This window comes from Salvelinus namaycush, chromosome 37, assembly GCF_016432855.1.
Source record: "Salvelinus namaycush isolate Seneca chromosome 37, SaNama_1.0, whole genome shotgun sequence".
NCBI lineage: Eukaryota > Metazoa > Chordata > Actinopteri > Salmoniformes > Salmonidae > Salvelinus > Salvelinus namaycush.
Window position 1 is genome coordinate 12,060,276 of NC_052343.1, and position 139,318 is coordinate 12,199,593.

The 139,318-nt window shown below is 42.6% G+C and overlaps 4 protein-coding genes across 6 annotated transcripts; 3 read left to right on the forward strand and 1 right to left on the reverse strand.

The window, feature by feature from the left end:
- Positions 1-17,193: 17,193 nt before the first annotated feature.
- LOC120031385 (type-4 ice-structuring protein LS-12-like) lies at positions 17,194-18,850 on the reverse strand. Its single transcript, XM_038977108.1, has 4 exons — positions 18,784-18,850; positions 18,378-18,446; positions 17,946-18,063; positions 17,194-17,606 (listed from the first exon to the last, which is right to left on the reverse strand). Exons 2-4 carry the CDS (start codon positions 18,421-18,423, stop codon positions 17,333-17,335), a joined length of 438 nt encoding a protein of 145 aa, XP_038833036.1. The 5' UTR covers positions 18,424-18,446; positions 18,784-18,850; the 3' UTR covers positions 17,194-17,332.
- A 2,436-nt stretch (positions 18,851-21,286) lies between these two features.
- On the forward strand, positions 21,287-24,894 carry LOC120031426 (RNA-binding protein 8A-like). Of its 2 annotated transcripts, none has more exons than XM_038977169.1 (6): positions 21,287-21,409; positions 22,221-22,280; positions 22,404-22,481; positions 22,699-22,835; positions 23,931-24,067; positions 24,346-24,894. In XM_038977169.1, the coding sequence occupies exons 1-6, from the start codon at positions 21,349-21,351 to the stop codon at positions 24,392-24,394; spliced, it is 522 nt and encodes a 173-aa protein (XP_038833097.1). In that variant the 5' UTR covers positions 21,287-21,348; the 3' UTR covers positions 24,395-24,894. The 2 variants fall into 2 exon arrangements, with proteins under 2 accessions (XP_038833097.1, XP_038833096.1); XM_038977168.1 differs by having other exon boundaries at positions 21,288-21,415.
- A 16,251-nt stretch (positions 24,895-41,145) lies between these two features.
- Positions 41,146-73,176, forward strand: LOC120031072 (OTU domain-containing protein 7B-like). Of its 2 annotated transcripts, none has more exons than XM_038976628.1 (12): positions 41,146-41,350; positions 60,324-60,542; positions 60,965-61,147; positions 61,406-61,633; positions 61,825-61,926; positions 62,327-62,454; positions 62,558-62,664; positions 62,882-63,009; positions 63,143-63,292; positions 64,140-64,254; positions 67,071-67,149; positions 68,052-73,176. In XM_038976628.1, exons 2-12 carry the CDS (start codon positions 60,458-60,460, stop codon positions 69,507-69,509), a joined length of 2,763 nt encoding a protein of 920 aa, XP_038832556.1. In that variant the 5' UTR covers positions 41,146-41,350; positions 60,324-60,457; the 3' UTR covers positions 69,510-73,176. The 2 variants fall into 2 exon arrangements, with proteins under 2 accessions (XP_038832556.1, XP_038832557.1); XM_038976629.1 differs by having other exon boundaries at positions 60,965-61,135.
- A 1,869-nt stretch (positions 73,177-75,045) lies between these two features.
- Positions 75,046-106,718, forward strand: LOC120031551 (myotubularin-related protein 11-like). The gene is made up of 17 exons (XM_038977355.1): positions 75,046-75,493; positions 83,078-83,147; positions 89,038-89,174; positions 89,415-89,484; positions 89,724-89,863; positions 95,093-95,177; positions 96,990-97,137; positions 97,365-97,452; positions 98,230-98,318; positions 98,674-98,798; positions 100,397-100,475; positions 100,961-101,031; positions 102,360-102,532; positions 102,705-102,875; positions 103,190-103,408; positions 103,731-104,057; positions 104,399-106,718. Exons 1-17 carry the CDS (start codon positions 75,437-75,439, stop codon positions 104,819-104,821), a joined length of 2,472 nt encoding a protein of 823 aa, XP_038833283.1. The 5' UTR covers positions 75,046-75,436; the 3' UTR covers positions 104,822-106,718.
- Positions 106,719-139,318: the final 32,600 nt, after the last annotated feature.

Here is a 139,318-nt window from a genome sequence, read left to right on the forward strand (position 1 = left end):
TGATCTCTCCTGGGTTATTAAAGTAATCCCATACATCCTCTGAAACTTTACCGAAGCACAGATGAATTAACGGCTGTTGAAATGGAGGGCAGAGATATAGTGAAAGGGAGAGCGAGAGAGAAAGAAAGAGAAAGAGAAAGGGAGAAACAGAGAAAGAGAGGGAGAAAGATAGAGAGCGGAGAGAGTAGGCTAAGAGAGGCTATACCTGTCAAACATTAAAACAACAGCCAATCCACTTCATTTTAATGTCCTAAAGCCAGAGAGTGTGACTAAGGGAGCTAGAGAGTGAGCGCAGAGTAAAGAGAGAGTGAGTAAAAGCTATTTTGGACCAGGTACAAGGAAAGGCTTTTACACAGAGAGTGGTTAATGCACACAGTGCCCATGTCCAGCCTGCATTGCTACACTACGGTTGCTGTACATTGACCCACTCACATACAGTCCACCAACAAAATGGCCAATAACAGTGTAACATCGCACAGATGTCAGGCAAAGAAACCTGAGAGGCGTAGCTTAGGAAAAAGCCTTCCAGCCAAGACATTGACAGTAAATTGTCCATAAGTTCATTTTTTCCTCCTCAATTAAGGTTGCAAAGGGAGGGAATGTTACTGGTAACTTTAGAAATATACCAGTAAAGTACAGAATTTTGGGAAACTTTTAAGGATTTTAGGTAATTACATGTAAACAACATGTAAATAACATGTAAAAGGTATAAAATAAGATAAATAAATATGCTGTAAAATAGTATCCTAAATCCAACTCATCAACTTAATGAATACCGTTTGTGTTCAATATGAGGGTTTCAGCGTGGGATATCCTTTATATTTTAACACACTTTGATTTATTTATATCTATATGTCTTCGTTGTAAATCTTTTGGGGACAAACTGTTGTCATTGTTGATGAGATGCTTTTTTCATTAATTACGCTATTTTCTCTTGAAACATATAGACTAGAAACTCATGGACAATATGGACACAAGATTTAGAACATTTTTATTTTTATATGATTTTTAAAAAGTTTTCAAGTTTAAATTACCAACATTTCCATAGATTGCCAAAAAGTATGTTCATTACCAAAATTACCGACAATTCTGGTAACTTTGGTAAATTACTGGTAGTTTTGCAACCCTATCCTTGATACGAGGAGCTTGAAATGCAGGATTCTGAAAAGGAAAATGGAGCATATGGATTTTTAATTGGCACTAATGAGTAATTACACTGAAGCAGCATATAGGGTAGGATTTTAAATTGCTTAATGCTACTGGTTGAGTGGAACAGAGAAAACTAAGAGAAAGGCAGCATAACTGCACTCGGGTGGTCGTGAAAGTGCCCTGGACAGTACTTCATTACCTTCAGTACTAGACCACCCACTCTCAATTCCACTTGTATTCTCCTCTCTCCTCCTCTGACTAGGTTTTATAGAATGCCCACAATCTGTCTCCCCTGTGTAGCTTGAGAAATGCGTCCTTGGTTTGATCAACAGGGGGAGGGATTGTTCTATTCTAAAACTTCCTTCAGGGACATCCTACCCAGATACTGTATGTCCTGTCCTTGCTCCTCCAAGAATCCAATTTCAATTTTCATTTCATTCCTCTTAAGAAATTATTGTTATTGATTGTTTTTCCCCAGCTCAACCGGTTGTTATGTGAAGCTTCATTGCCAGTATCTTACTGTTAGATCAGAATGCACAGCCTGAGACATGGACTCTGAAAACATGGTTATATCTTTATCTCCAGATCTGAGGGTAGCGGGAACAACACCATCGACATCACTGCTCTGGTTGGACAAAGTTTCTCCTCCGATCGATGGGTGTAGCCGTCTCAAATTCATCACTCCTGTCCTCTTTTTTCCCCCCACTCTCTATCCTAGCCGTATTATCTTATTTTCCATTTGCATCTCTCCATGGTAGCGGCCCAGCATCAACACCCACCCAGCCAGACAGTAGTGCCCTGCCCTCGCCAGTGTGTGTATGAGTGAAACTCACATGGGTAAACCCAGGATCGATACCCAGGCTGGAGCAGGGCAGGGTAAGGGGGAGTGTAACCCAAATCCCCCTCTCCCTCTCATTAGGACCAGGGCTCTGGCCGACCAGGGACAGCAGAGGCCCTGGCTGTCTCATGCAGATGAGCTGAAACTCAAGGAGCTATATGAGAGAGGAGCAGTTAGCTCCAGGACTAATGAACACACGTCATGCTATTCTCTCTTTCTTCCCTCTATTTGTCGCCCCCTCTCTTTCCCTTTCACTTTCTCTCTCTCTCTCTCCCTCAATCTCTCTCTCTCGTTCTAGTTTTCTCTCTCATTCCATTTTCTCTCTCTCTCTGCTTCACATATTTGTTCCTCTGTATCATTTATTATTTGTCTCTGGCACCTCTTGGACATACAGCACAGGCCCAGGTTTAATGTTTGGACTAAGGTACAATAGATGGAATATACAATTTTTCAAAACTTTGAGAAAAAAAATCCTTACTGTTTTCTTTCTCACTTTCACTCTCTCCAGCCCCTTCTCCACCTCCTCTTTCTCTCTCTCTTACCTATGACGTTATTCACAGCTAATATTCAAATGTTTACAGTGATAAACAAAAAGTTATAACACCATTAGCAGATTGAAAAATTAGAATAAACGGCCATTGTCTGTACAAGTCGTTGCTTTGACCCCTCTTATTCATTTCATATACATCAGTACAAGGACCAAGCGAGACAAGGGATCTGAGAAGGCTTTTCATTGACTACAGCTCAGAGTTCAACACCATAGTACGCTCAAAGCTCATCATTAAGCTAAGGATCCTGGGACTAAACACCTCCCTCTGCAACTGGATCCTGGACTTCCTGACGGGCCACTCCCAGGTGGTGAGGGTAGGTAGCAACACATCTGCCACGCTGATCCTCAACACTGGAGCCCCCCAGGGGTGCGTGCTCAGTCCCCTCCTGTACTCCCTGTTCACCCACGACTGCATGACCAGGCACGACTCCAACACCATCATTAAGTTTGCAGATGACACAACAGGGCTAGGCCTGATTACCGACAACAACGAGACAGCCTATAGGGAGGAGGTCAGAGACCTGGCCGGGTGGTGCCAGAATAACAACCTATCCCTCAACGTAACCAAGACTAAGGAGATGATTGTGGACTACAGGAAAAGGAGGACTGAGCACGCCCCCATTCTCATCAACGGGGCTGCAGTGGAGCAGGTTGGGGGCTTCAAGTTCCTTGGTGTCCACATCACCAACAAACTAGAATGGTCCAAACACACCAAGACTGTCGTGAAGAGGGCACAACAAAACCTATTCCCCCTCAGGAAACTAAAAAGATTTTGCATGGGTCCTGAGAGCCTCAAAATGTTCTACAGCTGCAACATCGAGAGCATCCTGACTGGTTGCATCACTGCCTGGTATGGCAATTGCTCTGCCTCCGACTGCAAAGCACTACAGAGGGTAGTGTGTACGGCCCAGTACATCACCGGGGCTAAGCTGCCTACCATTCAGGACCTCTACACCAGGCGGTGTCAGAGGAAGGCCCTAAAAATTGTCAAAGACCCCAGCCACCCCAGTCATAGACTGTTCTCTCCGCTACCGCATGGCAAGCTGTACCGGAGTGCCAAGTCTAGGACAAAAAAGGCTTGTCAACAGTTTTTACCCCAAGTTTTTACCAATAGTAAAGTGAATTTGCAGTGAAAAAAATGCATTGTGTATTGACACAAAGTTGGTAGCTGACACCAGATTAAATAAATGGAAGATAACAGATTTGGATGGGCTTTGGGTGTAGGTAGATGATTAGGTAATAATCCTAGTTATATGTACATATCTACCTCATTTACCTCGTACCCCTACATATCGACTCGGTACTGGTACCCCGTGTATATAGCTAAATTGTCATTACTCATTGTGTATTTATTATAACATTTATTATTACATGTTTTACTTTCCTATTATTTCTCTGTTTTCATTCTCTCTGGATTGTTGGGAAGGACCTGTAAGTAAGCATTTCACTGTTAGTCTACACCTGTTGTTTATGAAGCATGTGACAAATACAATTGTATTTTATTTGATTTAAACTCACATTTTTAGGTCCAAGGCCAATTGCCTCCCATCGACAGACAATATGTTCTCTCACTGATGAACCTCGGTGCTGCTTTCAAATCAACAAAGACGTTTTCAACCCGTTCTAATCTATTCTGAAAATACATTTTTGCTATGAACCAAATAATTTATCATTTATTCATACAGATGTTCTGTTTCACATTAAAAATCTATTTTACAAGAGAGACCTGTTATGTCCCAAGAACGAAGTTGTCACGTTCTGACCTTAGTTCCTTTGTTTTGTCTTTTGTTTTAGTATGGTCAGGGCGTGAGTTGGGTGGGTTGTCTATGTTAGTTTTTCTATGATTTTCTATTTCTGTGTTTGGCCTGATATGGTTCTCAATCAGAGGCAGCTGTCAATCGTTGTCCCTGATTGGGAACCATATTTAGGTAGCCTGTTTTCTGTTGGGTTTTGTGGGTGGTTATTTTCAGTCTTTGTGTGTCTGCACCAGACAGAACTGTTTCGGTTGTTTTTTTTGTTGTTTTGTTATTCAGTGTTCAAGTTTTGGATTATTATTAAATATCATGAACACTTACCACACTGCACCTTGGTCCTCACCTTCTTCCACCGACGACAGCCGTTACAGAAGTAATCAAACACTTCTAATCTTACCATCTAATGTATTTCCATCTCAATCCAATATTGTGTTTTTGTCCTGCTATATATACTTTTAACCTATTCCCTAATATTTTTTAACCTAGCAAAATCCCAACCCACCGGACCCCTCTGATAGTTACTGTATATATTCAATAAGACATAAGTGCTCTCCTTACAGTTTGTTATACATTTTCCCCTCATTCTATTGATTCCTCGGCCCAGATCTCCAGATCTATCTTTGGGAGCATCATTACTAATGTATTTTAGCTGGATAGTTGTGCCCTAGGGTGAGCAGCAGCACACTCTATAACTGAATTAGACACAAGGAGAGACCTACAGCACTCATTAATGCACATGCAGCTCATTCCAAGTCACACACCAAGCATCCTTATGGAACTGGCAGGAACAGACTGGAGTCACCTGGGATGGCCGCCCACTGAGGCTTCACATTACTTTCTCCTGGTCTTGACAAAAACACACATCCCATGCACTCGTGTAGGTCCATTAACCCTATCACGATACAATGAGACTTCTGATCAACATAAGAATGGAGAATATTGATGAATCATTCAGCATGATGTATATTGTCAAGCACCTGTTCAAACTCTCTTTTGCATTATCATTGATTCATTATGAATGGTTCTATCTATGGGATCACTCATACACTCTGATAGTGATGACACTATAATAGAGAAAGAAGCAGACAGCAGATAATCCACAGTAGACAAAATGAGTGGCAGACTGTGAATACTGTAAATTGGCTCTGGCAGTGAGGCGTTGAATAGAGTGCCAAACCCTGGGGCTCAATGCCTCAATCACATGTCAAATGTGTTTCATTGTTAGAGTCCCACTTTCACACAGGCCCCAGCCTATAAAGCTGCCAATTGGCCAGGATGGATGGGCCGGGTCCATATGGGTGTGAGGGTTGGCCTACCGGAAGCCTGACAGTAGTTACCGTTGATTGATGCTCTGATTCAGGAGCTAAGTCAACTCAAAACGCCACAGTGAAAAACAAAGACAATCATTGTCACGTTCTGACCATAGTTCTTTTGTGTTTTCTTTGTGTCTATGCACCAGATAGGACTGTTTCGGTTTTTCCACATTTATTGTTTTGTATTTTGTAGTGTTCACGTTTTTTTGTTGTTATTAAAGATGATGAACACTAACCACGCTGCGCTTTGGTCCTCTCCTTCGTCCACCACAGAAGAAAGCGTTACAATCATAGAAAAAAAGCAATACAGAAAAAATGCACCTGGACTCGGTAATGGGAACAGCGAGTGTATGACTGTTGAGTGTGCTACCAACTGATCCTGAGACAGGAGATGTCAGAGATAAAGGCCCAATACCAAACCAATCTCCAGCCCCATACCCTTAGGGCCCCATGTTGATTCCCTGTCATGGATCTGATAGGAGGGAATTACCAAGGGTCTGGAATAGGGGCTAGGGTGTGGTTTGGAATTGGGCCAAAAAAGGGAAGCCCTCATCTATGAGTACTTAGGACACTGCTACTGTGTAAAGCTGAGGACTGACTGCCCCACATAAATGAAATCAGATAAAGTCATATTTTGCCCAATTTCTTATAAAATGTGACATATTATCACACAGTCTTGATGTTTTCTCAAAGCTCTTCAATTTGTAGGTCAATGTAAAAGAAAATTATATCTCACCATCCGCTGAAGAAATAATGAAGAAACATATTGAATGAACATGGACATGACCCTTCCCTATTGTGTGTTGTTGTTCTGCCATGGTTATTAACCTCTCCTAGGATCTGTACAAACAGTGGTCGCGACCCATGTGACCCACTTGGCCTGTGTGGGTCAGAACTAGAAAAGCTCTATCCCGCCATGCAGACAGATCGATAGAGGCTGAGCCCAGCATTGATCAGGGACAGAGATAGTATCATCGCTCATCAATGATCAGCTTCAACCTGTTTGTTGAGATAAGGGATAAGATGATAAGAGGATAGTGTATGATGAGGGACAGAGCACAACCCCGACCCCTTCTTTCTACATGCATGTGTACTACACAATACTACATTTCTTATGGTTGTCTTTGGTCCATTGTGTTATTCTCAGGCATGTAAGCAACTGTGTAAGAGTGGAGAGTATAAAGAGAGAGTGAAGAAAGAGGAGGAGAATAAGATAGTAGAAGGGGCATGGGCAGGGGATGGGGTGAAGATTCATATAAAAAAGAACTGAATAGAAACAAAAAAGGGATGAAAGAGGAGAGCGAGAGAAATGGAAAGTGAGAAAGCAAGAGACAGAGGGTAGAGTGAGAGAAAGGCGAGAGAGAAAGAGAGAGAGAGAGAGAGAGAGAGAGATGATTTGTGGGCCTCTCTAGTGTGCTAGCGTTACAGGAATGGCCCTCCTGGGCAGCATGAAAAGGCTCTTGACTGTTAGTAGTGGTAACACGAGCCTCCAGCTCCTTGCCCTGATAGATTTATTTACTTTTCAGCGCCTGGGCCCAACTCCAAAAAAAAAGAAGAAGCTGGGCGGGCGGGCATCAATATTTGTAGTAGTGATTATGATTATGTTTTTTTAAACCACCCCTACTCTTTGTTTGTGATGACTTAATGCTATTCTTGGCTTTTGGATACCGTTTTATTTCACAGTGTGTATTGTTGCACTGATCAGTCATTGGCTGTACTCAGAGGCCTGAGCAAAGTAATGTAGGCCTACTTCTATTTATCCATGTCGTCAGATTAGATACATTATCTGGACATCTAAAAATGTGCTACTATTTATTTCCTGCTGTCTCCTTGTATTTGTCTCCAGCAAGTGGCACAGCGGTCTAAGACACTGCATGTCAGTGCTAGAGGCATCACTACATACCCTGGTTAGATTCCAGGCTGTATCACAACTGACCGTGATTGGGAGTACCATAGGGCGGCGCAGAATTGGCCCGGGGTAGGCCGTCATTGTAAATAGGAATTTGTTCTTAACTGACTTGCCTAGTTAAATAAAGAAAAACTATTTTGGGGAGATGTTTTTCTGTCCACAGACTGTCTGCACATTGAGTTATTTATGTATTTTTTCTATGATGTTATGAAGTACACTCTTACATTGTCTGAGGATGGTCACGTTTATTCAACTGTCTTATCAGTAGTATAGAATCAGTCCTACTCCTTTGAACTGTTACAATGGTAATTTTTGCCATCCTCACTTCTCAGGCTGATCTACTCAGATGGCTGTTTTTAACAACCTAAGTAAGGGAACATGCTACAGAAAAAAAGGTTATATCTTGAACCTTAAAGGGTTTTTCGGCTGTCCCCACAGGAGAACCCTATGAAGAACCCTTTTTGGTTCCAGGAAGAACCATTTTGGTTCTACATGGAACACAAAAGAGTTCTACCTGGAACCGGAAAGGGCTTTACTTGGAACCAAAACTGGTTCTCCTATGGGGACAGCCGAAGAACCCTTTTGTTCTCCTTTTTTCTAAGAGTGTACTACTATGGTTTCAACTAGAGAACAAGGATGGAAGAGAGAGCGCCACAAGGAGCAGCAAAGCAGACAGCTATCAGTCCTAAGTGGAGGGGAGTGGCAGAGCAGCTCCCATTTAGGATAGTGGGCCAGCTATTTAGCCTGACAGCCATTAAATATGAATTAAAAACCACACAGGCCTCTTTGCCTCCGAAATGTCATTACATATATTTATGGTTAGCGATTTTTGAATAAGCAGTTTGCAGGGCTTCCCAGAGGTGGGATGGAGGGATGGGGGGAGGGGGGGGGGGGGGGTTAGGGGGCAGAATGTATATCCAATAGGCAGGTCTGGTAGATAGGGAGGATGCCTAATAGCTACTGAAATGGAATCTGCATTAGGAGCTCTAACTGAGTAGAACACTTCAGGGGTCAGCCCCAGGAGGAGCAAATAATAGTGTTGTTTTGGAGTGGGTGCTTCAGTTTCTCCACAACAGACTGCACAGAGATGGGAGAGAGATGACATTTCATTTGAGAGGAGGAGGAGCCTTTTCAGAGAAATAGGACATCATGGCTCTTAGAATCTTTGAGTTGAGTTTAGGGTTTGGTCTTAGAAGGTCAGTGTGTTCCTTCATTTTAGTGTGTTTACCCCTTGTTAATGGCTACAGACGTCTACAATTTATCATGAAAGGTGTCAAATGTGCAGTGCATATAATGCAGTCTGGTTGTGGACTGAAAAGTAATTTAGTCATCGGAACTTGAAATCTAATTTTAAATGTTTTACTTTTTTCACACTGGACAGGGATTTTTCTGCATAGAAAACGATTGGGAGAGCCACCTAACAAACACTGCTGTTAGAAGAAAAACATCTAGATGGAAAAACGCTTTCAGGGTAAACTTAAGCGAATAAATCCAGAAATAAAGTATGTAGAAAAGATAATGGACCTATATATTTTGCATAATATAGTCTTTGAGAGCTAACTCATCGAAATGAAAGCTAGACAGTCAGGGAGAATCGAAAAATTCCCAAAACGATGAATTCAGGAGTATAGATTTTGTTATTATGTTTGAGCATAAGAACACAGCATTAGCCATGGCAAAATGCATAGAAATTACGGACATTTGATTTAAAACAGAAAAATACTTTCAGCTCCAAAGCAAAATATGTTAAATCGTAGGAAATTAGCTTTAAAACTGCGACCACACCCATTGCCACGCCTCGTGCCTAGCTCACCACCTAAGCTCCTTTTTGATCAAAGAAAAAACCCTGTAGGCTTTGTTGTGTGATAATAATTGATGTTTGATTGCAATTGAGGCAATTCGATATATTCATGACAATGGACATATAATGTGGTTATTCTGCAGTTGTATACGCCTTTATTAAATGAGAGAACTCTTCATATTTTCATTAGTCGGACTAGCTCCTAACAAACTAGCTCCTAAAAATACACGCTAGGAATTCTCTTTTCCCGCTGTCAACCACTTGCAAAGTGCACCTGTTTCATCTAGCCACACAAAAGAACAATATTGTATAGCAGAAGCACTATTGTCAAGCCCAAGTGGACTGCTGCTGTTTTTAAGACCGCTCTCTAATTTGCTTCCATTTTGTAGTCAAACCCAACATCCCATATGTATAAAGCCTGCTACACTCTAGCCTCAGCCCCTTCGCATGTACACATCGTCAATGCCTGTCTAAAATACACAAGGATCATTAAATGTTTTGTGTGTGGATCAATTGGTTCATCCAGTCCTCATCTTACACAGAATGTCCTGATGATGTAAAGGTCTGATGTGATCTGATAGAGGAAGTAACCGATTACACAACAGTGACAACAAACTCCATATTTTGTGTAAACTTACACTGGTAGCCCCTATTTGTACTGTGATTGTTGTTATTACAGTAACCACATCTAGACTAAGAAATGTTAGTCAAACAAGAGACATCTTACATGAATCACAGACAAACAGAACACAAGAACAAGCCAGACATTTAATGATTATTAGATTGATTAGTATGTTTGATTGATTGATTTATTGATACGTCTAGCCAACATGGAACCAAAGCCATAAGGCTCTGCGTGGAACTAGAATTCAGGTCCAACGTACGTTTCAGGGGTACGTACTATTTCCTGTCTCCCCATGTGCTACAACACAGCAATATGTTGTTCTATGTCTTCTAAGGTGCACAGCATCACTGTTTTCCTCATCAATAATTTTTTGGGTGTGATTTCATTCCTTTTAGTCCACTTAAGGTCCTTTGGTTTCCAAGGAGGCCATTGTATTTCCTCCATTGCCTAGCAACCATCACCAAGGCCAGCACTCCATTGTTGCTGAGGCTATGCACAGGAATTGCCAACCATAGAAATAGAATGAACAGAACACACATCCCTATTCAAGTCAATTATGGAATAACGGGTGGACTGGCAGCCCTTTTGAGTATACCCATGCCTAGGTTGAATATAAAAGGTTAGGACAAGTTATGACTTTTTAAAATATATTTTTTAACAATTTTAGCCATAGTAGTATGGCACACCTGGACCAAACTTGGGTTAAATAGGGCACATTAACAGATTTTTCACCATGTTGGCTAAGAAATGCAAACCAGCGACCTTTCTGTTACTGGTCCAAACGCTCTAACCGCTAGGCTACCAGAACCGTTGTTTACTAGCATACAGTAGCTGGCCCCATTGTTGCAAATAAATATTAGAACCCTCTTGTCTTAACTTTTGTCATCTTCAACCTAGACCCATGCCAGGAAGTAAAAACAGGAAGTGTACCTCTCAATCTATGCTGTCATTTGTTGAGTCAACTCAACTGACATTACAACAAATACATTCCATTGCATGAGCCTCATCAGTTAGCATAATTTAAAGGAACATTCTAGATTACTATGGCAATCCAGCATCAGTTCATAGAACATTACAAATTCCGATGGAAATGATTGCATCACAATACCAGGCAGCCATTGCGAGTGTACCCTTGAGTTTACCAGGTTTAGAGCTTCCAACCTCGTTCTATTCATTCTATTTCTATATTGCTGACTGCCTGCGTCTACTTTTCAAAATTGTACTGTAATTTCACAAAGTGGTATTTCAGCATTGGAGAGATAGAAAAAAAACAGGAGGATCAGACAATTGGGAAAAATATCTTTCATTTGGTCATTTGTTTCTGAAGAAATTGACAGAAAATGAAAACTATTGTGAATACAAATATTCTGCTTTTTTGCACGGTGACTACATATGTGTGAAAATATATAATGCTGCTACATGTGTACTGTATAGTATTGCATTACATTATTATGTAAGGACACAAGAAAGAAAGAAAGAAAGAAAGAAAGAAAGAAAGAAAGAAAGAAAGAAAGAAAGAAAGAAAGAAAGAAAGAAAGAAAGAAAGAAAGAAAGAAAGAAAGAAAAAAAAAGAAAGAAAGAAAGAAAGAAAGGGAGAAAATAATGTACTCTAGAGCAACTCAAAGTGGAAGGAAGGACTTTTATGTTGAAAGGCTTTCAGAGCATATTTTCAGTGATGTCATTTTTACACAATTCCCTTGAATAGGCTAGCACCTGTGTGCATGGGGGTTGTCTGTCTGTCAGCTTTGAGTAAAAAACATAACCCATGCCAGCAAAAACATATCCACCAGTATTCCCCACTGCCCATTGAGACACTCTGTGTCCTTACTCCTTAGAGACCAAAGCATATAGCACTCTTCTTAAAGACAAGGCGTTTGGAACTGTAGATATTGGATTGGCCCCCACTTTTTACAGCCCAAAACCATCTTGAAGTGTGGCTTCCATGTGGTGCTTTCTTATTTTCCTCTCTTTTCTCAAATTTTTGTCCAATTCTTAAGTGCTTTTCAGGTTCCCTTAATAGGCCACAGTTTCTTTTCTGTCAGGGTTCGCTGTTTTCCACACGCAGATCAAGCCCGTCTGGATGACCCTTCTAGGTGCCTAAATTGAAACATGGTGAGTACCTTCCATTTTGCTAATGGGCAGAATGTAGTCCTGTCATTATGTGGGTGCATACGGATGTATGTATGATTTATGATCTTGACATGTCATGATTTTAAATGGTACATTTGATCATGTTAACCTGCTCTTTTTTATCTGCATAATCAAAGTCAATTATGGTTTGTCTCTGAGCCAGTGCATTATATCTCTATACACGATATGCTTCTGGGTTACCTAGTATCCTTTAGCTCATACTCATTGGATTTGTTAGATAAAAATCTGCATATCTAACTAGCTCCCCTTTGATTAAAGGAAGAGTGTATGGACATCATGGGCATACAATTAAAAGATGTCATCTTTTCCTAAAGACTATAGACACACAGAGCATGTTATCAAAGGCACACACACACACACACACACACAACACTCCTTGTGTAGTGAAATTATACCAATCTATTTATTTTTGTTATACAGGCTCAAACTGCGCAACATTGCACAACATTGACTGTAACTGTTTTTCCTGTCATGTCCGTGACAATCGAGTTACTCAACTAACCATGCCAGGACCTGTACATATGATGGAAACCCCTATAAATATAATGCACATGCAGTATAGCCTTTAATATGCAGAGGAGAATATGCATTAGATTACAGCCTATGCCAGTAAATAATAGGCAATAACTTTGAAATAGCTAAAATAGTTTTTAGGCATTAACTACATGTGTTTAATGTGTAAATATCAATACATGTGTTATTGGAGTCCAAACAGTAACATAACGGCCACATGCCAGCTACAAATGTCACACAATATGTCATACCTCACAAACAGACTTCAGATGCCAAAAACATTTATCTTGGTTAACCCAGAATGTAAATATTGTGTAATTTGGTCAGCTGTGTGATTACAAATACCCTCGACATTCTAGAAATTAATTTTGCACCGCAAGGAGTCTTTTTCCAAATCACTCACCAGCCTACAGTAACAGAGAAAAAACCATTGGAACAATACAATATGTACATACTACACAATACCTTGATGTTCCAAATATTCAGTGGTCAACAACAAGAGTTAAGGGAAGAAAAGACATGTTGTTGTGATTCTAAGAGTTATTAATAATTGACAGAACATAGTCAAATAAATGGATTAATCATCACATCATGCACAAACATGACCATTTGCTTTTGTTATGCTATTCATGTCTATATTTCCAGTATAAAAAAGTTAATTGGATCTCATTAATACAAATCAAATCCAACTTTATGCACAAGTTATTGAAACAGATAAATTCAAAGGGAACCTCAAAGACACAGCTTATCTTTAGGGGTTCTCTCTATGCCTAACTACATGGCAGTAACTGCATGTGCCAACCTTTGTGGCACACAGTGTGCCCTGATACCCAGTTATCGCTGGGGCTTATCACTGGCTCTCCATCCAGCTGGTGTGCCCATCTACATCACCCTGGCCTTGTCCTTCCACTACCACCCCAGGGTCTGAGAGGCTGTAGAACAAGGCACCACCACCAACTGTCTCTTTAACACTATGGAAATAACATCTGTTAAGCATCATGTCCCTCATACGCCTTCATAACCCTCTGATATGAAGCCTGTGTTACCAAATGTATTAAGCAGTTATAAAATGTTCGGTGAGTTTATGAAAAATGATGTAATGCACCACGATGAGACATGCAGTCATTAGTTAATGGTCTGATAAACATCTGTACTGCTGCTGCTGCTTCGTAACAGTGGTTGCTAGATCATTTAATATCTGATATTGACTGATACGTTTGTTATGAGTACAGAAGTCAGACAGACAGATGGTGGAAATATGTTATACAAACAGCTTAGAGGCAATCCCTGGTTACCCCATAGTCAAGATTTGAATTAGGTTTAAATGGTTCATATATTTTATTTGATGTTCACTTCAAGGAGGCAACGTTGCAGAACTGACAAGACATCTGGCCGTATCAAAATGAGCAGAGGTATAAAACTTAAATGTGATTTCTATTTTTACTTTCTGTCATGTGCTTCTTTGATTGCAAGTAAGGGCACTTGATAAGTTGTCTTCATTAAATCTTCTATTACAAGGAGAAGGTCACCTAGAACTGGCATTACCTCGTTCAAATGCCTTTAGCCTTCAGCCTGAAGGTCTGAAGGTTGTTGTGATGTATAGAGATTAGTTCAGCTGGAAGGAGACTGAGGCTCCCGGAAAATATGCTTCAGTCCTTTAAACATTAGCTAAAGGAGGCCACCTTGAGTGCATCTTGTAGCCTGGCAACTGAATAGGCAAGAGTACAGTAAAGTGAAGCTAGATGAGATCATGCTATCAAATTACTGAGCATAGTGTATTCAAGGGGGGCATAGGCCTACTTATTGTTTACACTTAGATGCACTGCCATCATGCTAATAATGAGACTATAAGGAGATGAAGTACACACATTATTCTTTCCCAAATCAGACTCAACATTGACTTGATGAATGATTATTTGATTCTTTGGGTTGCTACAGCACACACGATGTGTCTCTAAGTGAGTTTCATCTTCTAAAACCAATAAAGCATGCAGCCTTTCATCTTAAGGGTCCATAGCTGTGTGGAAGACTAGTGATTTTGTTGTTATGTGTCAAAATTGACAACAAGTCATGGTCTACCTCATTGCTTTGAGACAAAAAAACCTAATATGCAGGTCCCATATCAACACTTATTTAATACTTATTTTTAAAGGATGTACAACTTTCTCCAGATTGCAACCATCTCTTCATTATGATGTACTGTCGTTTTTTTTTTTTATATTTAAAATGGAGATATCTGTAAGTAGGCAGGCCTAAATTCAAGTTACAATATCTGGGAAGCTGAACAAACACCACTACCTCATTCCTTAACTCTTTGTCTCGATCATTTTCAGACCCATTCACCCTTTTCCATTGACTTTCCAAAGCAATGAGGGTATGGAAGGGACTGCAGAGATTTTTGAGAGAGATGTTTTCCATCTTCCCGTGCTGCCAGTTGAGAGGACAACATTCGAAAGACAGGTAGGCCTACACCAAATTTTAATTAGGTAAACTTAGGTCTGTCAAAACTTCAATAAACTTTCCGTCTAAAACTGCAATGCATTTTTATTTAGGCTATTATATCAATGTTGATGAATATGAAACCATAAACTTACATTACGGATGCACGGACAACACTCTAGTCTAGTGTCTAGTCTACCTGAAGTGGGAGGGATCAGCGTCCCAAATGTCCATTCCGGCACGCTGATTGGTTGAAAGGAACAGCATTTTTTTACGACGACGATGATGATGAAGAGGAAGGTGGTGGTGGTGATATAGAAAGCAACAGTGATGACGTCTTTTTGTAGGCATTAACTCTGCCATGGTTCGCTGAACAAAGCCTATGGGAAAATGAATGGAGTTTTTGTAGGGTTTTTGGATAAACACCGAAAATAAGATCTGTGGTAAACACAGGCTGAGGAGATCTTATACAGTTTTGTTCTATGAGGTCATCTTAATCAGCTAACATCACTTTTTGTGAATTTTTAAGCATTCATGTAACTTCAAAAAACATAATGCACATAAAGGATTTGTAATTCATAAAGTTCATGATAACTGACTGATACCTCATAAAACAAAACGTATAAAATCCTCATAAGCCTGTTTTAACCACAGACCTTATTTTCGGCATTTATTCCAAAACCCTATTCTTTCCCCATAAATGTTGCCCATAGTAATGGCTGAACGAACCAGATGTAAATCATTTCTGTTTTTTTAGGACAACAAACTGTCGAGCTCTGTGGGATTAGTTTAAGAATGTAATGGTGATGTCGTGATGATGATTAGGCCTATGAATTGCACTATAAAACAAAAATATATTATTATTTTGACCCCCTTCAGTTACGTGGTAGGCTATTCCTCGGAAGTCACTCATGTCAGGCTTCTCGGATACACAACTGTGCTGCGCGGCTGTCAGCGTTGCGGTCTCATTCAACACTGGAGACTTTGGCGCCATCCCTGCGGACACCACTTCTGCCGTGAGTGCATGGATCAGATCATAGATGATGGTTTCCGCGACATCGAGGGGCTTGGCTCAAGTCCCTGTCCACAGTGTAAATCAGTTATAGCCTATTAAATGTGTAACCGTGACTGTATGTTAGTGCCTTTTTCTGAGTTTGTGTAACCTTTTCTTTTTCTATGCACTTTGTAGTCCCCGCATGTCTCTATTGCCCAGGCAATTCAACAGAACTATGGTATCATCAAGACAAAGGACAAGCAATACTACTTCACCACTTATCTAGTCAGTCAGATCAGATTTTCATTGTCATCTTTTGGACATTCTATTCTATGCATTAATGAGTGTGTGTAGTAGGACAAGGTTACAGTCAATGACATGAACATATCTTAATATAACAATCTAAATTTAGCTGATGCTAAACCCCATCCAATACAAAGGACTATTTAAGAATATTAACAACTCGGGCTCCTAGGCAAGGTTGGGGAGAAACTGATTGCATGTAATCATGTACATGTAATCTGATTACAAAAAAGTAGTTCCAGCTAAAATTGTGTAATCAGGTTACAGATACTTTGAAAAACTAGATGATTACTCCTTGGATTACTTGCTTGCGACAAAATACATTATAACACTTTTCCTTTTCTCAATGACATTCAATTCAGCCTTGAAAAAAAGGGCAAATTTAGTTTGTTCCACCTGAGCGAGTCTGACCACAAATTAGAGACCACTACGATGACACACCTAATGCGTTTGATGGATCCTTTTTGTCTTCTAATGCCTCTTAAGGGGAAAGTAATCTAAAAGTAACTGAAATTAATAAGATTACATTACTGAGTATGGGTAATCCAAAATTACTGATTACAATTTTGGACAGGTAACTAGTAACTGTAACGGATTATATTTAGTAAGTAAGCTACCCAACTGCTTATAGGCTATATGATAGAGTGGCCCAAAAATCAGTATATCAAAACAAATATTAAATATTGCACTTCAATAAGCACTTCCCATCAAATTCCGCCCAGAAATGTATCTAATTTCAACCCCATAATTTGACCTTTAACCTTCAATAAATTACACAGCAGTACACAGTGTATTCCTTTCATCTGCAATGTGCCCATGTGAGTTATAGAGAAAATAATCACAGACAAAATGGCCACCTTTCAAGCCCTTTATTGGTGAAATTTCAGCATAATTTCAAGATGATGTCAATAGAAGGAGTGAGCTGGACTTGACACAGGTGAAACAGACAGAGTGGAGATGGTTTTTCCTTTCTATGGGGATGTAACGTTAGCTTTACTGGGGGGGGAGGAGAGCCTTGGTTTGGTCAACCACGGTCTGGAAGAGCTGCTCCATCTGGGCCTGCAAGTCATCAGCCAGAGGCTTGAACTGGGCCTGCATCTTGTCGACCAGAGGCATGAGCTGGGCCTGCAGGTTATCAGCCATGGGACGCACCTGCTTCTCGATGTCACTGACGAAGGGCTTCATCTGCTCCTGGATCTTCTCAGCATGCTCCTGGATCTTGTCGGTCAGAGGCGTGATCTGAGTCTTACCCTCCTCCAGGTAACCCCTATGGGTAGAGAGACACACTTAGAGAGACGTTTTCCAACAGCTGTAGGCTCAGGGAGCAAGCTAGCTTTAAAGCCGACTGTATGGTACTGATGTGAAAACAGACATGTTTAAGATGTAATATCCCTGTCAAGTACAATGTTACGAATAAATAAAATGAATAGTAACAATTTGAATGAGTGTTCTATTTAGAATGACTTCATATCTTAAACGTGAAGAGATTCAACTCCATACAGAGTTGATGGTACTTATTTTGTTGATCTGCAATACAATTTCCCCTCAAGAGAAGTATTCTATTATTTTATATTATATTGGAAGAGTGTGGTGGTCAGTGACATACTGAGCCTGGCTGATCAGCTCATGAGACTTCACTGTCTCAATGGCGTCCTGGAAGTACTTTTTGAGAGTCTCGATCTCAGCAGGGATGTCACGCTTCACCAGGGAACCGGACTCACAGCCTGTCATACACACACACAGAAAACACACTTAGTTACACACACTCACTACACACACAGTATTGTGTTTATAATGCACAGTATTAATTCAGTCTGAAAAAAAGGATGGATGTAGTTATGATTAAAGAGGTTACAGATTAGCAGAGGAGTAAAGGGCTTGATTTTCAAATAAATATTTATCCTCTGAATTACCTTGTTTATCAGTTATGTGTTACTCAATTACTATTCATGAGTAGTATTAAGTATATATGCAGATAAGATAGAAAGTCATAAATATTTTTCTTTGTTGCGGAACAATTTATGTAATGAATTCTTACCAATGGCCAGCACAACAACAAGGGCGGCGATGAGAGAGAATTTCATGATTGCTGATGGGCAAGGTGGATCTACAGGAGAGGAGACGAGGATTAGGACGACAGATGAAACATCGTACACTACATGACGATTGACACTCAAAGACATTCTGTTCACTTTCAGAAGTTGCACTTATCCTAGGTGAAACCAGGTAAATGTGATGAAACTCTGACCACATTAAGATCGCAGTAGAAATTGGCATCATAATTAACCATGTAGTCATAATGAAAACTTTACAGTACTTTGATGTATCTCTCTTGAGGCCACAACACAAACAAAAAGACACACAATAAATATGAGGCTAAACTTTAAGTGTTAAACCAATATACTGAGACATTGGGATCAGACAGAAAACCATGGAAGACTTACCTTTACTTCTGGGGGTTCTTGGACCTAACAGTACCTTGTGTCTGGGGCCAAGGGGTTTTATAGCTCCTGCCTGACAAAAGGGGCCTGGCCCAAATCTTATTGGCTACAACATGTAAGGGAGTGACCTGAGGTAGAATGTGCAAATGTGTAGCGTTGGCTGATGAACCTTGATGTGTTGCCTGTCCCAATAATGACACAAAGTCCAAGTGTGTGTATTGATCGGGTTCGAGATAAGGTGCTTGCACCACAGTTAAAACACGTATTACTGGTTGAATCAAAAAGTGCCATTCAAGCCAACCTATCCCGTCATCCCTTCATTGTGTAGGCTTAATGCAATCACTAATAGATTCATTCTTTCTTGAAGAATGTTTTGTCCAAATAAAAATTCAATGCCAATTTGTTTTACTATTTGGGTATGCATTTTAGGTTACCCTCCTCTTTTCATTTGGGTTAAAATACTGTATATGGCAGTAGGAAGTTGCATAATTTAGTTTTCCCTCATTTGTTTCCAATGTTTTGGGGTTTTATTAACTCATTTTCTAAATGATTGGCAGAGCTAGCATTTTTATAGAAAAATAACGTCAATTTCGGGGAAGTAACTCTCAGCAACACAAATGAGAAATGCTTGGTAGTGTGCGTGCTAACCAGGGTTGGCGTCCATTCGAATTGAAGGCTGTAAGTTCTAGTCTGGCTGATACCAGTAAACTGAAATTCCAATTCACAACAATTGAAAAAGGGCATCTGGTGTCAATGAGTTCTCAATAAACTGAAAAGGGGATGCTGTTTATGTCAAAAGTTTTGGGGATTTTAAATTCAAATCACTTCCTGAATTTTTAAAATTTATTTTATTTAACCTTTATTTAACCCGGTAGGCTAGTTGAGAACAAGTTCTCATTTACAACTGCGACCTGGCCAAGATAAAGCAAAGCAGTGTGACACAGACAACAACACTGACTTCAATTTGAATTGATTACACCGCCATTAAACACACATTAGAAAAAGACTGATGGTAACACGACTGACAACACCTTTTCTACTTTCCAGGTCGGACGTTCCATCAGCCATTGCCTCACTGCACATTACTACTGTTACAGTATCAGGCAGAAACACAGAGGGCCTCAGATAAACCCATCACATCAGGGGAATGGTAGATACATTGCTTGTATATGAACTTGTTATTGCTGAGGACATCTATTTCAGTAATAATGTGAAACTAATGGTAATTGCATTGTTTTATGGTTTGGTTACGATCAGTTAGAGTCAGCAGATATTTCCCATTCAGTTTGTAGATTGAGAACATAGATACTGGCATGTCGCATGCTATATAGATTAATGTGGTCAATGTTCAGTTTTTTCTGTACTGTTGGATTTTTTTTCTCTACTGGGTAATCTAAAGTAATGATGATACATATTATCATTCATACATACAGCAAGAATGATCCTCTGACATACTGTAAATAAATTGCACATTGCATGAATTAATATAGAAAGACCCATCATTAAGAGAGAAAATATGTAATATGACTTCATTCATTATTTTGCATCTCTTCTATGAATGTAATTATCTCAGCAAATTAGATTGGCTGGACCAGAGATCCCAATGTGACATGTGCCCTAGATGTTGACTTAGCAATTTCTCATAAATATCACCATCCTTTTATTCGTGGATAAAGTACTTTTTGTATTTCCAAGTTCTTTCATTATTTTCCCATCTCTGCATCTTTCTTTGTATGGAGTCTATGATTCACCACAGTGAATGGGAAAAGATTGTGCTGAGATTGGTACTTTCAGCAACTTTTTTACAGAAAGGCAGCCTATTTTGTCGAGGAAGATCACTCTCTCTAGGCATCTGGCAGCTTGGTGGATCGTGGACGCAGTCAGCATAACTCCCCTCTAGCCAAGTAACCTAACAGCACAAGGTTATGTGATGTATGAATTTTTATGATGACCTTTTCCCATTGTGCTGTGCTGTGTGCTGTCCCTGCTCAAATAATTTACATTGAAGTCATTCAGCAGATGCTCTTACACAGTGCGACTTACAGGAGCAATTGGGGTTAAGTGCCTTGCTCAAGAGCACATCAAAATTTGTTCAGCTAGTCAGCTCGTTTACTGGCCCAATACTCTTAACCGCTAGGCTACCTGCCATTTAAATATGTGAAATTCAACTAATAAATTGAAACTAACTGACACAAATAATTCGATGAAAACAATACACGCCCATACTCATGTATTCATTTATTTCACATTTCTAGTTACAATATAAGGGATAATATTGATACGCTTTCTATAGCGTCTCTGATAACAGGGGTGTATTCATTAGTCAGATTCCGTTAACAGAAACCGTATACTGTTTACTCTAGAAACCAAAGGGAAACAAACAGAACAAACAGAACGGGACCAACCTGCATTTTCCATATAGAAACTCTCATTTCCGTTGCAAAACGTTTAGCAACAGACGAAACATTTTGAACTCGGAATCCGACTAATGAAGACACCCCAGTCAGCGATACTTCCCGGATATCATCAACGTTCACGCGCATCAGCGCAAAAACAGTGGCTAACAACATGGCGGACGTACTAGATCTTCACGAAGCGGGAGGCGAGGATTTTGCTATGGATGAGGATGGTGATGGTAAAATTTATGAAACAGTAGTTCTGTGTTTTTTTGTGCTTGCTATGGACTCGCTAATAGAGCGTATTTGGGGAGTTTTCGACTAACTGCGTGAATAGTATCCGTAAATCGTGGATGCGTGTTGACTGTTGGGCCTAGTTGCAACCATTCAAACATGCTGGTTGGCTAATATCTTTTTGAATTGTGCCTATTACGTTTGAGAAATAGGTGTTAGCTAGCGAATGTGTACAGTTGCCATTCCAGTTACTGCAATAAATGTTTGTTTGGCATTGTTAAAAGATGGCGAGTAGGTTGCGCTAACGCATTAGCAAGCTATCTGGCTAACACAAGTGGTAGCTAGGTAGGCAGTTCATTTGTTTGGAAACTGGGAGATCAGTGTTAATAACTCACCAACTACATAATCAGCATTTCTTCTGTCGGCTATTGTAACCCGATGGCGAGTAGCGTGTGAGCTACTGAACGTTAGCTAAACTAGCTTAGCTAATTTACTAGCTAACGTTACACCAATCTAAAATTAACGTATGATAACGAACGTTAATGTTAGCTGACACCCTTTCAACTTGTATGTGACCAAGCTAGCTTACTTAACTACTACACCAAGCTAGCTAATTCATTTGTTTGTCAACTGTGAGGTCAAGGTAATAACTTGTCAACTAACCTAGTTATTAGATATGGTTTCTGTCGAGTTAGCTACTGTGCTGTCTTAAAAACGCGTTGGGCTATTCATTAGTTAGGTATACTCTAGCTAAGTCAGTAGTTAACTTTCAGTTCACTAATGTGTGTCTGTAATGTCTTTATTCCCCAGACAGCATCCACAAGTTAAAGGAGAAGGCAAAGAGGAGAAAGGGAAGAGGTTTTGGTTCAGGTGAGTTACCACTGCAGTTCTGACTCCTAACCTGGCTGTATTCTGCTTCTCCAATTTTTCAATAGTGTACAATTGTATGTTTGGGGTGGGATGCATGATTTCTTTTGTTCTCTGCTGTGCTAGAGGAGGGAGCGAGGTCCAGAGTGAGAGAGGACTATGATACAGTGGAGCAGGATGGAGACGAGCCAGGTCCTCAGAGATGTAAGTACCATGATGAATTTAGGGTGGACATTCTTTTGTCAGTCACTTCTGAATGGGGGGGGGGGGGGGTTGATTTTGTACATCGTTCCAAGTTTTAAAATGCTCATAACAATACGAGTTTAATTTAAATATTGTGTTATAGCAGGTGGTAGCCCTAGTTAACCATATAGGCAGTTATTTAATTAACAAAGACATGTTTGTGTTTTGATTCTCTCAGCTGTGGAGGGTTGGATTCTTTTCGTGACTGGGGTACATGAAGAGGCCACTGAGGAGGACATCCACGACAAGTTTGCAGAGTTTGGAGAGATCAAGAACCTACATCTGAACCTGGACCGAAGAACGGGTTACCTCAAGGTTAGGCCGAATCCCCATGTCTACACAGCACATTTTAATTTAGGGTTTGTTGCTTGGCCAGTTTTGCCAGGATTAATTTGCCTGGCTAATATTGAGAGTTTCATAATTGTGTAATTTGTTGCACACTGCTCTTTTAAGCCACAAGGTGGCAGCATTACACTGAACATGGACAAATGACCATGTGCTTTTTTTGTTGAAATTTAAGGCAAAGCAGACATAAAATTATAGGGTGGTGTAAAGTATACAAGTATTTGCAACATTTTGAATGGTCAAGCTGGACCGAATGATAGTCCAATTCACACAGCTATCAATAATAACGCATCACCACTACCTCCTCATCTGGCAAACTCACTAAACACACATACTGCATTTGTAAATTAAGTCTTGTTTGCTTCAAGAGAAAAAAAAGTGCAGTCTTGATGTATAGCATTTACTTTTACTGAAGTATGATAATGATGTACTTTTTCACCAGTGTACATTTAAAACGAGAGACGTTTAGACTTACTGAAGTAGTATTTTACTGAGTGTCATTTTCTATTAAGATATCTTTACTTTTACTCAAGTATGACAATTAAGTACTTTTTCCATCAATGAAATTCTGTTATTGTCGTTAATCATTTGAAGCACTGTTTAATTTAGGATTTGACAAGCATTCTACTCGCCCATTTTTGCCATTCCAATATCTGTACAGTCATTAACTGGTTACTAAGTACGGTGTGGTTGGACTATAGCGGGGCATTGAATTCCACAACACTTCCTGCAGCTGCACATCTCAACCTTGGGCATCACACGTTCAGGGAATCCAATGGGCTGCATTAGCTACCTAGCATGGCGACGCAAAAGCCTGTTTAATTAAGAACCAGCTCCATTTCGATCACCTCGATATGCCGTTTTACGTTGTTGGATAATTAGGAATACAGCAACACCTGCCATTTCTGTATTGCTGTATGTTTTCCTGTCCTTTTTAGTCTGGGTTGACAGAGGTACTCGTGTTGACCTGCGACTGTTACGACAAGAAGGGTAAGCCCTTCTCGTCGTAATATTAAGCCTAGAATTTGACTTTCTCGTGGATTTGCTCATCAATTCTTTTCACAGGGTTATACGCTGGTGGAGTATGAGACATACAAAGAAGCCCAGGCAGCCATGGAAGGGTTGAATGGCCAGGACATGATGGGCCAGCCTATCAGTGTGGACTGGGGCTTTGTCAGAGGACCACCCAAGAGCAAGAGGAGGTGAGTGTCGTAGAGTGAGCAGTAATCTGCTGTGGAGGGTAACTGTAGGGGTTTGGAGCTGTGAGAACACTTGAAACAAGTGGGCAAAACCCCAGAGCTTAACTTGGAATATCTCCATTTCACATTTTAAGGGTAAGATGGGACTTGTTTGGGTCTAATATGAAGAGGGGAACAGAATGGGTGCAGAGGCATGACTTGAATGGGGGAAAAAGAGAAATGACTGATTTCAAGTGTTGTAAATGATTTTGTTGAGTTAACCCTCCCTCTGTTCCCCACAGGAGTGGTGGACGTAGACGCAGCAGGAGTCCAGACAGGAGACGGCGTTGATTTCCCACATAGCGCAGCCCTAATTCTGAGCAAGGACTGTTGTCATCTGCTCTTGAAAGGGTTCTTTTTTTAAATTACATTTGCATTCTGTAATAGCGTTAACTTTACTGATGTCTCTATGGTAATCAACTGTTTAATTGCAAATGGCCCTGACAAGTGTGCTTTAGAGCCAAAATTATTAGTAGTTCCAGCAAAATGGCAGGGTTGCCATTTTTTTTTTTACTGAAATAAAGAACACCAAATACACTGATCAGTGAAACTTTGTTTGCATCAACAACAAACTGTTTTAAAGTAGTGGTATGTGTTTTCTTATGGATCCCTTGATTCTGTTTCAAGGTTTAATTTGGTTATGTTCTGGGCCATGTTTCCCAAAAGCGTCTTAAGGCTAAGTTCATTGTTAGAACCATAGGATCCTTGGTTTTCATGATGGACTTAGCCTTAAGATGCTCTGGGCATTTGTGTAGCCTTATGTATTACATGGGAATAAAAAAAAAATAAGTGAATCGTGTGTTCCATGGTCATTGTTTTGTTAGGATGTTACAAATGTTTTATTTTCTATATATTTGTATACACAACAAAAGTATAAACGCAACATGTAAAGTGTTGGTTCATGATCAGAATTTAAAGATCCCAGAAACTGTCCATTTGCACAAAATGTATTTCTCTCAAATGTTATGCACAAATTTGTTTACATCCCTGTTAGTGAGTATTTTTCTTGCCAAGATAATCCATCCACTTGACAGGTGGGGTGTATCAAGAAGCTGATTAAACAGCATGATCATTACACAGAGCCACCTTGTGCTGGGGACAGAAGGTCACTCTAAAATATGCAGTTTTGTCACATAACACAATGCCACAGATGTCTCAAGTTGAGGAAGTGTGCAATTGGCATGCTGACTGCAGGAATGTTGCCAGAGAATTTAATGTTAATTTCTACCATAAGCTGCTCCAATGTTTTAGAGAATTTGGCAGTGCGTCCAACCAATTTTTTAAAAGATATGTGACCAACATATGCATAGGCGTCACTGCAGTCCCTGGTTCGATTCCAGGCTGTATCACATCTGGTTGTGATTGGGAGTCCCATAGGGTGGAGCACAATTGGCCCAGCGTTGGCCGGGGTAGGCAGTCATTGTAAATAAGAATTTGTTCTTAAACTGACTTGCCTAGTTAAAGGTTAACTAAAAAATAAAATCTGTATTCCCATGTGAAATTCATAGATTTGGGTCTAATTTATTATTTTGACTGATTTCCTTATATGAACTGTAGGCCATTGCATGTTGCGTTTATATTTTTGTTCAGTTTATATGTATATTTATAAACTGGGTGGTTCGAGCCCTGAATTCTGATTGGCTGATAGCCGTGGTATACCACGGGTATGACAAAACATTTATTTTTAACTGCTCTAATTACATTGGTAACCAGTTTGTAATAGCAATAAGGCACCTTGAGGGTGTGTGGTATATTGGCCATATACCACACCCCCTCTTGCCTTATTGCTTAAGTATATCACAGGAGGTTGATGGCACTTGTGGTAATTACTGGAGCAGAATTAGTGGAATGGTATCAAACACATGGTTTCCCGGTGTTTAATGTCATTCAATTTGCTCCGTTCCGGCCATTATTATGAGCCATTCTCCCCCCAACAGCCTCCTGTGATGTATGCATGTACAGTATATGTATATAAATCTATCAACCTTTATGCAAGATAATGAAATGTACAGGTACAGTGCCTTCAGAAAGTATTCATACCCCTTGATTTATTCCACGTTTTGTTACAGCTTGAATTCAAAACAGAATACTTTTTTCTCTCACCCATCTACACAAAACCCCATAATGACAAAGTGGAGACATGTTTTAGAAATCTTTGCTAATTTAAGTATTCACACCCCTGGGTCAATAGTTTGTTGAAGCACCTTTGGTGGCGACTACAGCTTTGAGTTGTCCTGGGCATGTCTATCAGATTTGCACATCTAGAATGGATTTTCTCCCATTCTTCCTTGCAGATTTTTTCCTGCTCTGTTAAGTTAGATGGGGAGTGGTGGTGAACAGCAGTCTTCAAGACTTTCAATGGGATCCAAGTTTAGGTTTTGGCTGGGCCACTCAAGGACTCACATTCTTGTTCTTTAGCCATTCCAGCATTGCTTTGGCTGTATGCTTAGGGTCATTGTCCTGTTGGAATACAAATCTTTGCCCCAGTCTAAGGTCACTCTGAAGCAGGTTCTCATCAAGGACTGGCCTGTATTTGGCTTCATTCATTGTTCCCTCTACCCTAACCAGTCCCCTAGTCCCTGCCACTAAAAACATCCCCACAGCTTGACGATGCTACCACCATGCTTCACGGTAGGGACGGTGTTAGACAGGTGATGAGCTGTGCCTGGTTTTCTCCAGACATAGTGCTTTGCATTCAGGCCAAAGAGTTAAATTTGTCTTATGATCTCAGTCTTTCGAGTGCCTTTTTGCAAACTCCCGGGGCCTCATAACAGTTCCTTAAATTTCACACTAAATATGTGCTTGCGCCATTTTTGAAAAGTCAGTGCAGATATAAATATTGACATTTATAAACTTGGCACACACCATACATAGGCATGCTTCCTTTACATAAACTACCGGCCTATTTACTGTGTTGGCAGAATGTTTTACATTTTATCAGTAATTTATGCTGTATCTGGAAAAGGAATACATCCGTTTCTTAAAGTGAAAACCATGGCAAATTGTCGTGGACCTGTCAGCAGATCGTTTGATTTCAACAATGTTTTGCATCGACTTTTCCACCAAACCTAAATAAAATAGGATGAACTGCCTATTTCTCGTGTGTTTTTGTTCTAGTTTACTTTTTTATTTATATTATATAGTAGGCCTACTATTGATATTCATTACTGCATCATTGGGAAAGAGCAAGCAAGAAAGGCCTTTCACTGTACTTGTGCACATGACAATATAAACTTGATACATAGGCCTACTTCAATGTAAAATATTACATTCAACTGTATACCGGCATTATAAACCGCACTGCCTATGATATTGCAAAACTTGAAATACATATAGCCTATATATTTACTAGGCTACTAGGTCAAATTAAATCAGAGATGCACATGGTAATTTGTTTTATGGCTCCTTCGGGAAGATGAAGCCATCATGGCCAGAAAAAGTGAGGAATATCTTTTCAATGGTTATGAAAATAAAATAAATAAGGAAAATATTTCTGTCTAGTCATTTTAGATTCAAAAAATAAAATCTAAAACAAGAATGGATGCTTTCTTGTTAATCTGTTAAACCCCCTTTAAAAAAAAAAAGCTTTTCATCATATCCCACATTTGCACAAAATACTTACTTTACAGCATATGCATGGTCTAAAGTTTGCATGGAGGTTTGCGTGTATAAATGTGACCTTTTGCACGAAAACTGACGCAGGCACATTTTGGGGTATATTTTGTACATACAGTATGCACGGTATATTAATGAAGCCCCTGGCGTGCTGTCATGTGTCTTTTTCTCAGGAGTGCTTTCCATCTGGCCACTCTCCCATAAAGCCCAGATTGGTGAAGTACTGTAGAGACGGTTGTCCTTCTGGCAGGTTCTTCCATCTCAGCCAATGAACTCTGTAGTTCTGTCAGAGTGGACATTGGGTTCTTGGTCACCTCCCTCACCAAGGCCCTTCTTGCCTGGTTGCTCAGTTTGGTCCGATGGCTGCTCTAGGCAGAGTCTGGGTAGTTCCATATTTGTTCCATTTCCAATGATGGAGACCACTGTTGTTTTATACCCATCCACAGTTATATGCCTTATCCAGTGGCGATTTTAGCATGTACATCTTTGTGGGGCAAACCACATTTTGTTTAGATGTATGCCAGCAAAGCCACTACACAACACTAAACAATACATTAATTGCACTGTAATGGTGACAAACGGTGCCCACAAACTGTTAGGGCCTACATAAAGCTGTTCCAACAGCAGAGTCCCAACACCTTACCACTGCTACACCTGGCTATCAGCGGAGCCTTGTCTGGCAGTGAAACAGTTCATTCAGCCTCATTTACTGCCTTTAAAAAAACATAGCTGATATGGCTGACTTGCTTTAACAAATGTGGTCTCTACTGACAATTGAGAAGTACAAGCTATGGCATAAGGGGATGACGAGAGGATAAGAAGCAATCTGTCATTTCAATTAAGACATTAATGAGCGAGCTAGGACGGACGTAGTCATTATAACTATTTGTTCAGCACTTTTAAATGTAGTGACAGAATTCAGCACATGGGCCCTATTCTCCCTGTACACCAAGCCAGAACCGTAGGATAAATAAAGGGGGCATATAAGCAGACATATAAGCAATGAAAGCTCTTACACTATTCAATGACATATCTATAAAACAGGCTATAGGCTAAATGTGCACCAACAAGTCTGAACAGTAGGTTAAGTTATGAGGGGAAAAGGGACAACATTATTAGGGTGAGGCACATGGGCTACCAACAGCTTACTACACAAAATACACTTAGTATTACTTTCTTAGCTACAGTATACATATCTCCCTGGCATATTACATCACTTAAGCAGCAGCATACAATATATTTTTGGACTCACCTTGTTCTGCTCACTTGAACAGGAAGGTGGCGCGGCAGGCCTTCGTGGGCAAATTTTGTCATCAAACTTTGTCATCAATATCTGGCATTCTCTGGATTCATGGTGCTTTCAAGACAACTGGGAACACTGAAAAAAACAAGGTCAAAACATGATGACGTCAATTATCTTCAGGTCAGAGCTCTAGAAAGAGGCCTGAGTTCCCGACTTGCAATTTCAAGTTGGATGACTGTTCAAAACGTATTTTTCCAGTCTGTACTCATTTTCTTCTGAGTTTCCAGTTGAGAGTTTCCAGTTGTTTTGCTGGATTGACAGCATGGCCAATGTTGAATGTTTATCATTTTAACATTTTAAGCTTGGAAAAGAGACCCTTAAACTCAGACTTGGACCACACACCCACTCCCCTGAATAGCAGGCTAGTGATTGCTTTGCAATGTTTGCAGTTAGCCACTGATTCCTTCCAAACTTTCATTGTTGAATTTGCGATTTCCAACTTGTTGTGTAATGTTTATGTCCAATGGCCGATGAGCACCGATTCTTTTTATCTATAATTTCTCTACATTATTTATCTTCATATGACAAGGATTGAAAAGGATTTGCTCGTAGATTGTCGACTTGATTCATGATGATGACTGCTAGCTAAGATTTTGAAAGTATGATGTTGACATGATCAGTCCAATCAAAGCTACGGTAGATATAACTTGATTTGACGTAATTTTATCTGTGGCCAATGACCTTGAACCTTCTTGGATGGGCACTTCTAATGTAACTCTATGGCAGCAACCAAGGGGCATGCATTTTTTAGCTCCACCTGTAGATTTTGCAGTGACATGGTGTCCCCATGAGTGACAGAACACTGAGCCAATCATGGCGCAACTAGAGAACATTACCAACTCCTACACTTCGTATTTTCTGCTGGCTGCCCCACCACCACAGAAAGCACTGAGCTAGGCTGAAACACCTGTGTTTTGGAGCTGCCTTACTCAAGAAAGCAAAAAAAGAGACCATGTTTGTATGCAGCTTTATTAACTCACCTTCCCTGAATGACGGGTCGCCACTGGCCTCATCACAATTCTATGTTGGACATCTACAGACAGTTCCTTGAACTTCATGGTATAGTTACTGCTCTGACTTGCGCTTCTTCTTCTTCTTCCTCTTTGGGATTGGGTTGGCAGGTCGCATCCAACTTTTAGGTGCATACACCGCCACCTGCTGTACTGGAGTGTGAGGCCAGTCACAGCCTACCTACATGAACGTCCGGTAATACAGATTGGAAAAAAAGGAAAATTACCCTGCCAACTATTAGCCCTCACTAAAAACAACACCACCCTATTCCACTACTAACCCTATCTGATCCTACTAGAGGCCTACAGCCTGGGAGAACAGTACACTACCACTCAATACCCCCTGTAAATCTTCAGCAGTAATACTTCGCAATCAAATCAAAGTTTATTTGTCACGTGCGCAAATACAACAGTGAACAATGCCACTTAATATAATGTTTACATACCCTACATTGCGCATCGCATATGTATATACTGTACTCTATACCACCTACTGCATCTTGCCATCTTTATGTAATACATGTATCACTAGCCACTTTAAACAATGCCACTTAATATAATGTTTACATACCATACCCTACATTACTCATCTCATATGTATATACTGTACTCGATACCATCTACTGCATCTTGCCTATGCCGTTCTGTACCATCACTCATTCATATATCTTTATGTACATATTCTTCATCCCTTTACACTTGTGTGTATAAGGTAGCTGTTGTGAAATTGTTAGGTTAGATTACTCGTTGGTTATTACTGCATTGTCGGAACTGGAAGCACAAGCATTTCGCTACACTCGCATTAACATCTGCTAACCATGTGTATGTGACAAATAAAATTAGATTTGATTTGAAATGCTTACTTACAAGCCCTTAACCAACAGGTATTAGGTAAACAATAGATAAGTAAAGAAATGTGGCGGGGTGGCGGGACACAATGCATAGTCCAGGTAGCCATTTGATTAGCTGTTCAGGAATCTTATGGCTTGGGGGTAAAAGCTGTTGAGAAGCCTTTTGGTCCTAGACTTGGCACTCCGGTACCGCTTGCCATGCGGTAGCAGAGAGAACAGTGTATGACTGGGATGGCTGAAGTCTTTGACAATTTTAGGGCCTTCCTCTGACACCTCTTGGTATAGGAGGTCCTGGTTGGCAGGCATCTTAGCCCCAGTGATGTACTAGGCCATACGCACTACCCTCTGTAGTGACTTGCGGTCGGAGGCTGAGCAGTTGCCGTACCAGGCAGTGATGCAACCAGTCAGGATACGCTCGATGTTGCAGCTGTAGAACCTTTTGAGGATCTGAGGACCCATGACAAATCTTTTTCGTTTCCTGAGGGGGGAATAGGCTTTGTTGTGCCCTCTTTACAACTGTCTTGGTGTGTTTGGACCATTCTAGTTTGTTGGTGATGTGGACAGCAAGGAACTTGAAGCTCTCAACCTGCTCCACTGCAGCCCCCTCGATGAGAATGGGGGCGTGCTCGGTCCTCCTTTTCCAGGAGTCCACAATCATCTCCTTTGTCTTGATCACGTTGAGGGAGAGGTTGTTATCCCAAGTACTTCTCTGCAGCTGCCCCCACACAACCTCTATTTTCTGTGACTTACGTTCCATTTATGCAGTACAGTTGACAACCATGGCTATGAATGCTAAGAAACCCACCTTACTGAAGCACATATTATTCACAGCCCTCTCTATTGGTCTCTGCATACTCCAGGAATCCTTTCAGGATCCCTCACCCTGTACCCATCTTCCTCTACCACTGTTTTCGCTGCTTCAGCGCGCACACACACACACACACACACACACACACACACACACACACACACACACACACACACACACACACACACACACACACACACTACTGTGACCCTGGCAACCTCAACCTATCTTTCTCTCATCGGACACCTCCGATCACCAGCCCCATGGGCACCCCCACAGCTTACACACATTACTTTCTCCACCGATACTTCACATTCCTTTATCTCATTACCTACTGCACACTCCTTACATCTAGGAATCTCCCTCCTATACACTGCTGCAACATGACCATAAGCTTGTCACCTAAAACACTACTATTTTTGGAATAAAAGCTCTCACGAGATAACTAACTCATCCTAACTTGACCTTGTCAGGCAAAGACTCTGCCTCAAAACTCAGCAGGTCAGACAACGTCTTCTGTTTCACCATGCTCTCCACCGGGTCTGCGTCGCACCAAACGACGGGCGTCACACCAAACGACGGGCGTCACAGACACTAGGAATCTTCCATTAAAGCTGATCTTCCTCAACACTTAATGCTACCCACGTTATCACTCCTTTCAACGGTGCCGTGCTCTGAAGAGCAAAGCAAGTCACAGTTATTGTCCCTAGTACCGTAGTCCAGGGCGCCCGCTCCTTCTGGACAGAAGAAACATAATAAAGTCCACTTCGAGTTACTTTCACCAACCTCTTCTCCACCCAACCTGACACCACATATGGATCAGATAGAATACAAGGATCCATTCTCTCCACAAATCTCACTCCCACTGGGACAGAACCATCCCTGTCATCATCGGGACGAGGAATGAACTTGGCGGTCCTCACCGCAGGTGCTTCACCCTCACTCTTGTCAGGTTCCATCTCTGAGCTACCAGAGCACATATCCCTCTTTTCCCACTTGATGGCAACCTTCCTCACAACATTGCTTCCCTCTACACTCAGTTCCTTTTCAACGGTCACCACTGCACCTGCCACCACATTGAATTAATCCTCACTCTTGTCACGTTCAATTTCCTTCTGTAGCTCTTCCAAAAGTTCTGTGTGATCCTCTATTCCATATTCACTCAAAACATGTTAAACCTTTCTCCTTTTTTTCTTCTCCACCCATAGGGTGGAGCACAATTGGCCCAGCGTTGGCCGGGGTAGGCAGTCATTGTAAATAAGAATTTGTTCTTAAACTGACTTGCCTAGTTAAAGGTTAACTAAAAAATAAAATCTGTATTCCCATGTGAAATTCATAGATTTGGGTCTAATTTATTATTTTGACTGATTTCCTTATATGAACTGTAGGCCATTGCATGTTGCGTTTATATTTTTGTTCAGTTTATATGTATATTTATAAACTGGGTGGTTCGAGCCCTGAATTCTGATTGGCTGATAGCCGTGGTATACCACGGGTATGACAAAACATTTATTTTTAACTGCTCTAATTACATTGGTAACCAGTTTGTAATAGCAATAAGGCACCTTGAGGGTGTGTGGTATATTGGCCATATACCACACCCCCTCTTGCCTTATTGCTTAAGTATATCACAGGAGGTTGATGGCACTTGTGGTAATTACTGGAGCAGAATTAGTGGAATGGTATCAAACACATGGTTTCCCGGTGTTTAATGTCATTCAATTTGCTCCGTTCCGGCCATTATTATGAGCCATTCTCCCCCCAACAGCCTCCTGTGATGTATGCATGTACAGTATATGTATATAAATCTATCAACCTTTATGCAAGATAATGAAATGTACAGGTACAGTGCCTTCAGAAAGTATTCATACCCCTTGATTTATTCCACGTTTTGTTACAGCTTGAATTCAAAACAGAATACTTTTTTCTCTCACCCATCTACACAAAACCCCATAATGACAAAGTGGAGACATGTTTTAGAAATCTTTGCTAATTTAAGTATTCACACCCCTGGGTCAATAGTTTGTTGAAGCACCTTTGGTGGCGACTACAGCTTTGAGTTGTCCTGGGCATGTCTATCAGATTTGCACATCTAGAATGGATTTTCTCCCATTCTTCCTTGCAGATTTTTTCCTGCTCTGTTAAGTTAGATGGGGAGTGGTGGTGAACAGCAGTCTTCAAGACTTTCAATGGGATCCAAGTTTAGGTTTTGGCTGGGCCACTCAAGGACTCACATTCTTGTTCTTTAGCCATTCCAGCATTGCTTTGGCTGTATGCTTAGGGTCATTGTCCTGTTGGAATACAAATCTTTGCCCCAGTCTAAGGTCACTCTGAAGCAGGTTCTCATCAAGGACTGGCCTGTATTTGGCTTCATTCATTGTTCCCTCTACCCTAACCAGTCCCCTAGTCCCTGCCACTAAAAACATCCCCACAGCTTGACGATGCTACCACCATGCTTCACGGTAGGGACGGTGTTAGACAGGTGATGAGCTGTGCCTGGTTTTCTCCAGACATAGTGCTTTGCATTCAGGCCAAAGAGTTAAATTTGTCTTATGATCTCAGTCTTTCGAGTGCCTTTTTGCAAACTCCCGGGGCCTCATAACAGTTCCTTAAATTTCACACTAAATATGTGCTTGCGCCATTTTTGAAAAGTCAGTGCAGATATAAATATTGACATTTATAAACTTGGCACACACCATACATAGGCATGCTTCCTTTACATAAACTACCGGCCTATTTACTGTGTTGGCAGAATGTTTTACATTTTATCAGTAATTTATGCTGTATCTGGAAAAGGAATACATCCGTTTCTTAAAGTGAAAACCATGGCAAATTGTCGTGGACCTGTCAGCAGATCGTTTGATTTCAACAATGTTTTGCATCGACTTTTCCACCAAACCTAAATAAAATAGGATGAACTGCCTATTTCTCGTGTGTTTTTGTTCTAGTTTACTTTTTTATTTATATTATATAGTAGGCCTACTATTGATATTCATTACTGCATCATTGGGAAAGAGCAAGCAAGAAAGGCCTTTCACTGTACTTGTGCACATGACAATATAAACTTGATACATAGGCCTACTTCAATGTAAAATATTACATTCAACTGTATACCGGCATTATAAACCGCACTGCCTATGATATTGCAAAACTTGAAATACATATAGCCTATATATTTACTAGGCTACTAGGTCAAATTAAATCAGAGATGCACATGGTAATTTGTTTTATGGCTCCTTCGGGAAGATGAAGCCATCATGGCCAGAAAAAGTGAGGAATATCTTTTCAATGGTTATGAAAATAAAATAAATAAGGAAAATATTTCTGTCTAGTCATTTTAGATTCAAAAAATAAAATCTAAAACAAGAATGGATGCTTTCTTGTTAATCTGTTAAACCCCCTTTAAAAAAAAAAAGCTTTTCATCATATCCCACATTTGCACAAAATACTTACTTTACAGCATATGCATGGTCTAAAGTTTGCATGGAGGTTTGCGTGTATAAATGTGACCTTTTGCACGAAAACTGACGCAGGCACATTTTGGGGTATATTTTGTACATACAGTATGCACGGTATATTAATGAAGCCCCTGGCGTGCTGTCATGTGTCTTTTTCTCAGGAGTGCTTTCCATCTGGCCACTCTCCCATAAAGCCCAGATTGGTGAAGTACTGTAGAGACGGTTGTCCTTCTGGCAGGTTCTTCCATCTCAGCCAATGAACTCTGTAGTTCTGTCAGAGTGGACATTGGGTTCTTGGTCACCTCCCTCACCAAGGCCCTTCTTGCCTGGTTGCTCAGTTTGGTCCGATGGCTGCTCTAGGCAGAGTCTGGGTAGTTCCATATTTGTTCCATTTCCAATGATGGAGACCACTGTTGTTTTATACCCATCCACAGTTATATGCCTTATCCAGTGGCGATTTTAGCATGTACATCTTTGTGGGGCAAACCACATTTTGTTTAGATGTATGCCAGCAAAGCCACTACACAACACTAAACAATACATTAATTGCACTGTAATGGTGACAAACGGTGCCCACAAACTGTTAGGGCCTACATAAAGCTGTTCCAACAGCAGAGTCCCAACACCTTACCACTGCTACACCTGGCTATCAGCGGAGCCTTGTCTGGCAGTGAAACAGTTCATTCAGCCTCATTTACTGCCTTTAAAAAAACATAGCTGATATGGCTGACTTGCTTTAACAAATGTGGTCTCTACTGACAATTGAGAAGTACAAGCTATGGCATAAGGGGATGACGAGAGGATAAGAAGCAATCTGTCATTTCAATTAAGACATTAATGAGCGAGCTAGGACGGACGTAGTCATTATAACTATTTGTTCAGCACTTTTAAATGTAGTGACAGAATTCAGCACATGGGCCCTATTCTCCCTGTACACCAAGCCAGAACCGTAGGATAAATAAAGGGGGCATATAAGCAGACATATAAGCAATGAAAGCTCTTACACTATTCAATGACATATCTATAAAACAGGCTATAGGCTAAATGTGCACCAACAAGTCTGAACAGTAGGTTAAGTTATGAGGGGAAAAGGGACAACATTATTAGGGTGAGGCACATGGGCTACCAACAGCTTACTACACAAAATACACTTAGTATTACTTTCTTAGCTACAGTATACATATCTCCCTGGCATATTACATCACTTAAGCAGCAGCATACAATATATTTTTGGACTCACCTTGTTCTGCTCACTTGAACAGGAAGGTGGCGCGGCAGGCCTTCGTGGGCAAATTTTGTCATCAAACTTTGTCATCAATATCTGGCATTCTCTGGATTCATGGTGCTTTCAAGACAACTGGGAACACTGAAAAAAACAAGGTCAAAACATGATGACGTCAATTATCTTCAGGTCAGAGCTCTAGAAAGAGGCCTGAGTTCCCGACTTGCAATTTCAAGTTGGATGACTGTTCAAAACGTATTTTTCCAGTCTGTACTCATTTTCTTCTGAGTTTCCAGTTGAGAGTTTCCAGTTGTTTTGCTGGATTGACAGCATGGCCAATGTTGAATGTTTATCATTTTAACATTTTAAGCTTGGAAAAGAGACCCTTAAACTCAGACTTGGACCACACACCCACTCCCCTGAATAGCAGGCTAGTGATTGCTTTGCAATGTTTGCAGTTAGCCACTGATTCCTTCCAAACTTTCATTGTTGAATTTGCGATTTCCAACTTGTTGTGTAATGTTTATGTCCAATGGCCGATGAGCACCGATTCTTTTTATCTATAATTTCTCTACATTATTTATCTTCATATGACAAGGATTGAAAAGGATTTGCTCGTAGATTGTCGACTTGATTCATGATGATGACTGCTAGCTAAGATTTTGAAAGTATGATGTTGACATGATCAGTCCAATCAAAGCTACGGTAGATATAACTTGATTTGACGTAATTTTATCTGTGGCCAATGACCTTGAACCTTCTTGGATGGGCACTTCTAATGTAACTCTATGGCAGCAACCAAGGGGCATGCATTTTTTAGCTCCACCTGTAGATTTTGCAGTGACATGGTGTCCCCATGAGTGACAGAACACTGAGCCAATCATGGCGCAACTAGAGAACATTACCAACTCCTACACTTCGTATTTTCTGCTGGCTGCCCCACCACCACAGAAAGCACTGAGCTAGGCTGAAACACCTGTGTTTTGGAGCTGCCTTACTCAAGAAAGCAAAAAAAGAGACCATGTTTGTATGCAGCTTTATTAACTCACCTTCCCTGAATGACGGGTCGCCACTGGCCTCATCACAATTCTATGTTGGACATCTACAGACAGTTCCTTGAACTTCATGGTATAGTTACTGCTCTGACTTGCGCTTCTTCTTCTTCTTCCTCTTTGGGATTGGGTTGGCAGGTCGCATCCAACTTTTAGGTGCATACACCGCCACCTGCTGTACTGGAGTGTGAGGCCAGTCACAGCCTACCTACATGAACGTCCGGTAATACAGATTGGAAAAAAAGGAAAATTACCCTGCCAACTATTAGCCCTCACTAAAAACAACACCACCCTATTCCACTACTAACCCTATCTGATCCTACTAGAGGCCTACAGCCTGGGAGAACAGTACACTACCACTCAATACCCCCTGTAAATCTTCAGCAGTAATACTTCGCAATCAAATCAAAGTTTATTTGTCACGTGCGCAAATACAACAGTGAACAATGCCACTTAATATAATGTTTACATACCCTACATTGCGCATCGCATATGTATATACTGTACTCTATACCACCTACTGCATCTTGCCATCTTTATGTAATACATGTATCACTAGCCACTTTAAACAATGCCACTTAATATAATGTTTACATACCATACCCTACATTACTCATCTCATATGTATATACTGTACTCGATACCATCTACTGCATCTTGCCTATGTCGTTCTGTACCATCACTCATTCATATATCTTTATGTACATATTCTTCATCCCTTTACACTTGTGTGTATAAGGTAGCTGTTGTGAAATTGTTAGGTTAGATTACTCGTTGGTTATTACTGCATTGTCGGAACTGGAAGCACAAGCATTTCGCTACACTCGCATTAACATCTGCTAACCATGTGTATGTGACAAATAAAATTAGATTTGATTTGAAATGCTTACTTACAAGCCCTTAACCAACAGGTATTAGGTAAACAATAGATAAGTAAAGAAATGTGGCGGGGTGGCGGGACACAATGCATAGTCCAGGTAGCCATTTGATTAGCTGTTCAGGAATCTTATGGCTTGGGGGTAAAAGCTGTTGAGAAGCCTTTTGGTCCTAGACTTGGCACTCCGGTACCGCTTGCCATGCGGTAGCAGAGAGAACAGTGTATGACTGGGGTGGCTGAAGTCTTTGACAATTTTAGGGCCTTCCTCTGACACCTCTTGGTATAGGAGGTCCTGGTTGGCAGGCATCTTAGCCCCAGTGATGTACTAGGCCATACGCACTACCCTCTGTAGTGACTTGCGGTCGGAGGCTGAGCAGTTGCCGTACCAGGCAGTGATGCAACCAGTCAGGATACGCTCGATGTTGCAGCTGTAGAACCTTTTGAGGATCTGAGGACCCATGACAAATCTTTTTCGTTTCCTGAGGGGGGAATAGGCTTTGTTGTGCCCTCTTTACAACTGTCTTGGTGTGTTTGGACCATTCTAGTTTGTTGGTGATGTGGACAGCAAGGAACTTGAAGCTCTCAACCTGCTCCACTGCAGCCCCCTCGATGAGAATGGGGGCGTGCTCGGTCCTCCTTTTCCAGGAGTCCACAATCATCTCCTTTGTCTTGATCACGTTGAGGGAGAGGTTGTTATCCCAAGTACTTCTCTGCAGCTGCCCCCACACAACCTCTATTTTCTGTGACTTACGTTCCATTTATGCAGTACAGTTGACAACCATGGCTATGAATGCTAAGAAACCCACCTTACTGAAGCACATATTATTCACAGCCCTCTCTATTGGTCTCTGCATACTCCAGGAATCCTTTCAGGATCCCTCACCCTGTACCCATCTTCCTCTACCACTGTTTTCGCTGCTTCAGCGCGCACACACACACACACACACACACACACACACACACACACACACACACACACACACACACACACACACACACACACACACACACACACACTACTGTGACCCTGGCAACCTCAACCTATCTTTCTCTCATCGGACACCTCCGATCACCAGCCCCATGGGCACCCCCACAGCTTACACACATTACTTTCTCCACCGATACTTCACATTCCTTTATCTCATTACCTACTGCACACTCCTTACATCTAGGAATCTCCCTCCTATACACTGCTGCAACATGACCATAAGCTTGTCACCTAAAACACTACTATTTTTGGAATAAAAGCTCTCACGAGATAACTAACTCATCCTAACTTGACCTTGTCAGGCAAAGACTCTGCCTCAAAACTCAGCAGGTCAGACAACGTCTTCTGTTTCACCATGCTCTCCACCGGGTCTGCGTCGCACCAAACGACGGGCGTCACACCAAACGACGGGCGTCACAGACACTAGGAATCTTCCATTAAAGCTGATCTTCCTCAACACTTAATGCTACCCACGTTATCACTCCTTTCAACGGTGCCGTGCTCTGAAGAGCAAAGCAAGTCACAGTTATTGTCCCTAGTACCGTAGTCCAGGGCGCCCACTCCTTCTGGACAGAAGAAACATAATAAAGTCCACTTCGAGTTACTTTCACCAACCTCTTCTCCACCCAACCTGACACCACATATGGATCAGATAGAATACAAGGATCCATTCTCTCCACAAATCTCACTCCCACTGGGACAGAACCATCCCTGTCATCATCGGGACGAGGAATGAACTTGGCGGTCCTCACCGCAGGTGCTTCACCCTCACTCTTGTCAGGTTCCATCTCTGAGCTACCAGAGCACATATCCCTCTTTTCCCACTTGATGGCAACCTTCCTCACAACATCGCTTCCCTCTACACTCAGTTCCTTTTCAACGGTCACCACTGCACCTGCCACCACATTGAATTAATCCTCACTCTTGTCACGTTCAATTTCCTTCTGTAGCTCTTCCAAAAGTTCTGTGTGATCCTCTATTCCATATTCACTCAAAACATGTTAAACCTTTCTCCTTTTTTTCTTCTCCACCCGCCATCTTCTCCTTCATCATATTTTCCAGAAGGCTTGTGAAATCCCCCGCTCCATATTTACTCATAATATGTTCCACTTTCCTCCTTTCTTTCCTGTCCACCATCTTACAGGTCATCTCGACTCGGAGCCCGGTGGAAACCCTTGTCTTGTCTCAAAATCTTCTGACATTCACTGTCAACTGTGAGACCTTATATAGACAGGGGTGTTTCTTTCTAAATCATGTCCAAACAATTGAATTGGCTACAGGTAGACTCCAATCAAGTTGTAGTGACATCTCAAGGACAATCAAAGGAAATTAGATGCACCTGAGCTCAATTTGGAGTGTCATAGAAAAGGGGTGTGAATACTATGTAAATTAGATATGAATGTATTTCATTTTCAATACATTTGCAAACATTTCTAAAAACAGTTTTTCACTTTGTCATTATTGGGTATTGTGTGTATATGGGTGAGAAAAATTAAAATGTCATCCGTTTTGAATTCATGCTGTAACACAACAAAATGTGGAATAGGTTAAGGAGTATGAATACGTTCTGAAGGCACAAGTTTGCACGTTAGCTAAATCACCCAGATGACCTCATCGAAGGAACAGTTCCCGCCCCATCCCTAGCCTTGAAACGATTGCCTACCTCTCATTTCTCTGCAGCCAATCGTCGTATGAAGTCCCCCCCTCTCCACCGTTTCCAGTTGACGTTAGCTACACTGGGACATTTCAGTCAAAAAGTATCGTGTGGTCATTGGTGTTTTGGATTGGCAGTCAACTTCAGTCTGTTTTGCGATTGGCAGGCAACATAATTTGGCTACCTCAGCTGGCCCGACTCAGAAGCGCCTTGGTTGACATTGTTGTTGTTGTAAGTAAGAAACTACTTTGTCGTTGAGTCCTGTTTTGGATTTACAGTAGACTGCAACCTCTGGATTAGCTCAAAGTCAGGAACAATTGGTCTAATAAAGGTGGAGGTTTTCACAGTATTTGTCAAGAGGGAGGACCATTATGGGACGATGAAAGAAATGTCTGCGAGGCCGCTCAAGGTAAGCAGACAAGGGACACTCAACTGCTAGCTAGCGACTTTAGCTTGTAACATTATAGCTAGCTGGAAACATTTTGGACAGGACGACCCGTAGCTGGCTTTGTATGAACCTTTTTTAATGAGTTGGAATGGTACGTTTTAAGTGGGAGACTCCTAGACGGCTAAACATGAAACATAGCGGGTTCGATTTACCAACTAGTTAACTAAGTTACCTAACTGATGTTAGCTAGTCAGCCTAGCTAGCTAACTAATTTAGCTACAAACTTGTTACCGTAACTTATTAACGGGATAGCTAGCTATAACGTTAGCTTCCAATTTAATTCAAGTCACGTTAACAATGTCGCTTCGGTTACTGTGCCTTGCTAGCTAACGTTAGTTAACTACGTCCAGGATAACTTTGCTAACATTAGCTAACTGGCTAGTTCCCTCTCTTGCCCATCTGCCTAGTTAGCCAGAAAAGGATAGGACGAAAATGTACTATGTTTAGTTAGCTAAATAACGCTTAGCCCATTCATAGACAATATACACACATCAGTCGGATCCTTTAGTAACGTTACATTATTGGACTAACTAACGGTATGTTGAGTTAGCTGACTAGTTAGCCATTCTACTCTCTCCCTGTATCCTCCTTCAACTCTCTCCTTGTATCATCCTCTCCCCATCTAACGTTAGGCCTATGAATCCATTTGAGGAATGAGCAACTTCAAACGGGAGGCCTCTGTCAGTCAATTGTTGGTGAAATATTCAGCAAGTCGTAGCCCTGTTGCTTGCTATAATTAACGTTTAAAGTAAACCCATAGACATGCAGAGAGTATCAAATGTTATATCAATGCAAGGGACTCCTGCTTTATAGTTATTTACCCCAGAGAGTTTAATACTTGCCTGTATTTAGGCTATTGCTTAGTTAACTGTAAAACATTGATAATACATTTCAATGACACTCTTAGGTCACTAATATTCTTCCCTGGATGATTGAAACCAGTGACATAGGCTTTGACAGCTCCACAGTGTGTTTATTTAAAGACCTCTCGTCATTATGTAAACTATGCCTTGCGCCATTGCCAACACCACTACAATGAAAGGGTATCATTACATTTTGACTTGGATTATTCAGCTCTTTATTTACAATTTATTTTGTTTGCTTGTAGTCTAGTATAGGCAGACAACCTGCAACATAAAAGTAGGACAGAGAGACAGTCTCTTCACTGCTTAGGCCTACAGGTCCTTCTCTCTTTTTCATTATGTAAAGAAGGCACATTGTTAGAAGATGAGGAAGACTAACCCTTATCAACTCTACCTTCCCTGCAGCTTTCTGACTGCTGTTTATATGCACTTGAACCTGAACCCATGCTTGTCTTGCTCCCACTACAAGTACACTATGCATTATAACATCATTGCCAGATGAAGCATAATTTGGGGATTTGTTATGATATCTGTGATTTGGCAGGAAATTTTCGCTCAAGACCATGTGATTGTGGTGTCATTCAAGTTGTGACCATTTGCATTAAAGCATTAGTCGATCGAGCCTACCACTTGAGGAGGGAGAGAGAAAACAAAAGGGACAAATGCAGCAAATGCCTTTTATATTAGTACAAGTAGAATTCAGAGGGAGCGCACAAGCACAGTGGAATTCTGAGGGATCTATTTTTGCAGTGGGAGGAAGAAATGCATCTATCCCTCCCACCTCTACTCATTTCAATGGCAATGCTGGGGGATGCTGGAAAGGCTAAATGGAAGGGCTAACTGACAAGAGGAGTGTTCCTCAGTGAGCAGACTGCTAGGGTGTGAGTGCAAGTTTGCATCGTTACGCAAGTCTTCTCTTTTTCAAGGAACGCATTGATCCATACAGCGTCACACAGAACACCTGAGGTCATCTTTTGGGGAGCCTGTATAGTGTTCCTCTGTGATATTGAGATTCTCTAGTACAACTAAGACACTGTGAATGACTGTTTTTTTTATCCAGCAGTAAATGTCAAATATGTTACTGTTGGGTGGTCCTTTGCATGGGGTGATGTCAGTTTCCTTTAACAATCAGTCTTCCAGATAGCTGACACAGGAACCTTGGTATAAAACTCTTTAGTAATAAAATGCAATTGCAGACAGAGATTCACATACAGAGTATCTCAGTAGTCTATAGTAAAGATCTGTGTGTCGAAACAGGGGACCACAGACCCTACCGTCATTCATATCTTAACATTGTTGCATTGGATTAGATACAAAGTATCTAAGATGAGAAAAACATGTCTAGACTGTGGTTTCTCACTCTACTATCTCGGCCTTGAGGCTGGGTGACTATCAGCAGGTGCAGACCATTCTCAGCCTGAGAACTAAAGCAGTACATCTCCATTTACCCAGTACTTTTCCATCATTGTGCATTGCAAGCATACAAAGGTTATCACATATATACAGTAATCATGGCATTGGTGTAGCCCCTCACCAACCCCCAACATTACACACATTTTTTTTTTTTTAACGACAGCATCACATAGAACAAAATGGTGTTCGGATGCATTTGTTTGACAGTGATCACTAATTGTTTTGCGTAGAGCCCTTTGACTCTTGACAATGAAACATGGCAAATCTGTGGTTCATAGCTTAATTTGCAACTTTTCATGCTTCTCCACCAACATTCAAATGGTTTGTTTTTTGCCTCTATACAAGCCCTGCGATGTATAAACACTACACTATGTCAAACTGGATGGCTGGCTGAATCACAGGTGGGAGAAACATGACACTGATGACAGAGAGAATTATCGCCATAATCCATCAAGGCAAGGGATTATCCTATTGACCTGGTGACGTCATAATTCGCTTCGGTTTTATCACCAGTTGAGCATTGTGGAAGTTTTCAGGGTGTGCTTGGCTAATTTATTGGTGTCCTTTAGCCTATGTGTGACACACAGTGAAGTCGTCCACACATGACTGATCTGTGTGCGGTTCCCTTGTGAGCACTCATGTCTTATTCGGACAGTTCTGTGGAGAAAAAACCCCGGAGTCCATCCATTTGTCCTTCAGGATCCTTTCCCTCTTTCCACTCTCTTTAGCTAGCACTCTCCAAGCTCTAGTCTAAATGGTTTGTCACTGTACAGCTTATACATGCTCAAGCCTTACCTATGTGAAGTTATGAGTTAAGCCTAAACCCTCTCTATCTCTCACACAGAGCCATTTAGCCTACCATTGTGTTGGTTGGCTTTAGCCATCTTGACTGTCTCTGTGTGGTAGTAGAGACTGAATGTTATATCTCAGTGTGGAACCCTGCTGCCGCAGCAACGCCTAGACTAGAGATACAATTTTAGTGGTCTCTCGCTGGGCTCCCCCAAACAGCTGTTCAATAAGAGTGTGTTTCATGGATCCAGTGTCAGCTTCAGTGCCAGTCCCATGTAGATTAAAACTATCCCCATAGGATCCCTCTACCCCCACAAACAAGGTCAGATGAATAAGTAAATAGTTGAGTGCTTCTCCAGGTTAGTGGGACAACTGCATGACCATGCGTCTCTTATTGCCTCTATCTAGTCTGTGTTCAAGGATTGTAATTTGTCCTACCATGACCAAATGCTACAGGGAAGGAAATGCAATGCATATCTAGGCTTTTAGTAGGCCCATGCATGCATGAATCGCCCCTTCAACCCTAGTTGTTGCCAGCTTAATGTTCCAGCCAACAGAGGCATTTCATTGCTTTCATCAGGAAGGTCAGACCTTGGGTTACCAAAGTTAACCTGGACTCAAGAAAATAACTGGGTCGAGGTGGCCTGCATGGGCATTTCAGCATGTTGGGAGAACTTAATTGAGCAGCTGACCAATTCTGCAAGACTTTAGTTTTGGGTTAACCGAGATTGCTTGGGCCTTGTTGCTTACTATGACTGTGATACTGTATGGGGTTATCTCACCTAGCTACCTTAAGATGAATGCACTAACTTTAAGTCGCTCTGGATAAGTGTCTGCTAAATTACTAAAATGTCAAATGTAATGTAAACGTTAACATGAATGGACACATCCTGCTAGCCTAAATTCTCTAACTAGGCAAAGATTTATTCTTCAGATTCTCTCTGGTGGTCACAATTTACTGCTTTACACAGCACATATAGTCTACTCCATACATTTTCATAAGACTTTATGACCATGACATCTAGAATTCCACCACCATGCACCCCTGCATCCTTGTTTGCCAGCACACAGCATGGTCCAAACAAGACTGTACCAGATGTGCTTTGGAAGAAAAAAACATCCCCATGATTCCTCAGCAGAGGAGCGATCAATAGGAAGCTTGTCTCTGAGAGCCTGTGCACCCAGACAGCAACTCATAAAACCCTGTTCAGCCTAACCTTCCCCTGCGTGCCTGGATGCCTGCCAGCCCTTTGACACAGCAGCCAGGGACCAGAGCTGTTTGTGTCAGGGTGGCGAGGCCTTCAAAACCAAGCATCAGCCATTGCACCCCGGCCCTACCTAGTACCTACTTCCTTTGTGTTCAACCAGAGACTGGGTGCGTGTGCCCTATGCTTTGGGATACTCTGACTGGTTATATGATCATTTTATCTGGTGTTTTTGTACTCAACTTTGCTATGCCAACTCTTTTCAAAAAGGCATCACTGTGGGGTGATTGTAGGATGTTGAATGCATTGAGTTCGACTAATGTAAAAACAATGGGACACATGCTCCCAAATTTTTTTTTTTTTGCTTTTCTGAAGCATCCCCAATATTATCTCTGCATTGCTCTACAGATCGGCCAACCGGGTCAAACGGTTGATGGGTATAGCCTAATAGAGGGGTGAATGGAGACCCAGGCTATGCTTTTGCCCTCACATAAAAAAAGCTCCACAATCCCCCTTGACTGGGCCGTCTACCCGGAAGAAAGCCATGGTAAGATCACATGGCTGCTGGCTCCTCACCATGCCGTTACTACACAACAGCAGTCCTCCCCACTCTAGATCCAGGACCACAGTAATCCTATCCCTGCAGGAGAGGAGCCTCTCGCCCTGGGCGAGTAAAGCCACGTCACTGCATTGACTGCCAAGCCAGCACCACGTGGGGATTCGCATGAGCATTAGTACCCAGGCCTGTTGCTGCTAATGCTCGTTTAACCACTGCCGTTAGCCTAGCCACGGACTGCATACAGGTTCGGTAGGCCTTGCACATACATAGGATGGCCTACCTGATGTTGAAAACAAGTTATTTTATGTGTGTTTTCGGAGTGCAAGGCTAATTCTATAACAGCAATTCAATTTGTGCTGACGGTATTCTGACTTGAGATCCACTGGCGCAACTCTGCATTAATCATAATTAATTTAGGCTAATTTCACTGGGAGACTTAACATTCAAGATATCAAGTTCAATATTGCCCATTCTGATCATAATGGTAGGTCTTTAAACAATTGCAAATATAGTCCTTTTTGTTTTCAGTGTTTTTCTACAAGAAGGCTATTGTTGCCTCCTTAAAAAAATATATATATATATACCATAAATCTTTCATAGGATTTTTACTTCAAGACTTAATTTACAGGTTTTGTAACATGGTCAGGATGTGTACTGTTATTGCTTAGTCTTGTGGCAGTGCAGCCAAAGATGCAGGTTTGCTTCTAAGAAATGTCTGATATGCGTGAAGGAGTAATGCATAAATTACTGCAAAAGCTAACTCCCACCCTTCTTTTAAATGTGAGTTATGTAAGCCCTAGCTCATTGTTTTGTGAAGTCTCATTGGCATCCACAAGACATTGATGGCCTTTGCATATTGAGCTACTGGGGAAAGCAAATGTTGGTACAAATGTTTGAATTCAGTCTCATTCCTCTTACTGCCCTCAGGTTTTACTGTCCATAGGGTTTTAGTTGCTTTTATAAACTGGGTAGTTAGAGGCCTGAATGCTGATTGGCTGACAGCCGGTGTATATCAGACCGTATACCACGGTTATGACAGCGTTTAGTTTTACTGCTCTAATTGCGTTGATAACCAGTTTATAATAGCAATAATGCACCTTGGGGGTTTGTGGTATATGGCCAATATACCACGGCTAAGGGCTGTGTCCAGGCACTCTGCTATGCATCGTGCCTGAGAACAGCCTGTAGCTGTGTATATTGGGCATATACCACACCCTCTCGTGTCTTATTGCTGAATTTCATATTGATTGCAAATTTCATCCAAATAGGCTAGCTGTGCAGACGATGCAGAAGCTGGCATTTCTGCACAAAGACAAGACATCAATAAAAAGCAGCTAGTGCTGTATGAGGAGTTTCCGCCCACGGTGTGCTGAGTTTAGGTTGGCAGTGCTCCGGGAATACTGAAACCAGGGCAGATTGTTCCCTGAGTCCAACGAAAACACTTCTGCTGCATATCTCTGTGCTGCAGTCCTTCATTGGCATAGCAGCGCTTTGCTCGCACTCTGCAGCTGACAGAATCAAGCTCTATTATTTTGATTAGCCACAGCATTGAAGAGCATTGACATGTAAGCAGATGGGCACAAAGTGTAGGCCTAGTCTCATTACAAAACACACACAAATCAAACATGCCTGCATAAATTGTCCTGTTACTCCCTTTCTGCCACCATTCTCTGTGAACTACCCGTGTGCCCTCTTACATTGCTACATGGCACAGCAAGGCACAATATGGCATGGGTCAGCACCACTGTTCACGGTGTGGCATGACACAGCACGGCACTGCATGGCACACAACACTGGTCGGAGGATATGTCAGGGGCGTCAGTACTGTTGGCTGCTGCCTCGGCACCCCACATCCCCATCTGAAGCCGTCTGCTATGAGTGGCTGTTAATTAGCACCGCTTGACTGTTGATGACTGGGTGTGACTACAACGACAGACCCTGGGCACAGGGCAGGGTGACCTCTGAAGCCAGGTACTGGGCAGCTCTAATAAAGTGCCCAATGGAGCATGGTGGCAGGAGAGGAGAGAACAGGCTGTTCTGAAATACTCCATGCACATGACCCACACCACCAATTGTGAACTGGGGGGGGGGGGTTGAGACATCCTTTTCCTCTCTTGAGAAAGACCAGTTTGTGGGTAAGTGAAACTTCGTTGAGACCTTGGCCACAAAATGCTTGGCTTAGCCATGACATCAGCTCTCAGACACTTGATAAACAGTTTCTCTGGAAAGCTATTACTCTGCCCATTTTAACTGCTTGAACTTGGCAGTTACTACCACGCCGCCGTGCATGTCAACAAGAGGAAATCGGGCCTCTGTCTGCCAAAATGAGAGTGACTGACTACCAGGCCCCCTAACTTCTGTACCCTACTGGAGTTAGCCTACACTGTCAGTTGCTACTGAAAAGCCTGCAGTAGCTAGTCCTACACTGTCAGAGAACACTGCACACCTTACTGGTGGCATAACCCATTTACCTATTGAAGTTGAGCAGATACACCAGAGAGAAAGAGCAGTAGCCTATCAGGGACGCTTTGTGTTTCTTGTAGACAAGCTTCTCGAGCCATGACACTTGCAGACATAGCTTAGCTGTCTTGTTTGCTCGCCATAACTTTTGGTCTGTTTCCCGCCTGTTTTCTTTCAGTTGTCTGCTGTTTAAAAACTTTGCGCTGAGAGGTGCTATATTTGGTTCATGATTATGGAGTGGTATTTTTAGGCTGTGAAAAGTCTGTTGTAACTTTGACACCTTGCAGATGAGTGGCTGGCATTCTGTATGCATTTCTAGCTATGGTAACAAACTGTACAAATGTAAAGTCTCCTTTTTTTCACAGTACAACTTACAGGGTTGACAGTTATCACATGGAATGAGAAGCTTGAGTATTTAAGGAGTGAGGGAAGACTGGGAACAAGCATCACTGAATGCTTACAGCAGGCTTAGACAACATGTGGGATCCCCTTAGGCCATTCAATGTTTGATGCCACTTTGTTTTATAGCCTCCTTCGGATGGGATGTTGTTAAAGGTTGCACATTTTGGGGAATATTCAGAGGTGGAAACTTTCTATTGGAATTAACAGAAATATATGAAAATTAATGTTAATACCATTTAAATGTAATGTTTTTTGCATTGGATATATTTACCATATCATATGGAGACAGAAACATAAACCTTTTACCTTATCATAAATAGATATAATTGCAAATTATTAAATCCTTCCTATATATATATATATATATATATAATATTTTGTTACGAATTGAACTCAAATTAAATGACTTGACTCTTCACATGGGATGATTTCACTGAAAAACAAAAGGGAATATTGAATGATCCATCACATCTCCCAAAAACATTTTCAACATACATCTGTAAAATGATAGTGTAGAAACTAAAGCTTTGTTTGTCTTACTCTCAGGTTTCCATGTCTTCTCCCTAAACCTCAATGTCCACCTCTTAAACATCAGACTGAGGCCTCATCTTCACTTCACTTTCCAACCTTGTTGGGGATGGCTCGTTGTCAGGCTCAAAAAGCCTCAAATTTGCCACAATTTTGGCCACCATTTTTCGACCCTTGTATTGGTCAGCATGTTGCGTGCTTTGGTGTGTGTTCCCAAACAAGGACCAGTTGTGCTCTGAGGCGGCTGATGATGTTGGGATTTGGAGGATGATGGAGGCAACAAGGGAAAGAGCCTCAGATCCACAATTCATTGATGACTGTCTTCAGCTCATCTGCAATGTAGAGACCGGTGTGTCTGCTCTTGTAGAATCCTGGTTGAGGGGTGGAGATGATGTAGTTAATTATTCCTTGCCCAAGAACATTCAACCACCCACCAGAGATGATTGCATTATAGACTGTGTTCTCTGATTTGCTTGACCTTCACTTGAGCTGTTGAACTCTGCATCCAGCAAATTAGTACATAAAGCATGTCTGGTTGTTCTCTGCCCAGCATACACCCCTCCATTCAGAAATCTCTTCCAATACACATTGCCTGTGACCATCAGAGGTGAACCAGTTGCATACACAGCTCGAGCAAGACATTCATCAGCATTTTTCTTTATTCCTCCATTGAGTCAAAAAAACTTGTGATTCCAGGAGGACTATGAGCTGTTGCTATCGATAAGGTGTCTGATTCATCATTTTCACCTCGATTAAAAGTAGAGGGACTTTTGTCAGAGGTTGCTTGTTGTGAGCGCTGAGGGAACTTTATGCACTTGGCCAGATGATTCTACATCTTTTGTTGCATTCTTCACATATGATTTGGCACAGTATCTGCAAATGTACACAGCTATTCCTTCTACATTAGCTGCAATGAAATGTTTCCACACATCAGATGTGGCATTTTCCGTGGCATTTTCCTGTAAATATTAGAAAAAAAAGAAAAAAAAGACAAAAACCCCCAAATACAATTTCATGTACAGATAAATAGTTAAGCAGTTAGATTAAACACCTCCTTTGTAAGATAAATGTTTTAAAATTAAACGTATGGAAACAGGTGCGTTAACACTCCTCAGTTAGCAGGCTCAAGCAAGCTAAAACCCACATGGTAGCAAAAACTAATTAGCAGAAATTGTTAACAAGTTAGAAATGATTTAAACACACTTTGCTGTAGGCTACTATTTACTAGTGAACAAAAAATCATGTATGTCATATAAAATATATTCACCCCACCCAGTATTGTAATCAAAATTTACCAGAAAGCATGTAGTCCTTGACTCGGACAGTGTAGTAGTGTGGGCTCAATAGCATCTCATTAGTATGCAAGATCTTGAGAATCAGCTGTACATGTGATGGAAGAGTGCACTGCACATGTGATGGAAGAATGCACTGTGCATGCAGAGGGTTGCAATTCCATTAAATTGGGGATAGTTTAACCAAAATATGCTACAAGACCTAGAATTGCCCAATGTGCATCCCACAAAAGGTTCACTGTTATAAGGTAACTTTTTTGATGAATTTAAGTAAAATTCCCGGCCTTAACTTCCATTGAAAAATTTCCTGGGAAGGGTGAAAGGGGCAGATTTTTGGGTGATGACTGGACACCTCTAAGCCCTGGCTCCAGCAACATGCCCTTTCAGAGGGTGGTCATCCCATGGAATCTCTGACATCAGCTCTTTCTTTCTCCCCCTTTCTCTTTTGGTTAGCGCATGAGCAGTGTCTTTGTAATCAGTGACACCGCTTACCTCAGCTGGTGTCCAAGCCTTGATCAAGACTGGAATCTCTGAGTTCATGAATGAATAGAAGATGGCCAAAAGACCAGGCCTAATTCGAAGGGGAAACAAGTAACAATCCTTTGTTTCCCCAAACTGTTGCGTTACCGTATTTGGAGAAGATGAAAAGTTTGGTAACAGAATGGCTGTTTGTGCCATTGACACCGAGCTAAAGCTTGTTTTGCTATGGAAAACCAATTTTTCACTAATAAACTTAAGTCAGTGGTTTTCATGGTTCAATTGGCTGACATCTCAGAAAATGTTCCAGGCTTAAGTTGTGCATTTCATAGATTCTTCTCCAATGACCAGCTTAAACAAATGTTATTTGACCAGGGAAAATGGTCCAAATCCAATTAAATATATTGATTTGGCTAAGAGCTGGAAGTCATTGAAAACCGGAGACATTAGTCTCGCCACCTGAACTAAGCACATTTACTCAACCAAACGGACGAAACATTGACGGTACAATTAGCAACACACCAATTTGCTAGCAGAACAGGAGTATTAAAAAAAAATCTATCTTTCTTTCTCCCCCCCCTGTAAAGGTGAGATGTGGAACAGGAGCAACAGTATGGGCAGTAGTGTCTTCTCGGCTCCTGACTGGTCAGACATTGCTGTGTTCCTGCGCCAGTGTTGAATGGGCACTCAATGTTTGCATTGTGTTGACTACCATGGTGTTACGTTGCGTAGCATTATGTTGGGCAGCTATGTCTCTTAGGATGTCCTGCGATACGTTGCCTTGCAGTGTGTAACCTGTAATCTTTGACTGTGCTTCTTTGTCCAGGGCTCCTGCCTTTTACGTTTCTGCAGCTATGCAAAGCAAGAAGTAGGCTACTTCAGTTGAGCTGCGTTATGCTGATTTGTACAGTAAGACCGTTGCTGCTGTGCGGTATGCTTAGCTGTAGTTGCAGGGTTCTGAAGCTCAGGAGGAACTGGGTAACTGTGCTTGATTTTTCTTAATCCCGCTGCCAGACAAGCTCGGCCTCCTCAGACGTATCGGTGCAGTTATGTAATGAGCTAGTGGGCTCCGCTTCAGTCAGTAATCACCACACTGTTTGACTTCCTCTAGTTGTGAAGTGTCTGTACTCTGTTTAGTTACTTTATGATCTCTTGATCCTATTTCTGACTGATCCCTGGCACATTTGACTTGCTCAGAATGAGGGACTATTAGTACAAAACAAGGAAGGCTTGGGGCTATTGCACTCATAAGATTATTATTATTATTATTTATTTTTTTAAAGCTGTGGTTAATCAGAATTATTTCAATGATTAGGCTAGCCTTAAATGCGCTAAAAGTTTTCCATGTACGGTAGTAGCTTATCTGATTATAGTCGACGGTCTAGTATGCAACTTCATAAAGTTCATAAATCAGTCAAACCAAGTAGCTTAAGCTGTTGTTCCAGCGTTTATGGCCATCTCTGAGCTGCTGTGCCTCGGACTACTGTGCCATTTCCTAACCCCTCTCCACCTTTCCTCCAGCCCAGAGGTATGGGCCTACCACTGGGCAACATTTATCATCGCTGACGCAACTCACACAGCCTCGGTTGTCTTATCAGCCCTTCTATATCATCACTCATATGATTTTAGCAGTGGTGCGAGGGTGTTACACCCTCACTGAGATCACAGGGAAACTTTTATTAAACTAAAATAGAACTGATTCATTTAGAGATGTGGTCATCCATCATCTTGTCCTGACTGAGCATGAAATGGGAATAGAACAACCCAATTGTCCATCTTTGGAAAATGCTGCCTTTAGGCTATATGTTGATGACAATGGAACGATATAATTGTAAAGCCTGTTGAGTATCTTCAGGTACAGTGGCTAGCCTTACCGTTTTCATATTGGGCCTCAGGCTCTAGCTACTCTCCCTCTCGACTGGAAAGTGAGGTTCATGTTTCACATGATGAATGACTTAGTGGGCTAAACATGAAATGGCAAGTCCTTCTGCTGTGTACTAGTGACAGCCAACAACCCTGCTCCCCCTTCACTGGAAGTGCAGATCACTCTCATTTTGTAAGGATGCATAGAGGGCTCACTTTAAAAAGTGACTGCCCCTAAAAAGCTAATTTTCATTTGGTCATAAAGTCAGTCTGGTCCAAAACTGAGATTTTAAAGGAAAACATTGTATGTCACGGAATAAAGGGTACTGTAACAGTTTTCCTTGGGTTGAGTTTATTTCAATCCTGTACACAGCTGGCAGCACCCAAGCAATCATCAATTAGGAATCATCAAATAGCTGCTCGAGCCCCATTCGTAATGCCCATGGTCAATTTGGTTTGACATTAATAACGTAGGCCTACGTGGGACAATTATTTTAAAATGTCAGTAGCTCCCAATTTCAATGACTTAACCTCAAATTAACTTTGTATAAAAATGCATATACAAATATTGAGGCATTAAATGAGACAACTAAAAGATGTGCAACATGAAAATATTGTCCCATTTACATTGTGTAATCTATTGATGGTGCATAACTACATTTAAGTCATTTTAAGTCATTTAGCCCCAGAGATGGGCTATCCAATGTCAAACCAACATTGCCACAGTTCACACCAGCCTGCTTATTGACTAAATAAGTTGCCTAGGCTAGTTAGTGCTAGCCAACTTCAAGACACGACCTGGTTAAACTGTTTTAAGTTATGTACAAACGCTTGCCATGTGGGAAAACACCCACATTAAACCACCCCCCAAGACAACTCTACTTTGGCTTCAGTCATGGCCGTTGCATGTAATGACCAAGTCGCTAAACAAAGCCAAATCAGGAAGTTGAACTCCCTTTAATAGTAGTCTCAAATGGGGTCTTTTTGCTTAATGAGGTTCTGAGTATGGCTATGTAAACGGTTGGCAGAGGTCACAAATTCTGAAATATCGGTCATTCCAGACCTGTGCATCCATCTTATCAGTAGACCTACCAGTTTATGACTGCCTTGTGGACTTCATACTACCCCTGTGCAATACAACAGGCTATGCAGATTTATCATGAGAGTGCCTGGCACAGCTGGACTTAATTTATTGTCCAGGCTTGATGGAAGTTGGAGCAGGATGTCTTGTAGGCCTCGATAGGCAAGGTTTTCTAAGTGCTGGGCCTATAGTGGAGCGGGTTCAAAAAACACATATAGGGCTTGGTGTAAGCCTACTTAAGTAATGTAGGGCATATTGAGTGACCTTACATGAATGCACAATGTGACATGACAAAGCATTTGGAGCAATCCCGCCCTTAATAAGTAGGCTATAGCGTTGTCTCTCGGTCTTGTTGTGCTAAACATTTATCTTAGGCTAGATTACTTCCTATCATATCTGACTCAGTTTGATGCAGTGGTTCTATATACCTATTCCTGTTCAGAATGATATCACTAGTATTCTTCTGTGGCTCTCTCAGCTGCTGTGGTAGCAGCTCTCTGGTTTTAGCTGGCTCACCACCCCAGGTTCTGTTAGACCAACATGGCCCCAAACTACATGCCAAGGAGGCCTCTGCTGTTTCAGTGACTAATCATTTAGTGTCATGATTTCAGGCCATGCCCCTTTTGGGTCCAATTTATCATTCAAATTGTGGCAGGCAGCACTATCCTTTTTTCTATTTTCAATTAATTCAGTGTTTGATTTTTAGGTTTCTACTAGTCTCTTGTGACAACAAAAAAACATTAAAATGTCTGTCAGGAGACTGGGATATGACGGATAGTGTGGAACAATTCTTCTGTTGCGGTTGTTTTGTGAAACGGTTTATTTGGAAGAATTACGATTTGAAGGGGTTCACCTACACCAGACAATACCATATTTAGAATTTCGGAACAGGAGGGTATATTTGGCCCATAGGCTTGCAGACCGAGAGAGTGAGGTTGGGGTGGGAAGCTACCAAACAGGATCTGCTTATCACACTAGTCCAACATCTCCCCGTCCTCCACCCAGAACCTAATGGAGTAGCTGGCCAGAGGTTCTGGGTTGCTGACATTTTAACTTTGTACTAACCTGTTAGCCCAAGTCAGATTAGCACCGCATTGATTGTGCTTACACTCAACTCTCGTTTCTCCTAAATCACTTGCAGTAGGCCTGTTCTTCACATGCTTAATTTAGACTTCTCTGTTTTGGTTAGCCTGCAGTTGTTTCACTGCTGGAAGCCTATACTGTAATGGAGGTTGTCTCTCCATCCATTGTTTACCTCCATGAATCTTCCACGGGCCCACACAATGGCTGCAGCAGGCCGTGGTGACCTCTCCATGTCTGCTTCAGTGATCCAGGCCTCTCCCAGGCTCAGCACCCACGTGCTAGCAGCAGCTCCCATTATGTAACCTTTCAGACAAAAGCCTGGCCGGCCTGCACACACATAACTGACTGCTCTGTGCTGGCAACAGGGCCATTATGCTAGTCAGGCCATCGCTTAGGTGTCTCTCACAAAACCTAAACTTGATGGAAACTATTTTGGGGAAATTCTGACAGTTTCAACCCCGGATCGCTTACGTTGCTGTCAATATTTGCAGACACAACATTGACATTAATTTGTTGTCTTTGTCGATTTATCACCCCTAGCAGCTGTCAACTAATAATTTAGTGGACCCTTCCCTAGTTTTGTGGCCCTCACCTCACCCCATTGTCAGGAACTCCTGCTGGTTGATGCGTCAGAAGCTGAGTGCGTCCACAGGAATGGCTGATGTTAGAGGCTGGGAATAACAAAGTCCTTTCACTGGTCTGTTAGCATACATTCTGTCCACAGAGCGACACATTACCAGCAGGCATTGGCACTAGCTTGTCCGTTGATACATCATTATTTGTAGGACTTAGTTTGCTCAACTCCCAGCAGTAGGTGTAATAGTGTTTCTTAAATGAATCAGGTCATAAAGTTATCTTTATCAGATGCAGTAAGGTCAACACAACAAGAGGCTTTGTATGGAGGCCAGGGCCTAGGGAGATATTGTGTTGCTGGCTTCTGCTTCTCTCACTAGTGTAAACACTGACCTACCTCCAGGGACAGAAGTACTTGTCCACTCAACTCAACACCTGTCTCTTTTGAATGCTGAGGATACTCACACAGCCTCTTGTCAACGGTGCCTTCTGAGAGTATTCAGACCCCTTTTTCCACATTTTGCTATGTTAAAGCCTTATTCTAGAATGTATCACATACAAAAAAAATCCTCAGCAATCTACTCAAAATACCCCATGATGACAAAGTGAAAACAGGTTTTTAGAATAGTTTATTTACATAAGTATTCAGCCCCTTTGCTATGAGACTCGAAATTGAGCTCAGGTGCATCTTGTTTCCATTGATTATCCTTGATGTTTCTACAACTTGGAGTCCACCTGTGATAAATTCTATAGATTTGGAAGGGCACACACCTGACTATATATAAGATCCCAAAGTTGACAGTGCATGTCAGAGCAAAAACCAAGCCATGATGACGAAGAAATTGTCCATAGAGCTCCGAGCCAGGATTGTGTCGAGGCACAGATCTGGGGAAGGGTACCAAAAAATGTCTGCAGCATTGAAGATCCACAAGAACACAGTGGCCTCCATCATTCTTAAATGGAAGAAGTTTGGAACTATCAAGACTCTTCCTAGAGCTGGTCGCCCAGCCAAACTGAGCAGTCAGGGGAGAAGTGCCTTGTTCAGGGAGGTGACCAAGAATCCGATGGTCATTCTGACAGAGCTCCAGAGTTCCTCTGTGCAGATGGGAAAATCTTCCAGAAGGACAACCATCTCTGTAGCCCTGCACAAATCAGGCCTTTATGGTAGAGTGGCTGCTCTAAAAGGCACATGAAAACCTGCTTTGAGTTGTCAAAACGCACCTAAAGACTCTCAGACCATGAGAAACAACATTCTCTGGTTTGATGAAACCAAGATTGAAGTCTTTGTCCTGAATGCCAAGCGTTACGTCTGGAGGAAACATGGCACAATCCCTACAGTGCATCATGGTGGTGGCAGCATCATGCTGTGGGGATATTTTTCAGTGGCACGGACTGGGAGATCGAGTCAGAATCGAGGCAAAGATGAACCGAGCAAAGTACAGAGATCCTTGATGAAAACCTGCTCCAGAGCGCTCAGGACCTCTGACTGGGGCGAAGGTTCACCTTCCAACAGGACAACGACCCTAAGCACACAGCCAAGACAATGCAGAAGTGGCTTGAGTAGCCAGAGCCCGGACTTGAACCCGATCGAACATTTCTGGAGAGAGCTGAAAATAGCTGTGCAGCATCTCTTCCCATTCAATCTGAGAGCTTGAGAGGATCTGCAGAGAAGTGTTAGATACTCCCAAAATACATGTGTGCTAAGCTTGTAGCGTCATACCAAGAAGACTCAATGCTGTAATCGCTGCCAAGTGCTGAGTAAAGGGTCTGAATACTTATGTTAATGTGATATTTCAGTTTAATATTTTTTATACATTAGCAAACATTTCTAAAAACCTGTTTTTGGTTTGTAATTATTGGGTATTGTGTGTAGATTGAGTAAAATACATTTTTTTTAATTGATTTTAGAATAAGGCTGTAACGTAGCAAAATGTGGAAAAGTCAAGGGGTCTGAATATTTTCCGAAGGCACTGTATAGTTTTTTTTGAAGGGTAGGCTGGCCCCTATCCACAGCTTCTAGCTGTGTGTTACAGCGGCTTTGGGAAAAGACTATTACAAGAGATGTGAACATAGCGGTGATGTGTGTATGTGAACATCAGTGAATTGCTACACCGCACGTGTGTTGGAGACCCTGCAGAGAGAAGTCTTTTTCTTTCTTTCTTTTTGTGGCCGAATTTGGAACGAGGGCACTGGAAATTCCCTGGTTTAGAAAGACCTTTTGTCCTGTTGCCTTATCTTGCCTGCCAGTGTGCCTTTGTTGTAAGGAGGGAGAGCGAGTGAGGGTGGGTCAAGAGAGCGAGAGAGGGATGGGTGTAAGAAAAAAGTGATTCATCAGGTGTGGAGGTGAAGAGTTCACTGAGGCATGGGCGGGGCTAGATGACTGCAGGTAACAAGGATAGTAGTCCAGTCACAGCTTGAAGCTTGAACTTCAGTATCTCAAATTCATAACATAACATGAGAGGTGGAACATTTGACCATTTAGGAGGATAGAAGGGAAATGGGGTTTTAGACTAAGATGTACACTAGGGTACCAAAGGAATTTGAATTACTGCATTAGGCAGTGTATGCTCAAAGAGAGCTTAATCTCAATTCAGATATCTATACTGAACAAAAATATAAACGCAACATGCAAACATTTCAAAGGTTTTACAGAGTTACAGTTCATATAAGGAAAGCAGACAATTGAAAATAAATACATTTGGCCCTAATCTATGGATTTCACATGACTGGGCAGGGGTGCAGCCATGGAGGGAGCCAGGCCCAGTCAATCAGAATTTGTTTCCCCCCCAAAAATGGCATTATTACAGCCAGAAATACTCTTCAGCACCCCCGTCAGGCGATCCCGCAGGTGAAGAAGCCAAATGTGGAGGTCCTGCGGTTGTTAGGCTGGCTGGACATACTGCCAAATTTTCTAAAACGACATTGGAAGCCGCTTATGGTAGAGAAATGAACATTAAATTCTCAGGCAACAGCTCTTGTGGACATTCCTGCGGTCAGCATGCTAATTGCACGCTCCCTCAACTTGAGTGTGTGGCATTATGTTCTTGATATGCCACACCTGTCGGGTGGATGGATTATCTTGGCTAAGGAGAAATGCTCACAAACAGCGACGTAAACAAATTTGTGCATAAAATCTTAGAGAAATAAGGTTTTTATATGGAACTTTTCTGGGATTTTCTTTTCAGCTCATGAAACATGGGACCAACAGTTTGCATGTTGTGTTTATATATTTGCTAAATGTATTATAGGTCACATATTGGCACAGTGCTACAGCCAAACACTAGGCTACCTTATGGACTGAGATGTTGACACTAGAAGCCTATCTTATTTCTGTCAGGGACATTTCCAGTCATCCTTGCACTTGTATCGATTGCCCTCTGCATCTCTCCTTTCAATAGCCCATCTGTAGAAAATGTATTGTTCCCCAGTCTCGATTGGGGGTCATCATTGCTGTTTGCTACACTGAAAACCTATCACTGTTACCATAGTAACATGACATTTTGCCTGATCCAGCTATGCCTCTTTTCAGTAATGTGATTTTTATTGCCCATGGATTGCTGTAGTTTTGGACTTTTTCTAAACCCCGGTCATTATTTGAGACTTCTTTGTGCCCTGTAGTTTGGGGGTTCACTGACTGAGCCATGTTTTAAAGTCAGAATGGAATGGTTTCTTAAAGGGAAGGCTCGCCTCCAACTGAAGGGGAGTTCAATAATGTCCTTGTGTAGAGCTTTTCTGTCTTATGTCTGGCCTTAAATGTTTGCCAACTTTATAATTGAGCTGTCAAGGTTCCCTAATTCAATGCTAGTACTTTTTGCAATGAGCATTTTTCTGTGATGCTTTTTGTAAAGCATTCTTTATTGCCCATCGTGATAGGCGTGACGGCCAGTTAACTGAATCTGCGGCTGTGCACAATAACACAGCTATTAGGAGTGTGCTGTGTAGGTAGAAAAGAGACCCATCTGCGTCATCCCAACATGTTATCTTGTTGCCATGATTCAATGCAAATATGAACACCTTTGTGTAATTTGCAGCCTACCACAACAGTGGTCATGGGTGAGTGAGACGTGGCCAGGCAGAGGGGTCAACTGGAAAATGTTTTTCCACAGATGTTGCTCTTTACCAAAACAGGCTTCCACATGGGCACTATGAAAGGGTCAGTGGGGTTATGTTCCATCTTTTTTTGTGTGTGTTAGCTGTTAAGATGACATTTAACACACTTGAATCATTTTTCCTGGCCCTATAACATTACATTCCACAGTACCTGCCTGCTGTACAAATGGATCATAGTTTGATGCCAATTCAGGTTTACATTTTCATCCGTTTTGCTTCTTTTTGATTCTATTTAGGTTTGGCTGGACGTGTAAGGCAAGTTGAAGAGCCCCTCTCCCCCTTCCCCTTGGTCCAGTGGTCTTGTCGGGGAGGGCGGATCCCCTGTTTTTTTTTTTTCTACCCTGATGCCGCCCTGTAAATTCATGATCACATGACCTTGGATATGGACGCAGTCCTGTCCGACTTTGTCCGTTCCACTGGAGCCGAACCAGGACTAGCCAGAGACCTGCTAGAGGGTGAGTTGCAAGGCATTCTGGGGTAAAATAGATGGTTTTATGGTCAACTGCTAGTGAGGGGTATAAATTTAGCAGTGCACCTCCCAGTTAGAGCTGTTGGTTAGGTAAGCTATCATGTAAAAGGAAGATGTTAAATCCAGAAGAGACTCAACTCCTGTTGCCTAGCAGCAGCACAAGTTGCAGGTAAGAATATGGGTTCAAAATGTAATGCACTGCAGTAGCTATACGGTGGTGAGAGACAAGACGTGCTCAAAATTCTAATATTTACTCAAGCAACGGAATGTGTCAGTGGCCTTTACATAACAGTCGCTATGGTTCTGACATATGGTAAATCTTTAAACTAATGACTGTTGAGTGGATCTGACTTTCATAGAATGCGTTGGCTTTTTCGGTCGGGTTTGACTTGTCCTTTCCATTTGCAGGGAAGAACTGGGATCTCAACGCTGCCCTCAGTGACTTTGAACAGCTGCGACAAGTGCATGCTGGGAACCTGTCATGCTCTTTTGCTGAGGAGAGGACGTACCCAGCCCCGGAGAAGGAGATGGCCAGGGTGGGGCGGCCCCTTCTGCACCGTCAAGAGGAGGTGCTGCAAGGTGAGAACAATGGTAAGTAAAAAAATATACATATATATTTTGGGCATAATGTCACTTATTTACAACCACTTATCTGTTGTCCTCTTGTTCTCCTCATTGTGATAAACTAGAACCCTCTCCTTTTGTTTTGTTAGTTCACTTTTTATTTTTTGTCAATTCTCTCAATTCAGCCTTCCTTGTATACTTTCCCCTTGTCCAATTTCTCTTTCCTACCCCTTCCCACAACTAACCTAAACTCCTCTTTCTCTTTTGTGATGCTTCCCTCTGCAGCCACAGAGAAGCGTCTATCGAGAGGCATATCCCATGCCAGCTCTACCATCGTGTCCCTTGCGCGGTCACACGTCTCCAGTACGGGCAACTGTAGTAGTGAGCCCCTTCTGGACACGCCTCTGTGCACATTCCAGCTGCCCGACCTCACCGTGTACCGGGACGACTTTCGCGGCTTCATCGAGAGGGACCTCATCGAGCAATCTATGATGGTGGCCTTAGAGCACGCCGGTGAGTTTAACTGCACGGGTTCCACTGCTGCCACCAATTACAAATAAATGACTTTATTCACTTCTGAGGCAATCTTGTTCATTGTGTCGTGTAGATGACCGTTTACACCATAGATTCTCAGTACTAGACGTGCGTGCTAAATAGTTTTTAGTGTGAATGAAACCGCGAGTGCCTGTTCTGTTTACGTTAAGGCCGACTCAATTGGTGGACACGGGTGGGACCTAACTGTCAGAGTCTATTGCCATTGGCGACGAGTGGGGACGGAAACTGCCTGTTACATGCAGCGTCATTGGGTGAGTGTCATAGCCTTTAAAACAAGATCCAAATCTCTGCTATGTCAATCAATGATGAGAGCTTCATTGTTAGCTGAAGTAAGCCCTTGAATAATTGTGGTACACATTATACCTAAGCGGCAGTGTCCTACTGGAGAGGCTTAGCCCAGAGCAATTAATTAGGACCCAATTGAGGTGTACGCATTGCAGCTAAAATGCCTTGTAATCCATCCTTAGGAATTGGGCTTTATTTGTGATATTCCTGAAGCTACAGCCCATAATGGCACACTAGGCTAATTAAGAACACAACTCCCACATCAAACAACTTGCCTTTTGCCTAGAGTAAGGTTTGGATGTAACCACTGCTTTTCCTTTCTTTGGGATGGTGTTGTGTATATTATGTGCTTGTACGGCCTTGCAGGTATGTGGGGCTTTCATGACCGCGACCTGATGCTGCGGAAGTCTCTGTATGCACTGATGGACCACGGCCAGGAGAGGGAGTCGCTGAGACGCAGGTGGAGGTGGCAGCAGACCCTGCAGAACAAAGAGGTGGGGGATTCACTAGGATGGATCCATGTGAAACTTAGTCCCAAGGGATTGTTTACAGTCCAAACTTCCATTTCAGTGTATTGAAGTGTGTGTGTGTCCACAGTCTGGTCTGGTGTACACGGAGGAGGAGTGGCAGAAGGAGTGGAATGAGCTGCTAAAACTGGCCTCCAGTGAACCTAGGATACACTACAGCACCAATGGCAGCAATGGGTAAGACCTGTCTCGGACACCTCTCACACGCATTATTTATGTTAAGTATGTATACTATTATATTAAGTGTGAGGCATGCCACATGGAGTTACGGCCCATCACGAGCCTCTGTTTTGGAACAAAGACTAAGATAGTGAGAGGAAAATGTTAGATAGTGGCTACCTATGTCACTTCCTGCGTGTTTCCTGATCTGACCTCGTTTGTTTCCTATGTGCAGGACGGAGTCTTCAGAGGAGCCTGTGTACGAGAGTCTGGAGGAGTTCCACGTGTTCGTCCTGGCCCATGTCCTGAGGAGGCCCATAGTAGTGGTGGCAGACACCATGCTCAGGGACTCTGGAGGAGAGGGTAGGAAGACACATTTTGATATTACCAATTTGGCTGCCTTACATCCATAAGCTATGCTTTATGAACTTTAGTGTTGTAACTGATTGTGATGTTTTATGCTGAATGTTATTCTCTTCCTCCCTTCCCTCACCAGCTTTTGCCCCCATCCCATTCGGAGGGATCTATCTGCCCCTGGAGGTGCCAGCTGCCAAGTGCCATCGCTCGCCCTTAGTGCTGGCGTACGACCAGGCCCACTTCTCTGCCCTCGTCTCCATGGAGCAGAAGGACGGCTCGAAAGAGCAAGGTAATGTTACGTGTCCATCCTCTTAACTACCTATTACAACACAACCAACACGTCTCATAGTGAAGTGGACCACTTGAATAGACTACACCTCATCAAAGTGGAAATTAGAGCAACTGCACATCAATCATAGTCCCAAAATTGACTAATGTGTAAAAACATTTTTTTTAGACTTCAGTGTTTTTCTAAAATGAAAAAGTCTGAGATTAGGAGTACCTGTCACATTTGATTTCTTTGTAATATTTGAAGGTTCGGTTTTGGTTTCAAGTAATTCCCTTGACTGACACAGTGTTTGTTTGTAAAGTATCACTCACTTGACGCTCCGACTGAAGAGTAGCATTCTGATCTCACAACATCAGTCAAACACTGACGCAGAAGTTGGCTAGCTTGTTAGCTACTTCCAGACACAAATGAGAGAACACCTCCCTCTGACCATTTTACTCACCCTAGAAAAGCTGGTTAGACTGTTCTCTTATCAAGAAGGGTTAATGACTGTAACAATAAAAACAATAAAACATTTTTAGCCAGTCTTTACTGAAACATGTCAACTGGGTGTATGTCATTTGTAAATTCATCAATTATTCTGCACTCTGGGTCTCAAACCAGAGTACTAATCGGAGTAGATTGCCAGTGTTTACGAACTCACCCCATGACCAACATCAAAGTACGCCTCCAAGACACGAATCTAGTCTTTTCAGTTGTGTTCTTAATGAGGCATAGGAAGACTGAGGAGAAATTGGCCATTACGGTCCCTCTTTAATTAGTACTTTGCATCAGTTGAATGACAATTGCTGGATTGAAGAATGCTTTTAATTTTACTTTGAACATTTTTGCTCCCTCTCCCCCACAGTTGTGATCCCTCTCACTGACTCAGAACACAAAATGCTGCCTGTACACTTTGCAGTGGACCCTGGGAAGGACTGGGAATGGGGCAAGGATGACACGGACAATGTCATGTTGGCAAGGTATGATCCGACTCATTGCACTTCAAATTGGGTCTGCATTACCCCCTCCAAAAACACACACGTAGTCACTATGTCCTCGTAGGACCTAATATCCTGTATTGACCCCTGTTCCAGATTAGAGAAATGAGTGAGATTAGCTCTAAATGCCTTCTATGATTGGAACAAGGGGGAATACAGAAATAGCCCGAAATAAAAATAAGTGGATATTTATTCCACAGGATTAAGATTTGCTGCTGTTTCAACTGGAATGGTGTACAAAAATAACTTCAATGGAATTAATACAGTGCCTTCAGAAAGTATTCACACTCCTTGACTTTTTCCACATTTTGTAGTGGAATTATGTTTGTAGAAATTTTTACTAATTAAAAAAAATTAAAAGCTGAAATGTCTTCGGCCAGTAAGTATTCAACCCCTTTGTTATGGCAACCCTAAATAAGTTCAGGAGGAAAAATGCAATAATAGTGTTTAACATGATTTTTGAATGACTACCTCATCTCTGTACCCCACACATACAATTATCTTTAAGGTCTCTTAGTCGAGCAGTGAATTTCAAACACATATTCAACCACAAAGACCAGGGAGGTTTTCCAATGCCTCGCAAAGAAGAGCGCTTAATGGTAGATACATTTTTTTTTTTTTATAAAAAAAGAGGCAGACATTGAATACCCCTTTGAGCATGGTGAAGTTATTAATTACACTTGGAAGGTGTGTCAATACACCCAGTGACTAAGATACACGCAGCCTTCCTAACTCCGATGCCAGAGAAGAAGGAAACCGCTCAGGGATTTCACTAGGAGGCCAATGGTGACTTTTTAAAACGGTTAAAGTTTAATGGCTTTGATAGAACTGAGGACGGATCAACAACATTGTAGTTACTCCACAATAGTGCTGAGCGATTGGTGCTTTTTAGGTCATTTTGGTTTGATTATAAAAAAAGAATCACGTTTTGATTATTTGGGTTGAATGCTGTAACACCGAATAAAACAATGAATTAAAGTCACATGATGGTAGTGGACTGTCCATTACTGCTTATCATTTATTCACATTACTTTATTAATATTTCAGTTGTGTATATTACATTTGTTTTATGGCTTTAATTCATTCCAAGTCCTCATCTCTGTAGAGCTGCTTTCTGACAAAATCCCAATTTGTTTTAGTTCTTCAAAGGCATACTTTTATGGCATACTTTTATGACTGCTGTATTTTCAGGTAGAGCTAACTAGCGAAGCAACAGCTGCTTTCTATGTCCCATCACGATCAAACATTTGTGTGTCTTCTGTAGCAGGCGTAAAAGAAAGACCGGAAAATTAGATGTGCAATGGATTATGGTCATTGTAGTTAATTGTAATTATTTTAAGTTCCAAAATATGTAAAATATTTGTCTGCTGGAAACTACAACTCACTACTACATCGCACAGTTCAGGCTGGATCGGATTTATCTCTAGAGAAACGGCAATGTGTGCATTGAGCTCACGGGGAAAAAATGGATTTAAAATAATTGAACCAACAACATGATTAGTTCTTTTAAAAAACAAAAAATATCTTGAATTTAATTTCTCAGCACTACTCCCCTATACTAAACTAAATGGCAGAGTGAAAAGAAGGATGCCTATATAGAATACAAATATTACAAAACATTCATCCTGTTTACAATAAGGCACTAAAGGAAAACTGCAAAGAAATGAATTTTATGTCCTGAATTCGAAGAATTATGTTTGGGGCAAATCCAACAACACATCACTGAGTACCGCTCTTCATATTTTCAAGCATGGTGGTGGCTCCATCCTGTTATGGGTATGCTTGTATTCAGCAAGGACTATTGAGTTTTTTAGTATAAAAAGAAACGGAATAGAGCTAAGCACAGACAAAATCCTAGAGGAAAACCTGCTTCAGTTTGCTTTCCAACAGACAATGGTAGACAAATTCACCTTTTAGCAGGACAATAACCTAAAACACAAGGCCAAATATACACTGGAGCTGCTTACCAAGATGACATTGAATGTTCCTGAGTGACCAAGTTACAGTTTTGACTTAAATCAGCTTGAATATCTATGGCAAGACTTGAAAAAGGCTGTCTATCAATGATCAACAACCAACTTGACAGAGCTTGAAGAATAAAAAAATAAAATGTCCAAATATTGTACAATCCAGGTGTGCAAGGCTCTTAGAGACCTACCCAGAAAGACTCACGGATGTAATCACTGCCAAAGGTGATTCTAACATGTATTGACTCGGTTGTGAATACTTTACGTAAATGAGATTTCTTTATTTCATTTTCAATAAATTAGCAAACATTTCTAAAAACGTGGGGTATACCATTGAGGTATTGTGTGTGGATGGGTGAGATTATTTAATCCATTTTAAATTTAGGCTGAAACACAACAAAATGTGGAATAATTCAAGGGGTATGAATACTTTCTGAAGGCACTGTACATAGTTTGCCTGAAAATGGATTATAGAAAGATTTGTATGGGGAATTAGAATTTCAGTTCTACACAATTATGCATTCATGTTGGCTACATTTCTGACACAGTATTTATCCATTATCAAAGGTTACATAGTTTCAAGTGAGCCGTTTGGGCCTCAAGACTTGAACAGATGCCACGCCATTAGCCTAGTTTGAATAACTGTCATGTTTCCAGACATCAGCTATGTAGCCTAGTTCTTATTTCCCTTTCTCTAAATGATGCATGTAATATTCTGGGAAGCAGCCTTTTCTCTAAATGTTTCACCCAACATGGTGTTACTGTTAGGGGCACGACAAGGCGATTTCACCCTCCGTTTTGAACTTTGACCTGTCTGTCTTCCTCCCTCAGTGTGACCCTGTCCCTGGAGGCAAAGCTCCAGCTGCTACACAGCTACATGACTGTCACCTGGCTGCCCCTGCCCTGTGAGGTATCTTTCGTGTTCTCATTCGCTAAGGGGGAATCCTAACTCTTAACACACTTCCCTCAGTCATGCATTGATGTCAATGGGAGACTAAGTGACCATTTGAGTTGTCGGTTTGGATTCAGCCCTGGTTGCAGATCATTTTGTAACAATAGCATACCTGAACACCCCCTCTAAATTGATCGTGAATGTGAAGCTTGGATCATATGTTACCTACCTGGTTACGTTTTTAGCATGTTGTAATGGATGGTTAAATTGAAATGAAAAGATTATATGAGAGATATGTAGATAAGCTATTTACTGTGTTACATAACTGTGTGGGTTTCTGGTATTATGTGGGTTGTAATTTTCTGTTTTGTTCTAGTCGGTAGTCATTCCCTCTGCTTCACAAACCCTATGTTGAAAACAAACCACACATAAAATGACGTCACACTAAATAGTTTGAATGGCCTTTTCGTGCATTCCAATCTAATGCTGTGAGTTAGAAAGGATATCAACCTCATGGCAATTTCACCGTTAACCTCTAGTGAGAAGTAGCAATAGGATCGCTGTTGAAGAGCTGAGGTATTCTCTGACTTTCCAATAAAAACGAGGACGTTGGTGTTACCTTTAGATCTTCGGTTGTCACGGTTATGGGGCTTGGCAGAGAGGACCGTTTTTATAACTGTCCATTGTGTGAACTAGTGTCATCATTATCTTCATTGTAGGTTCCACCCTCTCCAATTATAGCATGTATATTTTCCAATAGAATCTATAGAAATGGCAAAGAAGCTTCCTGAACCGAGTCATCTGCACCTCTCACTCCTGCTCTTAATCTCTCTGTTGCTCTCTGCATCACTCACACACACCCGCTCCCTGTTTCTTTTTTATTTCTCTATAATTCATCATCGGTGTGTCTGTTCTTTCAGCAGGCACCTTTGGCTCAGCCCGAGTCCCCCACCGCCTCTGCAGGAGAGGACGCCCGCACCCCTCCCGACTCAGGAGAATCCGACAAGGAGTCGGTCAGCAGCAGCTCCAACGGTGATGCAATGACGACAGCAGGGGCGGCCAGCGCAGGTGGAGGTGTGTCGACTAAGAACAGCTCCTCTTCCTCCAGCTCGTCCAGTAACAGCTCGGCAACATTGACGACGGGTATGGGGGGAAAGGAAAAGCCCAAGAAGGAGAAAGACAAAGACAAGAAGAGGGCTGACTCTGTGGCCAACAAGCTGGGCAGCTTCGGCAAGAGCCTGGGCAGCAAGCTTAAAAAGAACGTGGGCGGGCTGATGACGGGGAAGAATGCAGGAGGCGGCGGGGCCAAGCAGGAGGGCACAGAGAAGAAAGGTTCGCTGAGGGGGCGGAAGGGCAGCAAGGACAGCTCGCCTTCGGCCCACGCCTCTGAGGACTCTGGGAAGTGCTCGCCGTCGTCGGGAAGTGAGCGTCAGAATGGCACGGGCGGCGGCAGCAGCGAGAGTGACCCGTATAAGTACAGTACCGACGTGAAGGCGAGCCTGGGCATCCTGCGGGCGGCCATGCAGGGCGAGAGGAAGTTCATCTTCGCTGGCCTGCTCACCACCAGCAACCGCCAGCCCTTCCAGGAGGAGATGATCCAGCGCTATCTGTCTGACGCTGAAGAGCGCTTCCGGGTAGAGCAGGAGCAGCAGCGGCGAGAGGCAGAGCGGAAAGGAAGCACCAACGGCGTCCAGCAGCCCAAGGAGGCGGCAACGGCAGGCACAGAGGTGGGCTACCGCACCTATGAACCGAAAGAGGAGCCGGCTGAGAGCTCACCGCCCAACTTCAGCAACCTCAAGTCGTCCTCATTCAACCCCTCACTCTACTCCGGCGTGGTGCCCATCCCCCGGCCAACCTTCATGGACCAGCCCCCCTCCCCGGCCCCACTCACTCAGCACCCACACATGCACGGCTACATGGAGACGCGGCGCCAGCTTGCAGGCGGCTCCCCAGCCTCGTCTTATCCCGGTCTGCCCTCCTACGCCACCCTCCCCCGCCACTGCCCCATGGCGCAGGGCCCCCCTCACCCCCAGTACCACCCCCCGCAGGCACCGGTACCCCTCAGCCCCTTTCGCCTCATCCCCTCTTTCGCACCCTCATACCTCCCCGAGCACGACCCTCCAGACTACCCCACCTCAGAGCCTGTAGGCGGGGGCTACACTAACGGATTCCGGGACGTGCGCTCCGGCCTGGATGTTCCTCGCAGCGGGCCTCTCCCGGTCAGGCACTACTCCCTGGGCAGCGCCGGAGGCCTGTCCAGCCGCTGCCGGACGCCCAGCTGCAACTACTACGGACACCCCGAGACGGGCAACTACTGCTCCTGCTGCTACCGAGAGGAGCTGAAGAGGGAGACGGAGCCAGCCATCCACAGGTTCTGAACAGATGGACTGACCAGAACTGGCTTTGTGGCCACCAACCACAAGGAAACTGATGGATGAGGTTTCTTGCTATAGGACGATACAGAGCCTGGCCCTCTCATCGCATCACGTCCTTCTCTAAAGGCAACACTGTGTGTTGAGAGCGTCCTGAACAGGATCAGTACAGTGACTTCAGAGACTGGAGAGAAGGGGGCTGTGGCTGGCGGCCGCTGCGGCGAGCGTTAGACAATAGGACTGTGCACATCTCTTACATTTGCTGTGGCTCTTATGCAGTGTGTGTGTGTGGGAGAACTGCAGGCTCTCCTCCACTTTGTCCCCTCGTCGCCTTGCAACTGTCTCCTCCTGGTGGAGAGAATGTATACGGCAGGCGATACACGCACACTGACGTTCACATTACACACACAAACTAACACTGCACGAGCACAACCAGAAACTTCTTGATTATCACTCTTCTCCATATGTGGAGACGACCTATATTTGGCCCTGTAAATTGGTGGTATATTAACATATGAATCAGCCCTTCGATGTCTTGTCTATTCAACCAGAGGGTTAGAGATGTATGCAGACGAACTAGCCTAAGGCATTACTGTTACCGGGTGCTCATGTATGACTTGGGAATGAACCGTGCTCTTTCCTGATGAATAGTTGGGTTTCTTTTGCGTTGGTCCTCGCTCTTGTAATGCAAATTGAAACTACAGTATTATGTTACAGTAGTTGCTGTTCTGTGGGCTTCAATGGTGCTGCTAACATTCCAGAATGCAACAGACCCCCTCTATACAAGTTCATCTCAAATATAAACAGGCAAACAGATAGCCCTATCCATCCTTAAGATGCCTTTTATGGCAAAGTAGCCATCCAATCTAAATTCACCACTGTGTCCAGATGTCAGTCAAGTACATTTTTAAACTTCTACCATTTTTAGATGTCTCCCAGTATCAATTATAGAACATACATGGCGGAGTACTGCGGTAGATATTCCCGAATGGCTAATATACAGTTTTTAGTAAGGTTTCTAGAATCTTACTGTTCCTGGCTTGTTTTTGTCAATTTATATCCATCATGAAAATGAGGCATTTCAATAATATGCTGGTACGTTTAGGGTCATCCAACACTACTAAACCGGCATTCAAAACCAACTCCCCTCGCATGTTCAGCTCAAGACCTCAAGGTAATCAGTACATGCTAAACTGATGAACGTTCACATTTTGGTTGAAAAAGACACTGTCCATTGTAACATTGTAACTGTCAATTAGTCTCTGCTTCTCTTGTGGCTGAGAAAGGTAACAGGTATTTTATGGAATCTTGTCCATAGGGCTGTGTTACTTTAGCCTAAATATTCAAAACTTTTCATGAATACCTACTTATGGCAAACCCCAAATTCCTGACATGGACACCCCATTGATACGATTAAAAACAAGTTGGATTGTTTAACCCAACTCCCCTTCAAGTCCTAATTGAAGGCATTGTGTTGATTCCAAACAAGTGACTGACACCTGTCGCTTAACCTCTTTCTGCACAAATTCAAGCACTTTCCTAATGTCCGTAGATATTTTGTTACCGTTTTGAAGGTATCTGACTGTTATGTTGTCCTTAGGTCATGTCAGAACTGTAGACACTGCCACCTCTACTTGCGGGAGGGCAGATGCATGGGCTAGAACCCCTTCGCTAAGGATTCAGTTACCATGGGAACAGCTTTTTGGTGCCAGTGTTGTGGTTTAACTCTATTTCCTAGTTGCCTTTTTCAGTCTTGTCCTTGTGGCATTACAATCTTGTTTGTATGTTTTACAAAATGTGCATCAGGTGTACAATACTCGTTTTTGCTGCAGTTTCTCTTTTTTGTACCCTACTCAGTGTAAAGCCCCTGTTTTTAATTATTTTCATTTTGCACCCAGACATGGAGTCATTGTTCGAAGATCATAACAAAGTGATTTAGAGATCAAATGTAAAAAAATATATATATATATAAATAATAATTCTGGAGTTTGGAACATATCACATTTTTTAGATACCGTTTTGGTCTTGTGTTACACTCAATGATTTGCAGATTAGGAATTGATTTGTTTTTCTCATCACCAATGTATTAACACTTTCTCATCCAAGCCGTGTTATTACCAATGAGCCATGTAGAATCATGAGGAAGACCAATCTTCCTGACTCTATAAACTCTTTTCACTTGAAGCACAATAGGGAGAGAATGTCTGTATGCAATTCACTGCCTTACCCAATGGATGGCGCTCTTGTATTTGTATTCAATGTTCCTGGAAGTTTCCATGCCCTACTTAACCAAAAATACAAAAGAGAACAATTTAAGGGTACTAAGATTTGAGTTTATAAAAATAAAAAAAATTATTGCCAAGGGTATGAGGGACTCTTCTCTCTCTTTTTAAGTAACATTTGTCTTTTGAGAGGTAGTTCAAACATGCGGCTCAAAATAGTCACCCTTCAAGGGAATGCTCCATGACTTCGAGGTGGCATGTGCATCTTGAATTGGAACCAACCATTCCCCACAAAACCATTAAGCTATATCCCAAACAATATTTCTGTGTGACGTGGGGTGTGTGCGTGTGTTTGTGCGCTTACGCTGTATGAAACCATTTTGCAACAAAAAATTGCAGCTCATAAGGCACAAACAACAGGTCATCTTTAATGAAAAGATGATGGCTAACTAAGAAATGGGTGTATGCGAGCTTTCTCCTCTCCTTCCAATGTAATAATATTTGCTTACATCAACAACAATTTTTTTTTTTAAGAATTGGATGGCTTACAGACAACATCTTGAACATTTGACTTAGACTGCAAACATTTTTGTATAAAAAACAAATGACAGTGAGGTTGTATATGTTCAAGTTATTTTTGTAAACCCAATGTTTTTAAAGATAATCTATATTGACGGATGCTAAAATTAGTGGAAGATACGCTTGTAATAGCCTGGGTGTATGGAGGAGTCAGTATTCACCAAAATGGACAGTTTGGTTGTCAAGGTTGATCACAAAAGAGACTCCTAAACTCAAAAGTTTCTCATTAGCAAACTAGTTTCCTCCTTGCTGACCTGACGATATGATTTGAGAATATATATTTATAGTGAGATTATTTTTTTCAGAAGCTTCCTTTTGGAATGTTTAGTTGAACTTTTAGTATGTTCTTTCTTACGTGTCAAGCAGACTGGCTTTTATTTGTTTGTTTTTATTTGAATTTTAAGTGTTCATTTAAAAAAAAAAATCTCAACACCAATCCATGCAATGCTAACACATTACAGCAATGATTCAATACTTGATTGTTGGTGTTTTCAACCTATGCTCTTGCTGCAATCCCTCTCTCGGAATAAGATGGCTTTGAATTTGTAATACTAAGTAACTGACCCATTATTTTTATATTGTACATTTTATCTCATTTCTATGGGACAGAATAGTCATCAGCAACATGAACCTGGGATACTTTAGTTGCATGGGACTGGAACTGTTGCATGTAAATGACTATCCATTTAACCAAATTTGTGCATTATTTTGAGCTGATTTGGGCAGTCCTGGTTTTCTGACCTGTTTTTTTTATCTTCATCTTTTCATGTTTGGAGAGGAGAGGCTGTGACAGTGCAATCTGGATGGAAAGAACATCTGATTAAAATTTTTACAAAAAAAATGTTGCACTGTTTGAATAAATTCTCATTGTATTTCAACAACATGATGGCAATCCCAAAAGTTTTACTCTGTTTCTGACTGTTTTTGGGTGGGGGGGGGGGGGGGTTACAAATGTATGGTAGGTATTCCAGAGATGTACAGAAAAGGGATTGTCTGTTTTTCAATGTGCTCATTGGATGTACAATAATGTTGGATGAAAGGTGAGAATTGGTATTATCTTGATCTAAGGATGATGTAATTGTGACACCATTGATTTCTAATCTTTCGTGGCCAGACGACGTAAACATAAATGGTACCATAGTCCAGTACATTTATCGATCATCTGACCAAATGACACCAGATTTTAGTTCTGGGTTAACTGAGATTACATTGACTCTAACAATTTGTACATCGATTCATCTACATCTGATGCCAGCCAGTGGATATAAATGTTCAAAACTATTGGATTATATTGTCCAATTATCGACTGTTGAAACACTCAAATCAACCAAGCAAGAGGGACTTAACCAGCAAAAGCTGTTTTTACATATTAGAAACAACTTATTACAGCGTTACACAGACGTAAACTTTCACCCAGATGAGGCAGCCGACACTGTCTGAAGCTGTTCTATGTATTAGAGAAATTGGAGACCCTTATTTAATATTGAATAGGGTCCCATGTGGTAGAACGAGATTTGGATTTATAGCTCGTTCACAAGGACACGGTCTCCCCACCTGTCTGTTAGGAGGGACAGACTGTACTTCATCCATTTAGAATTTCTATTTGCTCATCGAAAGGAATTTATGCAGTACATTCCCACTGGAATATTCTTCCAATAGCATCTGTCTGCATTACTGCAGTACTACCTTTCTACATTGTCAGTTCCGATGACAGAGCAGCCATTCCTCAGACGCTCATCATTTATCAAAGGATCAACTGCAGGTACTGTATCACTCATCCATCACTTGCCTTTGTTAAGATTAATAAGACTAACGCCTACAAATGTGTACCTTTTTTTTAGGGCTTTTATTTTGTATGTAGTTGTATGCTGGTTGAAACTACTGGTAATTTATGTAGATTTTGAAATATTGCTTTTATTGCTTCTGTGCTCTTTAAGCTTAGTCATCCTCATGGCATTTTCTTATGTTTACATCGTTGCTTCCATTCTTGTTTGAAATTCTCAAGGTAGGCGAAAAGTTGAACACTTAGTGACAATGCCATTTTACAGAATACTACAAATGCAGCATCCAACTCATTCTGCATTAGTAACATGGGTATAATGATTTACAACTATTTTATAAGCATGTATGATCCTGTAAAATGGTATCATGCGGCTGATAAGTATCTATATGAGACTGATAGTCTAAGATATCACGTTTTTATTTCTGAGCTTCAGGTGATTTTCGAAAGTTCTAATTTCAGCGAATCAGTTTGTCAATTACAAATGACATATTAGCATTGGAGGCAAAACACTTGTATTTAGAAATATCTGTGCATCTGTGTATAGGCCTGTATGCAACAACCTATTAATTGGCCCATTTGAACCATCAAGATTTCCATAAAACTAGGCTTACTTCAAAAGCTCTACATACAGTCACCTTTCCTAAACCCCAAATTCAAAATGTCACCACAGCGTTCTTCATAGTCCTGAAGAACTGAACTGCTTTAGTCCCAGTGCTCTTGACACATTCAACTAACCAATACCTTAATTACCTGAATAAGGTGTAGTGCAGGATGGAACCGAACATGCACACCTTGTGGCTTAATTTGCAGGACCATTAGTGAAGAGCACACTACTGGTTAAAAAAAAGGATTCCTATTAGATGCTTTTTACACTTCTGGCCCTTTAAGAGGCTCTACTGCACTTGCTTTTTTCACTGGTGTGTGTCATTTTATTAACTATGGCGAGGGAAACAACAAACGGAACGCAAAAGGGACAAGCAGAGAGAGGTATACAATTCTTTCCCATATCAGTGACTGACAACTATAAGCAAATATTCCTGACAGGCGGTACATTTATGCGGGGCGTGCTCTACACAGTAGCATACATACATGGATGCTTTCGGCAATGATAAACGTGAAAGAAACGAAATTAGTTTCTAATTCAGAGACCACCTCTGTTCTCGAAACCGGTGATGCATGGTCTCGCTGACATTCGAAGAAAGTGGACCGTTTCTTATGTTTTCCTGAAAAAGACATGGAGCGATTAAAAGCATTTTTTCTTCTCGCCATCGGAAAAATGTAAATGAACTAAAGTCTGATAGCTTACTTTCTGTAGTTCGTGCCGGGAGAGTTGGATATTGGACGTCAAAATGTTAACGGGATCCAAAACCACGTTCAAAGTGAGACAAATGGTTCCAGATATAAAGGTAGGCTTTCGACGCAATGTTTTAATATTCTGTTTTATTTTCTTCATATTCTGAAAGGTAGCTTTCCCTGGCTGAACTTTTTCGGTACCAATGAGAATAATAAACTGAAATACTTTCTTCCATCATTGGTGGACTATATACACAGATGTAGAGTGTAGATTCCACCTAGATATTTTGCTGTGTTCAGAATGGTTAGTTACATTGTCGAATTAGTTGGACACATTGTATCGAATTCTATGAAACATTTTAAGACGTATTACTTGTGGAAACGGTTTAATGGTTTGATAACCTACATTCCACAGACAGACTGAAGGCCTTTTGTTCTTACTGTCTGGGACTGAGGGGGTTGTTTTCCTTTTGTATAGCAACAAATACAAGCTGTTCATCGTAGCATTCTTTGTTTTATGTACAATGTTTCTATACGGTAAAGAGGCAGGCAGTACGTGTGCACTGATGAATTTTTCCTGCTTGGATTGTATGAATTATTATCCATACCAAATGATGGCATGTGCTATGAATGCCCATATGGTTCATATGTATTTAGAGAAAAAAAATAACATTTTGGAGCTGATGGAGGACTAAACCAAAACTTAAACACTACAGGCACATAGTGTACAGTTGCATACTGTACAGTATTATATGACAAGAATGAAATGTGGGAATATGAATTGACTTCGTCAAGTGGGATTAGCCTACATATTCAAGACCTTGGATCATCATGCATAGAGAGATGCCAGTTTTTTTTTAAACCACTCCAAACTACTCTTCAGCAGCACCTCATGTGATTCTGAGCTTGGGTGGCCAGGAAGCAATCATCCAGGAAGCTGCTACCATCACACAGTTTATCACTAAAGGCGCATATATATATACACTGCTCAAAAAAATAAAGGGAACACTTAAACAACACAATGTAACTCCAAGTCAATCACACTTCTGTGAAATCAAACTGTCCACTTAGGAAGCAACACTGATTGACAATACATTTCACATGCTGTTGTGCAAATGGAATAGACAAAAGGTGGAAATTATAGGCAATTAGCAAGACACCCCCAATAAAGGAGTGATTCTGCAGGTGGTGACCACAGACCACTTTTCAGTTCCTATGCTTCCTGGCTGATGTTTTGGTCACTTTTGAATGCTGGCGGTGCTCTCACTCTAGTGGTAGCATGAGACGGAGTCTACAACCCACACAAGTGGCTCAGGTAGTGCAGCTCATCCAGGATGGCACATCAATGCGAGCTGTGGCAAGAAGGTTTGCTGTGTCTGTCAGCGTAGTGTCCAGAGCATGGAGGCGCTACCAGGAGACAGGCCAGTACATCAGGAGACGTGGAGGAGGCCGTAGGAGGGCAACAACCCAGCAGCAGGACCGCTACCTCCGCCTTTGAGCAGGAGGAGCACTGCCAGAGCCCTGCAAAATGACCTCCAGCAGGCCACAAATGTGCATGTGTCAGCATATGGTCTCACAAGGGCTCTGAGGATCTCATCTCGGTACCTAATGGCAGTCAGGCTACCTCTGGCGAGCACATGGAGGGCTGTGCAGCCCCACAAAGAAATGCCACCCCACACCATGACTGACCCACCGCCAAACCGGTCATGCTGGAGGATGTTGCAGGCAGCAGAAAGTTCTCCACGGCGTCTCCAGACTCTGTCACGTCTGTCACATGTGCTCATGTGCTCAGTGTGAACCTGCTTTCATCTGTGAAGAGCACAGGGCGCCAGTGGCGAATTTGCCAATCTTGGTGTTCTCTGGCAAATGCCAAACGTCCTGCACGGTGTTGGGCTGTAAGCACAACCCCCACCTGTGGACGTCGGGCCCTCATACCACCCTCATGGAGTCTGTTTCTGACCGTTTGAGCAGACACATGCACATTTGTGGCCTGCTGGAGGTAATTTTGCAGGGCTCTGGCAGTGCTCCTCCTTGCACAAAGGCGGAGGTAGCGGTCCTGCTGCTGGGTTGTTGCCTACCTACGGCCTCCTCCACGTCTCCTGATGTACTGGCCTGTCTCCTGGTAGCGCCTCCATGCTCTGGACACTACGCTGACAGACACAGCAAACCTTCTTGCCACAGCTCGCATTGATATGCCATCCTGGATGAGCTGCACTACCTGAGCCACTTATGTGGGTTGTAGACTCCGTCTCATGCTACCACTAGAGTGAAAGCACCGCCAGCATTCAAAAGTGACCAAAATATCAGCCAGGAAGCATAGGAACTGAGAAGTGGTCTGTGGTCACCACCTGCAGAACCACTCCTTTATTGGGGGTGTCTTGCTAATTGCCTATCATTTCCACCTTTGGTCTATTCCATTTGCACAACAGCATGTGAAATGTATTGTCAATCAGTGTTGCTTCCTCAGTGGACAGTTTGATTTCACAGAAGTGTGATTGACTTGGAGTTACATTGTGTTGTTTAAGTGTTCCCTTTATTTTTTTGAGCAGTGTATATGAACCGCAGAGAGACCTGTGGTTTCTTAACATTCAGGTTTATTTCTGAGATCTTTCATCATGTGTTGTGGCCTTGAATGTTTTGTTGTTGCACAGAACAGTGGTGTAGCTCTGGATGGGTCTGTCTACACTGTTGATGCCTTCAACTCTGTTATACCACCACAAAGGGATCAACCTTTTACCTACAGTATGTCAGTCAACATGCTTTGTCACGCCCATCTTTGGAAAAGTCTTTGTAAATCTGCATTGCTGCCTTCTTTACAAGAGAGACAAGAGTTTTGGACATCATTACATGGAAGACTGTGTCTATGTGAGCACATTCGGGGCGAGGGACATGTCTATAAGCCCAATACAATTAAAACCAATCTAAATCGAAGAACCTTGGGGAAAATTGGTGGACTGCTTATGACATTGATGGTTTATGTCATAGCCTAGATATTTATTTCGAATTTTTAATTTTATGCTCGTGCGCCCTGTGCTGCTTAGCTCTTCCTCCATGGTTATTTTGAGAAGCCGCAGGGGGAAACGATAACAGATGCCTCAACTCCACCCTCAGGCATTTCTGCTCACATGTGGAGTGGGGGTGGTTAGTGCAACATCTGACCGTTGCCATGGAAACGACAGCCTGAGGAGCAGGAGGTTTTGAATTTGATTATGAATATAAGTGCCTAACAGAGACGGCAGTTTATTTTAGCCATCTTAAATAAACGTTTGCAATGTGGCTGTAGAGAAACATATGGTGATGTCCTGAATATTATACACCTACACACTCTGGTTTCACTTCCACTAACGTGTTGAGGTTTAGAAACGCACTGAATAGAAATTAGGAATGAGTTGTCTATGGATCTGAAACCTTTGTCGCTCTCATTTTGTATTTAATAAGTAGGCTACAGCACCCCAATACTGAACTAAATTACATTTGTGGAATAGTGTTGTAATTCTTGTGTATGTAGGCTATTTACAGTAATACCAAATTAGTTACCATTGAGAAATTACATAAGGTTAAGAAAAGTCCTGCCATCCATTTCACTTCACATGCAGACTGATTGGGTTATAAGGAGGTTTGCATGTTTCTGTTCATAATTACAGTCCAGGCTTGTTGTTTTCCCACTCTCTGTCTTTCCCCTCCCCTGAATTGTTCACATGCTGGCTCCTCAGCTAGCTAGAACATAAGTCTATGGGCTGGAATCTGGAAGCAGTCAGTCAGCCACACAACACAATGCAACTGCCACAGTAGTGAAAATGTAAGAGGCGGGCTCAGCTCTATTCAGAGTGGCTGGAGATCCAGGAGGGCTCATAAAAGAGAGCCAAAATGGTATTCACACACCCAATCCCATAGGGCCAAGACCTCAGATCCTGAAACAAGCTATGGAACTGGCGGTGCTTCCCATGCGGAAACTGAACAAAACAATGCCGTCTCTCATTAGTAAACAAGACGTAGGCTTGTTTTCAAGGGTTTATTGATCGTACATTGGGTGACTATTAACCGATACTGCTATCCCCTAGGGAAAGCGTGAAATAAGGATAGTAGCCTATTTCTGTCCATTTCAAGTGTCTAGATTGTTTTGGGCAACACCCAATGTGGGAGTTGTATGTTTATGAGTTGCTAGAGTCACACATTTTTGTTAAACAAGAAGCACATTTAAAACATGAGTTATTGAAACTTGTCCTGTTTTTACAGTCTACAAATAGACATACTTAAGCTACGTACTGACACATGCACAGTGACAAATAGAAGCTTGAAATACGTATCGCCAGATACACCCTCTGACACACACGTGCCACTCTGATTTAACTTTGAACCTTACTTTCACAGTGAGTGCATCACTGAGTATACAGTTTCCTTTGGACTAGATGATACACAGTTGAATGGAGAGGGATACAGAAGAGGATTAGAATGCAAAATGTCTCACCATGAACAACAACTAATTTGGACTATCGTTAAGGGCAGTTAATGAGTGTTTGTTGCAGACCAAGTCTATACTGAGGTCGTTGTAATGATATAAGGCCAAGACACCATAGTAATGCCTATAAATAGTCCCTCTACCTTCATTTATATGGAGAGTAGTGGGCACATTAGAGTCCATAGGGAGAGTTATAGTACTGCTTCTGCAGGCTGTGGAGTAAGCTAGTGGTTCAAAGCAGTATTTTAAGCAGGGCAAGTGGATAATGGTATATGAATTCACGATTCATTAAAACATTCATATTTTCTCCTATATGTTTAAATCCCTTTCCTTCCTTGTTTTTTGCACATTCCGAGGTGGAATTCTCAGTAGTCTTTTACAGTGTGGGATCTCTTTCATTGTTTTGTCGTTGGGGTTTTGTTCTCTCAGTATAATAAAGTGTTTGATGTGACTATTTCTGTTGTAGGAAATGTATTACACTGTCGTAGACGCTCCTTGAAAGCAAAAGAAAGAGGCAGCATTAAAGCAAAGCCACGACTCACGGCTAGACAGAAACGGTTTTGGGTTTCAGGACGACTTTTGTCTGGTTTATGTTTCAGGAGTTGCTCCAAATGGGGCAAGAGGTAAAACACTTCAAAGTAAATCCATGTTTAGAGAAAAGACCCCACATCCTTGTTTATATTTTTGGAGCCCCTACGACAATGCCACAAACCTGCTTATTGATGTGAGGAAATTGACAATACCACATAAACCAACAGGCTAACCTCCCTCTACAGCAGCACCACATGTTAAAACAGTGTGTTTTAATGATCTAACTAGTAAAAATGTAACTACCTGAGATACACACAGGCCCCTTGTTGTGCTTGTTGGCGAGGGACGTTGTTCAACCCTACAGTGTGAGGTTTATGTGGTGTTGGACTGCCACTTTCCTCCCTCCGGTAAGTTTGGTCTATTTCAGGCCAGAGGAGGTATGTTCTCCTCTGCAGAAGAAGTCTGGTCGCAGTAGCAAGGGGACGCCATGAGCAATGGAAACTGCAATGGGCCTTGGCTGCACTCCCTGAGGAGAAAGGGAGGGAGGGAAAGAGTTGATCGAGTAGTACACACGCAGAAGCCAGATACTTAAGGCAGAGTCGAGGAGTGAAACATCAGCAGAAACAGAGCCTGGACATGTGGTTATTCATTTTGGGGGGTGTATTGGATTTAGGACTAATTTGGGATTTTTCCTCTCCCTCACCGATTTAGGGTTCCAGTCATTTTCGTCTAGACATCTTCACCTCGCCCTTCTCTCCTATTGGGGCGGCAGGGTAGCCTAGTCGTTAGAGCATTCGACTAGTAACCGAAAGGTTGCAAGTTCAAATCCCCGAACTGACAAGGTATAAATCTGTCGTTCTGCCCCTGAACAAGGCAGTTAACCCACTGTTCCTAGGCCGTCATTGAAAATTAAAATTTGTTCTTAACTGACTTGCCTAGTTAAATAAATAAAAATTCTAATCTACCTGCTGACTTGTTCTATACCTTTGTCTAGTGCAGTTTCTCTTCCTGTTATGACACATTTTGTTGTAGTTTATTTGATGGGCTTTCACTCTATTCTTACTCATCCTCCAATGTAGTTTTAGCTCGTGGAGCAGTTTGGAGAATTTCTGCTGTTGCAATCCAAATATGTTTACTGAACTTTCGAAATATAACACAACCCCGAGGCACAGACACAGCGTTTGTTAATATTGGTTGATACAAGGAACTGAGTTTCAGATTTAAAAAAATCAACAAGATCTAAATAAGTTCCAAAAAAGAGCAAGGAATGCAGAATGTTTTAGTTATAAATGGGGAATTGGTGCTGAAACAATGGATAAACATATGACTTGAAAAGCCAGATGAAAACAAAAATGAACAATGGTCTGCTGGCGAGCAGAAACCAAGAACCCTGTAAAGTTTTAGTGTTCTCCCTTGTAATTTAAAAACAGGCTTGTTTTTCCACCATTCCCTTCTGCTAACTCAGGTCTTGGGAGGAGGATTGAGTCAATAAAATTGGTGGAACAATAACCCTGTCCAGGATGTCTTGGTATGACCCAGGACTTCATCTTCTGTTTTGAGAAAGTAAGGACTGCTAGCCCATTTCTGAGGTTTTTGTTAGGGGGGGTTGGCAGTTTGGGGTTGGGGTTTCTCTCACACTAACTGCAGCCAATGAATTTGGAAAATTGATTAACCACATGACTTCACTTGAGAATTAGCATTTGCTTTCTGAGGCAAGAATTTAAAAGCTGTGTGATTTGATGATGGGAAAGAAGCTGAAAACCAAATGATGCTAGCATCATGCTAATGTTAGCGGAGTGCTCTAGAGTTTAGGCCTCTGTTGATATGGTCGGTTGGGCATATGCGTTTCACAGACAAGGCAAACAGCTACGCTATGAATGAGTGGAACTTACAACCATTTTATGGAGCAAAAGTTATCTTTGTTTTAATGCTCTCGTGAGGTTTTAGCCACTGTCAATCTAAAGTTAACCAGAAGAGTGCCATACGTTTTCATTAGCATGTTAGCACGCAGTTCACTTCACCACTACATTGTGTGTGTCACAAGAGTTATAGTAGCCTAAGAGTATTTGTCACACATTATAGTAAGTTGGTTTTAGTTCGCAAGCCAAGAAATATGTGACTAAACTGGAGCAAAAATGTAACATGATTGTGAATAGCGGCCTTGTAGGCAGTGAAGAATTGCTGAGTGAGTAGTCAGTACCATAAAGATTCATTGTATACTTTGACCTCAGTCCAAAGCAGTCTCCATGTTTTCTATACTGGACCGCCTGAGTGGTCATTACCAGAACAAACAGTTCCTTTTTCAATGCCTAGGCCTATGTCTTGTGCATTGTGTGATTTCTACCCTATGTAAATGGTCTTTTGTGGGGGGTGGGAGCTCAGGCTAAATGGGCCCATATGTTCTAGCAGCTAGCCAGTAGTCCGGTAATAGCAACCTGTGGTTCTATGGGATTGGATTATGCCGCTAGCAGAACAGCCTGGAGTACTTTGAGACCGCATCAAATCATACAGTACAGAGCAAAACAAGTAATAAAACATGGAAACTGAGAGTCATCATGGAGCATTGTGGGATTGGCTATGGTTTTGGGGAATGTGGTCAATAAGAAGATCTTGAGTTGAAGCAAAATCACATGAGTGTTTGTTCTCTAATTATTTTTGAAAAGGTTGCAGTAATAACACCAAGGCTGTTTTCTGTTCCCCCCCGCAGGAGAGGATGCTGAGTCACAGTGGTGTCAACGCACGGGGGAGAGATATGTTTGGACTGCGCTGCTTACCAGGTAAGACCCAGACTGCAGAGCGCTAATGAATATGATGCTATTTCCATGTCAGAAATACAGTAGCTATACGCATATCATAACATGTGGGTCTGAAAACACAGTGTCAGCCACATCTCTTTAGGCAAGTCCATCTTCTGAAACTGCACCCATCTGCATCTCTGTTTTCTTACTAAATCCTAGTGCTAAGCTACTGTAATGTAGCCTCTGTGAGAACAGTGTGTCTGTGTGCTGTGGAGAGCAGTGCTGTAGGCCTCTGCCCCTGGTCATAATCTCAGTTTCAGCAGCACGCCGCGCGGCATGAGCTTTCCAACAGGAATGTTGGCAGGCCAGGGCCCCTCCAGAGCCACGCTAATCTCTACCGTTTCATATCAGCAGTTATTCACAGCACCTCTGTGGGAGCAGTGTGTGTGTTTCCTTGTCCCTTTCACTTTCAGCTCTCACTTCCACCTTGTACCGCTGACCTAGACACAGCCCTCCCCGTCCCTCCTCCCTCACTTCCCACTTCATTCACTTTTTCTGTCTGGTTCAGAAACAGTTTTTATCTCATTCTTTCCAGACTCTCCCAGTCTGTCTGAGGGTCACTGTGTTCCCATTCTGAGTTTTTGTTTTTGTTATGGCGTGACTGTGACATGCTGTCCGTCTGTCTTTCTTTCTTTCTCTCCGGCTTTCACATCCCTCTTCTTCCCTTTCTCTGACAAATGTTCTATGTCATGGAAGATTTGAAACACAGCTGGTCATGGAAACCTGCCTCACATTAAGGCAGAAAGGATTCATCCAAATGGGAAACACTGTCATAGTTTCTGCGAAGGAGTTCTCTCATGTTGGAAACTGACTTTCGGCTCTGAAAAATGTGCTACACACACTTTCACAGAGGCACCGCGCAAGGGAATGGGGATTCTGTGGAAGCAAACTGGGTGAAAGGGTTCATGTTGCAGGATCCCAAAGACACACAGACAGTCGGAACAGTCCCAGGCCTCAGTGTACTGTATACTATATAACCCTGCGTGCCATTCATCACATTCTCAGATAACACTCAGACACAGGACAGGGGAAACCAGAACGGGCTCCAGGGGGTGAATGGGTCAGGGCAGCGCAAACAGCTATGGGTGGATAGATAGATAGTGTACCTTTTGAATGTGAGGGGCCTACTATAGATCCACAGACAAAGCCAAGAGGACAGGACCCTCCTCAGAGCATAACCACAATCCCCTGATCCATGCGCTTATGTTACACTGGATTTGGGTTGGTGTCAAGCATTGGACTGTCACTGCTGGCCTTGCTGAGTGACAAGAGAAGAGCAGGTCAATATCTCTGAAGAATATACAATTGTATGCTTTATGAGCTCAATTTGGATAGCACACTAACTACCTAAAGAAGTAGCGAAGAGCTCTGTGCATTCTGTGTGTGTATGCATGTGTATACATGTTTTCCTACATTATCACGACCACAATGTCACCAGAACGTCCTGACAAGGTAGGAAAACAAGAAACATTTAGAAAAGTCAGGACTTTTTTCGTCCTGAATTTTGTTAAAATGCTATTTTAGGCTTAAGTGTTAGGTTTGGGGTTGAAGTTAGGGTTATATTTAGGTTAGGGAAAATAGGATTTTGAATGGGAATACATTTCTATTCCCCAAAACGTCCTGTAAATTCAGGAAAACAAAGCTGTGTGTTGTTTCATCAGACGTCTCATGACACTGCTCCGGTACAACCGTTTGTCTTATTCTCTCCCATCGGTTAGCAGAGGGCCAGAAACGTCTCCCCTGCACACACACAGGAACAAAATGGAGAACAAATGTGGTTGGACACAAATGAAATTGAAAATGGAGCATTTGGTTCATATCACATTCAGCTGTGTTCTCTCTGGCCCGATTTCTCAGGTTGTTCAATCCACTGGCAGAACACCAATGGACAAAGAGAAAGATAGCCACAGTGGGGATTTTCAGGTGTTTATGTGTGTTTGCATGTAAGTGTCTGTGCATGTGTTTGTCTGAGTGCATATGTGAGTCTGTGTGTACATGTGTTTTTGTGTGCGAGAGAGGGTTAGAAAGAGAGAGAGACAAAGGCACTTGAGCGTTGTGTGTGTGGTGGGGATGGGGCCTGCACGCTGTAGGACGAAAGTAAAACTGTTTAAACTGTTAAATTACCAGTGTCGTCTCATAAACAGCTTCACTGTATACAGAGTATTGAGTGACTCAATCCTCAACTTCCCATGATGTGGGAATGTAAACTACCTGCAGACTCTCCAGTCCAGAACTCAAACCAGAAACAGACACTTCCTGTCCCCTCTCTCACATCTGTGAGCCACAATGCCTGAGAAGTGTCTTCAGCACTGTTGCACCCGGGGAGCCATTAAAAGGAGCACGCAAATGCCACTGAGCCTGATTGGCCACAGAGTAACATGCAATCCTAGAAACAAGGGCCCATTTGTGTTTAAAACCTAAATTGTCCATAGGGCGCCTGGTTCAAGAGTTTAATTCGTAGCTATATGTCCGGGACTTTAGAAAGGGAATACTTGTGTTGAGGGTTTGTGACTTTGATCCGGCATCGTGAGACCGAAGTCGGCGTAAACATAGCCTAATCACAGTGCCTTGCTTGATTCCAGTCCTCAGCTCACACACCCCACCTCTTGTGGCTTCGCTGAGGGACCCTTTGAAGATTTCTTTGTAGCTTTTGCCAGGCTTTGGTGTTAATCTTGCGCAATGGGCGAAGTATTGGAGTGTTAGCTGTGATGACCGTGATTACAACCACACTTCCCTTTCTTATAGGATAATCAAGCATTTGATGTGTTAAATTAAGATTTCTTGTTATTCTCTTTTTATGCAATTCGGTATCCCTGAAAATCTTCTCTTAACCGAAGTTGAGGTCTAATCTGAGGAGGTTGAGCTGTACCAAAAATGGCATGTTTTGTGCAGTTATGTTTTTGACTTATTGCTTTTTTGTTTTCCTTAAACGTTATTTTGAAGGAATTCAGTTGTTCCTTAAAATTAGTTTTGAAGGAATTCAGCCCTGTTAACAACCCACCAAATCCTTTTTATTGTTCTTGAAAACAATTAAAACATTCTCTCCACCATGATGGTGTCTGGCCCAACACTTCCCTTGCAAGAGACAAAAAGGCAATTTTCCCCCTCTACTCTCTCCTGGACTCTGTTGCCATGGAAACCCAAGTCTAGCTGGCAAAGGCTTTGTTTTGCTGAGAGGGAGCATTACAAATGTGCTGTCTCACTGCTGTGTGAAAGAAGGTGTGTCTGTGTGCTCAGTGTGTTTAGATGTGAGAGAGCTGTATGGCTGAATGGGCTTGTTTTTGGAAGCTTTGTTCTAGAGTTCTGGAATCACATTTTTATTTTCAAGCATGAACTAAATATTACAAACAGATTTCAAAATATGTTGCATAAATTCATCATTCCCAACAAAGCATTTAAACACATTTATGGCGTAATAACATGGTAATAGACTAATATTGATAGCTGTAGAGCCCAAGCTGTATCAATCTGGAAAATATATTGGCCCTGTATCCCATGGTACTAGACAAGAGCAGGTTAAGTTGCAAGTTTTATTGACATTAAAAAAAGTCTCTGTAAATATGCACCAATGCATCCCTGCCCAGAAGGGAAGTCATGCATTTGGATTGGAAAATGCATCTGAAGTGGAATGAGGATACATAAGTACAGTATATTAATGAGATAAAGTTGGAGACTGAGATGGAATAGTATATGACTGGCGTTGATACAAGCAGCTTCATTTTGAGGCCAAAACACCACAGTGAGAAAAGGCAGGGGTCTGTTCATTAATCTAAATAGGAAAATAAGTTCATTGACACAGACATGCCTCTGTTATCATGCTGCTTTTTGTATTTGCGACAATGTTTGCACTGATATCAACAATTGCGATGACGGAATGATTCCTCACTTGCTTTAAATATGTTTGTGTAGCACTAGCATTTGGACAGCTTTCACTGCCATGGTATTATCTCCACCCCTCCCTTCTAGTAGCTCTTCAACTTTGTCTTGAGTTCAGTGACTGATTTCCTCACCGCCCCAAAATCACAGCAAATCTTCAGAGACAGGGTTACAATGTTCCTTGTACATCTGAAGGAAATAGATTTGATATTTTGTGAGAGCTGTTCCAGCTCAGCTTCTCACATCCAGAGCTTACCCACCTCCTGCTCCAGTCGCTTCAGGAGCAGTTCAACCCGACTCACTTCAGCCTTCTCCTGGGCTCTGATCGACTCCTTCACCTCAGAGCACCTTCTCTCAATGGAGTGGATCGGCTCAGTAAACATCCTCTCACTGTCCTCCGCTGCTGCCTGTGCAGAGCTCTCGAGTGACGCCATGGCTTCTCTGAGCTGTTCTATCTCCCATGTCTTCTCTTTTCTCTTCAGTTGGAATGTTTCCACCGTATTTTCACCGGAATCTCTTTCACACTCCTTTCTGCTTCAGCTGAGACTGTATCGTGGCCTTTATGTTCATCTACGCAGATAACAGAAACATTGCTGTTCTTCACAGTACTCGTCCAGCAGTTTGTTATGACGAGAGCAAACCTTCTCCTGCAGTTTTCTCAAGGCTTTGACTAGCGTGTACATCTTAGATGCAGAATATTCATCGTGATGCTGGAGGGCAGTCCTACAGTAGCTGGCCGTACACACCAGACAGGAAATATCCGCTTTGCGGTTTCTTCCCGAGCAGACGTCACACTGCATATCTCCGGGTCTAGCATAAAAGGAAACACTTTGGAATTCTCTGTTCAGTTTCTCCACCATATCAGCCAGGATGGTATTTCTGTTTAGAAAATGCCTTGGGATAAAGGTCAGTCTGCACTGGGGGCTGCTGTAGACCACCTTCTCATCATCCTGATCCCAGTAGCTCTCAATACAGTCCTTAAAGTAGCTGTGTCCCCAGGCAGTTGTCACTGGATCTTTCAGTAGATCCAGACCTGATCGGACAGGAGAATTGGTCCTTCTCTACTGAGACATTAGCAGCTGCCATTTTGATACAGACTGATAGATACGTAGACAGCCTGAGCTAAAATATTTGTATGAAGGTAAAGAAATAGATACTAATTCAGAGAGTTGAATGTTGAGTGCCGTTTTAGAGAGAAAATGAGTGTCTGGGTACCTTTTTCTGAAACCCTCTTTCAGTGATTTTGAGTTTATCCCAAGCTGATGAATTGTGATTGCGGATCAAAGTACATGAGAGAGGTCTTATATGTAAGGGCTGTTATTTACAACATAGCTAAATGTTATGTACAGTAGAACTGTCATCACATTCGTTGCACACACCGTATTTTATTATGTTTATGTGAAATGTCAATGTGATCGGAAATATGAGGCGAATGCCAAGCTGGACCCGGATGCCAGACAACTACATCTGTTTGACTCAATTGTTCAGTGGCTGACATAGCTGAGAAAATAGCACCTCCCAGACCCTTGATAAACTCCATGCTGAAGTTTACTTTCATTCACATTTATGTTATACATAACACTCAACGTTACCATCTCCCTTCCCTCAAACACACAATCATTCTGGTATTTTGCACAATTTATCACTTTACCTTGGAATGCTCAGTCTTGACGATGAAACTCTCATGATGTTCTAAAATTGTCAACTTTTTTAAATTTATTTTTTATATATCAAGCATATTTAAAACACTCTGTGGACAAAGTTGTTGTATTCTATTCAGTAAGCTCCAGCCTAAACCCCCTATCTGTGTTCCCCAGGAGAGTGTGTGCTCCAGCCTAAACCCCCTATCTGTGTTCCCCAGGAGAGTGTGTGCTCCAGCCTAAACCCCCTATCTGTGTTCCCCAGGAGAGTGTGTGCTCCAGCCTAAACCCCCTATCTGTGTTCCCCAGGAGAGTGTGTGCTCCAGCCTAAACCCCCTATCTGTGTTCCCCAGGAGAGTGTGTGCTGCAGAGGGCTGTGTTGGTGAGGAAGAAGCTAACTGCCAAGGAGGGGGGTGGATGGCTGTCTGGCACTCTCTTCTGTACCCACTTCAGAGTGGCCTTTGTGCCTCAGGACAGCCCCAAACCTGACGTGAGTACTGGACTAGCTCTGAGTATGGACTGTTGAAGGACAGCTCACCTGGTATCGTAGTAGGAAAGTAGTAATGATGCCCTATTATTGCTAGAAGAAGGCTTGTGGGCATACTCATCATCATCACAATCAACAACATCATATAGAATGTTTTCAGACCATCCATTCATTGGTGTAAAAAAATCCTGATCAGACAAACTGACCTATATTTGAACCATCCCTCTAACCCTCCGTATGTAGGACAACGCAGACCCTGTGCTCCTGGGGGATCATGATGTGGCCCTGGCCTCCATTGAGAAGGTTGTAGCAGGTAAGGCTTCTTCTACAACTCTACCAGGCTGTAGTGGTCCCAAAGTCCTTTGTGCTATGAGAGCCACCAGATATACTTGTAAAAAAATATGATGAAATAATAAACAATCGTAATATCCTAAACCCAATTCAAGTCTGGGCTTGACACAGGAAGCTGTAGCTATGAACCATCAGTGGTGTACTGTGTTCTGTGTACGTGGGTTTTGACTGTAAGATGGTTGTGTAACCTCTGTGCTGCAGTGGGCCCATCCCGGACCAAGCTGGTGACGGCTAGCTCCTCTCTGAAGTTCACTCCTGAGGAGCTGGTGTTGTACTGCCGGGACCTGCGTGTTCTCTGCTTCCTCTTCGACCGCCTCACCCCCGACACACAGGCTGTGGAGGTAGTGCGTGTGTCTGCGTGTGTCTGCGTGTGCTTGTGTGTGTGTGCATGCGTGTGTGTGCATGCGTGTGTGAGTGCTGGCGTGTATACAGTGCATTCAGAAAGTATTCAGACCCCTTGACTTTTTCTACATTTTGTTACGTTACAGCCTTATTCTAAAACTCCTCATCAATCTACACACAATACACCTAATTGACGAAGCAAAACCAGGTTTTTAAAATGGAAATATCACATTTACATAAGTATTCAGACCCTTTACTCAGTACTTTGTTGAAGCACCTTTGGCAGCAATTACAGACTCGGGTCTTCTTGGGTATGACGCTACAAGCTTGGCACCTGTATTTGAGGAGTTTCTCCCATTCTTCTCTGCAGATCCTCTCAAGCTCTGTCAGGTTGGATGGGGAGCATCGCTGCACAGCTATTTTCAGGTCTCTCAAGAGATGTTTGATCGGGTTCAAGTCCGGGCTCTGGCTGGGCCACTCAAGGACATTCAGAGACTGTCCCGAAGCTATTCATGTGTTGTCTTGGCTGTGTGCTTAGGGTCGTTGTCCTGTTGGAAGGTGAACCTTCACCCCAGTCTGAAGTCCTGAGCGCTCTGCAGTAGGGCTGTGGAAGTCACGAAATTTAGTCATCCGGTGATTGGCAAGCAAATAACTGCCGGTTTTATGGTAATTTAATGTTAATTAACATAAACACATTAAGCAACTCCTGGCTTCCACACATAGCCTACAAGCCACTGATACAGACTTTTGGAACATCTACATTTTATAAAGTCTAATAAATCCATGTAATATAGCCTACACCTTCACAATAAATCCATGTATGTCCTTATGTTAGGTTCTGAAATGGCTATGCCATATGGCTGTGGGCTACGCTAGTTCATTTAGCAGACAAGATTTGCTTAGAATTCCGTGCCATTATTTTATATTCATTTATAGTATGAAGAATACAATTGAACAAAGCTGGAAAAAATAGAAAGGATATTTTCTCCAAACAATTTGAGGGAGTGTGCACATGCGGCTATTCTGTGTTGAGCGGTTAACAAAGAAATTGGTACTCCTATATGCCTAATTTAGAGTTATTCATTTAACTTCAGTTGTTCTACAAATGTTGGGCTATATATTTAGAATTTTCTATTGTAAGGCTACCTGACTCAACTCTAATGATGATTTGAAAAAAGTTGCTTGAAAGACATGAGCACTGCTTGTTTTTTGCTCAGGCTGTACACACTTCATCAGTCTCTCATTCAATTTGACAAGCACTTGATAATGCCTAGAATTTCCCAGCGGCATCCCCTTTGTGTGGCCATAATGCCCTCTAAAGAAATCCATGCCTTTTGCAGCCAGTGGCCGTTGTGCTCTTGGGCTAAATATAATAATTCGAATCCCATTCTCCCTCGGTGCTGCGAGCTCCGTAGCACCTCTCACTCATATTTCTCTCATCACATGATCGGATCTTCCTCACAGGCTACAAGTGAAGACAGACACATCGGGGACGCAACTGCGGGCGTCTTTATCCAATTCCGAGTTCCATATTGAAGATATTGGAAGAACTGTCCACATTTGCGTTTCGTCAGCCAACAAGATGAGTATGCCTAACGAACAGCAAAAGCATTAACCTATGTCAATCTACTATCCCCCATAGTACAAAGGTTGACCTATTCTGTGAGAGAAATAAATATTCCAAACATAGTCTTGGACAGTTGTGGGATGCGATAGATCCCAAATTAATACAACCACTTGTCACGGCCGTCAAAGGGAGGAGACCAAGGCGCAGCATGGGATGCGTACATTCTTCTTCATTTCAAAGAACGAACACTAAACAAACTAACAAAATAACAAACGAACCGTGAAGCTATACAAAAATGAGTGCTGACAGGCAACTACACATTAGACAACTACCCACAAATACAGGTGGGAAAAGGCAACCTAAGTATGGTTCTCAATCAGAGACAACGATAGACAGCTGCCTCTGATTGAGAACCACACCCGGCCAAACACACAGAAATACAAATCATAGAAAAAGGAACATAGAATGCCCACCCAAATCACACCCTGACCAAACCAAAATAGAGACATAAAAAGCTCTCTACGGTCAGGGCGTGACACCACTAGCATCAAAAAAAGCTTTTTTATGCAATGAGGCTGATGCAACAGATCAGAACGTTTAGCTTAAAATGTTGATAAACTATTATTTATAAGCGCAGAAATGTGAACATGGCAGTAGGCTATAAGCACAAATGTTCCATTAGTGGGAAAACACCATTATCAAAAGAGACCACAAATGTGATTATGCATGTAATGATTTTATTATAAATGTGCATTTTTATGGTGAAAATGATCTTCCCCAAACTTGAAACTCACGCGCTGCTTATGTATGCCAGTTAGGCTCTACACCCTTTGTAAAGAGGATTAATGTGCTTAATTTTAAGATGATATTTGGCACAAACCTTTTCAAAACATATAGGCCTATGGGCTAAGCTACATGAGGTGTGTGACTATGATTTGAAAAAGTTGGGAAAAAAGGCTTTGTTTCTTGCTGTCACCTGCTCCCTCTCCGGCCTCTAGGTCACCAGGCTGCTCATTATGGCGCACACCTGTCACCATCATTACGTGCACCTGTGTGTCATCAGACTCACATGAACTCAGGCTCCCCTGCTTCCACCGGCTCGTCAGGCTCTCATGCCTCAGCCGGATCACCAGTCTGTCAGGTTCCCGTGTCCCAGCCGGCGACAAGTTCCCGCGCATCAGCAGGGGTGACCGGTCCGCTCCTGATCCCCGGGATCGTCCCTTTGGTTGGCATCCTGCGGCTGGAGCCGAACGCGCCGGGGAGGTGTACCGTCACGTATGCTCTCTCTCCGGCGCTCTAGGTCGCCATGCTCTCGCGTCTCAGCCAGACTGACAGGTTTCCCGCACCTCAGCAGAGGTGACTGGTCCGCTCCTGATCCCCGGGATCATCATTTAGGTCAGCGTCCTGCGGCTGGAGCCGCGCGTTAGGGAGGGGGTACCGTCATGTGCTCCCTCTCCGGCCTCTAGGTCATTAGGCTGCTCATTGTGGCGCACAGCTGCGTGTCGTCAGACTCACCTTGACTCCATCACTTTCCTGATTACCTTCCCTTTGGTTCCTTCCCCAGGCGTCTTTGTTTCTGTTTCAGTTTCATGTCTGTGCATTGTTCGTGTTTTGGAGTATGTTATGTTTATTTATTAAAACACTCATTCCCTGAACTTGCTTCCCGACTCTCAGTGCACACGTTACACTTGCCTTAAGCTGGGCATCATTCACAAGTGATAATATATAATTCACAAGTGATATTATTGGCTAATATTGTCACCCATCAGACTATTCTTGATTTTAATCTTGTCTTTACATATATGTGTGAAATTTGTTTTGATTTAGAATGGACCATTATCCGGCACCTGTCTCAAAACAGTGTCAGGGGAAAAAATAAATGTAATCTATGCATTTAAATAGCGAAGGGAGCAGCTTTTCCCACAGTTAATTTTCATGCCAGTTAGGTAGGCTATACTCCTGTTGTAAAGAGAAGCAATGTGCTTCATATTAGGAAAGTTGAGAAATAAATATAGTAGGCCTAGCCTATAGAAAGCTGATGGGATCCTCCTCTTTTTAATAGAGGCCATCACCCTGTTTTCTCATGCAATTGCATAAACATAAGCTCATGGGCGCTCATGAAGTGTTTGATTAGATTTTCGATTACATTTACATTGATGTCAAAGTAATTAGAGGGACAATCGAGTGCTGAGTACCAGGCAGTTAGCAAGTTTGGGAGCATCAGAGCTTGGAGAAACCCAATTCCCGTGACTAAACGGTCACGTGGAATTTGACTGCCTTCATAACTCGTGACCGCTGGTGTGGCAGTAATATGGTCACCTTAACACCCCAATCTGGAGCAGGTTTTCATCAAGGATCTCTCTCTATACTTTGCTCCATTCACCTTTCCCAGTCCCTGCCGCTGAAAAACATCTCCACAGCATGATGCTGCCACCACCATGCTTCACCGTAGGGATGGTGCCAGGTTTCATCCAGATGTGACGCTTGGCATTTAGACCAAAGAGTTTTATCTTAGTTTAATCAGAACAGAGAATCTTCTGTCTTATGGTCTGAGAGTCTTTAGGTGCCTTTTGGCAAACTCCAAGGGGCTGTCATGTGCCTTTTACTGAGGAGTGGCTTCCGTCTGGCCACTCTACCATAAAGGCCTGATTGGTTGAGTGCTGCAGAGATGGTTTTCCTTCTGGAAGGTTCTCTCATCTCCACAGAGGAACTCTGGAGCTCTGTCAGAGTGATCATCAGCTTCTTGGTCACATCCCTCACCAAGGCCCTTCTCTCCCGATTGCTCAGTTTGGCCGGGCGGCCAGCTCTATGAAGAGTCTTGGTGGTTCCAAACTTTTTCCATTTAAGAATGATGGAGGCCACTGTGTTCTTGGGGACCTTCAATGCTGCAGAAATATTTTGGTACCCTTCCCCAGATCTGTGCCTCGACACAATCCTGTCTCGGAGCTCCTCGGGCAACTCCTTCGACCTCATGGCTTGGTTTTTGCTCTGACATGCACTGTCAACTGTGGGACCTTATATAGACAGGTGTATGCCTTTCCAAATCATGTCCAATCAATTGAATTTACCACAGGTGGATTCCAATGAAGTGGTAGAAACATCTGAAGAATGATCAATGGAAACAGGATGCACCTGAGCTCAACTTCGAGTCTCATAGCAAAGGGTCTGAATACTTATGTAAATACATTTTTATTTTGTTGTTTATATATACATTTGCCTTTTATTATGGGGTAGTGTGTGTAGATTGATGAGGAAAACATTTAATTTAATCAATTTTAGAATAAACCTGTAACGTAAAAAAATGTGGAAAAGTCAAGGGGTCTGAATACTTTCCAAATTCACTGTATTCTGTCAGCAAGTGTGTGTATATTTTAGTATACTGAGTCCTTGTGATTAATTACAAAATTACATTCAAAGCATATTTAGCACCTATATAATAATTACCATATAGCATGACCAGCGTCTCCTTATTCGAAGGTTGACTTCAGACGGTTGTGATTTGAGTTTCAAATGGCTATTATGCAGCATGTACCCTGTGAGTAGAGAAACGGATGTGTCTTGTAGGTCATTGTGATCATGCATACAGGGTCTCCCTCCATGTTCAAAGCTGATGCACTTTGTCATGCTGATCAGCAGACTGAGTCTTGTTCCTCCTCCTCAGATAACGTACACCATTGCCAAGACCTACCAGCCTCTGAAGCCAGGGACTGTCCTCTCCTTCCAGAATGCAGCTCTGGGGAGTGTTGGTGAGTCACACGCACGCTGGAATACTTTATTAAAAAAGTCACATTGACGAGAGTACATTCTGTGTACAAAGAAGTAAAGTATTTTAAAGGTCATACGGATACTTGGAATCGTTTCATTATGAGTCATTCATACATCCACACACAAACAAATACACACACACACACATCTGTTTTTGTCTTAAGGGTTATGAGGCTGGAAATCATTGCTATTGCATGCAGGCCCTTGATAAGATCTCAAGCTTACAGGTATTCTCTCTGGCTCTCAAAGACCCCCCCCCCAAAAAAAAAATAAAGAACATACTGTTTTTAATACAGTGCACTGAAGCTCTACACATATTGAAAGCATTAGAGGGGTTTGTTAGACAGACAAGTTAGAAACTGTATTACTGTATTTTTCTGGTATTAAATGGTATAAAGGTTGGACCTTTATGTCATAAAATATATATATTTTTAAATATATATATATACACTACCGTTCAAAAGTTTGGGGTCACTTAGAAATGTCCTTGTTTTTGAAAGAAAAGCAAATTTTTTGTCCATTTAAAATAACATCAAATTGATCAGAAATACAGTGTAGACATTGTTCATGTTGTAAATGACTATGGTACCTGGAAACGGCAGATTTTTTAATGGAATATCTACCATAGATGTACAGAGGCCCATTATCAGCAACCATCACTCCTGTGTTCCAATGGCACGTTATGTTAGCTAATCCAAGTTCATCACTTTAAAAGGCTAATTGATCATTAGAAAACCCTTTTGCAATTATGTTAGCACAGCTGAAAACTATTAAAGAAGCAATAAAACTGGCCTTCTTTAGACTAGTTGAGTATCTGGAGTATCAGCATTTGTGGGTTCGATTACAGGCTCAAAATGGCCAGAAACAAAGAACTTTCTTCTGAAACTCGTCAGTCTATTCTTGTTCTGAGAAATGAAGGCTATTCCATGCGAGAAATTGCCAAGAAACTGAAGATCTCGTACAACGCTGTGTACTACTCCCTTCACAGAACAGCGCAAACTGGCTCTAACCATAATAGAAAGAGGAGTGGGAGACCCCGGTGCACAAGTGAGAAAGAGGACAAGTACATTAGAGTGTCTAGTTTGAGAAACAGACGCCTCACAAGTCCTCAACTGGCAGCTCCATTAAATAGTACCCGCAGGTCACCAGTCTCAACGTCAACAGTGAAGAGGAGACTCCGGGATGCTGGCCTTCTAGGGCCGAGTTGCAAAGAAAAAGCCATATCTCAGACTAGCCAATAAAAAGAAAAGATTAAGATGAACAAAAGAACACAGACACTGGACAGAGGAACTCTGCCTAGAAGGCAAGCATCCCTGAGTCGCCTCTTCACCGTTAACGTTGAGACTGGTGTTTTGCGGGTAGTATTTAATGAAGCTGCCAGTACTGACAAAACAAGCAAGTATAGTGTAGAAAATATTGTACCATGTAAACCGCTGTGAAATATATTTTCCATAAGCAAAAATATAGTATTTTCAGCTGTTTGAAGCTGGTGTACAAAACCGAAAGTAAAAGACACAAAAACTAAACTTAAGATCGGACACCATAGAAATAGCATACATAAAACAGATATACCGTTTGTTAGACTTGCTTTTAATGAGAATGACAGATCTATAACACACATTTCCATGTGAATTAGGTCAGGTTGCCTAAAAAGTTACATAATGCAGCTTTAAGTGTGATATCATTTTTTAAATTAATGGTGATACACATCAAATCAGCATAACCAATGTTTCAGTGTGGCTTTCCTCAAGGAAAGCTAAATCTCTCCACCACCCCCTCTCTCTTCCCCCTAGAGATGAAGCAGTTCTTGAGCAACCGTAGGCGTGACTCCCACATGAACTGGTTTGATAGTTCTTCGGACTGGGAGCAGGAGCTGGAGAGGACCGGGGCCTGTGGCTGGAGGGTCAGCTCTGTCAATGACCGCTTTGAGATGTCCACCAGGTAGCCTATACACACACCATCTGAAACTTTCCTGGTGGTTAACCTGTTTGGAACTTTATTAGTGGAAAATATAAAATATATTATATAGTTGCCCACTCTGGTCCTGTTAGTGTTGGGTTGGAACAGAAGCCTGTGCACACTGTGCACCTGGTGTAAAGTCAGTGTCCTAACCCAAATGCCCATTAAACTTGCAATGGTTAATGTAATTTTATCCTATTTCATGTCAGTCTGCCCAAGTTCAACGTGGTCCCTCAGAAAGTTCTAGACACTGAGCTGAAGAAGACCTTTGCCCACTTCAACGAGGGACGCATTCCTGTAAGTAGAACTTTACCACTCACCAATATCAGTCATTCCTGTAAGTAGAACTTTACCACTCACCAATATCAGTCATTCCTGTAAGTAGAACTTTACCACTCACCAATATCAGTCATTCCTCTAAGTAGAACTTTACCACTCACCAATATCAGTCATTCCTGTAAGTAGAACTTTACCACTCACCAATATCAGTCATTCCTGTAAGTAGAACTTTACCACTCACCAATATCAGTCATTCCTGTAAGTAGAACTTTACCACTCACCAATATCAGTCATTCCTGTAAGTAGAACTTTACCACTCACCAATATCAGTCATTCCTGTAAGTAGAACTTTACCACTCACCAATATCAGTCATTCCTGTAAGTAGAACTTTACCACTCATCAATATCAGTCATTCCTGTAAGTAGAACTCTACCACTCACCAATATCAGTCATTCCTGTAAGTAGAACTTTACCACTCACCAATATCAGTCATTCCTGTAAGTAGAACTTTACCACTCATCAATATCAGTCATTCCTGTAAGTAGAACTCTACCACTCACCAATATCAGTCATTCCTGTAAGTAGAACTTTACCACTCACCAATATCAGTCATTCCTGTAAGTAGAACTTTACCATTCATCATATGACCCCTCAATATCAGTCAGGTCAGAAAACTCAGTTAAAATCTCATGCCCTGGTCACTAAGAACTCATCCAGGGATTTCAGAACATATCCAAAAACCATTACTATTGAGACCACGTTGTGTCTAAATCTGTGTGACTGTTGTCGTCCAGCGCTGGTGTTGGCGACATCCTCGGGGCAGTGACCTGCTACGGATGGCCAGCTTCCAGAACAACATCTACCATGAGAAGGATGACATCAGGTGTGTGTACGTGTTTGTGTGTGTGTGTGTGTGAGAGAGAGACAGAGGAAGATAGAGAGAGATAAACATAGTCATACTGTTGTTGATTGCTTTTATTGCTTCACAGCAGAATGTTTAAGTCAAAACTAACCTGTAATCATGTACATGTTACCCGGCCATTCTTGAGATGGGACAGGTTAGCAGGCTTTTGTGAAATGCTATTACTTGTGCATGTCTGAGACAGCGCTTAGCCTGGGGCAAAGACCGTTTACTAGCCCTGGGCTATGGTTACAAAGTAATGGAATGTGACATGTCTAATCACAGAGAATAATGCTAAGGGCTCCCTGTCTGTCTGTCCTGTGGGGTGTTACTGTAGGAACCTGGAGTTGATCCTGTTTGGGGGCCAGTCTCTATGTGTGGTGGTGGAGCTGGGAGACGAGATGCCTTCACCTACAGACATACAGCTGGCACACACCCGCCTACGGGCTCTGTGTCTGGGAGGTCAGTACAAACCTTCTGCACCTTTTGGAAAGTCAAGTGTATTAGTCCGTGTTTTAATGTATCTGACAAAGACCCACATTGGATAAGATGTTGGTCAAAATGTTGCTACAGTGCATTTAAACATAGGAGTATATTCTGTTTCCTGTAGCCTGTAACCAGTGACATTTGAGTGGGGTTGCCAGTTTCATTGGCAAGCCCTCCCCTTGCCTCTCCCGTGCCGTCTTTTTTATTTGTTGACAAATTCATTCGCTTTAGCACAGATTTTACGCTGCATCTATGGAGGAGCACTCGCCCTGAGGGACAGTGGGCATGCAGATTTTATAGAGGACATAAAGTGGTGTTAATCTATTTCCATGTGCTTCCCATTACAATGCTACTGAGACAGAGATGGTAGGCTAGTAGAGATCACATCCAGATGACAAGACCCCAGACACCAATTTACCTCCTGAAATTACGGATTTGGATTCAAGACAAAATCCCCAATAAATCAATGTATAAGTGTACACCAGTGGTGTAAAGTACTTAAGTAAAAATACTTTAAAGGACTACTTAAGTAGTTACTATTTATATTTTTGACAACTTTTACTTTTATTCCACTACATTCCTAAATAAAATAATGTACTTTTTACTCCTTACATTTTCCCTGACACCCAAAAGTACTCATTACATTTTGAATGCTTAAGAGGACAGGAAAATTGTCTAATTCTCGCACTTATCAAGAGAACATCCCTGGTCATCTCTACTGCCTCTGATCTGGCAGACTCACTAAACGCAAATCCCTAGCTATCCGTAAATAAAAAATTTAATTATGTTGTCTGGTTTGCTTAATATAAGAAATGTTTAATGTATAATGTATAATTTTACCTTTGATACCTTAAGTACATTTCAAACCAAATGCTTTTAGACTTTTACTCAAGTAGTATTTTACTGGGGGACTTTCACTTTTACTGGAGCCATTTTCTTTGAAGGTATCTTTACTTTACAAGTATGAAAATTGGGTACTTTTTCCATCCCTGGCGTACACTACTCATATTTTACGATATGTGAGCACCATGTGATGGTGGCGTGTTCTTCCTGACGCTTCTTCCTCTAATGCTGTGAGATGTCAAAAAAGCTATGAGAGACTGTTTATGTAGACTAGGAGACAACTAGTTTCCTAGACAACACCCTCTCTGTTGTGCTGATGTGGAGTTCACAGGGACAGGGCAGGGCACACCACAGGTCACTGACTCCCATGGCTCACACATTGCCAACACAATGCTCACATTGTTTGGTTTATTGTGTGATACCTCTACACAAGGCCGAGGGATTTGGATCGACAACAACCACACAAATCTATGGGCCTCACTCATCATGTCATACTTCAACTACCTTAACAATTGTGAAATCTTTTTTTAAGGCTAAAACAATATGTTTTCAGAAGATATTTATTTACAACCAAACTCATTTGATATGTAGAGCTATGGATCTTATTTAAAGATTTCAGGTGCAATAGTATATCTTAAAACTTGTCAAATCCCCACTCTAATTTATGTACAATAAGGCTCCTTCGACAAAAACATGAACAAGGTTTCTTTGTCTTCTGTGTTGGTCCACAGACATTTCCACATCTGTGTCTGTGCCAGATGACAAATGGCTGTCTACGCTGGAGAGCACCCATTGGCTGGACTACACCAGGTGAGAGGTCCTGATTGGCTTCCCATCAAAGCAATAAATCATCTGTAATAAATGTGCTGGGCCTACATTGATTTGGTCGATTTGTTTATGTCTACCTAGCAATGATAGTGAATAGCCTGTAGCGCAATGTTGATGTAGTATGAATGTACCAGTATAGCACATTAGCCTATCCCTGGCTGAATATGTGGCTTTACTGTGTTACATTAGATGTAAGCAGATTTGGAATGCTCTAACATACTGTTACAGAACATACCTTTAGCATGAGGCTATAATAGGCCTACACACATGGATGTTGAATGTAGCTCTCATATATTCAACACGTGTGTGAGCCTGCTATTCCTACACAGTAGACCAAGACCTAGTGCATAGCATTTTTACAGGCTTACACACATGGATGTTGAAGCGTCTATGTGCTGAAACGAGCTAGAACTGTGATAGTAGCATAGCATTAGCCTGATTAGCATGCTGCTCTGCTCCCTCCCCAGGTGCTATCTGAGGAAAGCTGCTGAGGTGGCCTGCCTGCTCCGCGGAGGTCACCTGACCGTGGTGCTGCAAGGTGAGTCACATGACGAGGGCCAAGCAGCACCGAATATTCAATCCGTTCATTTATTATTCACGCTGCGTCCCTCATTAAAGCGGCGTTAGGGCTTACCCTGAAGGAGACTCCTATTGTAGAAGCACTACTCTACTTGGACACCAATACACAGTGGTGGAAAAAGTACCCAATTTTCCAACTTGAGTAAAAGTAAAGACACCTTAAAAGGAAATGACTCAAGTAGAAGTAAAAGTCACCCAGTAAAATACTACTTGAGTAAAAGTTGAAAAGTATTTGGTTTTAAATGTACCCCCAAAAACTACTTAAGTAGTACTTAAAATTATTTTTACTTAAGTACTTTACACCACAGCTAATACAGCAGGTGGTAGTTTATTGTGTCTGATGAGATTGTGTTATGATAGTGTACTATATTGTCATGATGACTGGCTCACTTAGTTGTGGAAGTTTACTGTAGTGTGTTGGAAGTTCAAAATGGGTGCCAGTCTGTCTGTTTCTGTTTTAGCCAGCTTGTGGTTGTCTTGCCACACAAGGCAAGGGTGTAGCGAACTAGCGATGTTGAACATAAATAGTCTGGCACCCAGGCTGGAGACCACGGCCTTGGAGAGATAAGTGTAATATTACGGTCTATTATGGGGAGAACAGTCTTATGGCAAAGCTACAGACGTTCTTGACTAAATACAACTATGTTCATACATTATTATTACATGACTCCATGTACTGACACATATAATTGGTCTGTGAGAGTCAGTCCTAGTCTGTTGATGCCTAAGGTAGCTACCACAGACTGAAATGTCAACAGAAATCTGTGTCAGATGAACAATGGCTGCTACTGCTCTGTGATTTTCCCTTCCCCCGTATGATTTGTGTTGCCTGGCCAGTTTCAAGTGGGCTTTTTGGAGAAGAGGGTTGTATATCACCCCCCTAAAACCACAGAGCTGACTGTGTCCTAAACACAAGTAAATGACTGGAGAAATGACCCAATGGCATTTTCAGACAGGCCCAGCCAACACTCCCTACAGCCTGTGGTTAGAAAAAACCTGCCAACCAGATGTGGGGATTCAGGAGAAGTTCTATTCAAGTCCACAGAGGGGGGCACTTTTTGTCAGAATGAAAGGGCTGATGTGAGACTGTGGCATTTGGATTGTCATGTTGTGTTGTTCTTTTAATACAAGGCATTACCCTTCTCAAATCTTTTATTTTGTGTGTGTTTGGGGTAGATGATAAACTCAAGGACACGTCTCTTATCCTCTGAGCCTTGAATATGCATACTGTTACTGTATTCAATTACAATTGATTATTGATGGTCTATTTCCTCCTGTTGTGTGCAGAGGCGGAGGACCGGGACATGACCTGTGTGGTGTCCAGTCTAGTCCAGGTGATGTGTGACCCCCACTGCAGGACCAGGGTGGGCTTCCAGGGTCTGGTGCAGAAGGAGTGGGTGATGGCTGGACACCGCTTCCTCAGCCGCATCAACTACCACAGGGACAGCGATAAGGAAGAGGTGAGAGGATAAGCTGCCACCTATCAGTAAACTCACCTGTCAGTGGTCATGGGGGGAAAAGGCAAGGAAAGGAAACTATTTGCATTAGGACACAGTGTTTAATGCCAGTCATATGTCTTTGGGGATCTTTCTCCCATCTTTCTTAATAACCCTGTGTTTTTCTCCCCACTAGGCGCCAGTGTTCCTGCTCTTCCTGGACTGTGTGTGGCAGCTGTGGGTCCAGTACCCGTGCCGCTTCCAGCTGACAGCGGACTTCCTGCTGGCCCTCCATGACAGCTTCCACCTGCCCCTCTTCAGCAGCTTCCTGGCCAACTGCCACAGGGAGAGGTGCAAACGTTCACAGGTAGGCCAATGTTCAGCAACACCACTGCTAATGCTGAAGCTGTAGTACTAGATAAGATGCACTGTAGGTATGCTACTGTAGGCTAACATGGAAAATGTTGGAAATACCTGTATCAAAGTTTGACAGTCGTAAATTCTGTAAACCATCTTAGATTAAAGCGGTTGATTTGCGAGGCGAGTCCACGTCATTTTTAATCCCACACATGCATCAGCTCATATTGTCTTCAACGATAACTTTTGAATGAGCTCAGATTGAATCAGACGAATCACTGTTCTCTCACCTCTTCTTCCTCCATCCCTTCCTCTCTCTCCCAGAACCTATCCCAGAGTTACACTCCAGTGAACGGCTGGAGAGACCTGGTACCCAGGGGCTCCTTCCCGGACCCCTCAGACCCCCCTCTGCCCCCTGTGTGGGACTGGGCTCTGCAGTACAGCAGCCAGAGACGGGAACATTTCACCCAGCCAGTGCCGCCGCTCACCCTGCCACAGCCCCTACTCAATGGCAACCTCAACACCAACCCCGAGGCACACAGGGTAGGAGTGAGAGGATGATATTATGGGGGATACAGTCAGGCGCAAGGAGTGTGAAAAGCACTATATAAATGCAAATCGTGCATTTGATCATTCATGTTAGGGTACTTAGTTATTCAAATGCTATTTCAATGAGCTCCTGTCTTACAAAAGCCACCCCGCTCACACACACATAAATACACTTACTAAATATTAACGACCATGATGAGGGATGAACACAGGCCCACTGCACCTCCGTGTGGTAGGTCTCAGTATTGCAATATGCTTGAGGCACAAAAGGGATATTCAAACATATTAATCTCTCTTCTCTCCATCCCTCTCTCAGCTGAGTGACAGCGCACCAGGCTCGGTGTTCCTGCTCTCCAGGGGCTCCTTCTCCTGCTCTGCTAACCTCCTGCCCTGGCGCAGCGGAGGGGGCTCAGGCGTCTACCGGAAGAGCCACCGGAGAGGGGGGTCCTCCTCAGAGAACCTGCCGGGCCTGGAGAGGCTTCTGAAGGCCTGGGCCCTCACAGAGCTCCCTCAGGGCCACACCACCACCACATCCGGTCTCCAGGGGCCCCTGGACTCATACGAGCCTCTGCTGCCCCTGCTCCTGGGGCCCTGCGTAGGTGTGTGGAGGGACTGCTACCTCCGCGGGGCTCTTCATGCTCAGGTATATAGGGAAGGATTATCATTCTCACTACTATACAGAGCCTAAAACACTGTTGCCATGGGGATGTTTATAATAGCCTACTCTACTGGTATGTGGGTGGGTGATCAAAATGAACTTTGAACTCGGTAACTGAAAAAGGATTTCAACTAGAGGTATTGCATAAAAAATGTAGTAAGAAGTTGAAATTCATATTTTTATTAAACTGAATAGTGCAACGTTGTACTGGACAAGCTTCTAATTTTTTCTGGTCACATCAGAAACTACAATTAGTTGCTCATGGATGGCTGTAGTCATGATGGTGTTATAAACTAACAGAAACCCTGGCCATGTTGTGTCCTCAGGCTTTCTCCCACCCCATCTCCCTGTCCACCCAGCACCCAGTGGAACAGCTAGCCTGGGAGGTCCAGCAGCTCAGAGACAAGCTGACGCTGGCCTCCAGCCCCACGAACACAGTCCCAGCAAAGACACAGGAGACCCGTCGGACAGACTCCAACCTCAACCAGAACACCAACAATAGCACCTTCCTCTTCCCAGCCTCCAGACCCCCTGGGCCGGTTGCCTCCAGAACCATGCCCCCTATCTCGAACCTCCAATCCAGGGTTCCTCCAGCTCGTTCTAGACCTGGCCACAGAGACAGCAGCAAGCACACATTCCTATTTGGCCACCCATCCTCTTCAGAATCCCGTCCAGACCAGCGTTACTTACCCGCGCCCAATAATAATGCCAAGCTGCCCAAGAGCAACGGTCCTTCACTGGGTTCCTGAGCTCTGGGTGTCCCCTGTCAGTTAGCACAAATGGTACAAACTGTTCCCCCTGGCTCTGAACTCTAGAATGAGATCACCTATACACACCCTCCAAGACTCTATTTCCTTCCCTGACACCTGATCTCTGGGTGGAACCAGATGTGATTTTCCTGTCAAGGCCTGTTTGAGTGGCTTTGAGGCAATAAAAAGACGAGGAGAGTCATGTACTGAGCAGGGATGAGAGTCTAAACTGCAGTAATAATGCATTGAGCAGTGCAAAGCACAAATAGTATTTGAAATGTTTCTGAAAGATTGTTTAACTTGTCTGTTTTACTGAATATGACACCCAAACTGAAGGTTCTGGTCTGCATTCCCTGAGAACGTATTGGTGTTTCTAAAAGCAGCAAGCTAATACCCAAAATGAATAAGGGCTGATGATGATTGATAAGCTAATGACATAAGGGCACAAATAATGAGCTGTTGGCTGAAATATGGAATCAAATACTTCTATTGATAAGACATCAGCTGTCTTTAGAATCATGTGACAACCTTCATTCTTGACCAGACGGCTATAATAGGACTGTTGTCCTGACTCGGTCTCTTAGTCCTTTTGAGTGACTATAACCTTCAATTCCAAAACCAACTCAGCCTTGAGAGGAAAAATACATAGAGCTGTTCACCAAGTAAACACTAGGGAGAGACATTGGCGTCACAAAAAAACATGCAGTTTTAACTCCAGGCATTTTGTCCAGCAAATTTGACCTGGAATTTAGGGCACTGGAGCTATTTTGGTGCTGTACCCATATCTTTATACATGCATGCATGCTAGTAGTGAACAATGAGAGGCATAAGCTGAGTTGTATGACTCTGTATCATAAACCTGTTGTTCAGAATATGGCCATGGTCAGTTAATATTGCTGTAAGTGTGCATGATTGAGGTAAAAGTGCTATTATTCTTATGGTCTGTGCATCTCTATTGAGAGTTCTAAGTATTATTGACCAACTTTGGTTGCGTATGAATTTCAGAAATTGTAACGATACATTTTTAAGTGATCGTGACCAAGATGAGTTTTTCCCCCTTATGTTGTCATTGTGCAAACTATACGTTCTGATGGTTCATATTTATAATTTACTTTTATTTGGTACTTCTAGATGTAGCTTTAAGGTAAGGAACTTTTTTTTTTAATAGTGTATTTCTTCATTACTTGTCCTGACTGCTAGTTTCGTATTCAGCTAGCATTCAGGTCAAGGACTTCTAAATGCGTCATTTCATTCAAAGCCCAGTGAGGTATTGGGACTGGGCCACTCAGTCCAGCCAGATCGTTGTTGTTTGCATGATGTGGATATTAAGCAGCAAATACATTGGCATGATTTCCATATACTGTATGTTTATACAAAACTAGCATTTCCATGCAGAGAAGTACTTGTATTGTGTAACATAGGATGAAAAGGTTTCTGGCTGGCATACAATGTATTTCTCACTGAAATGTCTCATTATGTTTATGAAATATAAAGGCTGAAGGTGGTAATGTATGTGACTTACATTGGTCTGTATTACCTACAGTCATTCCTGTGCCTCAGTACGAGAGCATTTTGAATTATTCAATGGCTGTAAATATTCATTGTTGAATATCACAGCACACTGATATCAGTTACTGAATATCAGGTTGTTTGAGTTTTTGGATTTGATGCCAGTACTTTTGCTCTCGTCTTCCATGGAAAAAACAAGGTCATGGCATTGACTATACAAAGAGAAAATGAAAAGTCCCTTTCAGCATGCAACCCCACTTCCTATGTCTATACACCATTATATATTTAAATGTTTTGGTACGAATGACACAATGATTTGCCAGATGTACATATTTTTTGTATCAGCATGTTAGGATCCTGATTAATAAACTATTATAAGTTCATAAAATCGTTGCTTTCAAGTTTCAAAGTTTATTCGCCACGTGCACAGGATACAACAGGTGTAAAACAGTACAGTTAAATTTTTACCTTGAGAGCTCTTTCCAACAATGCAATGAAAGTAATATAGAGTAGATAATGGAATAAAAAAATACAAGTAAGAAGAAAAACCTCTAACTATGACGAGAGCTGAAAAACACGAGAATGCAAGTATTTACCTTATTCAATGTGCAGGGGTACTGGAGTGGTTGAGGTGGGTTTAAACATGAAAAGTGACTGGTAGTAGGATATACATGTAAACAGGAGTAATAGTGACCAGTAGCAGGATAAATAGATAAATACTAATGGTAATAGCAATCAATAGTCAATGGACAGCAGCGGAATGGAGTAATAAATCAAATCAATACTCATTTTAGCATAGGTTGTGTCAGTGGGTAGAGTAGAGACCTGTGAATGGGCATAGAGTCAGTGTGGATAGTCTGTGGGAGAGGGAGAGCAGTTAGTTAGCCATTAAGCCTTATGGCCAGGGGATAGAAGCTGTCTGAGCCTTGATGCACCTGTACCGTCTGTCAGACGGGAGCATGGAGAACAGTCCGTGTCTTGGGTGGCTGGAGACTTTGGCAATTTTTCGGGCCTTTCTCAGATTCAGCCTGGCATGTGTGTCCTGGATGGATGGGAGCTCGCCCCCAGTGATGCGCTGGGCTGTCCGCACCACCCTCTGTAGGGCCTTCCGGTCGCGGGCAGTGCAATTGCCATACCAGACGGTGATACAGTCAGGATGCTCTCAAATGGTGCAGCTGTAAAAGTTTGAGGGGCCGTGCCAAATCATTTCAGCCTCCTGAGGGAGAAAAGGCATTGCTGACCATGTTAAGTCCTCAGTGATGTGGATACACAGGAAATTTAAGCTCTTGACCCTCTCCACTGTGGCCACGTTGATGTGGATGGGTGTGTGCACCCCCGTTTCCTGTAGTCCACAATCAGCTCCTTGGTCTTGCTGACTTTGAGGGAGAGGTTGTTGTCCTGGCACCACACTGCCAGTTCTCTGACCTCCCTGTAGGTTGTCTCATCGCCATTGGTGATCAGGCCTACCATCTTCGTGTCGTCAGCAAACTTGGAGTTGGTTGTGCGTGGCCACACAGTCGTGGGTAAACAGGAGTACAGGAAGGGGGCTAAGCACACACGTGGGCGGGTCAGCATGGCAGAGGTATTTTTGCCTATTCGCACCACCTGGGGTCAGCCCGTCAGGAAGTCGGGCTGACCCCAGTGAAGAGTGAGGTGTTCATTCCCAGGATCCCAAGCTTGGAGGGCACTATGGTGTTGAACGCTGAGCTGTAGTCTATGAACAGCATTCTCACAAGTATTCCTCTTGTCCAGGCGGGAGAGGGCAGTGTGGAGTGTGTTGTGGAAATATTGAATCAAATATTTCAGATACCGGAACTTGTAAATTCAATTAGACTTTATTACAAAGTAACAGAGCCGAGCAATTCCATGGAACTGCCTTTCTTGCTACAGAGCTCAGGCTTTATAGTTGTCCTTCTTTTCATAACACACAGAGTCACTCCCCTTTATGTAGATGAATAACTCCCCTTGGCCTTGCGCCACCATTATCTTCCAGTCTCAATTCTTGCTTGTTAATGCCCACATCGGTTTAGATTATAATGGTGGCGGGGCCCTAGTTGTAACACAAAAAAAGAATACATTTATTGCATATATATGTTCCCAGTATAAGTGCTTTTCTAATGATCCTTGATTAGTACAACCATGGGTTCCTTGTTACATTTTCTGCTTACGTTCTGTTTTACATGTCTGGTGATTAACTTCATGTTGACCCAGTCTGTACATTCTTATGGATTCTGCCTAAATTGTGTTTTTACTGCAGTCCAATGTTTAACTCTGTTTATCCAGCTCTTTCCATTTAACTGAGCTCAGCCTATATTCTGCTTACACATGTCTTATTTGTTAGCGCTATGTTTTCTGTCTCAATACTTCAAGGTGGTCAGTCTGGATACTGGAAAATCAAGCACGGTCATGAATTTTTCACCTACAAGTGCAATTGAGATTGCATTGTCTGTAGATCTGTCAGGGCGGTATGCAAATTGGAGTGGGTCTAGGGTGTCTGGGATGATGGAGGTGATGTGTGCCATGACCAGCCTTTCAAAGCACTTCATGATTACAGATGTTAGTGCTACAGAGCATTAGTCATTGTGGAAGTTAACCTCCGAGTTCTTGGAAACAAGAATGATGTTGTTCAGTTTGAGATGTGGGGATTACAGACTGGAGAGGTTGAACATGAAGATGCCTGCCAGCTGGTCTGCACATGCTCTGAGAACACCAGTCTGGTAGAGAGGCACCATTGGATAGATCACGGCTAGGTCTACCTTTGTAATGGACTGTAGCCCCTGCCACATGCATTGAGCGGCAGAGCCGGTGTATTAGGATTCCACCTTGTTCCTATATTGTCCTTTTGCCTGTTTGATGACTCTGCAGAGGTCGTAGTGGGACTTCTTGTACACGTTTGTGTCCTTAGTCATCGCCTCTGGGTTGACTGCGATAGCTCTGTGTGCGGTAGCTCTGTCCTTTATTTTAGCCCATACCTCTGTGTTAATCCAGGGCTTTTGATTGGGGAAGCAGTCTTGCTTTTGCTGTGTCTGTGTCTGTCTGTGTCGGCCATGTCTACAGGCAGAAGGACACCCCTGCTAGTGAACTGATCCTCTGGCAACCAAATTATACAACAGGTGTAGACATTACCGTGAAATGCTTACTTACGAACCCTTAACCAACAATGAGTTATGCTAAATAAACTAAAAGAAAAATAGTAACAAAATAACAATAATCAGGATATATACACAAGGTGTACCGGTACCGAGTCAATCTGCAGGGGTACGGGTTAGTCAAGGTAATATATAGGCATCTTAGTGATGTAGACACCAAGGAACATGAAGCACTCAATCCGCTCCACCCAGCCCTGTCGATGTGAATGGGGGCGTGCTTTGCCCTCCTTTTCCTGTAGTCTACGATCAGCTACTTTGTCTTGCTGACATTAAGGGAGAGGTTGTTGTCCCGGCACCACACTGCCAGGTCTCTGACCTCCTCCCAGTTAACTGGTTGTCTTGAAACTCCAGGCTAACCGGCAGGGGATCTCAGCGCAGCAGTGGGCCCCAATGATGCATCTGTACAGGCCCACCTCCTTGTGAACACATCCTGGCAGCCATCAACCACTGCCCTGCTGCCTTGTGGGTTAGTCTGGTACGACAAAGGCAAGGGGAGCACACCCTGAGAGAAAAGCAGCGTGCTGGCGGCAGGCGGACGCCGACAATCTGGGTATCCGGCAGCCTCCTGCAGCTGTGGAAGATACCGGTCATCCTGGCCACAGGAATTCACCGTCCTACAGTGAAGTAGTTCTGTTGGGGATTGCGCACCCTCAGTGGCACTTTAAGTAACTTCCCTTGCGCAGGTATCCACTTCTGTCCTCAGTGAAGCCATCGACCGGAAAGCGGACTAAAGTCTGGTGGTGTTGGGGTGTCTGGTGATGGGGGCAGGAGTGAATGCACCCTTAAAATCAGACCACTGCACGCCAGCGGCACAGGACTATTATGGTCGCCAGCAGTTGGGACTTGAGTGGAGGCTACCGTTGGCAGACCCTTGTGTGACTGAGCAGCACTGAGCCACACTGCTCACCCCAGCTGAAGAGAGGTCTAGAAAAGGTGGCCAGAAAATTGCCCACTCACTCCATCCTGGATAGGCTACCGCACCTATTGGAGTTCCACTCAGCGGTCGAAAAATGCTAACGATAATAATTCCCCTGAAACTGGCGACATGGAACATCAGAACTCTTTTGGACACTATTGATAATGGTGATAGACCCATCGGAGAAGAGCTTTGATTGCTGCAGAACTAAGGCGCTACAACATTAACATTGCTGCCCTGAGTGAGACCAGGTTCCTGGATGAAGGTTCCCTGAAAGAGGAGGTAGAAGGCTACACCTTCTTCTGGAAAGGTTACCCTCTGTGTGGACAACATCAGCACGGTGTGGGACTGGCAATTAAGAACAGCCTTTTACCCAGCCTCACCGAAACACCTGTCGACATAAGTGAAAGACTCATGTCTCTCCATATCCCCCTAGCCAAGATGCGTTATGCTACTCCTCTCAGTGCATACGCACCAACTTTACCATCTGAAAATGAGGCAACGGACTGCTTCTACCAATCACTACATGAGGCCTTTCACCGCATCCCCAGGAATGACAAGATCTTTCTGCTGGGTGACTTCAATGCTAGGGTGGGACAGAACAACAGGATATGGAGTGGAGTACTGGGTAGGCATGGTGTTGGCGAGGTCAATGAGAACGGCATGAGACTGCTATTTATGTGCCGAGCACGATCTAATTTTTCACTAACACCTTGTTCCAGCAGAAGAACAAATATAAAACATAATGGATGTACCCACGTTCCAAACACTAGCACCTGATCGACTACGCCATAGTGAGACGTTCTGACAGTAATGACGTCCTGCTGACACATACCATGACGGGTGCTGTATGCTGGACAGATCACTGTATGATACTGGATAAACTCCAGGTGAGAATAAATCCCCCAACGCCTGCAGAAGTCCAGTAAGAAGCCTCTGCACTGTACCCAGCTTGAGAAAGCTGCAGTAAGGGACGAGTTCCGTCGCCCTCTCGCTAAAAGGCTGAGGGAGATTTAGCCTCTTCTGAGCGCAGAGGACCCCATGGACCAGAAGTGGGCATCTATTAGCTCAGTGCTCTATCAGGAAGTGGCCCACTTCACTGGCTACAGAGGAAGGAAACAACTCTGACACCATCACAACCATACTAGACAATATGCACAAAGCACACAGGGCTACTCTCAACAGCCACACATCTGCTACCCTCCACCATCAATGGCATGCTAGAGGCGTCACTACAGACCCTGGTTCGATCCGGGCTGTATCACAACCGGCTGTGATCGGGAGTCCCATAAGTCGGCGCACAATTGGCCCAGCATGGCCCGGGTTAGGGGAGGGTTTGTCATTGTGAATAAGAATTTGTTCTTAACTGACTTGCCTAGTTAAATAAAGGTTCAAATGCATCACGCAAGGAAGTGCAAACATTGTGTGCACTGCAGAATGAATGGTGGATGAATAAGGCAGAGGAAATCAAAATTTATGCCGACAAAAACGACATGCACAATTTTTATCTATGGCCCTAGAAGTCGCTCCATCACCCCACTGAAAACAGCTGATGGTCTGAATCTCTGAATCTGAAGGACCAAAACCAGATCCTGATGAGGTGGGCTGACCACTTTGAAGCACTACTCGATCAGCGCTCTCCTACTGACCACTCCATCCTGGAAGAACTGCCAATCCGTCCACCCATGCAAGACATCAACCATTCGCCAACCTTCCAAGAGGTGTTATCAGCTATCCGTTCCCTCAAGAACAACACGGCTCTTGGTGCTGATAGCATCCTGGCAGAGCTACTTAAGGGAGGTTACTTCTGCACCAGAACACTCTACCAGTACATCACTGAGGTTTGGGACCGGAGATCGTCCCCAAACAGTGGTGGGATGCAAACATTGCACCATCTATAAGAACAGGGGTGACAAGTCCATCTGCGGAAACAGCTGGGGAATATCCCTTCTGGTTGTTGCCAGCAAGGTCCTGGCCAAGGGGATGCTACACAGGCTGGTAAACAACAGAGGTGACTCTGGCAGCAGTTCAATGCAGCTTCAGAAAGAACAGGAGTACAGTCGACATGATATTCACCGCACGGCATCTCCAGAAGAAGTGCTGTGAACAACATCAGGACCTTTTCATGGCCTTTTTCGACCTATCCAAGGCTTTCGACACTGAACTACTATGGGGCATTCTACTCATATTTGGCTGTCCAGACAAATTTGTTAACATCCTTTGCCAGTTCCATGATGGGATGATGGCTTGGGTGGCCATAGAAGGGCAGGAGTCAGTGCCCTTTGGAGTAATCATCGCTGGGAGGCAGGGGCGTGTGCTGGCACCTGTACTCTAACATCTTCCTCCTATGTGTCACCCAGCCTATCCATAATAAGCTTGAGGACAGCAGCGGGTTTGCAGTGGACTTCAGGCTGGATGGAAACCTATTCAACATAAGGAGGCTCCAAGCAACCACCAAGGTTTTGACTGCACGGGTTCTTGAGCTGCAGTATCCTGATGACTGTGCTCATGGCCACACTCTGGAAGACATTCGGTCCGTCCTTGTAGCGGTTGTGAGGGTCTATAGCAGGATGAGACTGTCTATCAATACCACCAAGACAGAGGTGGTCTACCAATGGAGATCCAGCACTCCACCCACCATGCTTGTCTTCACCATTGAACACAAATCTCTGGCAATAGTCCCATTCTTCAAATACCTGGGCAGCATCCTCTTGGAGGACTGCAGCATCAACCTCTAAATTAAATATAGGATCAAGCAAGCATCAACTGCCTTCGGGAAACTCAGACGCAGGGTCTTCCAAAACAGGGATCTCCACATCCACACCAAAGTTGCCGTCTATCAAGCAGTCTGTATCACCACACTTCACAGCTGTGAAGCATGGGTCACATAAGATGCCCGAAGCGCATCCTGGGAATCACCTTGTGCGACCGTGTGCCCCATACAGAAATATTTGCTAAGACCAACTGCAAGAGTATGGATGCTATGGTCACACAACACCAACTGCGCTGGCTTGAGCATGTCATTAGAATGTCTCAGAAGCGCTTGACGCGGAAGATCTTGTATGGCCAGCTACATCTTGTCCGGCGATATGCAGAAAACGTTGCTGAAGTAGTGCAGCATCAAACCCACAGACCTGGAGGATGCTGCTGCTGACCGTTGCACCTGGCGGCAGCTCTGCCATAGCGGTGTACATAGTTGGGAGGAGGGGAGCACAACAAAACTGCAAAAATAGCTCAGGAGACATACAACCATGCCCCGCCAACAGACTGCATATGCCCCACCTGCAATAAAGTTTGTGGATCTCGGATTGGATTATACAGTCACCAAAGAATTCACTGTTAACTTAGAAGTCATCATCGGATACGATGGACAACCGTAATGTAACATCTCTTACCTTCTCCCTATAGGCTGTCTCATCGTTGTCGGTGATCAGGCCTAACACCGTTGTGTCTGCAAACTTAATGACGGTGTTGGAGTCGTGCATGGCCACGCAGTCATGGGTGAACAGGGAGTACAGGAGGGGACTAAGCACGCACCGGAGGGGCCTCCGTGTTGAGGGTCAGCGTGATGGATGTGTTGTTACCTACACTCACCACCTGGAGGCAGCCTGTCAGGAGGTCCAGGATCCAGTTACAGAGGGACGTGTTCAGTCCCAGGATCCTTAGCTTAGTGATGAGCTTGGATGGCACTATGGTGTTGAACGCTGAGCTGTAGTCAATGAACAGCATTCTCACGTAGGTGATCCTTTTGTCAAGGGCAGTGTGGAGTGCAATAGAGATTTCATCATCTGTGGATCTGTTGGGTAGTATGCGAATCGGAGCCGGTCCAGGGTTTCTGGGATGATTATGTTAGCCATGACCAGCCTTTCAAAACATTTCATGGCTACAGATGTGAGTGCTACGGGGCAGTAGTCATTTAAGCAGGTTACCTTTGCATTCCTGCGCACAGGGACTATGGTGGTCTGCTTGAAACATGTATTACATTCTGAGTCAGGGAGAGATTGAAAATGTTAGTGAAGACACTTGCCAGCTGGTCAGTGCATGCTCTGAGTATGTGTCCTGGTAATCTGAATGATAACCTGTTTAAAAGAGGTCTTACTCACGTCATCTATGAATCACACAGTCATCCGGAACAGCTGGTGCGCTCATGCATGGTTCAGTGTTGCTTGCCTCGAAGCGAGCATTGAAGGCATTTAGCTCGTCTGGTATGCTCACATCACAGGGCAGGTCGCGGATGGACTTCCCTTTGTAATCCGTAATAGTTTGCAAGCCCTGCCACATCCAACGAGCGTCAGAGCCAGTGTAGTAGGATTCGATCTTAGTCCTGTATTAACGCTTTCCCTGTTTGATGGTTCATTGAAGGGTGTAGCTGGATTTCATATAAGTGCCCGGATTAGTCTCCCGCTCCTTGAAAGCAGCAGCTCTAGCCTTTAGCTCAGTGTGGTGGTTGACTGTAATCCATGGCTTCTGGTTGGGATATGTATGTACGGTCACTGTGGGGAACGACGTCATCGATGCAGTTAATGAAGGCGGTGACGGATGTGGTAGTATACTTCTCAATGGCATCGGATGAATCCCGGGAACATATTCCAGTCTGCAGAAGAGTCAGGCCAGAGATCACAATGGAGAGCATGCCATGGACCCCAGACGAACAGATGATTATGTTCTGCAATCATTCAAGTCTTCAAACAGAGTAATACAATTCACAAACTTTATTTTTTTAGCAAAATATATATTTACAATATGATATTGAACACTTTAAAAGTAGCATGGCACTGTACAATTAAGTTAAATTAAAATGCGTAAGCAGTAAGTACACTCAAAATATAATATTCCTAGAATAAGGTGCAAATGTCTACTAATAATAATAATCAGTACACATAAATGTAAAGAACTGTGACACAAACATCTAATACTTAGCTCTGGCTTAATCACCCTGCAATATCCACTTACAGTATGTTATGGCACACCAATGGACATTATCTGTAATGTATGCACTTCCATTAGTTTCACTTCCACCTCCATATTACACAAAGAAGAAACACTGAGCCACTATCCATCACACATTACCAGATCACAACCTCAGTGTAAGGCAGTGCATTAAAATATTCAAATCAAAACACTAAAGACATAACTGAAAAGTCAAAATGGTTCCTACAGTGTTTCATCTGGAGAGGGGACAACATGCATTTGTTTTTTAACCACACCCTTTGATGTACAGTATAAACTGCCTCAGTTTTACCCCCACCTGCTCCCATGCTCTTTAGCCACCTGCTGCTGCAGGGTCCCACATGGCCCAAAGGAGGGGGTCCCCAGGTACCCATAAGAGGGGGGGCTCAGGTCCCCTAGCTGGCGGAGGGACTTGCACATGGGGCAGGGGTAATCAGAGAGGCCCTCGATGTCCTCGAAGGCCAGGTTGACGATCTGGTCTGTGCAGGGGTCACAGTAGAGGTGGCCGCAGGACAGGCGTTTCAGGCGGGCTTCGTAGGAGATGCAGCACTGGCAGTGAGGCAGGTCTGGCCCCAGGGAGAGCGAGCCAGTCAGGGAGCTGCTTTCCAGACTACCTGCCTGGCTGGAGCTCAGCTTGCCTGGAGACCTACAGAGGGGATGAGAAGTTAGGGGTTGGACTCTGGGTAAGAGGTGTGTAACGTATACACCGGGAGTCAGGAAGCAGATGAAGAAAATACAAAACAGGATCCGTGTACTGAACGTGACCAAAACCCAATACTGCCTGATGACTGAGGATTACTGAGGGCTATATGAAGGGAAAGTAATCAGGGTGGTGATGAAGTCCAGGTGTGCTTAACAATGGGGAGCAGGTGTGCGCCATGATGGTTGCCAGGTTTACGCAATTTGGGTTGCCAGGACTGGTAGTTAGTAGACCGTTGACTTTGAGCGCCCGCGGGAGGGAGCAGGAGTAGGCGTGACAAGGTGTTTGCTGAAGTGCAATGGTATAGACTATACAGTGTAGTACTCTGTGAATCTTTTCAAATTAATTTATCCCAAACAAATGCTGTGGGGCAAAATGGTATGTAATAGGATCATGTAAGTATAGAAACTATCATTCAGCAACCTTGAATAGAAAACATATCATACATGCAGATATCATTGCATTTTCAGTACGATATACACTGTATGATATGTTTTGGTTTAACAAAGGGTTTCCAACAAAGTCAGATGCATTTCTGGCTACATTTGTGGTCATGTAACACATTATTTCATACCTTTCATAATTTGTCTCATGAAAACAATGCTGGAGAATGGAGGCAAACCTTTTTGCTTCACAAACCTTTTGTCGTAAGAACTAAAGGATGGATTTTTTCTTCATACCAAATATATTGTTACACTTCACAAACTCTTATAGGGGGGGGATCAAATAGATTATCTATATGCTATTAATCTAGTCTTAAAACTGAAATGAAATATTACTTACTGTGATAGACACTTCGGCTCTGACTCCTTAATATACCGAACAAAAATATAAAACGCAACATGTAAAGTGTTGGTCCCATGTTTCATGAGCTGAAATAAAAGATCCCAGAAATATTCCATACGCACAAAAAGCTTATTTCTCTCCAATTCTGTGCACAAATGTTTAGATCCCCGTTAGTGAGCATTTATCTTTTGCCAAGATAATCCATCCACCTGACAGGTGTGGCATAATCAAGGAGCGGATTAAACAGCATGATCATTACACAGGTGCACCTTGTGCTGGGGACAAAAGGCTACTAAAATGTGCAGTTTTGTCACAACGCAATGCCACAGATGTCTCAAATTGAGGGAGCATGCAATTGGCATGCTAACTGCAGGAATGTCCACCAGAGCTGTTTCGAGAGAACTGAATGTTAATTTCTCTACCATAAGCCGCATCCAACGTTGTTTTAGAGAATTTAGCATTACGTCCAACTGGCCTCACAACCACGCCAGTCCAGGACCTCCACAGCCGGCTTATTCACCTGCGGGATCGTTGGAGACAAGCCACCCAGAAAGCTGATAAAACTATGGGTTTGCACAACTGAAGAATTTATCCACAAACTGTTAGAAACCTTCTCAGGGAAGCTCATCTACATGCTCACCAGGGTCTTGATCTGACTGCAGTTCGACGTTGTAAGCGACTTTAGTGGGCAACTGCTCACCTTCGATGGCCACTAGCACGCTGGAGAAGTGTGTTCTTCACAGATTAATCCCGGTTTCAAGTGTACCAGGCAAATGGCAGACAGCGTGTATGGCATTTGTGGGCGCGCGGTTTGCTGATGTCAACGTTGTGAACAGAGTGCCCCATGGTGGCGGTAGGGTTATGGTATGGGCAGGCATAAGCTACGGACAACAAACGCAATTGCATTTGATCAATGGCAATTTGAATACACAAAGATACCGTGACTAGATCCTGAGGCCCATTGTCGTACCATTAATCTGCCACCATCCCCTCATGTTTCACCATGATAATGCATGGCCACATGTCGCAAGGATCTGTACACAATTCTTGGAAGCTGAAGATGTCCCAGTTCTTCCATGGCCAGCATACTCACCAAACATGACACCCATTAAGCATGTGTGGGATGCTCTGGATCGACGTGTATGACAGAGTGTTCCAGTTCCCACTAATATCCAGCAACTTCACACAGCCATTGAAGAGGAGTGGGACAACATTCCACAGGCCACAATCAACAGCCTGATCACCTTTATGCAAAGGAGATGTGTTGTGCTGCATGAGGCACTTGAAAATGGATAGTCACACTAGATACTGACTGGTTCTGATCCACGCCCCTACCTTTTTTTTAAGGCATCTGTGCACAACAGATGCATATCTGTATTCCCAGTCATGAAATCCATAGATTAGGGCCTAAATAATTGATTTAAATTGAATGATATCCGTATATGAACTGTAACTCGGTAAAATCTTTGAAATTGTTGCATGTTGCCTTTACATTTTTGTTCCGTGTAATATATAATGGCATAAAAACTGTGGGATATCATACAATGTTAAACAAACAATTATGGTCATTGGGAAAATTTGATTTTCTCACTCACCTCTGTGAAGACGCCGAATCCTTAAAACAATCGAAGCTCAGAGCCGCTAAGATTCTCCATAAAAGGTCCATACCATTTCCTCTCATGATAGCGCCAATATTTCATCGACCTGGTTTCTGGGCCACATCCTTTTAGCGTCAGTCTTATTTCATATGTTACAATCTCTGTAGTCCTTAAAACCACCCTATCTAAATATGAAAATTAGGCAAATCCAAAAAGCATAACAAAGCAGTATCGTTGTACCTGTTCCAGTCGAGAAAAAATGAATAACGTTACAATGGCGATTTTTCCTCTACCTACGGTAGGTTACATTGACACCAAGTATACACGGCACGCGAACAGAAACGGAATACGAAGTGGAGCAGCTGGAGTAATCAGGATAGACTAAAAGCGCGCAACGACGTAGACTGGATTTGACCAATGCGATGAAAACAGGACAGTTGTTATTGACCTTTACGTTATTTATTATCATACATGGAAAGTCTATAGGCTACACTTGGCGTTTCGGCATATAGCAATAAATTAATTAAATGGTCTGACTCCAAACGCGCATAGGGTTTTTCTCTTTATGGGCCATGTGCATGTGTTCTTGTGGAATATCGGGTCATTAGGATGCGGCGATCGCTACATGAAGGCATAACTTCACAAGGTAGCCACATGGTGGCGATACATACCTGAGCATTCTTTGACTAAACTTACTGGCCCACTGAGTTTTAATGTCAGCTATGGGCTACAATCAATACGTTTTTAATTATATAGTCAGTCAATGGTTTTAACTTTACGTTTGAAAAAAAGAGTTGTTCCAATGCAAGTGTTCTATTATTTGTCTTATATTGTTATCATAAAGTATAAAATTATAAGGCAGGGAAGGAAATGCGCTGTAAGATTAGCCCATGATGCCACTATTGTGCTCAGGAAATTGGATCTCTTTGTAATTAAATTAGGTGTTCTTGGTAAACTAGCACTGGCTAGGCTCACTTTTGTTATAGTACAACGATATGACACAGTCCTATATTTTTCTAAATTAAATGTAATAACAGGCAAATCATAGTCAAATAGCTGCAAATAGCAATGAAGACCATTCTATTGTAGGCCACATGAGATGCTAGCTAGTCTGGGCAGTGTTTACTTTCAGGCACATTTGTTTGTTAAGATTGTAATCTTTTCTGTCAGTTATGTGGGTCTCACACCAGTCAGCCCATCTGCTGACTGGTTTGGGGGCAATTTGTGCAGCAGTGTGGGAGTGTTGATCAGGTCTGTCAGTTTTCTAACAGGTTCCTCTGAGGGTGATGCATGGATAGCTGTTGCTCCTCCCTCCACTGGAGTCTGGACCACCTGTGGAAATTATGTCTAGTTGAGATACAGTACAGCATTATAAGCACCTACTGCAATACAGGATTATCATTTTACTCAGGGTTGTGTGTGTTTGCAGTGATACAGTGATTATAAGGACTATAGTATTATATTAATATGAATTTAGTTTAAGTATTATAGATTGTAAATAAGGTTTTGGTCTCTGTTCATTACAGTATTGTTATCATGCAATTTCATAACATGAAAATCATATAGAAACATGTTTCGTTTACTGTAGCAATAGGCAACACAACTTCCCCAAACATATTTTAATGTGTATCATTAAAACCAGCATGGCCTCCCTAATGAATTCTGAGATGGTATCACAACACCCTGAGAGTTCCATTTCCTGACTTCTGTTCTGATCTTATTTGTATGCTTTTCAAGTATGCTTTCCAAGTTGGATCGTGAAACGAGTGAGAAGTCACTTGGAACTCTAATGCAGATCTCTCACATCAATGCTGGTTAAATAACAAGGCAGCTTTAATCTGTCGACTTTTGACCCCAACCAATCAGATCTCTCACCAACAAACCGTGCTGGAAATGATTGGAAGACAGTGACGCGTTGCTGGAAATGATTGGAAGACAGTGACGCGTTGCTGGAAATGATTGGAAGACAGTGACGAAGTTGCACTGTACTACTCCCATATGTCAGCCAGGGTGGGGGGAAGAGTGTAAGAGAAGCCATATAGTTATTGTAACATAACGCTAGGCATGCACTGAGCATCCCACTGGAACTGAGTGCAGAGCATCAGAGGTCAGGAGTACTATGGGGTGTCCTGATGTCCTGTTCCCATCATCATCACGGGTCATGTGACCTGTTACTTTGACAGCTTCAATCAATCACTCTTCTCATTTTTTTGTGAATGAAAGGGAATCTAATGTGGAATCAGGGCAGAGATTGGGGAAAATATAGGAGTATAACTGTTGTGGTCAATAGATACCAGCCTGTAGGACCTGTCCAAATGGCAGCTGGCCATCTCTGAAATAGACTGTGGCTGGCGACTATAGTAACGCCTGAAGCTAAAGGCCAGGAACTCATCTGGTCTGATGAGATCATGATGGAGAGGGTTTGCAGTTGGCATGGCAATATGTAGGCTTATTAGGGTTAGATGTATGGTGCAGTGTACAGTTTGGTAGTGTATGTTAGTCTATTTTGGTGTTACAACTTATGGTTTGCGCAGACTGTGAATACCCGATGAATTTACAGCAATACATTTCCGAAAGATTTTACACCTTTTACTTCTTCCAAATGATTTATCAGTCTTTTACAAACACAGTATCAAACAGTATCATTTCTCATGTCCAATTATAGCCACGAGCTGCAGCACGTGTAGGCAGAGGCATCTCGTGCCCAGCTCAATGCACCAACAATTTGGTGAGTATGGCGAGAAAGACGTTCGAATCGATATCAGTTTGGGCAGAAATCTATAGCGTCTATAATATTGCCAAATATGTCCTCAAATGCTCCCGTGGTTTGAAGAATTAATGAATGCCACATCACAAACAGCGTACGGCTCCATTGACATTCTAACGTCCACACTGAAGCAAAAGAAGAACACCCTCTCCGAAGAGAATGGTGTACGCGAGACTAGAGGGATGGATGCTCGAGAGGAGGGGGATGCTCCAAGAAGGATGCTGTGTGGTAGGGTAGCGCTGTCGTACGACGTCAGCCTTGTGCACATAACAGGGTTAGGGTGTATTCTAAACTGGGTAGGTGACCACAGAACAATTTTCATAGACCGGATTTAACACCTTTTGATTTTTTTTAACACGGTGACAACCTTATTAACAAATAAATACGGTTGAGGTCAACTGGAAAAACGCCAACCTTCTCTACCAAAGGTAAGGAAGAGTATAAGTCTCGGTTACATTTATTTGTCGTATATTTTGTTATACTCGATGTTTATCAAGAGCATTTAGGGTAGTATTGCAATAATTGTGTTAAATAGCCTAGTCAATAGTTTTCCACGGCTGTCCACGCGGAGCTGCCGAGGTTATTTTGAGCGAAAGCAAGAACGCACAACCGATAGAAAATGACCCCCCACCCCATCACTAAATAGCCTGTTAGTGAAAGAGCCAGAGGAGAAGTCAACGTCTGTATGTAAAATACAAGTGATATAAATCTGTTTCTACAACAAAAACAACAAAGAACGAATCTCCAAAGAACGAATAGCATTTCTAAAACCACCAAATTTGGCCCGGTGGTCTCGTGCGTAATAATGTAAACCTGCATCCCTGCTCCATCACATATTAGCCATTATTACTATTGAAAACTGAGTTCTTCTCAAGCATGACATAACCTGGCTAAATATAGGCTACAGTGCATTTACGTATAGTGGTGAAGACTATTCCATAGTTTAGTTTATGGTTAATTGGCGTTTATTTAAATAATGACTCTCACCTTATCGCCTCACCCCTTCACCAGTCTGGACAGCTTGCATTTGATTTGATGGTTGGATATATTCACCCTGAACCATAAGGTATAGGCTACACACACTGTTGAGCATCAGTGAATGTTTTTACCATAGGCTATATGTAGACTGTTTATTTTTAAGATAAGCGGCATAAACGGCTACGTCCTGTTCATTACGCATAGAACGCGATAAATGACCTTGCCCTCTGTGAACCTGAAGATGAACGAATCTTGCTTAGAACTTCTTTTTTTCTTTGTCAGTGCAGTGTCGCGTTAGTTCTGCTACAATGACCTTGTCATTAAAAAACATGACACATAGGCCTATACAGTCGATTTTTGAAGGCAACTTCGGGTTGTCCCAGCGTCTAGAATGGATAGGCTACGGTTACTGATTGACATGTTGGCCTGATAGAAAGGGCCTTCTGGGAAAAATATTCGATATGATTGTAAAATAATTTGACAACAATTGACACCTATCTCTTTTACAATCCTTTATTCGCAATCACTGTTACATTTTGTTTACTAGGCTATAGCCATAGAATGTTGTTACAATGTCCATGTGTTCTCACCTTGGATAGGATCAACTACAATATGGCCTTTACCAATAGAATGATAGCCTATAAATGTTTATTTTATTTGGTTAACACACTATTTATTAAGATCAAAATGTGGTTGGAAGATGCTTTGTGATTTACATCAGTTCATAATCTAATTGACTAGGCCTATGGATTGGACTACAGTGCTTGCCAAATAGTGACACAGTATTTACTACCCTCCCTTTCATTTGTTATGCTTGTTGTCAATCAAGTCCTGCTGTAGCTACTTGCAAAGCCTGTTGGTGACTCAGATATATAAATGTATGTTTTTCTCTAACCTTGCAGTAATTCCTCCGTCAGTCTCTTGCCTGATTTACTACTCTTTTGATGCTGCAATACTCATTGTAGTGTAACCTTAAGAAGAGATTACTTCTGAAAGGTGTGTGTACTGTAGAGTACAGGGTAAAACAGAATACATTGAGAATGGCATGGCAGCTCAGGTTGGTGACAGCTACAGTCATGCCCATGATGGTACATTCCTCTTCAATGCATAACCTTCATTGGAGTTTTGATATTACTCCCTCTGTTGTTTGTGCTTGTTCAACAACCCGTTGAAGCCAGATGAGCCATTTCTAAAGTGGTGTTAAAGGCAGTATTCATTAAATACTGTGGCTATTTGGTCTCCTTGAGCTGTGATGTGGCACAGAAGTACAATCAAGTACATCAAGTACCAGCAAACTAGGGAAGTATTGAGACATCAAGCTCTGGGTGGTTATACTAAGGGAGAGTTGATCTAATCGATACAATAACAATATAATGGAGGTTATCCATTGAAGAGGGAGGGTATCATGGATATGTGACAGCAGCTCCAGCCTCCACGGTTAGCCAGGCGACAGGGAAGGGAGCTGGACTGTTTGGTGGTCTTATTTTCTGCCTGCTACCTCTGCTGATTAGGGTGTGCTCTGGGTTGTTCTCGAAGATTAGCCTTGTCACAAGTTACAACTTGACTCCGCGGTGGCTGTGAGCACTGTGAGCACTGGGGCTTACCGCATTACCATAACACATCCTAAAACAGGCTGAAATAGCCTGTGGACCAGCAACACAGACATTCAACTCATTCTCATTCCCATCCACCAGTATCCAACACATATCGTTGAGATCACTTGATCAGTGCAGGTGTTGCTAAATTTAGACAGTCCACTTCCATCACCACTTAGCAACCCAGAAACACAGGCCATCGGTCAAATACATACCTACGTGTTTTACATTTCTACTCTCTTATAGATTTACCGTACAACTGAGAGATAATCAATGCCTTTTTTCTATCTCTCGACGGAGTTCTCAAAGCACATTACCATCAGTCTTCCACTGACAGCACATTTGCTTTTAATCTGCCATAAGGGGTATCTACCTCAGAGGAACGTAATGTTGTAAACCAAACGGTAAAGCAGCAGTAAACCACACAGTGTAGCTGCACAATAGCAAAACAAATAGCCTCAGTGCACGCAGTAGGAGAACAAGAGCAAACATTGTAGCTGTATAGTAGCCATTTCAAACGCTTCACATTGGCTAAATTCATTAGAGTCCAACAACAACACATGGTATTAATCCAATGCATAACACTGAGCATGGAGAGCTTCCCATAGTTTCTACATAATGCAGTGGTGAGGATATCTGCATAGAGAGTACCCCAGTCCCCAGCATCATCATCTTCTCCTCTCATAATCCCTGCAGTATATTCTTGGGTTCTGTTAGAGAAATTACCTTCTCCTCTCTGGTATATCACTGCAGTGTACAATTTCCTGTTTGTAAGATTCCTTTTCTCCAGCAAAGACGCTTTATACTTTCCTCTCCAAGCTTTCACAATCCAGCACACATAATCACTGTCTTCTCATATTTCAGTTGAAAGCCGGGCATTATTGTGTCAGCATCTACACCTGCTGCTACATTTGAAACAGTAGATTGACCACAACATTGTTGTTATGAGTCATGAAACGACCATGAAAATGGTAAAAACCCTCTACATATCTTATTTCATACGTAGGCATTACAACTCAGGCATTACAGTAGGTATAATCAAATGCCAATAGCTTCTATTAGAGAATCAGAGCCTCCGTTTAAAGGTGGACAGGAGTGGTACAAAGTAGTTCCCCTTGACATGGATACCACCAACATCAAATTCAAGTACTGGACTGTTAAAACCTATGGACCGTTACATCATTGAAGGATATAACAAGCTCATTCAGTTGTCTCCCTCTGCATATATCACCCATTTCATTCCCTTGTTACCTCTCAAAACTGACATGAAGAAGCCCTCTCAAATAGTACAGTATTTTGTATATTCAACTTTTCTCTAGCAAGGGCAACTGCCACTGATGCTTATAATTAACTTTTTCATTATAGGTACTGCGAATGGATCCACAGCAGTTTTTTCTTTGAGTATCCATATAGCAGTGAAGGGAACTAAAATGGATGCTGGGATGACATGCTGTTTGACATGGTGTTGCTAACTGCTGTAGTGAGCCCAGGTTGACTACGCACACTGAGAGGTTCCACCCAGGGAATGATGACAATGATGACGTGACTCATGTTGGGCTGTGCCCTTTCCAGAGGGGACCTCTCTCTCTCTTTCTCTGCAGAACCATGCATACTGTCTAGGTGGGTGGAGCTACTGTATGATTCATGAAAGGAACGTGTTTACGCACATCCAAACATGGCACTGGAGCTGGACAGAAAAGAACAGCTAAATAAATAGATATTGTCTCCTCTCTGTTTGCTACTCCTGCTGAACAGTCTCTCATCATCCTCTCTCAGGTATACCTCCACCCTGTAATGCCCAACCCAGGAGTGTCCAGCCTGTGCAGTGTTCAGGCAGCAGGGACACAATGTAATCAAATAAAGAAATACATTTCCTTTGGGTCTCTTTCTAGGTACAGTACCAGTCAAAAGTTTGGACACACCTACTCATTCAAGGGTTTTTCTTGATTTTTACTATTTTCTACATTGTAGAATAATAGTGAAGACATCAACACTATGAAAAACACATATGGAATTATGTAGTAACCAAAAACGTGTTTTATATTTTATATTCTTCAAAGTAGCCACCCTTTGCCTTGATGATGGCTTTGCACACTCTTTGCATTCTCTCAACCAGCTTCATGAGGAATGCTATTCCAACAGTCTTGAAGGAGTGCTGAGCATTTGTTGGGTGCTTTTCATTCACTCTGCGGTTCAACTCATCCCAAACCATCTCAATTGGATTGAGGTTGGGTGATTGTGGAGGCCAGGTTATCTGATGCAGCACTCCATCACTCTCATTATTGGTCAAATAGCCCTTACACAGCCTGGAGGTGTGTTTTAGGTCATTGTTGAAAAACAAATGATAATCCCACTAAGCACAAACCAGATGGGATGGGGTATTGCTGCAGAATGCTGTGGTAGCCATGGTGGTGTGCCTTGAATTCTAAATAAGCACCCCCACACCTCCATGCTTCACGGTGGGAACCACACATGCAGAGATCATCCGTTTACCTACTCTGCGTTTCATAAAGATAAGGCGATTGTAACCAAAAATCTCAAATTTGGACTCATCAGACCAAAGGACAAATTTCCACCTGTCTGATGTCCATTGCTCGTGTTTTTTGGCCTAAGCAAGTCTCTTCTTATTATTGGTGTCCTTTAGTAGTGGTTTCTTTGCAGCAATTCGACCATGAAGGCCTGATTCACGCAGTCTCCTCTGAACAGTTGATGTTGAGATGTGTCTGTTACTTGAACTCTGTGAAGAATTTATTTGGGCTGCAATCTGAGGTGCAGTTAACTCTAGCGAACTTATCCTCTGCAGCAGAGGTAACTTTGGGTCTTCCTTTCCTGTGGCGGGCCTCATGAGGGCCGGTTTCATCATAGTGCTTGATGGTTTTTGCGACTACACTTGAATAAACTTTAAAAGTTCTTGAAATTCTCCGGATTGACTGGCCTTCATGTCTTAAAGGATTGGACCCTTCTTCTCAATTTTCCCCTAAAATGACAAACCCAAATCTAACTGCCTGTAGCTCAGGACCTGAAGCAAGGATATGCATTTTCTTGATTCCATTTGAAAGGAAACACTTTGAAGTTTGTGGAAATGTAAAATTAATGTAGGAGAATATAACACATTCGACCTTGTAAAAGATAATACAAATACAAAAACATGTTTTTTAAACTTTAAAAAAAAATCATCTTTGAAATGCAAGAGAAAGGCCTAAATGTAATATTCCAGGTTAGGCGCAATTTAGATTTTGGCCACTTGATGGCAGCAGTGTATGTGCAAAGTTTTAGACTGTTTCAATGAACCTTTGCATTTCTGTTCAAAATGTTGTATCAAGACTGCCCAAATGTGCCTAATTGGTTTATTAATACATTTTCAAGTTCATAACTGTGCACTCTCCTCAAACAATAGCATGGTATTCTTTCACTGTAACAGCTACTGTAAATTGGACAGTGCAGTTAGATTAACAAGAATTTAAGCTTTCTGCCCATATCAGATATTTCTATGCCCTGGGAAATTTTCTTGTTACTTACAACCTAACGCTAATCACATTAGCCTACATTAGCTCAACCGTCCTGCGGGTGGGAACACCGATCCTGTAGAGGTTAAAGTAATGATGAACTGTTGTTTCTCTTTGATTATTTGAGCTGTGCTTGCCATAATGGGACTTGGTCTTTTACCAAATAGGGCTATCTTCTGTATACCACCCCTACCTTGTCACAACACAACTGATTAGCTCAAACGCATTAAGAAGGAAAGGAATTCCACAAATGAACTTTTAACAAGGCACACCTATTAATTGAAATGCATTCCAGGTGACTACCTCATGAAGCTGGTTGAGAGAATGCCAAGCGTGTGCAAAGCTGTCATCAAGGCAAATGGTGGCTACTTCGAAGAATCTCAAATCTCAAATATATTTGGATATGTTTAACACTTTTTTGGTTACTACATGATTCCATATGTGTTATTTCATAGTTTTGATGTCTTCACTAATATTCTACAATGTAAAAAAAGAAAACCCTTGAATGAGTAGGTGTGTCCAAACTTTTGACGGGTATTGTATATCGCACACATTGTTGTAGACTACTGTAAGCTGAATACATTTGACCAATGTCCTGTTGGTGGGAGTTTATCACCTCACGCGACCATACATCATCACTGAGGGATGACTTGGCCGCTGCACCTCTGTCCTTGTGCCCAGAAAACCAGGCATGAATAATGGATGGGTGTTTCGATCGGTCCAGGCCACCTCTGGATGCTCAGACCAGAGCAGTCAATAACTGATGGATGTTTCGACCAGCCCAGGCCACCCCTGGATGCTAAAACCAGAGCAGCAGATATCTGAATAATGGGATAGAAAAAAGGAACTGAGTCATAACTTAGCTGTCTAAGTAGATCATATTTCGAAATTTACTGTAATAACCTCACCTCACCCTTTCCTATTTTCCACAACTTTCTTTTTCAAAATGATACTCTTTTCTCTAGTTTCTTTGCAGTTTGTGGTAGATTGACATTAAATCAAATGGTGTGTGAGTGCGTGCGAGCTTGTATGCATGTCCTCAGGGGAGTCCCAAGGCTCTCTACCTGTCTGCCTTGCTCTCTACCTGTCTGCCTCTCTACCTGTCTGCCTAGACTCTGTCTAGCCTATCATGTTGTTGAGTATTTTCCAGACTGCAACTCATGCAACTTTCGCTTCGAGTTAGATGAAGTGAAATGGTATTGGTTTAATGGTCTTTCAAAGCGGCACCTCATCCGCTCCAAGGGGAACCAATTTAAACACATTTACTAACAAGCTTTCTGGTATTGAGGAAATTATAGAAGTAAAAAAAAAACAAGAATGTGAATTTGGTCTCTCGCTCGATGTGTACACTGGAAATGAGTAATACCTATCAAAGTGTTATTTGCTCCCTGTTGAACAGAAACATACTCCCAATCAAATAGACTTGACTAGATACACATCCTCCTCAGTGTGTATGTGTTTCACCATGGTGGACAGGATGGTACCAGCATAGGTGTTTGTTGACTGGACCCTGTGGGGATCACTTCAAACAGACCAGACGTGTGCCAGCAGTGAGTGGCCCGCACTGACACGGCCCAGCATGCAATGCTCTGCACACATGACATTGAGGCAAGCCAAGGTTTTGTTAGCAAAACCACAAGCGGGAGTATGGTGTGAAAATATGGCTCAACCAGAAACGTGATACATTGGATACTGTTTGAGGTATATTTAAGCAATAAGGCACGAGAGGGTGTGGTATATGGCCAATATACGCCATTGTTGCAACCCCTATTACCAGTCTGTTCAACTTCTCTTTCGTATCGCCCGAGATCCCCAAAGATTGGAAAGCTGCCGCGGTCATCCCCCTCTTCAAAGGGGGTGACACTCCAGACCCAAACTGTTATAGACCTATATCCATCCTGCCCTGCCTTTCTAAAGTCTTCGAAAGCCAAGTTAATATACAGATCACTGACCATTTCGAATCCCACCATACCTTCTCCACTGTGCAATCCGGTTTCCGAGCTGGTCACGGATGCACCTCAGCCACGCTCAAGGTACTAAACGATATCATAACCGCCATTGATAAAAGAGGGTACTGTGCAGCCGTCTTCATCGACCTGGCCAAGGCCTTCGACTCTGTCAATCACTGTATTCTTATCGGCAGACTCAACAGCCTTGGTTTCTCAAATGACTGCCTCGCCTGGTTCACCAACTATATCTCAGACAGAGTTCAGTGTGTCAAATCGGAGGGCCTGTTGTCTGGATCTCTGGCAGTCTCTATGGGGTACCACAGGGTTCAATTCTCGGGCCGACTCTTTTCTCTGTATATATCAATGATGTCGCTCTTGCTGTGGGTGATTCCCTGATCCACCTCTATGCAGACGACACCATTCTGTATACATCTGGCCCTTCTTTGGACACTGTGTTAACTAACCTCCAAACGAGCTTCAATGCCATACAACAGTCCTTCCGTGGCCTCCAACTGCTCTTAAACGCTAGTAAAACCAAATGCATGCTTTTCAACCGTTCACTGCCCACACCCGCCCGCCCGACTAGCGTCACTACTCTGGACGGTTCTGACTTAGAATATGTGGACAACTACAAATACCTAGGTGTCTGGCTAGACTGTAAACTCTCCTTCTAGACTCATATTAAACATCTCCAATCCAAAATTAAATCTAGAATTGGCTTCCTATTTCCCAACAAAGCCTCCTCCACTCACGCTGCCAAACATACCCTCATAAAACTGACTATCCTACCGATCCTCGACTTCAGCGATGTCATTTACAAAACAGCTTCCAATACTCTACTCAGCTAACTGGATGCAGTCTATCACAGTGCCATCCGTTTTGTCACCAAAGCCACTTATACCACCCACCACTGTGACCTGTATGCTCTAGTCGGCTGGCCATCGCTACATATTCGTCGCCAGACCCACTGGCTCCAGGTCATCTATAAGTCTATGCTAGATAAATCTCCACCTTGTCTCAGCTCACTGGTCACGATAACAACACCCACCCGTAGCTCCAGCAGGTATATCTCACTGGTCATCCCCAAAGCCAACACCTCCTTTGGCCGCCCTTCCTTCCAGTTCTCTGCTGCCAATGACTGCAACGAATTGCAAATATTGCTGAAGCTGGAGACTTATATGTCCCTCACTAACTTTAAACATCAGCTATCTGAGCAGCTAACCGATCGCTGCAGCTGTACATAGCCCATCTGTAAATAGCCCACCCAATCTACCTACCTCATCCCCATATTGTTTTTATTTACTTTTCTGCTGTTTTGCACACCAGTATTTCTACTTGCACATCATCATCTGCTCATTTATCACTCCAGTGTTAATTTGCTAAATTGTAATTATTTTGCTACTATGGCCATATTTATTGCCTTACCTCCTCATGCCATTTGCACACACTGTATATAGACTTTCTTTTTTTACTATTGTGTTATTGACTGTACGCCTGTTTGTTCCATGTGTAACTCTGTGTTGTTGTTTGTGTCGCACTGCTTTACTTTATCTTGGCCAGGTCGTAGTTGTAAATGAGAACTTGTTCTCAACTGGCCTACCTGGTTAAATAAAGTTGAAAAAAAAAAAAAAAATGTGATTTAGAGTGATGACAGTGGAGTACATACCTACACGGGGGAGTTATTACAGACATCTGCAGTTGGATGAGGTGGCAGAGGGCCAACATGGAGGTGTTGGGGAGAGATAATGTGTGTGTGTGTGTGTGTGATTAGAAGTGGAGGTATATGCATCCCTAGTGAGATTTAACCTTAACACAATGCTAAAGCCCTACTGTGTGTACCCTGTCACCAAAACCCCATAGATCAACACATCCATAAAGAGCCAATCTCATTCACTCTTCTGTCCTCAAATACTACTTTACTGTAAACTCCATCCGGAGCATTGTGGATAATCTTCCTGATTAGCTAGTTCACGTAAGCACTCGCCAGACTACTATATTGGACAGCCAAACAATACTATATTGTTGAGGCAAACTATGCTCTCGTGGAAGTAAATGTAGTTGTCCAACCCCATACAGTATCTGTAGGATTTCATCAAACCACAGTTTAGTCGAGAGGATATGATTTGAGTGGGAGATTAGACCTCCTGTCGAAACAGTGCACTATCTATCTGTTTGGTGTTTTTAGTCCTACTGTCATCCATCTTCTTACTCCATTACTGGCTGACTTCTCCCCGGCAACCCTGTCTCCTACTAAACGTTTATAAAGCCTCCGCTGAATAAAATGTCACTCCTTTATCACAGGCATTTCTCTCTTTGGTGGGTATATACCCCACTTTGTCAAATGGAGATCTGTTTGAAGTGGATCTAAATGACCGATTTATATGCACATTCACCTAGCTTATCCAAGTGTAGCCAAAGGCTAAATTGAAGTGTCCCTATTCAGCACAGTTGTGGATCTTTGTGGTTTTCTGTGGAAGGGTTTTCTTGCTGATACGAAATATGACAGCAGTTAGCGTTCACTGACAGACTCCCCAAGCGACTCATGCCGTTTTCTAATAGGATCTTGACTCTTGTCCTTGGCAGAGTGACTGGCAGTCTGTGCTCTAGTGAACTGTAAACAGAGGAGTCAGAGAGAGTCGACTGAAACGGAAACATCATATTTCCTCCTTACTCCACTGTTTGAACAGAGGGAGACACTATGCACAAAGTCAATACTGCTAACGGTACGAATTTATACACTGAAAGATATGTAGGGTCTCATGTGCTGTGATTAAACAAACAGGGCTTTTGGACAGCCGGCCAGACCACTGTACTGTGCAAACAAACCTTCTATTGAGTTATATGGCCTACTCCATTGTATCTGTTTTCATTGACTTGTGACTTTTATTGATTGTCTCACACCTTATACCGCATTACATAAAGTTGGGCCTGTGTCTCTACAATTCTCTTTCAACATACATACAGTTTTTCCACTCTCATAAACTTTCTTGGCTGGATTAATAGCCTTGGTAGCATTAGCACTAAGCTAAGTTTGAAACATGCTAGAATTGTTTTAAGCCACGGTGACGGACCCTTCTGGCATAAAACTGTCTGAACTTGTTGTTGATTTTAGCTTCAGCATATATTCCTCCATTACTATTACCACAATAGTTTTAGGATGGAAATGGGCAGTGTTGTATCACATTTAGCAAATGGTTGCTCCTGTTAGTATTAACAATGATTTTGATTGGAATTTGACCCACACAATTTCAGCTGTTGACAGTTGCCTAGCCCAGTGCTCGAGTCTACATTTACTAGCTGTATTTTAGCTGTGGTAGGGCCTGTTAAGATAAGCAAATAAAGTAGCTTCAGCCAGAGCATAAGACTGTTCCGCTTTAGTGCACTGCCTCAGTTTTAATGTGCTAGCTAGCGTTATCTTATTTCTCGTTTCTCTCTGCTCTCTTTTGTTGTTAGCAAGCTGCTGCTCTGTTCCAGTATTGTGTGTGGTGTAGAGAGGAGCTCCACTGACCCCCTGGCATCCTCTCAGCTCACTAGAAGGAAATAGGTTTACATAATTAAGTCTTTCATCACTGGCAAATGACAGCTAGGGTTTTGGTGCGGCTCCTCTCGGACACTTAATTTATTATCAATTTACACTTCATTAAACATGCCAGGCCCAATAGGAGATGTGCTTTACTTTGGAATAACTCATTACGTTGTTATCTTATCGACTTTCTTGCTGTTTATCCCATATATTAAGCCTTTTGTTGTTGCATATTTCCAGAAGGATTTGCTGTCTTGTTGCGGCCAAATGTCCATATCATGACTCACAGATTAGTTATTAAGGGGAATTAAATATTCTCAGCTAGATTCTTTTGTGCTAACAACCGCGTACTTGCAGCAGCATGACTCTTAAGTAGAGAATGGTTTATTATTCCAGGCTAAAGAGCCTATCTGTACCTACTCATATCGATCAGTAGTGGGGATGGTAAAAGGGTAATCTGATGGTGATGGCTAGCTCATTGCATTTAGATGGAGTAGTGAGTGGCTCCTGGTGTGAAGGTCGGCTGGCGCCTCCGAGAGAGATTGAGGCCCTGTGCGAAGATCAAGATTTCTAGACCAAGAGCAGAGGTGGGCGGTTTTATGTGCCCTGAAGATATTGGATTGCTAAGAGATGATACAATATGCTTTTGGTTTTTGAGCAGCTATTTTACAGAATAGCTAAGCTCAGTGGGCCATTAAAGTACACCAGGGTATCTAGAATGGGGTAGGTGAGTAATAGCCCTCTTAAACTATTAAAGATCAGGAGCAGAGGTTCGACCTTTTAGGGAGTAAGGAGTAACTATATTTCAGTAGGTGGGGGAGGTTTAATACAGCTTTTACTCTTCTGTTTTATTGTCACGTTTCCTTATCCAAACATATAACTAAATATGTCCTATGGGAGGGCCTCATTCATCTTCTCTGACTACACATGAAATACAGTTTAAGTCGAAAGTTTACATACACTTTCGTTGGAGTCATTAAAACTAGTTTTTCAACCACTCCACAAATGTCTTTTTAACAAACTATACTTTTGGCGAGTTAGTTAGGACATCTACTTTGTGCATGACAGAAGTAATTTTTCCAACAATTGTTTTCAGACAGATTATTTCACTTATAATTCACTGTATCACAATTCCAGTGTGTCAGAAGTTTACATACACTAAGTTGACTGTGCCTTTAAACAGCTTGGAAAATTCCAGAAAATTATGTCATGGTTTTAGAAGCTTCTGTTAGGCTAATTGACATAATTTGAGTCAATTGGAGGTGTACCTGTGAATGTATATCAAGGCCTACCGTTCAAACTCGGTGCCTCTTTGCTTGACATCATGGGAAAATCAAAAGAAATCAGCCAAGACCTCAGAAAAAAAAATGTAAACCTCCACAAGTCTGGTTCATCCTTGGGAGCAATTTCCAAACGCCTGAAGGTACCACGTTCATCTGTACAAACAATAGTATGCAAGTATTAACACCATGGGACCACGCAGCCGTCATACCGCTCAGGAAGGAGACGCATTTTGTCTCCTTGAGATGAACCTACTTTGGTGCAAATCAATCCCAGAACAACAGCAAAGGACCTTGTGAAGACGCTGGAGGAAACAGGTATGAAAGTATCTATATCCACAGTAAAACTAGTCCTATATCGAAATAACCTGAAAGGCCGCTCAGCAAGGAAGAAGCCACTGCTCCAAAACCGCCATAAAAAGCCAGACTACAGTTTGAAACTGCACATGGGGACAAAGATTGTACTTTTTGGAGAAATGTCCTCTGGTCTGATGAAACAAAAATAGAACTGTTTGGCCATAATGACCATCATTATGTTTGGAGGAAAAAGGGGGAGGCTTGCAAGCCGAAGAACACCATCCCAACCGTGAAGCACGGAGGTGGCAGCATCATATTGTGGGGGTGCTTTGCTGCAGGAGGGACTGATGCACTTCACAAAATAGATGGCATCATGAGGGAGGAAAATTATGTGGATATATTGAAGCAACATCTCAAGACCTCAGTCAGGAAGTTAAAGCTTGGTCGCAAATGGGTCTTCCAAATGGACAATGACCCCAAGCATACTTCCAAAGTTGTGGCAAAATGGCTTAAGGACATCAAAGTCAAGGTATTGGAGTGGCCATCACAAAGCCCTGACCTCAATCCTATAGAAATTGTGGGCAGAACTGAAAAAGCATGTGCGAGCAAGGAAGCCTCCAAACCTGACTCAGTTAAACCAGCTCTGTCAGGAGGAATGGGCCAAAATTCACCCAACTTATTGTGGGAAGCTGGTGGAAGGCTACCCGAAACGTTTGACCCAAGTTAAGCAATTTGAAGGCAATGCTACCAAATACTAATTGAGTGTATGTAAACTTCTGACCCACTGGGAATGTGATGAAAGTAATAAAAGCTGAAATAAATCATTTTCTCTGCTTTATTCTGACATTTCACATTCTTAAATAAAGTGGTGATCCTAACTCACCTAAAACAGGGAATGTTTACTAGGATTAAATGTCAGGAATTGTGAAAAACTTAGTTTAAATGTATTTGGCTAATGTGTATGTAAACTTCTGACTTCAACTGTATGTCCTCTGGTTGCTAGATTGAGACCAAAGCAGACAGCTCCCAACAGAGTCATTCTGTGTAAGGATCCTTGTAAACTATGGCCCATTAACCACTAATGATGTTAAGGCAGGAAACTCCTGCACCAATACAGGCAGGCACAAGGGACAAAAGGTTTTTGCATGGTGACATATTCTGATACATTATCTGTCTGTTTCAAATTATATAATTTTCTCTTCTTTGAATGGAATTTATATCAACATGGATTCTTTGGATTCCCTCTCAGCCCACATTTCCAATCTCATTTCCAATTAATACACTGTTGTCAAAGTATGCAATGATTCAATGTATTCTTAGAGAGGCTGCTGGCATACAAATCAGCATATAGAACTATTCTTGAGCTTCCGCCTCTTTACGCACTAACTCCATGTGTAATGCAACCACAAGGTTGTTGTTCCCTTACTGCAAGCCTCATGTTTTATACATACTGTATGTCTGCTCTTGTTCACCTGCCAAAGGTCCTACAGGAGGATTTCACTTTCAGATTTACCTCCTTATGTTTTTCAAGTATTTCTTTAATATAATTCATATTCCCACCTGCACAACAAGCTCTGTACAGTACGAATGGAAGATTGTCTCTCTTGTGCTTTCTCTTCCCTGAAAGATGCTTGTGGTACAATGGACCCAGGTTTAAATGCAATGGCTTCAGGATTCTCGAGCAATACAGATGTAGGATCTAAATTTGCGCCAGTTTGCTACAGCAGGAAAATAACCTTACAGCAACAGGCAATGTGAATTATTATGTGGATAATAATTTATATACATTTTTGTAGGGGTTGATACATTTTTCGTTAGGGCAAATCAAGTCTGAAATTTCAAAGTGGAAATTACAAACTTTAGAAGCCTTTTTAAAACTTTTTAAAGTTTGCATTTCCTGCTGTGCATGAAAATTCTCAGGAACAAAAAAGTGATCAGATTAAGATCCTACATCTGTAGCTAGCAGATGGGGTCTGACTCAGTCAGTGATTTCAAGGGCTAGTAGGGGCCATCTCACTCACTGCCATTTATATGGAAATCAGGCTTCTATGTACCACTCTGGTGGCACCTAATGCGCACTTTACCGTGTGAAGTGGATGAAGCAAATCCACATACAATATACTGGCCTATATTAGCCCAGCAGCGATCAAGGAGAGGACATGACATGTAGAGAATTTTAACATGCAATTCAATGCAATCTAATTCATTTACATTGACATGCAATCATGTTTCAGTGTCACAGTATCTGCTAATACAGTGCATGTTTGGAGGAACTGGTCATACATAGGACACAAAGCTGGGATAATATGTCATATTCATATGAATTTAATCATTTCCATCCATTGTATTCATATTATTCTCAATGCATAGACATCACCAAAGTCACCTTTATATGTGTGGCACATTAGCGCTGACTGACTGATATAGCTGCTGTTGTTTCCGGGGTTCATTTTCAGTCTAAGTGAGTGTTTCTTGGAAACACATTCTTCCCAGAAGACCTTTGGGTTCAGTGATCTCTGCCAGTCTGTTGTCTGAGCAGCTCCCCAGCCCTCCATCCTCTTCTCCAGTTTCTGTCCTTCTCTACTCTCCTCTCCTCCACTCCCATCTCCTCCAGTTTCTATCCCATCTGATCTCATGCTACTTAGCCAGGACACTCCTAACACAGTACAGGAAGTAGTCAGTTTGGTAAGGCTGTAATAGTAGCCTGTTACACAGTTGACTTGGTAATTACGTACGTGCCTTTTAGGTACCAGGTACTGAATCACAGCACCAGAGAGTACCCCTTGTCCAACAGGTACTAGCTGAAATAGGACTGTAAAATAAAGTGTTAACAGATAAAAGGGGGGCCACTAACCAAAGAAGGGTGGGGACTGTTACAGTATTTCAGAGTGTGTGCATGGTCATTGGGTTCAGCTATGGTCTATGGATCCTCCCTGAGGCCTGTTCTCTTCTCCTGCTGTGTCTCCTCCTCTTCAAAGGGCCAGAGAATCCAATAGCATTAGGCAGCCACAGTGGGCACCAACACCACTCTATCAAGGGATCAGCTTCCTACGTCTCCTACACACCACCATTTAGGATTGGTGTTATTCTCAAACTAACAGCATACAGTCACATTTCTGAGATAATCAAATTAGTATTCACTAAAGAAACATCATATTTTAAGGTTGTATAGTAGGCTAGGCTATATATTGTGCATGGATTTCAATGAACAGTGTGCAGACTTTCTCTCTAAAGATATTGTATATTAATCTGACAATCTGACTGCATCTGTTTCCTTTTGCTGTATTGCTGTATTCCTCTGTGAGACAAATTAGATGGGGCTGTGTGTGTGTTATGGTGACAGAGGTGCAGGGAAAAGAGCAGGCCACTCGGCTGCCCATTTTTCTGTTAGCCTTGTTCTCCGGGTCAAGGTTTAACCTGCCTGCTATCTCTGGAGACTCTAGCAGGAGAGAGAAACTGGGAGGTTAAACGGCACAGCCCAGGCAGGCTAGCGTTGCCGATAGGGGCACGAGGAGAGGAATACACAACAGAAATAACAGAGTGAAGCTGAGGACCAATTATCCTCACCCACAAATAACAGAGAGAGAGAGAGAGAGCCAGGGGAGGGAGAGAGAGAAACAGAGATAGGGAAGGAGGGACAGAGAATGAGCAAGAGGAGAGGGGGAGAATGACAAGAGGGAAAGAGATGAAGGATGGGGAAAGGAGAGAGGAGGAAGACAGGGAAGGAGAGAATAGAGAAAGAGAGAGGCTGAGACGAGTGGGGAAAAATGAATAAATAGGGAAGGAAATGTGGAGGAAAGGGGCCACGCTCACTAGACACTCACCAGACACTCACCAGACACTCACCAGACACTCACTAGACACTCACTAGACACTCACCAGACACTCACCAGACACTCACTAGACACTCACCAGACACTCACTAGACACTCACCAGACACTCACCAGACACTCACTAGACACTCACCAGACACTCACCAGACACTCACTAGACCACACTAGATGCACACTAGACACTCACTAGAAACACACTAGACACTCACTAGACACTCACCAGACACTCACTAGACACTCACTAGACACTCACTAGACCACACTAGATGCACACTAGACACTCACTAGACACTCACTAGAAACACACTAGACCACACTAGACACACACTAGGCAAATTTAGAAAACATTATGCCACGCCACATCAGTTCACTGAATACCACAAGATGATTTTTAAGTTGATATAGCTGAAGGACTAAGCTATCTCCCAAAGGAAACTGGTAGTGTTACCTAGTTGCCTACAGTAGCTCATCGTATTAATCCATTCATCTGCTAGACATGTAGGCTTATGTCACCCCATTCTCCAGATTGTCAGACAGGAAATACTAATGTCTCTTTGTAGACTTCCTGGGAACAAATGTAATTGCAGTGCTCCTAACTGGGCCGTCAGTGTCGCAGTATGTTCCCTTGAAGGTTTGATTCAAGCCTAGAGCCATTGGAAATGCCATGCTGTGGCCTGTGGATGGGCTGGGAGAGACCTATGAGATAACTGGTGCTCAATCAATGCAGGCCACTGAGTTAGAACAGGAGCTCTTCTGTCATTTTCTACTTAAAGCTGTCATGTCCACTTATTAAGGACATTACATTGGGTCAGATAAGGTGGGCTGACTGGGTTCAGCCGTAGGAATAAGGCCATTTGTTGAGAATCATGAAGACGGGTATTGAGAACCTCCATGCGGTTACTGACTTCACTTGAGTTTGGCTTTCTGTGGCATGTGCAGCACAGGAGGCAGGACGGATCATAATAATGGCTGGAATGGAGGAATTGGAATGGTGTCAAACACGTGTTTAATGTGTTCGATACCATTCCATTTATTCCGCTCAAGCCATTACTATGAGCCCGTCCTCCTAATTAAGGTGCCACCGGCCAGCTGTCATGTACAGACGCAGGTGTATACTCTTATGAAAATTACAACAGTATGGAAACACCATAGTTTGTATT

Excerpts from the sequence above, each read along its gene's own strand:
- LOC120031385 (XM_038977108.1), bottom strand. The coding sequence starts at position 18,423 with ATGAAATTCTCTCTCATCGCCGCCCTTGTTGTTGTGCTGGCCATTG. Across the intron at positions 18,064-18,377 it reads TGTTGTTGTGCTGGCCATTG|GCTGTGAGTCCGGTTCCCTG; the intron begins GTAAGAATTCAT and ends TGTGTATGACAG. Across the intron at positions 17,607-17,945 it reads GAGCTGATCAGCCAGGCTCA|GGGTTACCTGGAGGAGGGTA; the intron begins GTATGTCACTGA and ends CTCTACCCATAG.
- LOC120031551 (XM_038977355.1), top strand. The coding sequence starts at position 75,437 with ATGTTAACGGGATCCAAAACCACGTTCAAAGTGAGACAAATGGTTCCA. Across the intron at positions 97,453-98,229 it reads TCAACGAGGGACGCATTCCT|CGCTGGTGTTGGCGACATCC; the intron begins GTAAGTAGAACT and ends GTTGTCGTCCAG. Across the intron at positions 101,032-102,359 it reads CCTGACCGTGGTGCTGCAAG|AGGCGGAGGACCGGGACATG; the intron begins GTGAGTCACATG and ends TGTTGTGTGCAG.
- LOC120031072 (XM_038976628.1), top strand. The coding sequence starts at position 60,458 with ATGACCTTGGATATGGACGCAGTCCTGTCCGACTTTGTCCGTTCCACT. Across the intron at positions 62,665-62,881 it reads AGCACCAATGGCAGCAATGG|GACGGAGTCTTCAGAGGAGC; the intron begins GTAAGACCTGTC and ends TCCTATGTGCAG. Across the intron at positions 63,293-64,139 it reads GGACGGCTCGAAAGAGCAAG|TTGTGATCCCTCTCACTGAC; the intron begins GTAATGTTACGT and ends TCTCCCCCACAG.
- LOC120031426 (XM_038977168.1), top strand. The coding sequence starts at position 21,349 with ATGGCGGACGTACTAGATCTTCACGAAGCGGGAGGCGAGGATTTTGCT. Across the intron at positions 22,281-22,403 it reads GGGAAGAGGTTTTGGTTCAG|AGGAGGGAGCGAGGTCCAGA; the intron begins GTGAGTTACCAC and ends CTGCTGTGCTAG. Across the intron at positions 22,836-23,930 it reads GAAGAACGGGTTACCTCAAG|GGTTATACGCTGGTGGAGTA; the intron begins GTTAGGCCGAAT and ends TTCTTTTCACAG.